The following is a 144,179-nucleotide window of genomic DNA, read 5'->3' on the forward strand; positions in this document are numbered from 1 at the left end:
TACCCTACCCTTGGGATGAGGTTAGTTACCAAATCATCAAATATATTTCCTTTGAGGGGAGGTATAGCATAGTCTATGGCTACAATTTTAGAATCCTTCATGAGCTAAGATATGGCATGAACATTCCAACACCCCAGAAGCTTAGCATCCCATATTTCCTCCTGCAGTCCCTCATAAACTCTAGGCAGGGAGTCTAGATCAGTTGGCTCACCATGGGTTAATCAAAATTTTGGGGGAAGAAGCCCTCCATACATGCACAATCACCATAGCATGGGAAATTTTCCAAAACATGACAACAAAAGATGACATAAAGGCCCTCATCTATGATATCTGTCCTTCTGATAGTGAGGAAAAAGAGAAACAAGGGGGAGAAGGAGAAGAAACCGAGGAATAAGAAGGGCAGAAGAAAGAAACCAAAATAGAGTAGGGAGAAACAAAACAAATAGAGACAGAGGAAAAGATAGAAGGAGGAGAAAAAAGGGCAGAAAAGACAAAAGTGTCTCTTGAGACCTTAGAGAGAGAGGAAGCAACTGCTCTCACTACCGTCAGCACCACAATTAAATCAAAACAAAAGAGGAAGAGGTAGAATTCAGTGTATTTCAGGGACAAGAAGTGCACAAGGATCAAAACAGGGAAACCCCAACCTTCTTCTAAGGTGCCTATTGTTATTGAAGGTTCACCCTCTACCCAAGGGAAGGAATCCCCATGCAAGGCACCTATGACCTATGAAAGGGGGACTCCTAGATCTCCGACATGGAAGGAAAAAGTAGAACTACAAGACTCAAAACAGTTTTATAGGAGGCATAGACTGTATTATAGGAGACCCTGTCAAGACTACAGGAGACCATAGAACTTGAAAAAAGGGTAGAAGGAAAGCCACAAGGGAATGAGGAAGCAACAAAGGCACAAGAACCTAACCCCCAGCCTAGTCTTAGCTCTTACTACAATCTTCTTGAGGGGGGGAGAATCATTCCACAAAAATTTTCAACCCCCCTATTCTTTGAGTTGAATAGAGAAAGAATAAGGACCCATAGGTGGATGCAAATAGCCAAATCCAAGGGAGTTGAGTATATTGGCCATATGGAGAATCAACTCAGAGAAATGGGTAGAGAATTAAGTGTTGTCATACATAGAGAAGTAATCACAAGAAATCACCTTGAAATAGAAAATGAATTGCTAAGAAGGTAGCTAAAGGAGAAAGAAGCCCAGATGGCATCTATGGCTAGCTTATCCATGGAGGCATTGCAATCTAGAACACGAACAAAATCTGATGGATTATACCTCAAGGAACAATGGCTATAGTTTCAGATAAAGAATTTGGCACAAAGAGGCACAATGCCTTTTCAACATTACAAACAATTTATGGACTTGTGTGACCAAACTACAGCAGAAGATGAGGCAAAAATGGCAGAATTTTACCTGCATAATATGGCCCTCACAAACATGAATGTGTTGGACCCCAATGCTAGGCTAGGGGACCTACAACTAATGGCCATGGCTTCCTGGATGAACCATGAGGAGTTAAGGGAAACTGAAGTAAAAAGGTTGATGATCAAAGAGTAGAATCAGCCACTAATGATCACGGGTGAGCCATTAGATCCCATGGCTCTCATCAGCACACCCAAGCTCCTTGCAAATAATCCTCAAATTTCCCCTAGGTATATAAGTGATGAAGCACAAGCCATTGCACATTTTGAGGACATGGAAAGGTTACTAGGGGATGACTGTGTGCATGCATGTATGAGGAGATGGAACACCTTACCACATAGTCTAAAGATTAGGGAATATCATTCCCCAAATGAGGATGAAGGAGGCACTAAGGAGAGTGCCAATGTATAAGCACTCAATGCAGAGGCTACAGGTCAATTGGATTGGCCTCAAACTCAGTCCACCACTACTATTAGGCATGCCAGAAGGAGTTCTGAGCATAGGCAGTGGGAATAGATAGACATAAAAGAAGGCTTCTATGATAAGGAAGAGGAAACAACATCAAAAGCTTGGGATGCTAGAGAGGTCACCATGGCCATCAAAGATGAGGAGATAGACTAAGTTGCTCAGAGGAAGAGCAACACCTTTAGTAGGGAGGTGATGATGAGCCCCATAAATGGGTAATTATATCTACTCATTTTACCTCCTAACATAGTTAAATCAGCCATTCTCTTAGCTTATTGCATGTTTTTTAATTATATTTATGCTATGGAGTGAGTTGAGTTAATTATGATGCCATGAGGTCTAATATGTGTTTAATGCATGTTTTTGTTGAATTTTAAGGACAAAGACAAAGATTCAATGGACAATTGGTAGTAATAACTCGAAGTGGAAAAAGGAGAGTATTTATAGGAGGGAATCCCCCTCATTTATTAATCCCCACTTTGAATTCCCCTTCATGAAGCTTGGAGTACAAACAGTCAAATCAATGCACTAGGAGGTAGTCGAGGAAGTGGAGGATAATTGATGTTTATCTTGAGTTTTGGGAGTCAAGCCTCCCTGATTCTAAGGAAGTTGTTGGGAAATTTAGTTGTATAAGTAGAGAGGCCTAGGGCCTCACTAAGGATTTGGTCAAACTTTTGTTGAATTTTTGTTGTACTTTTGCTATTGTAAAACTCTGCTAAACTTTGAGCTTACTTTTGGTGATAGTTTCATGTAATCCTATTACTATTTTGATAATAAAGATGAGATTATTTTTGAGCTAGCACTAAGTTACCTTAGAGGGATTAAGCTCTTGGGTTAGGGCCCAATCCAACCAGCCAAGCTTTTTTTGTTTGTATTTATATGCTTTGTTCCAGTTTATGGATTAGTTGTTGTTAGATGAATTTCTTTCTTGGTTATGAATAGGTTGCTTTTGGTGATTTATAAGGTTGTTTACATTTGAGTTTCCCATAGTAGGTTAAGCAGTGATAGAAAGAAGATTCAAAATGCTAGCAACAATACCTTGGCCTCTTTTCCTCCCTTTGGGACTATGAATTGAGGCAAAGACACTCTTGCTACCCAAAAAACACAAATCTTCCTTCTCTATAGGATTTCTAGTGTTTGCAGTTTGTTAGAAGGTTAATGCTTTTCTTTAGATCTCTTCCACCATGCTCATTTTTGTATTTTCAATAAGTCTCCTTCCATGCTTTCTTTTCTTGTAGCATTGCTCAACATTCACTTCTATAGATCATAGTTTAGACTAGCTTGATGCAAAATTCTGTATTTTATATGTGTTCACTTCCTTGGTTGCTTGATCTTATTGGTTGACTGTTAGTTCTTTTGTAGAAGATATGTCCTCCAAGTAGGTCAGCCTTCATTCATCACATTCTCTCTTTGATCCATGCCCTACAAGTTGCCCCAAAAGTTCACCTCAAATCTACCTTAGTTTCCTGCATTTTTCCATAGGACTTCTTCCTCTATCGCAATCATCTTTCCCTCTCCTAATGATTCTTGGTGGACCCTAGGCACCCTAACACATCATTCCATCCTTCACCTACCCTTTCCACCCACTCTCACACCCTCAAAACCCCCAAAACTACTCTCGGCATCCTCTTGTAGACCTCCTGTGGACCTCCTGTAGATCCCCTATGTCCTCTTGTAGATTTTCCTATAGGTTTTCTTTTGAAGGCCAAGTTTGGGAAAAGCCTCTAGAAGGCCACCCGGGACCTCCTAGGACCCATCCACACCATCCTACATCTCCTCAAACCCTAAAGTCACCCTTCAACACCACCTATTCGCTTCCACCTTCACACACAATAAAATACATGCATATCAATTTCACATAAAAATACATAAAAACCCAAAAAGATGTTTTTTGATCATTTTCTTCTAGAAATATCTTGAGTAGATTTTGTTTACTTCCTTGAGTAGGTAATGGCATTCATTTCATGGTTTTCATAGTGCTTTCTGCAAAAGAAGGATTAGTTGGTTAAGTAAGATTTACTAGGTTTACTTTACATTTCAATCTTTTTCCTTTCTGCAACTAGAGTAGCCTCTATAGGGTAAGCTTTCATTTCTTCCATCACATATAGCACTTCTTATGGAATCCATAGAAGTTGTCCTGAGCTCCTAGCGATCTTGTGCCAGCTAACCAAGTGATAGCCTGCAGTAAGAACTAGTACTTGTGCATACAACACCGTCGCTTCCAAGTTTGTTACGAACTACCAGGTTGATAAGAGTAAAGTAGGTAGCCCAGGAGTTGCAACATTATTGCTGCAATACTAGTGCTCACCAGTAACTCAAAAATTAGTGAAGGTTGGAGCCTTCTGTAGGCTGGCACCTACGTACTAGTAAATCAATTGGCTAGTAAAAGAGTCAGGGGGTTGTAGCTCCCTTCTAGTAGAAGCTGGAGAATGAGAGAAGGTTGTAGCCTTCTGCAGGTGGGTGTCTTCGTACTTGTATGAGTTTTCACCAATACAAGATTGTAAACAAATTTTTCTTATATTAAAAGAAGACAACAACCGATTTTCGTCCCGCATTGGGTTTCCACCTTAAATCTTAGAGTTCATGTGTGTTGCTTATGTGTGATGGTTTATTATATTATTACTACACATGGTTACTATTTATATGGTTACTGAAGTACTGATGCATTGATTAAATATCAAGATATGATGAATTAACTAAATCATCAGTTTGTTGGATATACGTTGGTTGCTTTAAAGATAGTTGTGTATACGCAGGAGTTACCTTCATTGAAATAGTGTATATAAATCTGAGTATGAAATGAAAAAGTTATTGACTTGATAATATTGATTGACCCCTCGTCTCAGTATTATTTCCAACACACACAACCACAAACATACATATATGACAAGTGACCTTACTCGGAAGATCGTTAGATCAAAGCATCATAAAAAAACTATAAAGAATTGTTGAATACACATGAATATAGGGAAGGAACATGTATTTCTATTAATCTGAAATAAAAATCAGATTACAACATTATATCTTCACCTCAAATCTTCCTCTCCGTGATCTAGTAGAGTCTCCCCTCTATGACAAGGAAATGAGCATGAAGAGAAATAACCGAAGCAACAAGAACCTCAGATGCTCTCTCTCTAGTAGCAAAATGGAAACATGGACTCAAGATCGCTAGCTCTACTAGAACCTAGCTCTACAAAACTACCCTGGCCCTCTCAAATGGTCTAGTATAAATAGGCAAAAGAGAGGCCCTAAGAGGAAGAATAGTCCTAGGTACTAGTGGTTCCTAGATCAAGCTCTTGGATAATGAATTCAAGTCGACAAGAGAAGATCCGTCAAAGGACGACCTTAATGTATCCCCCATCAATTGACACAGTGTAGTTTAGGATGATGTGATGCATGGATGGAGTCATGAAGCGATGAAATACAAATGACATAGGGATGACCGACACAAAAAGGTCAACAGGATACTACAAATGACTGACACAGGCTGAGACTTCCCTTGAACACATAACAACACAACACAAAAGTTACTTAGCAACATGGCTAATGAGCACCATGTGATATCATGCAACGATGTAGGAGGCATAGAGGCATGTTCCGTATGACTAAAAGACTAACCACCCGAAGGAGTAAAGAGACTCATATGGATGATATGGATCCTCGGAAAGCTAAAACCTAACTATGAGATAATGAAATAGATAGGTGCCATGTTTAAGGGAAATGCAAAGGATGCTACGATTTGATGACTAACAGAAATAAATGTACCCTCTCTTGTCTTTTTATAAGTTCCTTTTTCGTAAAGTTGTCCCCCACGCCTGAAAAATAGATAAAAGTATACAAGCGAGAAACTCCTAGCCACAGTAAACTACGTTATTCATTTTTCATTTTGAGTCCAAAAAAGGGTTAAACTTATACTGGGTATATGATCCTTCAAGTACTTTTACGAGCATGAAGGTCACAAATTCACTCGAAAATATTTTCTAAATTAAGGAGTATGAAATTATCTTAAAGAAAAATCCTCTTAGAGGAACGAGTGGTGGAAAGGATAGAAAATAGTTTAGGTAATGATGGAGCTACTCATGATAAAATGAGGACAACAGGTTGGCTAATAATGCCACTCATTGTAGTGGTTTCTCCAAGAAAGGTCAAAACACCAATTGAAAGTGAATGATAGGCCAAGCAAGTGATGATGATGGAATAAGTAAACCAAGGCTCGTTCTATAGAAATAGGCTGATAGAAAGTGGAAATCACAGGGGATAAAATTGGTGGAACCCTCTTAGGCTATTGCTAGAAATATGAAGAAGAAGAGGACATGAGGCTCAGATTCTAAGTCATGGCAAGCCAAGAGGAGGGATTCCAAAAAAGTGTAAAAATGATTGCATTGAAACCAATATGGCAAAGAGATGTTAACTAGGTATCCATGAGTGGGTAAATTTTATCGCCAAGCTATGACGTGCATAAAGGAGAATGGCTAAAACTACAACTTAACAATGTCAGACTTAAGGCATAAAAATGGAAATGACAATCAAAATGCAATGGTGATAGTGATATGTGACCTACCCCTATATTCTAGTAAAGAAAAGGTACGTCAAGTCTGTTGATGGAAATGGGACCCTCAAGAAAGAACATAAAAAGATCACTCACCAAGCCTCCTAAAAAGTAAGCTAGAAAAAAATATTATGAAACCAAAAACCCTCTCAAGCCCAAAAATAAAAAATGGAATATTCTCTAAGATGCCAAAAAAGATTATGAAGAAACACATACCTCCTCGTTTGGCTATTATGTTTTGAGGAAAAGAGGAGAAGACTTACAAGATGTTGTGTGTTAGGGACAAGAGGGGCAAGAGGAGCCAAGAGAGGAGAATATTCATTGAGGTAAGTCAATTTCATCCCTCTTTCAAAGAATAAAGATCGGGTTTCTCTGGCCATAGGGTTTTTTCGATAAATTATTAATTTTTTTGTTAAAACTTTTCTTGGTTGTACTCACGGAACAAATGAATTTCAATTGAATGTTGCCAAGTTTTCTTCATTCCAAGTTAGCGACCGGGGTGATTTTTTTTTCAAGATTTTCTATATGTTTCCCCAAGTGTGAATTCACATGTTTTTATATGGGTTTTTTCTTGAAATTAAATTGTCGTCAGTGATATGTTTTACTTGTGGTTGTAGGAGAAACCATGGTGGACTGGAGAGAGAGACACCATAAAGAAAATGACATTAAAGCCATGGGACATCTACCAACAATCAATGCCCTGATGGATTGTCCTTTACTAATGTTTTTTATGGTCCCAACATGACAAACCAAACATTTATTCTTTGTGAAATCATTCATTGGTGGGATGTGGATACCAAAAAATTCATTGTTGGTCCAGAGTCATTCTCCATAGAGGTGGAGGACATTTACTTCCTGATAGGATTTTCAAGGTGGCGGGCTCTGGTGGTATTATCAGGGACACAAAGTACCAAGCGAGAAATAGTCCATAGTTTGAAGTGGCAACATTTTATGGAAGGTGTGCAAAGAGAGAAAGACAAAATATACATCAAGGACATAGAGGACCTTACCTTGAAAATTTTGGCATATACTATAACTCAAGTAGTTGGGACTCAATCTCCCCATATTATGACAAAACCAGACTTAGAGCTATGCATAATATGTTTATAACCCGCCTTTCTCAACTGGTGTGAAGGAATCTTGGTGAATGAAAAAGCTCAACTAACGAAGGTGAAGAAAGGTAGAAACCAGATCTATGGCTATGGAAGATATCTTGTAATTTTACTTTTGGGAAGATCTCGGTCTATCCACCTCCAACTGAACCTAAAATGGTGAGGTGGTGTTCTATCATGCCTAGGAAGGATGGATTACACACTAGTGGTTGGACCCTAAACACATACTGGAAGTGGTTGAGAGTAGCCACATTGGAAGTGGATGACTATTCTTATTATGGATTGGATTTTCAGGGATATCTAGACATGGTACTACCCTTTGGTGAAGATTTTTATAACAGAGGTAAAATAATTTTTTAATTTTGTATTTTTTTAGACTTTTTGGAATAATTTTTTTTTTGGAATGGGTAGAAAGTTACTAAGACATAATAATTGGTGATATGTATATGTGGCACCTACACACCCTGTAGGGTATTCTCCCTTAAGGAGACATGTACCACCCACCCAGGTCCCATCAACACCTACAATAGAGATAGAGGAAGAAAAGGAGGAGTCATGAGAGTTCACTCGTAATTTCGAGGGGCTTACTTTAGGTTTTCCTTTGAGGAGTATGGCAGATATCCCTCGAAACTGGCAGAGGCATACAGTTGGCATTGAGTCACCCTGTTATCAAAACCTTCTCCGCCACATTCTGAATGCAGTATTATGTTATCAGGAGAACCACTGAGTGGAGGAACTACTATAGGGTAGTGTGTTTTTTATGGATCTGCACATGTATGGCATAGTAGCCAGGGCCATAGTTGCCCAGTTTTTGAACAATGTCCCAAAATTTTTTGATATATAATAAAATTTTGGCCTTAATGTGTTTTTGTGTAAATGATGTGTATTTACAATGAATTTTTAATGTATCATTTGCATGGCTGAAACTATTGACGTGAAAACTGTCAATTTAACACATAATTAGCTAAGAAATCATCCAATCAATTTTGGTCTCGAGGAATATGAACATAATTGATATAATAAAAGAAACATCCCAACAGATGGACCCTTAGGAAATAACATGGGAGAGTTTAGTTCCTTATAGAATGGAGACAGTTGTGCTGAGACACTACAAGCTAAGAGTTAAGATGAACCACTAGGTGGTGTATTCCAAGGTGTCCTGCCTTAGTCAAGAACTCAATAATGACACTATATTTAACCACATTGTTTGTGATAGGGAAAGGACAATTACCCCTAGAAATCATAGGCCCATAAGTGGGTGAAAAAAGGACCCAAGAATTGGAAGAAACTTTCTGAGTGTAACGAATTGCACTGTCTACAAAGCCTCTATATGGACACAAGGGTGTTGACATCTATTCATTAAATACTAGACACACGAATAACGAAGAGAAACTAGGGGAAAAAATCTAAAGACAAGTGACGAAACTAATCACACACACACACTTATATACAATATATACAAGCGCAATGTAGTCAAATAGGCCACGCTAAGGGGTTCCCACAATTGGTCACAGGCAAAGGGTTACTATACATGAACTTAAGGGAGGAAAATGGGACCATATGGCTCACCTACGTGGGACGATGCCAAAGGTAGTCAAATTTCCCAATCGAGAATGGTTGACCATGCGAGGGACATTCTAACATAGTCATGCTATCAAAATTAACCTGAAGACATAAGCGAGGATCAAGACATAGGGGGTACACGATGCTCGTCAACAGGTGAAAATGAAGTGGGAAATTTTTTGGCAAGTTTTCTAGTAGAAGCCGAAGACATGACTCGGTTCATGGGTGGTATTTCTAAGGAAGGTTGAGGAGGTGCCTCCTGGGTCAATTCAAGATTTAATATGCTGAGCTCTACATGTTTTAAGTTGAGGATAATAGAGGTAGAAAGAGGCATAATATCCCTATGATTATCATTGGGAAGATCCATGACCTCCAAGTTGACTTGTTGGGGAGGCTTTTAATCAAGAGACTCATGTGGAACAGGTGGAGGGGAAGCCTGTGTGGGTAGAGGAACCTAGTCATATTCCATATTGATATGGAGTTTCTGACCATCATAAGGAGGTGCTAACGGCATTGCTAGAGAGGAAATATCTTCCATAATAGGTGGCAGAGGGTGCTTCCTAACTTGATCAACTTCCATAGGAGTAGATGACACCACCCAAGGATCAGGAGGTAAATGGGGTCCATAGGTGTCAGGAGAGATCATACGCATAGGAGCTTTAGATGAAGATGAAGGAATTTTGGGTGGTGGTAATTAAGGAAATACCCCAATAAGAGATGAGCTTTTAAACAAGACCGCACCAATACTCTCATATTGCCTACGGTTATTTCCAACCAGTGCGACTGAGTTCTGCGTACTGTAAATTTGGACCAATGGCACGCAATAGTCAAGTTGATCAATTGCAAAAATATTTCCTTCATGAGGAAAGAAAAGTACATGGAAGATGAACAAGGCAACTGCGGTCATTGAATAGAACCAACTATGGCCAACGAGCAGGTTATAGTCCAAAGGAGCATCAACGACTTCAACATTGACATAGAAAATCTTTCTTTCTAACTCAATGGAAAACTTGGGAAGAAACCCATCAGGTACAATTTTGTGTCAATCAAAGGATTGAAGAGTAGTGTTGGATGTAGCAAGCATTAGATAGACGAGAGCCTTCCAATATGATGCTGACATGAAACAAGTGGAAGATCGTTCATCCAACAAAATGAAATGAATATTCCTATGGAAGACACATGATAATATCAAAAGAAATATGGCAGTAAAGTGGAGGACAAACCTTGTCAGCATTGAATGAAATTATTTTTTAGTCAAACGGATATACTCCACCAGTGGAAGACAATAATGCATTTCACTATCAAGGACAACTTTACAAAACCTCTCAGGGAGACATGGCATAACAGCCTAGGCAACATCTTCAACAATATTCTAATGTTGAGTGGTTTGGAAGAGAGATTGTGTGTTTCATTACTAAATACTGTTGGCAATATAATGCATGTGTTGTACTTGATGGCAACCCACTCATAGAAGAACATCTCACTTATTTGTAACTGGATGAATCTTCAGAAGAGATATCAGGTGTGACTGATGGAGGAATGCTCAAAGGAATGGGATGATAGTTATAAGTGTGACAAGTTAGCTTTGCCATCAAGTCCAAAGGGGGAGATTGTTGGCATTATGAGACAAGTGTTGTCCTTGATGGCAAATCACACAGATGACAGATAATAGTACAGCAAGGATTTGATGATCAGACTACAAGGATGAAGAAAAATATATATACGCAGGTTCATCGTGACCAAGCCATGTATACACGCGGGTTATACGTTACAAAGGCACGTATGCATATACACGCACTTTCATGCAAGAAAAAGCGCTTATACTGTGGAGAACTTATGCACTTTCATGCCAGAAAAAGCGCTTATACTGTGGAGAACTTACTTTTGGTCCCGGGTAGTTAGTCCTTGGTATTTGAACCTATGGTTTTGGACCATAGTATCTCGTAAGATGTGTTTACCCCAAGTGTTGGGTCCTTGGTATTGGTTATTATGGTTTTGGACCATGGTATTGAGCAAGGCCTAAGACTATAAGAGGAGAAGAAGATCATTAGGCAAGGGCATCCGAAAAGTCTTGAATATCTGAGGAAGGATGAGATCTAGTATGCAGGTTATGGGTTGATGATGCATTGCTTGATCTGAGCTAAGGAGGGATCTCACCGGTTGATGGAGAACAAGATCTAAGGATAGATCGGGATCAAATGGTTTGAAATGAACTATCTTTATATGGTTGATTATGCTTATTCTAGATCTGCATACTGACGCATGTATTGTTCTATAAGTGTTATGAGTATGACTGATGTCTGGTACAGCTGCAAGTTATGAGAAAATATTTTTAGATCTGTACGCGGGTTGTCTTTGGAAAAAGCGCGTATGTACGCGGTTTTGATTCATCGTAGTAGCGTATACATTATGAAGTATAATATTTGAAGTTGAAGATGGATCTGATGGTTATGGCAGAGTTCTGTTGTCTGCTCTGTGTTTTAGTGATTCAAAAATTGATGATGCTAGTTGTGATTGTTTTGTGAAATTGATGGGTCCAGTATGAAAATTTGATGAAACGTGGCCTTCAGATTGTAGTGTTGTGCTTCAGGAGAATCCAGTCTGAAAATGTATGAAATGTGGTCCCTGGAGGGTGAAAGGAGATTGTAGGCTGGCGCCTACGTACTAGTACACTAGCTAGTACAAGAGCAAAGGGGGTAGTAGCTCCCTTCTGGTAGCAGCTGGAGAACGAGTGAAGATTGGAGCATTCGGTAGGCAGGCACATACGTACTAGTAAATGGATCAGCTAGTACAAGAGATAAGGGGGTTGTAGCTCCCATCTAGGAGAATCTGGAAAATGAGAGAGGGTTGTAGCCCTCTGCAGGTAGAAGCGTATGTACTGGTAAAGGACTGCACCAGTACAAAACATTGTAAAAAGAAGTATCTTATTGAAAGAAGATAGAGATGAATTGCAGCAGGTGGTTTTCACCCACACTAGGTTTCCACCTTATATCATGGTGTTCATGTGTGCTTCTTGTGTGTGATGATCTGTTATGTTTTACTGCACCTACTTATTGTTCATATGGTTAATGAAGTTCTGATGCACTAACTAAAGATCAACATTTAATGGATTAACTAAATCATAAGTATTTTGGATATATGCTAGTTGCTTTAGACACAGTTGCGTATACACGTGGGTTCCATTGATTGAAGTAGCGTATATGTATCTAAGTATGGAAATGAAAATTTTTTATTGATCTGATAATACTGATTCACCCCCCCCCCCTCTCAGTATTATTTCCAACAAAGACACCCTTGGCGTGGGGGGGGGGGCAAACTAGTTCCAAAGGATTATCTAACGTGAGAGGTCCAGTGGAAGGAGGTGGAGCAGGTGAGTCCTTAGAAGAACTTGACTCAGAAACATCATAGGACTTAGCTCATGTTGTCACATTCACATATTATTTTCACATAGAGATTGATGAACTACGTGTAGGATAGGAAAATGGACCCTCGTTTCCCCCTTGCGGAGGTGGAGGAGGTTGGGAAACCATTTGTTACTAAGGTTGTACATGAAACATATGAGTTAAAACAACAATTTGTTGGGTAAATGGTGGTGGTTTAAGGAGCTTATGAACTTCATCCATCCAAGTGAATTCATTAGTAAGATGTTGACCTTAACAAATTTTACAAGTGAATTTTATCTTTCGATGATGCTCACTAGTACACCCTCCCTAATTCTAGGGATCTAGTTGAGATTCTTGAGCAGTTTTATTATTTTTATCAGCAGGTTGTTGGGTGTTCTCAAGTATTGTGGACTTCACTATCAGAACATTAGTGGACTGCTCAAAATAGGGTGCTTTAGTAGAGCCAAATTCACTTGTTGGGGCTTGTGATGTGACAATAAATTTCCCAAGGTGGGAAGCAAGTTGGCTCAATGAATTGGAAACAAACCCAATCACACCATCAACATGTGGGCCAAAAACAGGTTTTGCTGGGTCAATTGAAGGACTAGGAGGATTAGGAAGGAATTCATATAACATGCCTGACTGCGAATAATAAGATCTAGTTCTTGTGAAGCTAATATATATTTTACCTTGGTAATGACTCGAAACATGGACACATCCTTGGAACTATTGGGTCTAAGAGATTGAATGAACCATTTACGTAGAATCTCATCAAGGAGTTTGGTTCTGAACATCCTCTTGTGATGATGCCACTCATGAATATGGTCAGAGATTAAGGTGACATCATATTTTTTGAAATCAGACAATATATAAAAATCGATATCATACCGTGTTGGCAACTGGAAGTGTGTTAAAAATGTTTTAGCTAAAGATGCAAAATCACTATAGGACCTGGTATTTAATTCGATGTACCATTTGGTGGCATCACCCATTAAGGTATGTTGGAACAAGTGAATTTTAATAGAATCATCCACCAAATAATTCGGTGAACACCACAAATGATAGATGGTAATATGGGTGGATGGATTCTCCTTAGGATTTCCTTCAAAATTGGGAATATTGGATGGTAATTTGGCGGGCATAGGTGGCCACCAAGGATCATGTCTTATGGGCTTATTAGTTAACTTCGTTAAATGCGGTATATCAAGAGAAGATAAAAAATCATTATGAAGTTGAATGAATAGGTCATAGGTGGAAGAGGCCCCTGACCAACCTTGTGCTCCCCCCATATACAAATTGTGATACATGGAGTGTTGGTTGAAGAACACATTCACCCCGACATATGACTACTAGCCAGAATGACCGGTAAAAGGAATCTTCCCCCAGGGTATGTACCCCTAGAGAGAAAAGGACCCCCAAGGGCATGACTCATCACAGGGTTATACCCAAGAGGATAGGATGTATCAACTTGTGCAGTAGTACCAACATAAGGAGAGTAACTAGGATTGGTGGCGACACTAGCAATAGCGCTGGCCTTGGGTAAACTAGCCCCTCTAGGAAAAGTATTGGTAGGTGGCATCCCTACAAAAAACAAACTATACCAAGGATACAATATGTTAGAAGGAGCATTTCCCCTTGCTTAACCAATAATGATTGATGATCCCCCACAAAAATTCCTGGAAGTGATCACATATGATGAAGGAACAAGAATCATTGGTTGTACAAAGTAAGGGTTAAAGACTCCTGATCCTATAGGTTGACTAGTGTTAGGACCCCAGGCTGATATAGATGAGCTGGGCATGGAGACAGTAGGTAAAGGCATGGTATTCATATATGAGACTAGTGGGATGCCCCACAAAGATGTAAGAGGTGTGGAGGGAGGAGCAGGGGTGACCACATTGAGAGGTGACAAAGATGACATGGAAACTGAAGCTGCTAATGTAGATGGTAAATATGACTCACATTTTGACATAGGATAAATGATTGACATGGATACAAAAGTATATCTAGGTGTAGAACCATTAGGATTTAGCCATAATAACTCAATTCCTAGTGGATTAGTCAAAGGTGGATTGGTAGGAATAGTGGAAGCATCCACCATAGTTTCAACGCAAATGAGATCACTAGTAGGAGGACCAGGTATAGACTCCACAACTATGTGTTGGTCTAAGTCTTGAGCATTATCAAGAACTCTCTGTGCATGAGTAATAAGTCCACCTTGTTCAAGAAGCAAACCATGAAGACAACATGACTGATGAAGAATAAATTAAGTGACAGTGAAAAATTGTAAATTAACATAATTATGTTAGTGCAAACACCCTAGAGCCAAAACTACTGACTCAAACTAAACAACGCACACTAGAAATGTCCTAAAATATAGTCACACACAAACCAAAATATAAAGAAGTTGGTAGTGGAACATTTATACTAGTGACTTTCTTCCTAACCCTTTTAGCTTCGAACTATGTCCAAGTGCTCTCAATAGCCATGAAAATAATCCTAAGAGGACTAAGAGAGTATGAATAACATTTTTCCCAAGTACAAATAAGATGACCCCGACCCTGCACCTATATATGAGCCCTAAGAGATAGGACACTAAGGCTACCACCAAAAATAACATGACCAGGGGGGCAGTCGCATGACAATTCCACACACAAGGGTAGGACACTTAACGTAGAGAGTTAAGACTGAAAACCCCTTGAGATGTTCCTCCCATGTGATCCCTAAGTGATACAACAAATGTTAATAACATTGTTTGTATGAATACATATTCTGCAATATCGTGGCACCTGCAACTAAGCAAAATGGGTCATGTCACCCCACTTACCCAAGTGTGACCTCGTGCTTAACCCTCTTGTTGGAAGGGCTTCCCATACCACACTACTACAAATGGATTTATCTACCTACCACAATCTAGTAAGTTTGTTTTGTAGTCATGGAGCAGTTAACTGACACGCCTATCTCCAAGACCCTAGCCTAAGCTAGTGTTGGTGTACTACCAGTAAAATAAAAATACGAGTCCAGTTACTTTTATTATCATGTTAATTTTAATTGGTTATTATTTACATAGTTGGGATAAAAAATGAAACTTTAATGGTGCGAATGACTCTTGTTAGTAACCCTGATGCATCTACATACAAATTTTCCTTTTCTCTTCGATGAATTCTAACTACAGGAGGATAAGAGTGTTTCACTACACACCAATTCCTATTATGATGCACCTCTCACTAAAATATTAAACGCAAAATGCTGAAATTTATAAAAAAATTACCCAATAAGAGAACCAAAAAGAAACAACAAAATACGAAAAAGAGGGAAAAGAAATCCCCAAGCTAGAACACAAAGTACTCCAAAAGGGTATTAGCTAGGAAGTCCATGCCAAAAACAAAAACCATAACACTCAAGCAATCAAACAAGAAATCCAATGTGAAATGGAAGGCAATGTCAACAAGGTAGGGTTGTAGCACAATGGATCAACAAAGGCCAATGTTCTACAAAGGTCAAAACCAGACCTTAGAGGGAGGTTTGCCTAAACAATATCAAACGAGAGTGATGTAAAGCAATTAAAAACACTCTCAAATGATATTTTCTAGATTACAACTACACAACAATCACAACACCACCAATTGTGACAAAAAAAAAAGAAAGAGAAAATATCACGTGAAAAAAATGACAAAACCACACAAAGGAAACAAGAAACCAAAAGTGGGATACGAAACAAATCCAAACAATCAACAAAAGCAACCAAACATATTTGAAGATGAGATATAGAAATGAGAACACTAGTCCTCAACCAAACCACACAAGAAATCCTCAAGAGAACCTTGAAGAACACAATCAATGGAAGATCCCAAATAGACCAATAAGAAATGGCTAAGATCTGATAGAAATCAACAACTAGCAACAACAAAAACCAGTAGATCCACAAAGCTCCAATAGATGAGAAAAAAAACAAGAAGATTAATGCCCCAAACAAGACAAAAAACTTCTCCTGATGAAGGAAATTAAATCTAAGGAAATCATTAATAAAAAAATGGATCTAGACTAGATCCAACGAATAAATATAGTGGTAAGACAAATCAAGGATAGAGAAAAAAGCTTCTGAGGGCCAAAGTAAAATTTCAAGGGCTAGAAGCCCGTTCGCACAAATAATTCAAGCTAAATATAGTTGGTCGCTATGTTGCTAACTGCAAGGGAGTGACTGGGATCCTCTAATTGTACAAATAACTCTCTGTGGGAGCAACTGGAAAGAAAACTAAAAATTCCAAAAACACTCGTGCACAGGCTAGGAAAAAATCAAAATATTCAGAAAAATAAACATTGAAAACAAGCACAAAGAGTTGGAAAAATTGGAGGAAGTTTTGAAAACCTGAATAGAAGAGAAATCACCAAAGACCCAATGCAAAGCAGACACAAAGCAAGAATGTTATCATTGAAAGAACCACCTTTTTTACATCAAAATTTGCATTTTAGGAGCTATTGTTTTATGATGTCATGCTCAAATAAGATCACCAAACAAAAAAATGAAAATAGATAATATATCTATAATGAAATCCAATGTTCCTAGATGTTATAAGGGAAAATATCTGCACTTGGCCTCCTTGCAGGCTGGGGAAGGATTTTAGGTCCAATGTAGACTCCCTCACTCCACTCAAGCGCTCTACCTTGTCTAAAACAAATCTCAATACCTACACACAACTATGAAAATACATAAATGTGACCTTCCTCAAAATATCGTTAGACCAAATCATCATAAAACAAATATAAATAATTTTTGAATACACATGAATATGGGGAATGAACATGTATTTGTATTAATCAAAAATCAAAATGATATTACAACATTATATATTCACCTCAAAGGTTCCTCTCTGTGATTCAGTAGAGTCTCCGCTATGACAAGGAAATGATCATGAAGAGAAATAAGCCATGCAACAAGAACCTCATAAGCTCTCTCTCTATTAGCAAAATGATAGCATAGACTCAAGATCTCTTGCTTTTCCAGAATATGGCTCTCCAAAACTAACCCGACCCTCTCAAATGGTCCAATATAAATAGGTAGAAGGGAGGTCCCAAGAGGATGAATGTAGATGCTTAGGAACATGAAAAGTCATGGGAACTTCCAAATGCTAAGTCCTGGTTAGCTCTAAGTCCTAGTCATCTCGAATAAGTGATGAGTTCAAATCATCTCCTAGTGACCAAGACACTCTATAAGAAATTCCTAGTTGCAGGCATAGAAAAGACTGTAAAAGGCCATAGTTTCTCATACAAGGAAGGGATGGGAGCGACTAGGAGGCTCCAGACACTCTCATAGGCCTCTATCAATGTGGCTGGGAAGTATTATTGGAAAAAGAAGTTCTAAGGCATGGAAAAATTCAAATAGCCATGAAAATTAAGGAACATTGACCCTAGGGCTAAAATAGGTTGATAACACCTAGATCTTCAAGGAAGATCAAGAAAAAGAAACAACAGATTCAAAGAGGAGCTAGTAGAAAACTGGAGAATAGTGAAAAGAAGTATAGCAAGACCTTTTGGAGAAATAAGGGGAAGTAGACCATGAATTAGAGAGATAAACCCCTTCTACAGTCCATGGTTTTCCTTATGAATATTAATAGTAAACTGTTAACACCCAGGTTGTTCCCTTTGACTCTAAGGGAATACGGCCGGGGTAACCACTAACCAATCTTTGGATTACAGCTTCTAGCCAAACTGTGATCAGAGAGGGCTCTCTCTTTAATATTTATCTCTGTTTTGTACTGATTTTAGGCTAGCTATAAGTTCAGGTTTGTTTAAGGTTTTGGTTGGATGATAATTTCAGTCAAGGTGCTTATGCATTCTCCAAAGTGTTCTAGTCCATTGGGCTATGGAGTCAGTGGTCCTTTAGTTATTTTGAGGTGCTGAGTGATTTGCTGTAGTGATGCTGCAGAGCCAGATTAGTGTCTGAGAACAACATTTATAATAGTGATTAAGTGGAGTGTATCCAGTTAATGCAAGGCAGTGAAGAATCTTGCAGTGAACTGCTAAAGAAACAAAAGGGGAATATTGTCCTAGAAGCAATTAAGAATTTCTAGGTAGTATTCATACTTATAGAATCAATATAGACATGAGAAATTAAGAATTTATGTGCATAGTAATCCTGAAGACAAACATTTACAGTAGTAAAAATTGAGTACAAGGTGTAGCGAAACAAGTCCTGCACTATTCTTTCTTTTTACTGCTAGCTTAGTATAAGATGAGTATGATTTTGACAAATATAAGTAAAACAAGAACAGAGTTTGGAGAAAACTTGTTATTTCATCAGAGAGCACAGGAATTCTGCATCAGCACATGGAGCATCATCCAGACATCAAATATTTCAGGAAATCACTGAGCTCATCCAGCCCTTTGTATTAGATAATTCTGAAAGTGTACAATACATTTGTCTCATAGAGAAAATTACCAACCCCTTATGAGTTACTCAGGGGAGTATATATACAAAATTTACATCAAAAATATCAGCGAATGAGTTAATATCTCATTTATGATATGCTAATCGCTGGAATGCAGTAGCTGAAGGAGTGAATGCTGCAGTAATTCCTTAATGCCTCAGCTGTCAAAATAGTCAGAAGATATTTGGACTTTATGGCTGTTAGAGTCAGCTGGAGATGTGCTGTCTGAAACTTGGATAGCTGTCATTGTCTATGTGATGAGTCACTTTTTTAGCTGCTTTAACTGCTGACATTTGTCATGTTATTTGTCTTGTAGTGACCTGGAGCTGGCAGTGGCTGAATGTCTGAAGCTACCGTGGAAAAATCTGAAGCATAAATTGCCACCAATCCTCCTTAGGCATTTGATGTCTGTGCATCTTTATCAATGTTTCCTCGGCCTCTGTATGTCTATAAAGATTGGGAGGGGTTTCAAACAGGTGATTTACTTCATTCTCAATGAAGAACAGGCCTCCAAGTTTGTCATATAAGCTTTGTCCTGTGGGAGGCCCTGCTTGTTCAGATGAACTGCCAGATGCAATAATCTGATTTTCAATAGTGGTTGCCATTATGTTGGCCATTTGATCTGGAGAGATCAGTTTTCCTGCACCACTTAGTAAGCTGGGCAGGCCTTTTGCTTGCAGCACTCCCATTTTAACTTTGTATTCCTCCACATCTGCTTGCATCTCATAGTACTTCCTCTCCACTGTTTGTATATAGTTCCTGAGAGTTAGTACCTTCTTGGTAGAGAGGACAGCCTCTGTTCTGTTGGGAATGCCTATAGCTGCCAATTCCTCCCTTTCTTGCCTGTTCAGGAAGTCTATCATTCTGTTTGCCTGCTCTGCTCTGTTCCCTAGCACTGTCTTGGCCTTCTGAATTTCTGCTTGAGCTTGGCCCATTAAATCCATCTGCTCATGCATTATTTTTATTGACCTCCATTGCTGTTTGATGGATTGGCCAATTTTGGCCCATAGGATTCTCTTTATGTCGGCCATAGCAGTCTCAAGATTCAGCTCTTTCTCTAAGGCCTTTATCTTTTCTTTTTGGGCCTTTATTTCTCTGCCCTATTCTGCTACAGTCACTTTGGACTTGTCATACTTGGCATCCAGTTCTGCCAACTTCTCCTTGGCCTTCTTTATTTCATCTGCCTGGAGCTCCATTGCTTTGACGGCCTTGGTCAATTCCTCTACACTTGGGCTGGCATCTGGAGCTGCTGCTGTTCCTGCTGCTTCTGTTGTGGGGGCCACTGCTTCCCCTGAAGTTGCTGCTGTTGTTGAAGTAGTTGGAGGAGCTTGGGAAGTGGATTCTGCCTGTTTATCTTGTAATGCTCCTTCCAGTTCTCTCTCTAAATCCCTGATCCTCTGGTGTTGCTGCATTAGGAGGTCTAATCGGTCATCGACCTGTTTTTTCTTTTGAAGCTCTGCGGTTTGAGGGTGCTCTGTGGGCTGCAGCTTCAACCTTTTCTTTAATGCATTCAGGTCATCATCTTTCTTCTTCATAAGGGCCCTCACACCCTTTGGATCACTAGGATCATGTCCAAGATCAATGATGATGTCCTCCAAAGATTTTATTCTGTTATCTTTGGCCAGGGAGGACATTCTCTCAAAATCCAACTGAGTGTTGGTATTTTTGAGTGACTCCTTTAGTTCATGGGCCATGGTTGCCCTCTCCACCAAAGTTGCATACACCATTTCTCCAGTTTGTTTGTGGAGTTCTATTTGGTCCATGGGATGGATGTCTTTGGCCATGACCTCCACCCTTGTCTTCACAAAATCTGCAGCTGATGTAGGCTGAGGTTTTGTAGGCTTGAAATGACTAAATATCATTTTTTCTTCTTTAATGTCATATACAGACATTAATCTCTCTTGCTGGGCTGGTGTAGCATCTATAAATTGCTTGTAGACCTCAACCCTCAGCAGCTCATTTTGAGCCTTTATTTGTTTGAAAGAAGCCTTGGTGCTCTTGGGCTTCTTGCTTTGTTGGGAAGAAGACGACACCTCCAAACCGAGCTGTAAAGTTTGCTCCTGCTGAAAGGAGCTTGTACCTGTATGCTGGCTGCCCTCCCTGTCTTTTCTTGCACTGTCCAAGACATCTTCAGTAATGTCTTCTACCTCTGGGGAGTCTGCTCTTTGCCTTTTGGCTTCTGGCTGGTGGGAGGATCCACTGAGAGGAGTGGACTCTTCTCTATCTCTTTTTGTTCCCCTTTCCTCATGTGCTGGGGTCTGTAAAATTGGAGCAGTTACTGGCTCAGTTTGTGGGGGTGGAATTTGCAGTGCTGGAGCTGCTGGTAGCTCAGTTTGTGGAAGGACAGTTTGCCCTTGCTGCTGCTCACCTGAAGGGGCAGACTTTTCTTTCATTGTTTGTTCTTCTGCACCCATTATCCCTTTGCCTTTATCTAACATTGGTGCTGCTGTGGAAGATGCCTTTATTACTGGTGCAGTCCTTGAGGCTGAGGTCCCTTCTCCCACTGAATAAGGCGGTCTGAAAGGTACCTGCTGCACATAGTCTAGGTCAATAGTTTTTTCAAGCTCCTTCACATTCTTTAGCATTGTCTCTTCCTCAGTTAGATTTTCAACTAGAGTATCCATCTGCCATTCTTGCAGGTTGGCATATTTTTCAATGTGTGGGTACTGGCAATGCTTAATGCCTATAAGCCTATACTTGTTTCTCCTAGCAGTGATGAAACCTTCAGGGTCATAATGGACCCACCGAAAACTATAGGACAGCTTGTATTTATCCTTAAGGATTAGGTCTGCATCTTCCCACCCTTCTTTCTTGTTCATGATGAAGGGGCCCAACTGGTGTTTGAACTTGAGGTGGGCCTTCTTTTTGGCGCTGTGGAAATGGGTGAGGTCGGACTGAATCAACTGCCTGTAATACTCCAAGGAAAATAACCTCATAGGTACATATTTTGGGAGCCTGTATGGACAGAGCTCACAGCCATAGATCCTAATGACAGTATGGTTCTCATATAGGTACCAGTCACCTATTTTATATTTTTTGGAAAGCTGCAGAGCTTTCTTTATCTCATTTGATATTCTGGGAGGAGGGGACCTCATCAACAGGCAAGAGACTGGGTATACAAATTGGTCAACAAATTCACAGTAGGTATAGGGTGAATTTGTGACTTTGTGATAGACAGAGGTCCAGAAGATGACAGATCTTCTTTCCCCTCTGTGATCCAGCTTTTTGATGTAGCATGGGAAGGCTTCAGAATGATAGTACATGAACAGGTGGTAAATATAGGCCGAGTACTTGAAGACCCCCTATCTGTCCACTCTGCTCAACTGATCATGAATCTTGTTAGCTATGAACTTAGCAAAGTTATATTTGCGGGCAGGGGGTTGGCGTGGGCTGTAAGCAGATAGCAATACCAGCATTGTTTTATCCACATGCTCATTGTTTTTGTATCCCAACACATAGGCAATCATGTCCAGTAAAAGCCTGCCTACATCATTGAAATGGACATCCAGGTAGGGAGGTGGCCCTGTAGGCTGGCACTCAGGTCTCATGAATGTCCTGGTGACCTTTTGAATCTCCTCACTGGTCATCTTGGCACCAGTGTCCAGCAAATAGTTCATGGAAAATGGGATTAGCAACTCTATCTGATCAAAATGTAACATTTTGTTGATGGACTCAGCATTAATGTAGAAAAGGATCCTCCTAGATGGAGTGCTAATAGCTCTGTGCTGCACATCATAGTTTTCAGCACATAGGTGAATGATTTCAGGGAAGACATTTACAGCTAGGAGGCAATAGTATGGTAGGTTTGACTCCCATATCCCATGTGTACCATGACCATCCTTATAGTCCTCTCTTAATTGACAGAAGGTCTGCAAGAAGTCCCTGTAACCCTCAAAGTCTTCAATAAGATAGTCCTTGTCAGCAAATGCCAAGGCCTCCAGCTCTTTATTTGGTGGATTTAATGGAGCTACACTGAGGGATGAGGATGCAGAAGCAGCCATTGTAAAACTTGATTTTGAAATAAGGTGATGGCAATGGTTTGCAAAGTTCTTTAAGAGCTTAAGTAATAGGCCAAATGTAGACCAAGTCTGAAGTGTTTTTCTCAGTGGAAAATGCAAGCTGGTTTCTGTAGTTTGTTGCAAATTCACAGGGATGTGAATTGCTAAGGGTAAGTTGTAGAGGGTATGAGGTTTCCTTTGGTAGCAATTGCAGCTGGCCTGTACTCGGCAAAAGGGAACAATGCCGAGCACCTCGAGGAAAATTTTATGGTTCTGGCCCGCGGAACGACTATTTTAATGTTAATTTTTAGTTCTGGGGGCAATGCAGGTTACTTTATCTGACTCTTAGTTAGCAGACAGAGCTAGACTGTGAAATTTGACCAGTGTTTTAATGGTGAACTAACAGAGAAATGGCATGCATGGGGCAAAACATGAGCTTTATGGTGAATACCTGGATAAACTAGCTTGGAAGCCTGCGGACCGGGCCGTGGAGGCTTAATGCAGCTGAATTCTTGACTTGTAGCGGTCTCAATCTTGGATTTGATGGCTGGAAACAGATTTCGCGGAAAGCTGGTTCGCAACGGCTACATCGTTTGTGCGTGAAAATGACCGCAAACGGCTAATTTGGTCATTTATAACGACAAATTTGGAAAAAACATGCTATTGGCGCTTTTCCGCCGATGACATCAGCATGACGTCATGGTGGGGCCCGGGTACGGAGGTGACGTGGCTGCTGAGGTGTAGGCCAGGGTGGCAGGACACGGTGGCGGGTAGATGCGGTGGCAGGGCTACGTGGAGGGCCAAGGGACGCGGGGGCGGGCGGAGGCGACATGACGTCAGGCTGACGTGAGGGTGACGTGCGCCGGATGGGTGGTAATGGGGAGGTGGTAAGCGGGTTCCCCGCACCACCTTTGGGCCAAAGGCGGTATCGGGGAGGGGGCTCCGAACAACCCCACCGCCTGCCACGCGTCCCTGTATGGGGCGGAAAACCATTTTCCCCGGACGCTAAAGGTCGGCAGATCCGGGCCCAAGAATACCCGCCCAGCGTTAGATCATGGGTGGCGGAAGATCGACGGCTGGCGGGCCCTCCGACGGATCGTGCAAGTTGGGGGGACCCGCTGGCCTATTAAATATTCAATTTAATATTTTTAGGCGGAAAACTTTAGAGTTAAGGGTTTTTGCGAGTTTTTTCGGCGTAAGGGTCAATCTGAAAGGGGAAACGTGGTTAAAAGGTGGTTTTTAGCAGAGAAAAAGGGGTTCTTGTGAAATTTACAGGGTAGAGGTGAGGTAATGGCTTAGGGGGAGGCTCTCACTCCAACCTGAGGTCAGAGCAATCCCATGACAGGGTTGACCATAGTCCATGATGGACTAATGTCTCCCTTGAAAACTTATTTGGCTATAGTGCTAAAGGGAGGATATGTATATAATGCTGGGATTTATACACCATAGTGTTATTATAGTAGGGAAAGGGGACCATAGGGGACTTAGATAATAGAGTTAGGGGTTAATATGGATAGAAGAGGTGAATGAGGAGTGAAATGACCAAGTTTATTTGAAAACCACTTAGTTGTAGGAGTAGATCAAAATGAAAAGATTTTTACATAGGAAATGTGGCTTTTAAAGGCATAAGCACCAGTATAAAACCTCAAACTTTTTCATGAATCTTGGCTGCTCAAGGGATGTTAGTAAATGGATGTGAAAAAGGGGACAATGGGAAGTTAGACATGCTCCTTTGCCTTGCTTTTCTTATCTTGACCAGCAAGATTCAATCTGAAATGAATACCACTTCTGCAACCCCATCTACTTACCCAGCTACTTTGCCTAGCATTTTTTGTTTCTTCTTGGAGGGTGCACTTGAACTTGTAGACCCTTATGTGCCTTTTCTTTTCATTGGCTTTTCTTTTGATCATCTATCTAAGACTGCCCTTATTTCTTCCAAGGCCCCAGATTAAGCAGTTGGGAACCTTAATTCTCTACCTAACTACCTTTGTCTGCTAAGATTAAACTGTTTGGACATACTTCTTTCTCTAATCTACAACAAAAATTGAGACATGGCATGACCCAGCTTAGGCTGTTGGATCACCCATTGAGAAGTATAACATCACTAATAAAATGCACATGTGTGCCTTTCATCAGAATATGAGATCTTTGCCTTGCCAAAGTAGATCATATTGGCATTTCCCAAGCCAATCATGAAAAATGAAACCTATTGGTATAGGTAGCTAACATAAACTATAGAGTTTATGAGAGGGGTATAGCCTCATGGGGAGCTTGTAGAAGAAATATGGAAGCATGGTGAGTTGATGAATATTAGTAGCAAAAGAAACATGATGTGATTAAGAGACTACAAGCACAATCAGGTCCTCAAGATAAACAATGATTGTAGAAGGTGCATGAGCTCAGTGACAGTTGTGGTAGTTTTAGCTGAGTGTAAAAAAATAGAATTTCACATTTCATAATGTACACATGTTTGTAATTATGCAGTTATGTAGGAACTATTGAGGTAAGAGGTTTAAAGGTTTTCATCTTACTTCTGTTTTGGTACTTGATGTATGTGTTCTCATAATCCAACCTACCTCAAGGGGCTCTTTGCATGGTATGATATTTGCATGGATTATTTGTAATTTTCTTCATTTCTTTCACTCATAAATTTTTAGCATCCTTACATATGTTTTCATGAGTGAAAGGGTACATTTTCAGCTATATATATGCTCTTGGTTCACTTTGAGAAGTCAGTTGAAAATCATATGTACTAGCCATGCATAGAGGAAGATCATTAATTAAACCATAAATAAAGGAGCTTGATTGATGGAAAACCATGTACAACACTTATATGCGCATTTGAGAAGCTATGTGTCATTCATGTATTTATCATTAAGTTTTTAGTTGTGTGGTCATTCTGTTAGGCATGCATATTAGTGGACATATATTATTTCCACGTGTGCAGTCAGTGTACAAGATCAACTTTGTAATCTCATTTATTTGTGCATTGGATGTTTTGAAGAGAGAGAGTCATGGGTCATGTCTAGCATGTGTTGATATGAGTTTAGGTTGAGAGATGAGAATTGTTACAACCATGCTTGGGATGATAGATGTCATGTGTTTCAGCCATGTAGGAATATTTGGTGTCATTGTAGCCTTGCACTATCATTTTCTTCGTATGGGTCATTGCTTGAGATATCTAAGTGAGGATCATGCATGAGAGAGGAGTCATGTTTCAGTCATATGTTGGATGTTTTGGGGAAATTACACAACCATGATAGATCAATCATATTTTCATGTATTAGGCCTATAAATCCCTATACTTTCATTGTATATATTTAGGCTCATGTGGATTATCCTCCTATATGTGATAAGCAGGCATTAGCAACAATAGATATCATGTACAACAACATGGAGAGGTGTTGTGCAACCTAATTACATGGTTAGGGAGAGAATGTTCAACCAAGTAGAGAAAGACAACACATCGTATTGGCATAGAGGCATAATATTGACCAATGTTGACTTGTTGACACAGTGTTGGCAGGTGGCATGAATTGTTGATTAACTTTTCTTTGGATATCAATTGGTATCAGTCATATCTTCTTTCCACATGATTTTCCAATAAGTGAAATCTTGCTTCTAATGCCTATCTTACACATGTTGGGAACTGATTTTTTTCATCTTCAAACAAGTGGTATCATTTGTATCAACCATATGTGTTTATCACAACCATGATTATATGTACAATGATTGGTATTAGCCTATCAACATGGCCATTCATACAGGAGGAGAGTGCTAAATAGCTCAAAGGGAGCATGTTATTGATTAAATTGTGTCTTGATCCTTCTATGTATTATTATTTCCATGTATAGCCCATTGTCATTGATGTCAAAGGGAGAGACAATATTGCGCTCAGCTTCAAAATTTAGGTTCAGGTGGGAATATTAAGCTCAAGGTGACATAGATGTCAAAGGGAGAGCTTGTTGGCATGTTAGTGTTACCATTTATGTCACCTGATGTATCCCTTGTATTCATGAGCCTTATGTCTCATACTGAGTCTTATGTATTCTTCAAAAAGTTTTCATGGTGTCAAAATGAATGTGGAAGGTTGTCATGATGTCTTAATCTCTCTCCTGAAGATGAGCTCCAAAGTTCCTTCAATAAGCCAAGTTTTGCAAACTATACGCTACTCTTGTGTGGAAGATTCACGTACATATGCTAATTTCCTTTACTAGAGTCACATAAACATCTTGTAGGTGAAATTCCTAAAATGTGTGTGCACTCAAATTATTTTATGGGTTTTCCTATGGTATTTTCCCAAGGTTTTTGATGGGTTAGAGCCAAATTGAGTTAAACATATGTTGTCGCTGTTACAAGACCCTCCAAAATTTTGGCCTACATCCAAATTCTAGAGCCTACTTTGACTTTTCATGCTATCATCACAAGTATTAAGAGTCATTACATCTGTTTTCTGTAAGTATCCCAACCCCGTTTGGAATAAAATCAAAATTTTCATCTTTTAGCATGACAAATGTCACACATCACACAAATGTAGCTTCGGTTTATTTCAAGGGGTAATCATGGTGCTAATGAGTTGTTCTTATCATCTAGACATGTATTACACTCATTCCCAAATTTTTAAGCATTGTTGCACAAGTGTCATCACTGTCATCGCAAATTGTAACTTTAATGTTGCACTTGAAGAAAGTTGTTGCATTGTTTTCACATTCAAGGAATTATGTTGTTCATGTGTCTTGAGTGATCAATGTTGTGTCGTCAGCTGTTCTAAGTGAGTGATCATGCTTAATTTTTCTCCTCATTCACTTTGGCCTTACTGATCATGCACTTAGCCAAATCTGAAAAATTCCTTTCCCAACAACTTGACTTCACATAGCCTTCCTGAACTATGCATTGCGTAATATCAACCCTCAATATGAGACCGTGCCTCTTGGAAATTCATAATGCATAGTCCCTATGTTCCAGATCTATGCACTACGCAGTCTCAGTGCTCATTCCCAACAATTGAGCTCAAGAACTACAGAGTCCCTTCCTTCTAGTCACCTTCATCTATGAATTCCATGCTCTGAAGCTTAAGCCTCTAGCATGAATCCTTGAACTATACAAGCCATAGGACTTTGTCCCTCTAGAACTACATAGTGGGAAACCTGAAGCCTCAATCCCGAAGCTTGCATCCTTGAGCTCCTCAACTAGACAATTTTCTTTCCTTGGCCTACCTAAACTACACACTACATAGCCTAAAGGCTTAGTCCTAGGCCCCGACCTCCTGAGCTATGCAACTACGTAATCCATGGACCAGTATCTCAAACCATCACCAAGTTCCAACTTAGTTAATGGTTGTCATGAAGCGTGTTAGACTAGGGTTTATCAGACTAATGTTGTCTTTCCATGAGTGGATTTCACTTACAAGTATCATATCATATTATGACAGGATGATGATGAAGGAGATGAATAAGGACACATGTTGGCTTGTATGGGCCTGACCCAGGTTCAGAGATGATTTAGCCCAACAAATCCTAATACTACTAGCCCTTTCGGAAATATTCCTTGGAGTGCGGACTGAGGTCTCACCCGAAGTAGTATGGGATGGTTCTAGAACTAGGTTTCCACACCCTGGAGATGTCCGATGATTTTCATTGGTCTTCGGTTTTCCCCTGTGTGCACGTTGCTATGCATACCTATCAGTTCCTTACAGCCTACATTACTGCCTTCGTGCAACCCTGTTCGAGGTACGATTCGTGTTATTACCAAGTTTCTTACTATTAACCTGAGGTTATCTGATTACTTAACTTATTTGTGTGAGCCCAATTATACTTAACAATGTTCAGTATTCATATAAGTGCGCGTGATAAAAAATAGTATAAATGCATAGAAAATCGTATAGAAACAAATACATAGTATTTAGAATCGAACTTCTCTTTATTATTTTTCTCCTTGGGTTATAGACTCAACTTCACCCTGTGCACTCAGCTTCAGGGGTCTACGCACACAATTGCAGACTCTACTAGGCCTCTCTGCACTCAGCTGTAGAGCCTCTTCCTACTACTATGACCCCAGACACTTAGACTTCTTTTCTATCCCCTACTAGATCATTACATCCATCTATTCCTTCTTCTTCCCTTTAAAATTTAGAGTCTCACTCTATTTATACAATTGCATGGCCTGTGGACCATGGGTAGGCCGACATGACAGTACATTACATTACATTGCTTAGGGCAGTCAACCCTATGACTCAATGTACATTTCACGCTTTGTGCCCACAATTCACGGAGTCTTACAACATATTTGATCTAAACCTCGGCTTTGATCCCCTAAACATGCTGTGGGGGGAGTTCCATGCCCAATAGGCCCCAAACAAAAACATCGTGACTCACCCTTAAGTCACTTTGTCGGCATGACAATCTTGGCGTGGAGTCCCTCTAACTGGCCCCGAACTGCCTGAATGTCGGCAGCGCACTAAGTTGCTGCCTACTACACCTGCGGCATTCTGTCTTCTGAACCCTCTATTTTTGGCATGCTGCGGTACATCTGTACCTGCATCCCTTGAATCTGTGTGAGCTTTCCTTCAATATCTGCTATGATTGTGAAGGCTTCGTCAATCCATGGTTGGATGCATGCTTTGAGAATGGCTTCCTTATGGCGCACCACATCCACCTATTCCTTTAATTCCTTGGCTTGTTGCATCTTTGCAAGTCGTTGAGTAAGGACCACTATTTGCGTAGTCCCTCTAATGTTGTCATATTGTTGCTAGATTTTGTGTGCCTTTGTTTCGAGCCGCTGAATGTTGGGGTCCTCCTGTAACGTCATGAGGACCTCAAGCGCCTGCTCCAACATGGTGGTACAATCATGCACTGCACCTCCAATCTCTTCCGTCCCTGTTGCAATCACGCGCAACATGTTGTTGTCTGACCTCTAGGGGAGTGGAAGGTTGTGCCTTCAACAACAGTTCAGCAATCTCGAGAATCAGCTCCCACTGCAACTTTGTTGTCTCTTCTCTAGCATCGCAGACTCCACTTACTAAAATATGAATCCGCACTTCTACCGGTAGATCTGTTATGATAGCCAGCTCTAGGATGCATTAGCAAGTGTCATCTACCATCTGCACCAGCTGTTTGTTTTGCGACACCAGCTTGTCGCGCTGAAAGCTAAGATGTTCTATATTAATCTTCTACTCTCTTAGAACCTGGATCGCACGGATCTCCCTGGTGCGCATCTCTGTTGTTATTCCATCATATAACTGATAGAGCATTTTTCAAGGAAGGGCGGCTAGGTTAAGGCCAAGGCCTTTCATCATGCTAACCGTCATGCAGTCCATCACATCTACTGATACCAATGCTCCTTCTAGGAACACTATTGTGTTGGCCATCCTCGTGCTTAGCATCTGTTCTGCTGTTGAAGTGCCTGCTATGACATGAGTAGACATGATACCTTCCTTAGGGGGCCACACCTTTAACTCCTACAGCTACATCCTGAGGGCCCCCAACACATTCTGCTGCTCTATCATGAAGTCTCGAAGCGCTTCACTAGTGACATCGTAAACTATCTCACCAATGTCATGGAGGTCACCTTCAGTTAAGGTGATCAGGTCAATGGCCAGCTTCGACACCTTGACCTTTTTTCTAAGACCCGATTGTTCTATGACACATGACCGTTTGAGTTGGGTTGAGGTGGTTCTTGGTTCTGTGCTCTCTTCTGTAAGGTCCGTGTCCTCTGCCTCCTATCCTACAGACACTACTTGGCCCTCCTTTTCCTACACTGTTTCAGCCCCTGCTGTCTCTGCTACTGCTGCTTTGGCTACCTTCTGTTACACCGTGACTACCTATGCTGCTTCTCGGGCTACCCTGACCTCGGCTGCTGCTTTTTCGTTGCCCCTTTTCTCGGCCAGTTGGGTGATGCACCGCTTGGCATCTTGCTTCCTTTTCTATGTTGCTATCTTATACAACTCCGCCAAATCTAGGGCGCGCCACTTGAGAGGCCATGACTCTAACACTGTAAAGATCACGTCATTAGTGGCTATGAATGGAAGCTTTGTCCACTGTTGCACCAGATCCTTTCACATCCTGATGTAAATATTGTGCATGTCTGCCTTGAACTCTACGAAGCTTTGCAAACTGTTGTGCACTATGGGAGATAGGCGTGGCCTCCTATTAATCCACATCCAGATGCTTGCCACCATGAACGTCGAGAAGATCTTTGTATTGTGAATCCACTTCGCGTCCTTGGTAGCCCAAAGTGACATGTACTTCGTGGCCTCTGGTAAGTCACACTCAATGCTCGGGAACTGACTATCCTCTGACAGTTCTCTCGCTACCAGCAAGATGGACAAGAACAAACACGTGCAATGGAAGGTCTTACCCTGCTACTGGGCCTCCTTGCAGTTGCCCAAAAATTCTTCATAGAAGAACTCAACTTGGTTGAATTGGACCCCCTCCGTGCATTGTTCGGCTAACACCACTACCGGCACTAGTACTTCATCTCTGTGGAATTTTCTCATTACCTTACTGGCCAGGAGTTGGGTGGCTATGCGCACCCCTTTATCCTTGATACTATTGATGGTATAACCTCCCTTTTTCTTCTCAAGCTTATATTTTTTCTTCATGGCTTCCGCGACAGCCAAATTGCCACTTTTTCTTGCTATTGTCATGGGGTCCTTTCCCTTATAGGGAAGCCGAGAAATTCTATGGATGAGATCCGCCATGATGGGAATAGGCTCCTCTAGCCAAAAGTACCCATCATGCACTAGGAAAAGCAGCTGCCTGATGACAAAAATGACGATGGGCACATGGTGAAAGTGTGGTCTCCACAGCAGATGAAGCAACCCCATGTTCTCCACACCACGCAACCATTTTCGTGATTGTAATGTGATCACCGTCCCCTCCATATTTTGTTTCATTAGGTTCTCAATCTCTCAGTGTGGGAACTTCTCGCTATCTGCGAGGTTCCAGTCTTCAAATTTTAGAGTAGAAACACGTCCTAAGAGTGGACCCTATAAGGTAATTCCATCAGCGAGGAGTGGGGTCTAGATCACACTCTTTGTTGCATCCAGATCCTTTTGTATGTTAGCTTCCCCTTTTGCCCAGGGACAGGAAAATTTTTCTGCAAAGCGCATTGGTTGGATGTCGGCCTCCATGTCTTCTTCTTCCTTTACCTCAGCAATCAAAGCCTGTAAGTCCTCCTCCTCTTCATTTAACTCAATGGTGAAAACCTTGCCATTTTCCTCCATTGATAGCTTACCGAACCGCGGATTCCTTAGGGACATGCAGACTGGTTCCATTGTCTTCTTATCTCTTTTCAGTCTCGGTGTCTGAGGGGATTTCGGGATATTTGGCACGATCCTAGTATCTTCAGGAACATCATGTACCATGTGGGTTGGCACAGCCTCATTAGTGGTTCCTTCTCCAAAGCCCAAACCTACCTTGGTATCCGTCATCTTGTCTGTACTGTATGCGGTCTTTCGCGAACTTAAGGGCTCCAATATCGCTCAGCACTCAAAACTTTGTGCTCTATTCAACCACTCAAGTCTCAAGTGAACAAGTGTTTTCTCATGGCTATCCCCCCCAGTTTTATAGTGCCTTATGAATTCAAATTCGACCATTCCCCCCAATTCTTAGCCATCAATGCTTTCTTCGTGGTAGATTTTCCAAAGTCTTGCCCATAACTGCTATCTTAAATGTCTGCTACCTACTCCATTTGGCCTCAAACCAGACATCCTATCATGAACAGTGACACCAACAGTCACTTCCCACCCTACTCGTGTGGCAGCGCAGCCGCCCGTGCGTGGGCATGAACCTTGTGACATTCTGACTCTGCGCGCACCTCTCTTACCGCACACCTCTCTTATCACGCAGCTCCCAAACATAATATTTTATACTCCCATGCTCTCTTTCAAATTCCTAGAGTGATGAGATTGTGCTTCCTATGACCAATCAGGTGGCCATACCACCTGTACAAGGCTCCAGCTCGCCTTCCCATATAGTCTGCAGAAAATCCTCAATTCCCCTCACGACAGTCGGTGTCGTGCGCTTTACTGTATGCAATGTGTTCCCCTAGTTACTGCGTGTGGTGATATGTGGTCCTAGCCATGGCAGTAGACTAAGTAATTCTTGGTGATAGTCTCCTAACACATGAGTATTATCATTCGTACCTTGCTTTGTCATCCTTGGTTTATCGATGAGACATGCTTGCTTGATCTCTTTTTCCAACCTCTTAACTTCCTCGTCCATCAAAATGCTTTTCTTCCTTAGTCGTACACAGTCCTTTTCAAGTTCGTAAAGTCTAAAGTCCCCCCCGCTAAATGGCTTCCTAAAGTCTTATGTTTTCTATCTCGCGTAACTGTGTGATGTCTTTGTCCCAGGCTTCGCACACTGTCACACTTGTAGGTGCTATTATGTGTGGATTCATCATTGCATGCCCCTCAAAAATTACGGTCCCTATCCTATTCCTGAACCTTAGAATGATTTTCATAGTCAAGGTTTTGTACATGGTCCTATAGGCCCATCGAACCACTGGTACACATAGGTCCCATTCAGTGCGTTTCACCTGGTGAACCTTGTTCAGCACTTTGCACACCCTGTTGAATGCTTCTCCATGGGTAATCCTTGGTGCACTTCGCCTTTCCTATTACTGCATTTTGTTCCAATTCTCTATTCTAGTACTGGTGTGTGCTTATGCAGACTGCATGTCATATGTCTGTACCCATCGGGAAAGGTGGGCACGTAAGTTTTTCTGCCCCTGGTAACTGGCTCTCATCCTTAGTTGGGGTTTTCCAAATCATAGGGATATCATCTTCTTGCATCTACACTAGTCCTCAAAACTCCCTTGATGTGTACCCCACCATCCAGCGGGCATCACACGCAGTGCCCATTTCAAAGCATTGAACTGCTCCTGTTCTGGTACTGAGCTTTCATATTCGTTCAAGAATTCATCGACTGTTGTCAACCCATCATATGTAGGTAGATCCCTTGCCTCTGTTGTTATGCAACACAGTGATCTAACCATCATGTTGCAATTAAGTGTTGTTACATCGTGCAGCTGATTCTTCCATCGCTCTACTTCTTTGTCTGAATTTGAAGTGTAGGAGCTTTCGTGCTCCCACGAAATCCTTCCATCCGTAGTCAGATTCACCCAATTCTATTCTCGCACAATTATCTTGTAGGTGCAATCGATATCGTCGTCACTATCACCGCTGCTCACCGGTTTAGTGTATCGCGCTCCTTTGGCTGGATCTAATGGTACTACTATGCGTGGTGATTTTTTCTCAAAAATTATTTTGCACTTCTTCATATTTATGAATCCATTCATATCGGTGGCATAGTCTATTCCTAGTAGCGTGGGATAGGGATTGCTATCATCAATAATATCTATCACTTCAAAATTCACCTGCATGCTTGCACCTTCAATATCCACTATTACCCATTGCAATCTTCTCATGGGAAACATCTTCTGTTGGCTCACCATTGGCAACTAAATAGGAGACCATTGTAGTGCGGGTTTGCCCACGCGTTCCCATTTTTGATTCGGCACTACATTCGCGTCCGATCCAAGATCCAGGATTAGCTGATCCATCTCATACTCATCGATTTGCACAGTCGACCTCATTTCCCTTCCTATGCGCAATGCATTCTTTCCAAGTTTTCGAACCACGAGCAGTTATCTTGACCCTGCGCACCTAGTGATAAGTTACTGTAGTCCTTTCACTACATTGTTGTCATGTAGCAGTTTCATGCATGTCTCAAGAAAGGTAGTGAGCATTGAAGGATCCATCCTTGGTTCTAGTTGATCCTTACTACCTGAAGTGGAGGCCTCTGTGAAGCTCTTCTTAGGTTCCATGAATGTCTCCTTCACACGTTCTAAATCAAATTTGGGTTCCTTTGTAGAAGCCTTTTGAACACACAAACTTTCATCTAACTACTTCCCTTTATCATCGCCAGTGGTTATACCACTCATGAGCATCATGTTTACATTTGGGTCTTCTTCGCATGGCTCAGACCTCATCATCTACAAATTCTGAGTCGGAGGGGGCTGAAGTACCCCTTTTTCGCACAGTTTTGCTATCAATGTAGGGTAGTCTTCTACCTCGTGATCAAAATGAGTACAGTAAAAACATGATGTCCTTTTCAAGTTTGTACAATTGTAGGCATAGTTCCTGTTGAGTTATGCAATGGGTATGTATTTACTCTCAATTACATTGCCTTTTTCCTCTTTTCTTATCTCTTTCATACCTTGATATGCTAACATATTGATGGATTATGATAAGAAATGAATGAACTACTCTCGATTAAGATTTAGCCACCATAACTAACTCTTATTCCTTTTTATGCAGAAAAATGACGAAAGGAACAACTGTTGTTCCCTAGAGACGGAACAACGTAAACTAACAAAGGAGGAATAAGGCGCATCGGTTGCGGTCAGGCCAGAGGATGAATCAGGAGGATCAATGCTAAATAAGAAGAATGTCAGAAGATAGCATTCAGTTGTGAATCCCTCAGGATCTTCCGATCCTAAGGGATCACATTTATCTTTCAACCTTTTTTACTATAAAAGTGAAAACTATAGGAGGAAAGGGGATCAATATCTGTTTATTTCAAATTGTAATTTTAATTTACAGACTCGTGCTTTTGAGGAACACAACCATATTGTAATGAGGATTGAATTCAATGGTTAATACATAATTTACATTGTTGTTCATTCATATTCTCTGAAGTAGCTCAACAGTATTCGCTGGTGGCTAAGGGCTTGGCCTCTGGTGGATCAAACTACTATCCTTTGTGTTATATCTTCCTAATTCACACAAGTTTAATTGGTTTGATGTTTCTCCATTCTCTGCTAGTTTATCTTGTTTGCTATTTTCTAATTTCCTGTATTTCATTTAGTTTACTTTCCTTTATTCTGACCTTATGTACTTCGCAGCTTTGTCATTTGATTCCATTTATGCTTACTGTAGATTAAATTGATTATCAGTTAAGGCATTGAATTTTGTGGATTACGATAAGAGTGTGGTTATTATAGAATCAACTAAAAGGGATTGGTTAATGCTACTGAACTTTCGGTTGACATCATTTCCATTTGAATTACTTAATTGAGATTGAGTGTGATTTAGATAGAATCAACTAGAAGAGATTGGTTAACGCTACTATGCTCTCGGTTGATGATATTGTCAATTGAATTTATTCTTTGAGATTTGATTATGATTTTAGTTGAGGATTAAGTCTTGATGCTTAGATGTAATATTTCCATTAACAGTTGTAGTTTGAGTTTTATAAATGCATCCATTTACTCTTGTATCAAAGGTTTATATTTCATTTTAAAAATCATTACTCTTTGGATTTATAACTTGCACATTTTGTGTACACTCTTGGAATAAAAGGACTTGCCCGGGTTGATAAATAATGTGAGGCAATTAGGAGTTTTAAAATACACCTTTTAGCACCCAATAGTGCCTTGGCCCTCTGCAATTGTAACAAATCAGTTGTCTACGACCCCTTCCAAGTCCCATTCCACCTTGTCTACACCCCCGAAATCCAGTGTGCACCATTCCTACATTTGGATCGAGGGCTCACATTTCAGTCTGCACCCTGAGTCCAATCCATCATTAGTTCATAGCTTCTACAAGTGTGTTCATCATTGCCAACCGACCTACAGAAATTACAAAACAATTGTTGGGTCGTCTGCATATACTTCTGCAATAGATGACAATTATCCGTAGTGTTTTGCTCCTATCTGACATATCGCACACCATAGTATAGGTGCCATTCTTGGTCCTGCCTGTGCCTCAGGTCTTAACGGCATCAGCCCTCCTCCTTCTAGGTAATTTATGAATACTGGATAGAGGTCCTTGTCATGACCCTGGCCTTTAAATTTTATTCACCATACCTCCTCGCGTGCCTCTAGCCGCGGTGTCCTATCCTATTTCAAACTCTGCATCTCCAGACATAGATTTTGCAGTTGCGCATGGATTTGTTGGACTCCCAGACCAGGGTCTCGTATAGGGGTCTCATTCAATCTCATTTCCATCTCCAAAGCTTCGGCCTGGGTGGAAAGGTTTTGTTGTGACAGCATCATCCTTAAGTGCAGTGTTAGTGATGCTACAAACCATGCGTGGTGCTATCCATCCATCAAAATCATATTGGCTTCACGAATCATACCCTTCAGTCTTTGGTCTAGATCCCAAGGGGACTCACCCAGGAGCATCACGATCTCCTTAAACCCCATAATTGACCGTGTCTCTAATTTTGGCTTGCTAAATTCCCTGTCCAGTGCAGTCTAGATTTCTGTGATTCCTGCATTTGGATGGTCATTAGGATGCTTGATGTACCATGTTAGTGTACGATCCTATAATGCACTTACCAACGCACCCTTATTTATATTGTCATCCACGACACCTTGTGCTTCACGTACCGCCCTTACCATGAACCAGAATTAGTCTGGATCTTCATTCCCTACTCCTCTGAATATCGGTAGTTTAATCACACTTGCCATACTATACTGTGGTGGTTGCGGAGGTGGGGTGGGTGGAGATGGAGGTGTAGAGGGTGAGACGAGTGATGGTGTAGGTGGAGGTGGTAAGCGCGAAATCCACTACCTTATCAGACTTACTACGTTTCTCGGAGAAACCTTCGCGATCTCTTCCTCGCTTTCCCGCTAGGGTGAAATTAAAGGACTAGCTTCTAATTCTTCACTACCTCCACTTCTGTAGCTCTTCCCACTTTGCATAGTCCCAAACATTAATTTCTTTTCATAACCCACTTTTCACACAATAGCATCTTAATCCACGTATTCAAAGATTTAATATACTTACCTCGCGGTCCTTTGAGGAAACATTGCTCTGCCTCATTGCAGCTGACGGTCATATCTACCGCGAACTCGGTGATAAATCCTCCTATAATTTAGTCGATCCAATGCTCCACAGCTCGCGCGATATTATCTCCTCATGCTTCTAGTCTGCGTACTGATTTCAGAGTCCACACAATTGGTTTGTTGAGCCTACACCTTCCCTGACTGTATGCTAGCTTCGCGATCTGCTCATATAGCTCAAAAGGAAAGGATGCAAAGAAAATTTCGTGGATTTCCATATACAAGTAGTGCTCCAACCACTGTTCCTTAGATACTCGCAGATTTCTGTTTTCCTCTGTCGCGAATTCGTGAATCTTCTTGTCCAACCACCCTTCAATTTATTTCTTGTTGGATTCTAGTGGCATGACATCAGACATCCCTTATGCAGATCCTGATCCTAGCAACAAAACCATTTGTTGGCTTGTAAGGGCCTGACCCAGGTTCAGAGATGATTTAGCCCAACAAATCCCAGTACCACTAGCCCTTTCGGCAACATTCTGTGGAGCGTGGATTGAGGTCTCACCCGAAGTAGTATGGGAGGGTGCTAGAACGAAGTTTCGGCACCCTAGATATGTGTGAAGATTTTCAGTGGTCTGCGGTTTATCCCCACGCGCACGTTGCTACGTGCACCTATCAGTACCTCGCAGCCTCCATCACTGCCTTCCTACAGCCTTGTTCAAGGTGTGATTCATGTTATTACCAAGTTCCTTACTATTAACCTGAGCTTATCCGATTACTTATCTTATCTATGTGAGCCCAATTATACTTAACAGTGTTCAATATTCATACAAGTGCACGTGATAAACAAAACAGTGTAAATGCATAGAAAATCATACAGAAATAGATACAAAGTATTTAGAATAGAAATTATCTTTATTATTCTTCTCCTTGGGTTACAGACTCAACTTTTCACTGCACACTCAGCTACAGAGGTCAATGCACATAGCTACGGACTCTACTAGGCCTTTGCGCACTTAGCTATAGAGCCTCTTCCTACTAGTACGACCCCAGACACTTAAACTTATTTTCTATCCCCTACTAGATAATTACATCCATATATTCCTCCTTATTCTCTTTACAACTTAGAGCCTTGCTCTATTTATACAATCCCATGGTCCACAGACCATGGCGAGGTCGACATGACATTACATTACTTAGGGCAGACAACCCTATGACTCAATGTACATTTCGCGCTTCGCGCCCGCAATTCACGAAGTGTTACAACATATTTGACCAAAACCTGGGATTTGAACCCCAAAACATGCTATGGGGGGATTCCATGGCCAAATACCCTTCTAGAAGACACCTTTGTAGATGCGAAGGCATGTTTATTGATCAAGAAAAGACAAAGGGACACCAAATTGGGATAACAACTGGAGATCAAGATCATATTGAAGACTCCCTACCTTCAGGCCTTGTGGAGGAGGAAGAAGAAGAACATGTTACATATTTTAAGAAGACTAAAAGATAACAACAACAAGCGTGGCTTGATATTTCCATATCATCATGCAGTCCATGTCATGTCATGTCAATATGTATATGAGTCATCATTGGCCACATCATTTGTGGATTGTGTAATTTAATTGTATAAATTTTTTAATTTAAAGTGGAAATCCAAGAGCCATGTATAGAATATGAAAAGTCATGAAGGAGTCAAAAGGTTATAGAGAAGTCAACAAATCATGAGGGTAGTCCAAGAGTCACAAAGGAGGTTAATGGTCACCCCATTTGTTATATATACACCCTCATATCTCATGCAAAAGACTTTTCACCTTGGCTCCTCCTACCAGGCATTAGAGAGGAAAATAGGTTTTTTGGAGGAGAAAGTGGCTTCTCTATCACTCTAATATTGGACCTAGTGGTTTTCACTGTGTTGATGTATCTTGGAACTTTTGCTTAGTTTTGAAGCTCCTCAAGCCAACACACTTTCATGTGCATGTCTTAAATATTGTAAGACTATTCTTTGAATTTTTGCAATGTATGTTGTATTCATATGTACTAAGGAATTAAAATACTTTAGTGGCTTTGGTACTTATCTTTTTGAATGTGTGTTGTATGTGTTTTAATAATCGTTATTGCTATGTGAACTATTCTTCTAGTTGACCAATGATTCATTCATATGTATATGCTTGTATGTATTTACTAGATTCATACTATTACTTTTATTTTAAAGGCTCACTTTTCTCTCCCTTCAGTATAAGAACCTTAATACATTCCACAACTAAACATTCCACAAGGAATACCCATTTTTTCACCTGAAAGTACAGATTCATTACTCTCTTGTGATGACCATTGTAGACAAGAAAAATCTCTAAGAATATATCGCATTTGAGCCTTATTTTCGGAAGGGCCCCTACACCGAACAGTGCGAAGTCTAACTAGGACTTTTCATCAGGGAGATCCCATTGCATGTTGGTAGTATCTAACACCATAAACGTTTTAGCACTAGAAGGAGGGAAGCCACATTTTTATGGCTAAAAATTTACCACATCTTAAGAAATATACTTTTGCGCAAGGAAGTATCAACTCCTACTCATATTTCTAAAAATGATGAAACTATTCAGTCTAGTCGAGGACAAGCTTTTCAAATTTACTTATGACCAACTCTAGAAAATACGACCCATCACTCGTGAGTTTGCGATAGTTCTTGGTTTTCTCTCTATTGTTGTGATCCTACCTCATAATCATGCAAAGAAAGAATTAAGGATTTTAATCAAATATTTATGCATTTATTTAATAAGTTCCCCACTAATGTGTAACTTCATGATTATATCAATTAGGATTATTATACATCTTCCTTTCCAACTAACATTTCCATATTTGTTAAAAGAGATATGAAGGACAATTTGGCCTTAAACTTTGTAGAAGCTCTTTTTGTTGAAAAGGATTTGCAATCTATTGGAGTCATTGTAGGTGATAATGATCCCAAAGACTCCAAAGACATTGGTAAGAAATACCAAGCCTCTTCTAGCATAACTAAAGATAAAGACTCTTTAAATATGTAAAGATTGACCAAGTCTTTGAAGTTACTCATGAATGCAGTATCAGAATTGAAGAGATGGTCGAGCAAGGAATCTACTACCAACAAAAAGTCTTCCAGAACACCGTTCTTTAAAAATAAAACTAATTCACAGCCATCCAAATCGTCTCAGAGTGCTAATGGTGTTCAAAATCAAAATCCTTGGCATGGATAATTTCTTCACGTTTCATTAAGAAAAACATTCGGAAAAGACATGTACACAATGGAACCACAATATGAACAATATCATGGCTAATCTCATTGATACTCTATTAGCAGAAGAATAACTTGAGAGAAATGAAGAAACACATGTGAACCTATCATGACCGAATAAAGTCGAGGTGCTAGGCATTCAATGAATGTGTTCAGTTTCATATATAACACTGATAAGTAGAGTGTTGATCAACCATCAATGAGTGAAGCTCCTCCCAAGTAGTCAAGTGAATTTTATAACTTAAGAATCCAAGAAAGCATTTCTGAGAAGGAAATAAATAAGAAATTGTTGCATAGAATTCTACCACCTTCCAATCCAACTAAAAATTCATAGAACAATTTGGAGGTTCTCCTTCTTCCATGAAAACTTCCACCAGAAACCAGAAAAATGCCACCACTCCGATTGCAAAAGATAAAATCACACCACTTGATCCATCGACACAACCCATTAAGGAAGAAAAAATTTATTATAACATTGTTGAATATATGAAGAGAGCTTGCACTATCATTTCACTCTTTGAGCTAACAAAGATAACATGCCAGGATGAACCGATTCTCTAGGTACTATCATCACACACTCCAATAGGTAAAGAAGTTTCTACTTCTTAGTTAATGTCTGGTAACCCTAGCGATATCATCTAATCTGTTGTAAATGCTATAAATATAAGTTCTAACACTCTTTTCCCTCCATAACAATTAAATTTTGAAATTTTTAATTATAATGTTCACACTATTTGGTTGATTCTAGTGCATTTGTAAATATTATGCCATTTTTTATTGCTAAGAAAATAAATGAAAAATGGGATAAAATTGATGGATGGATCATATAGTTGAATAGATCACCTTTCTAGGCCATTGGTGAAATTAGAAATGTTCTTATCCATTTTTCATATGATCATAGAGTTCACGAGTGCATAAACATTTTAGTTGTGTACATTCTCGAAGGCTTAGATTTACTGTTGAGTAGATATTGGTCCAACAAACTCTAAGGATACTTTGTGACGAATTGGTATCACTTATGGCTTCCATATGAGGGAAGAAATAACCAAATTTGAGTTGAAAGTGAACCTTACATGAATCATACCGTGACACAACTTCAGGAAAAAACAAATGGACCAATGGGATTTGTAGAGGTGATCTATGGAAATTATTTTTTAGAAGTAGATCACAGATGTTATCTAGCACAACCTTCACCTGTCCCACCTGATACACAGTTGGAACTACTTCCTAGAAATCCAATTAGTGCTAATGAATTTTATATAGTAGATGTAGATAGTACTAGTATAGGATGTAGCTTTATTGTTTCTAACACTTGGATTTTATATTTTAATGGTTCAAAAATGTAGGAGGGCTCTAGAGTTGGTTTCATTTTAATAGACCCAGGATAGAGAAAGAATTTAATCTCTTACCTCTTGGAATTTGAGTGGACTAGTAACGTTGCTTAATATGAAGCACTCATATTGGGTATAAAGAATGCCATTGAGCTCAAAGTTGAGGTACTCAAAGAAATAGGTGACTCTGAAATCGTCGTATGCCAGGTACATAACACTATACAATGTGTGTCATCTAATCTCAAAAGTTATCAACAAGAGGTATGACTTTTGATTTTGTAATTCGAAGCTTTTAATATTATTTTTGTCCCTAGAATCAGTAGCACTACTGTTGATACATTAGAAAATGATGTTGCTAGGTTTTCATTTCTAAGGGATGGATTTTCTATTGAAATTATTTAAACGACATCCGTTCCATATAATATTAACAAATTTTGAGCTTTCAATGATGACCAACAAACACTGGATTTTATGGTGAACATTGATGAGTTGAAATATGCAACCATTGACGAAGATGAGTGCGATAAAGCATTGTAGAGTGAATCTCAAATAAGCAAAGGAAACCAAGGGCATGGTGTCACTGGAAAAGATGTTTGACTTGAAAATTTTCATTAAGGAATTAGTAATTGTGAAGTTTCATAGCTAAAATCTGTCACATGAACAAATAAATCTTGGTGCAGAGGAAGATCTGATGTTTGTAAATCTTGGTAATTGTTACACACCTCAAGAGAAAAAAATTTCATCTTCCTTTTTATGAAATACTCTAACATTTTTGGGTGGACATACAATGATCTCAAGACGTATGACAAGCGAATAATCCAGCATGTGATCCCAATTAAGGAAGGGGCCAAGCCTTTGCAGTAGAAGCTACAGAAATTCAATCCAACTCTTGAGCCCTTGATTTAGAAAGAGTTGAGGAAGTTTTTGGACACTCAGATCATTTTTAAAGTGTGACATTCAAAATGGGTCTCAAGTTTGGTTTTGGTAAGGAATAATTCTTGGGAAATATGATTGTGCATGGATTTTCACAATTTCAATCGTGCCTTGGACAAAGGAAATTATCTAGTGTCATTGATGGAATAAATTTTATAGGTAGTATCAGGGTCTGAAATTTTTTCATTGGTGGGCAAGTTTTTTGGCTACAATTAGGTCTTGGTCTTAGAACCCAATAGACACAAGACAACATTTCGAGCCAAGTGGGGTATGCTTGATTTTAAAATAATTCCTTTTTGGCTTATTAATGTAAGTGCAACCTTTTAGCATGCTATATACATCAAATTTCATAGTTTGATTGGACAGAGCACAATGGTGTATCTAGATGACGTGTAATTTTTTAAAAAAATAAGATCTAACTACTTACACCATCTAAAGAAAAACTTCGAGAGTGATGTCACAAATATGAGATATCTCTTAATCCTAGGAAGATCATTTTGGCAGTGTTTGAGGGAAATATCTTGGGCCATATCATTACAAAGAGTGGGATTAAGGTGGACCCTGAATGGGTCAGAAATATTACTCATATTCCATTCCTTGTGGATAAGAAAGCCATGCAGTCCTTCTTCGGGAAATTCAATTTCCTCCACAAATTCATCTTTGACTATGCACAAACAGTGAAAGCACTGCAAGAGACGATAAAGAAGGATGCAATCTATACATGGGGTGACATGGAAAATGGCATACTTGCCTATATAAAGAAGGTGATGACAAAAACAACAAGTCTATACAGTCCAAATTTCAACAAAGATTTCCTACTTTACACCTTCGCTTCTGACACTTCTCTTGATGTCGTTCTTACACAAAAGGATGATCAGGATAATGAGAGACTAATATCATTCATGAGTGCTAGCATGCAATGACGTTAAATTAATTACCTGACCATTGATAAACATGCTTACATGATATACAAGGTAGTAAAACACTTTAGGCCTTATCTTTTGTAGAATCATGTTATTATCTTTGTACGACACCCAACTATCATATCACTATTTGTTCAACAAGGTTTGGGTAAATGAAGAGTGAATTGGATAACCAGCTTGTAGGAGTATAATCTTGAGTTCAAACTAGTTAATAGAATCAAGGTCCATTGTTTATTCCATCTCATCGAAAAAGAAATAAATTCACTAGAAGATGACTCTTCTCGATGGGAGTAGGAATCTGAAATGTAAAATATCAAAAAAGCTACCCCCACTGATATACCAGCCTCTTGGTACGCAGATGTACGAAAATATCTTAAGCACGGTACCCTGTCATCTCATTTATCAGCGAGATAGAAGAGGGTTACTAGATTGAAACCTCTATCTGATCAACTGGTACACATAATTCTTTTCAGGAAGCACCATAGAAAGGTCCTTCTTAGAAACCTAGAAGCACTAGATTTAGAAATGGTACTGTGTGACCTCCATGACAGACCAACCGAAGGATATTTCATAAGTGACACTACGACACACAAATTTATGCAGGCTATCTCCTATTATACCACACTTTTAAAACATGGTCATTCTTATTCTTACCAGTGCCCAGTTTGTCAAAAATGCACTCACAAAGACAAGAAGTTAGTTGCCCCATTGCAACCCATCACTATAGAAGAACCATTCCAACAATGGGGCTTAGATGTTATCGGTGAGATCTTTCCACACTCATTGAAGAATCACCACTATATTCCCACCAGTACATATTACTTCATGCAGTGGATAGAAGCATTTTCTCTTGAGCAAGTGAATGACCAAGAAGTCATTAGCTTCCTCAAGTAGAATATTGTGATAACCAAGTTCAACTTCACTGTTTTTTGATAATGCAACATATTTATCATCACATAAGCTTTATTATTTTGCATTGGAAAATGGAATCCTATTGAAACATTCAGCTAACTACTACCCACAGGGAAATGATCTTCCTGAGTCAACCAATAAGAACCTAATCTACAATGATTAAAAACATCATCTTATCTAAACAAAGGAATTGACGCACTACTTTGGTGAACGCTCTATAGGCTGACCATGTCATGCCTAAACCTTCTCTAAATACTTCTCCTTACTTCTTGGTGTATAGAAATTATGTCATCTTACCTCTGAAAGTTTACTTTCCTTCCCTTCATCTCTCACAAGAATTTCAGGGTAAGCCTTGTCTCTTGGTTGAAAGTAGGATCGACACACTCTTAAAGTTAGAGGAAGAAAGAAAAAAAGCAAAGAAAACATTTGTTCTTCACTGGAATTGTATCAAGAGATGGTTTGATAAGAAGTATGTAGGGAAAAAGGAATGCAATGTATGTGACCTTATATTGAAGTGGGACAAAGCCCACAAAGATAAGGGGAACACACTAAGTTCAAATCCTTGTGGATCCTATCATTTTCTATTTGTGAGAAGCTTGGCCATCATAACTATTGTCTCTAATATTTGGATGAGAAGACTGACTCTCTTCCTGTAAATGGACAATATTTGAAACAATATTTTGAATGATAGTCTATGGTTATGCTCTATCCTATGTACATAGTCCATTGTTTTTGCTTGTTTGTCATGTTTAGTATTTTTGGTTTGTTTTATTTTAAATTTTTTTAACTTTTTCTTTATATATATATATTAAAAACATAATATTTTTTTTCACCCTTTTTTTAACTCGTTTTTTTTACGCTTCTCTTTTTTCTTAATGCCCAAAGGCCTTTGACGAATCAACGATGGACAAATTCCAAGCTTGTGTAGCAAAGTGCTTCAATTATGACAACAACAACGTCTATGAAAATTTTATGGCTAAAGATCTGGATCAGACGTGGCTCCGATACCAAATGTAATGAAAAAAGTTCGTATACACGACATACTACTTCAGAAAATATGAAATATATAAACATCTATGATAGGACAATAATATGTTATATAAGAATATTTGAATACAAGTGAGATGATTGAGTTACAAATGAGGGTCTGCTTTATATACCTAGGTAGGTACCCTTTTATGAATGGTCATGTCCTCAAGGACATGCCTCTTGATTAACAAATTACTGTTTAACTATTCCTTATTATTATTATATTTATATTTTATTCATAATACTCGATGGTACAGATATTTTTGTGCCTTACAACTATAAGCATGAAATGTCCATAATCTAAGGGATCCAAAGTCCCTAAACATGTTGTTCCTTCCCCTAGAGGAACAAGGCTAACAAACCACAACAATTCACAGAAGTTCTCCACCAGAAACTACTCAAAAACAAGTCAATTCAGGATCAATTCAGAGGCTCCACTAGCTGTCTGCGCTGAAATGTAGAGATTGCACTGGCTAGGTGCACTGCAACGCAGGTAGAAGCACTACCAGGGTGCGCTGAGCAGGAAGTGACAAATGGAAAGTTCATTCAACGAAGTGGAAAGACCCTGGAAGCTTCCAGAATCTTCTCCAATGACACTTGCCTCAAGGAATTCGACTAGTGATGAGTAAGAGGCTCTTAGTCTCCAAGTGGAAGCAAGAACTGACAGAGGGAGAGGACACTAGTCAGATCTCAAGCTGACTCATTCTCTCTCCAAACATCTATATATGGATCTCTCCTCCATGAGATCTAGGAGGCTGGAATTTTGTTATTGCAAAGAATTGCTGTTGGTTTGAGACTGGAATCATTGGGTGCTTAATGCTTTGAAGGAATGTGAAGATAGGAATTTCATTTGCTGGGAAGGAGATGCTGGATTGGAGCCCTCTGGGTTGTATCTCTTCCTGAACCTTGTTATTCATCAATAAAGCTATCTTGGTTTCTCCTATATACTGATGTATCTTTGATGTATGATTGCATTAGTATGTTTAGTTTATTTCTAATCCTGAACTAGTTATGAATATGAATCTATGTCTTTGTGTAGTGTTCTCTTCTTGTGATCTTACAGAAACCTGTTGAAGCTAGGCAAGCGAGAAGGCAAGTAGCTGGGAACTCTCAAAGAGAAGAGAAACCGGATCGAGGGACAAACGGAAGACACCGGTTAGTCCATCCATCTCTCTTCATTCTTAATTCATAAAGGAAGAATACTAGAATAGCTGTTTCTGTTTGTTGCTAAGGCACTGTCACACCTTAAGTGGATAGGATCATCCTGCATAGGCATTTTTCCCCACAACAAATTGGCGACTCCGCTGGGGAGACCTGTTTAGTCATTTTATTTGTGTCTCTATCATTGTTTGTTTCATAGACTCAACAGCAACAATCGAACTGCATCTGCTATTCTCAGATGCAAAGTAGACAGCTGCTGCTTTGATCCAATCGCTAGATTTGTCTATGATCTGAACAATGGACTCACAAATGATTTGATGATCCTTTGTGATAGATCTTAGCCCTCCCTCAAAGCATCCATTTGATTGTACCTTGCTTGTTGCTTTGATTTGGTCTGAAACTGTAGATTAAATAGCAAATTGTGACCCAGAACCCAGTGAGGAACTCTCGTTTCCCCTTCAGCGCAGACTCTGTGAAGAGGTTCTGCATTTCAACGTAGGTCCCGTGAAGGCTACCTGTGATGAATGTCAAAACCTCTGTGTTGAGGGTGCATTGATCCAGTTAGGCCTTGTGCAGCTGGGGTTCTCTACTTTGTTTTGCCTTGTTTTGATATCTTTTTTTTGCAGCCTGTAACTAGCATAGGTACCTGTCTGATAACTCCTTTTCTCTGCTTAAATTTCGCCTCCTTTTGTACGAAAAGACTGTGAGTGTTTTTATGTGTTTGTGGCATCATTTATAGTTTTCCTTTGCAAGAGTGAAATAGTCATCCTGTAGCCCTTGATTCAGATCTGTTGATTGTGATCTTAGGAGAGATTTCATTGGCTGTTTACAGTTGATTATACATTTACTTTTGCTTTTGGTTTGAGTTTGTCTCTTTTAAGTGTCGAAACAAGTGTTCATTTCGAAAATCGTTAAGTGTTGTAATCTCTTCTACCCTTTCTGATTTCGAAAAGGTAAACTTGTTTGTATTTGTCATTTAAAAGCAAATTCAAAGTTGTACAAAAAGCTTTCTTTTTAGGCATCAATATTAAGAGAGCAGAAAACAAACACCTGCATTATGCATTTGCATCTTGATAGTTTGCATGCTTGATTTAGGAAAAGTGCATTAGAGTGTGCTGATTGCTCTCTGAGAAAAGATGGTGTCTTTCTTTTCCATTTGTAGCTAGGATTTTCATTGTTGAAAAGATATAAAAGCTTGCTTATCATCTTTAGACTGCATTTAGGAATTGTATCATACATCTCGTGGTGAACCTCAAAAGGCAAACTTCTAAAAAGATCAACCTAAAATAAATTGAATGAACTTAACAACGCTTTGTAACTTAACGCACAACATAGAGGTCTAGGCTAGAGACGTGTTCCGGCGTCGTAAAGCCTGGTGACTGTCGATCTCGCTGATGGTGGGTGATTCCTCCTGAGGGACGATAGCGCCAGTACGGATTGTGCTCCCACGTACCGTCGATTATATATTGGGAGACCCCTATAGGCATAAAACCTTTATCCTTAGGAAGCGATGTCGGCCGGCCTACTGATCGCAATGCACTGAACACAGCATTCAGGAAGATTGACCGCCCGTACCTTAAAAAGTATTCTGCGGTTTTACGAAAAGTTTGGCACACCCTCTACCTAGAACTCCAGAGCAGTTCCTTTTGGCCTTTTTCAGACTCTATAACGGAAAAATTCCATCTGAGCATTTGTCACTTCGGGCTCGTCAAAACATCGAAGGAGACTAGAGTCATCTTTAGCTTTTTCTCGACTCTTTAAAATTGAGAAAGCAAGTTGTGTCTAAAACGTCGTTAAAATTTATTTTAAATGGAACAATCACCCCTCCTTCCTGCATTGATCTTTAGGTTGAGAAAATGGAGCATACCAACCAAGGAATTCCCCTTGGTAGAAATCCTAGTCCCTTCTCCTCTTGGGGAGATGTTGGTGCACCCCATATGGCCACATTGTTGCTTCCAGGACTGACAATTGGGTTGTCAGTCTGGCTCTTTTCAACCAATGTCGTTCAGAACACCACTATTCCTGAACAGTCGAATCAATAGTTAGACCAGACCAGAGTTACCCACCAGCCTTCTACTTCATCTAATTCTTCCTCTCCTCCTTCCTCTTCGCTTGACGGAACTGGTAAAACAAAAAACCAAGTTCCTAAGGAGAAGAAGGAAAAGAAGAAGAAAGAGAAGAAGAAGAAGGAGCCAAAAGCGACTGGGGGCAAACAAGTGTCGTCTGACAAAAATCCACACACAGCACTGACTAGGCCTAAATCGCCATGTGTCATATGCAAGGGAGACCACTTCCACAGAGATTTTCCCTGCATCCCTCGGATACTAAGGGACTGGTCTCCCCGTTTGCACAATTCGGTGGTATCAACCTCTGATAGCCATGTTGACAGCACACCGTCAACTAGTGAAAGTGAAGTCACAGGACAGAGAGGGAAAGCTAGATTTCCCTGCAAACTATGTGAAGGCGACCATGCCATCCACCATTGTCCCTTCTTAGACGAGGCTAAAAGAGTTTTGGAAGATCGCCCGGTTTTACCAGTGCAACTTCCTCCTGGATATCAAAAACTCCTGCCAAGTCCTTCACCAGTTGAGAACCCGGCTGGCCCGCTCAGGTGGTCAGCCGAAGCACCTATCATTGAGGATGAACCGTCTGAATCCATACCTGACGAAAGTCAAAAGGTTGAGGCGGAAGTTGACCCGGTTTTGCCTTCAGAGGCTCTATCTTCAAATGATACCATCACAGAGGACAATAAAGACGACACCGTCCAAATTCTCTTCATCAACACAGACTCCGACGAACAAGGGGGCAATTTTCCCATTCCTTTATCGCAGGAAGGAACTTCGTCAGAGTCATACCCGGCCGTATATTTGGTCGTACCACCAAGCAACCTAGTTGTCTTGTTCGACTGGAACCAACTAGGCAGACCCCGTTTGCCAGCAAGCATACCATTCAGAATTATCGTTCAAATATATAGAATGGTAATGGCTGGCACCATCATTGATGAGGGGGCATCTGTGAGTATCCTTTCCTCTATTGCTTGGAAAGCGCTTGGTTCGCCAGCGCTTTTGCCTGAAATGAGAAATCTGACAGGCTTCGATAAAAGAACCAGTCGACCTTTAGGGATCCTCCCCAATGTGCCCATAACATTGAAAGGGAAGACCGTTCAAATGAACGTGATGGTCGTTCAAGGACACTTGGATTATAACCTACTCCTTGGACGAGACTATATATATTGCATGGGAGCTATTGTCTCCTCACTCTTTAGAGTAATGTGTTTTCCGCACGAAGGAAGAGTGGTCAAGCTCGTGGACCAGCTTTCATTTCCTGGATCACGCATCGCAAATAGTCATATACCATCCCTAAATGGTCTCTTCACGGAAGAAATGTCTCAACCCACGGTCCCTCCCCCCGATGAGCGCGAGTGATTCGGAAGGATGTGACTGGAACCTAGGGGGCATGCGTCCTGGTCTGCTTCAGCAGGAAAACTTTGGGTATAGGGTAGGTTTCCGCGGGAGAATATGACTAGTTTGTACCCCGTCCGTGGTTGGAAGAGGGGTTGTTCTGGAATGAGATTCTTTTGTCAAAGTTATGTGAGAGGGCGGGCGTCGTCACTCACCTTTGTTTATCTCGGTAGACATCGCCGAAGAAGTGTTTCGTTTGAAAGATTAACAGAACAATCTTTGGGTGACCTGAAAGAGGTAGGCCTCTCTCGGTAAAACAATTGTTTTGGCAGAAGATGAAGTAGAGGTAACCTTGAAACTCTGTTTTATGCCTGGGGGCATGCAAACCTTTCGGAGTGCAAGCAAGGGGCGGCTATTTATTTTTTAAATTTTTAGGTCCTCCCTTTAAACCTGTAGGTCTAACCCTTTAAACTCGTAGGATTAGTCGTTTCCAGACTTGCATAAAGAAAGGATCCAGAGCATAGCTTTGTAAGATGAAGCTCCATAAAAAATAGAATCTTAATGAGACATCCTTATCATATGACTGGATTAATCGAGCAGTTTTTGCACACAGTTCATGCTCGTTAAAAAATAAACGCAAGATCCGAGCAGTTTTAGCGCATAGTTCATGCTCGTTAAAAAATAAACATAAGATCGAGCAAATGTTTCCACCTGCGTTTAAGCTCATTAAAAAATGAACTATTTCGGTAAATAACCACCGTGAATGTAATATCATCAGCCATTAAAGCCTTGGTCGTGTTTGCACCGTCACCTCCACTTTTCCATTGGTCGATCGTTCACCTCCATATGATTGTTTACCCATTTTGAGGAACAGCTGCGAAGAGTGATTTCACTAGCCATCCTTGTGACACTGCCGTGATTGGAAAATTCCAACCCATACCTGGAATCAGCTGCTAACCCGTTTTATCACTCGTTCCTCAAAAGACGAGTCTTCTTTAAGCTCTTTTCATCTCACTCGTAAAATATGAAAAGATTGCTGAGTTTTGGCCTTCCAGCTCGTTAAAGCGACCGGAAGTGCTATCCCTCCTCTAGATTTTAATCTTTTTGGACCTGAGGGATTATTGCACAAAAAGATCGAGCGCTTGTTTTGTTCGGCTCGTTAAAACTATCGAAAACTCATCCCTTCTGTATTGTTTTATACTTTTTCGGACTTAAGGGATTAGATGACGAAAAAGGACTTTTGGAGTTGACTTTACGTACCTTTTCAGACACTCTAAAAATGAAAAGGACCGAGTTATCTTTGTCGTTAGAGTCGTTAAAAGCATTAAATAGCGACAAACTTGTCTTTAGACGAGAACGAGTTTCACTATCACTGGGCTCGTTAAAACGTAGCGATGGGCTTGCCCGATGGGCAAGTTATAGAACAAGCATATGTTATCCTCCTCAAGCTTGACAAAAATAAAGAGGTACTGGTCAGCAATGACTGGGGAAAAATTGGGAGAAACTCAAGAAAACTTTGATGGTAGCAAGTCGCTCTTGAACATGACACTTTTCCTCCGTACCACAGTCGAGTTGGGTTGTTTCATTCACCGGTCACATCACCATGGTCTCGCCATACCATCCATATTTGGGGTAATGCTACCGATCCATCACATAAGTGTCACCATATGTTCAAGAGAAGTCGTTCAGAGAAGTCAACCATGTCCCATCCACTGCCATACATTATCCTTCATCCTTTCATGACTGCCACCCTGAATCATATGTCATCATATCGTTTTCACCTCCATCAAAATCATTTGCTCTGTTCCGTGTCACTGATGTGGGATTCATTAAGGCCCTCCTTTGACGGATCGCTTCTTGTCGACATCAGCTCATTATCCAAGAAGTTGATCTAGGAACAACCCCTTCAGTACTTTGAAGCTTGCATGCCTCAATGGCAAGTTTCTCACTTTCGGCGACAGGTATACATCAATGACCTTCGACAGAAAGATTTTGCGTCGTGTTCGACGCCAAGTCCTTTATTCACACCACGTGAATTGTACTGCAGTACCTTGAGGGTCATTATCATTATCGGTGATTTCTCTCGCGCTTGTTAACGGTTTACCTCATTGACTGGTAGTCAAGCGATGTCTTTCCATGTTCGACTTCAGAACATTTCTCACATGGATCGACTTGTACTTAGAGTGAAGATCGAACGAGTTTGAAGACCCAGGATCTAGTTTCATCCATCTGGGCTGCGATATATATTCAGGAAAGATAAATACATTGACATGTACACCATTACAGCAGATAATCATCCTACCCAAAGGATGATAATTTCATCAAAATTATCAGTCTACCATCAGACGATTGCCTGTTCTATGTACAAAAAAATGAATTTATAAAGCTGAGCATGGGAATGCCCGCCTCAGCTAGATCATGAAAGCAATATGAAAAATAATGTATTGTATTGTATCTTATCACAGGTCTCCTCCCAACAATGAAAGAACTTCGGATCCTCCTAATAAAGCATTTCACCTGATAAACGGCCTCATACTTTAGGGGGCAACTGTTATAGACATTTTTGTGCCTTACAGCTATAAGCATGAAATGTCCATAATCTAAGGGATCCAAAGTCCCTAAACATGTTGTTCCTTCCCCTAGAGGAACAAGGCTAACAAACCACAGCAATTCACAGAAGTTCTCCACTAGAAACTGTTAAAAAACAAGTCAATTCAGGATCAATTCAGAGGCTCCACTAGCTGTCTCCGCTGAAATGCAGAAATTGCACTAGCTAGGTGCACTACAACGCAGGTAGAAGCACTACCAGGGTGCGCTGAGCAGGAAGTGACAAATGGCAAGTTCATTCAACAAGGTGGAAAGACCCTGGAAGCTTCCAGAATCTTCTCCAATGACACTTGCCTCAAGGAATTCGACTAGCGATGAGTAAGAGGCTCTTAGTCTCCAAGTGGAAGCAAGAACTGACAGAGGGAGAGGACACCAGCCAGATCTCAAGCTGACTCATCCTCTCTCCAAACATCTATATATGGATCTCTCCTCCATGAGATCTAGGAGGCTGGAATTTTGTTATTGCAAAGAATTGCTGTTGGTTTGAGACTGGAATCATTGGGTGCTTAATGCTTTGAAGGAAGGTGAAGATAGGAATTTCATTTGTTGGGAAGGAGATGCTAGATTGGAGCCCTCTGGGTTGTATCTCTTCCTGAACCTTGTTATTCATCAAATAAGCTATCTTGGTTTCTCCTATATACTGATATATCTTTGATGTATGATTGCATTAGTATGTTTAGTTTATTTCTAATCCTGAACTAGTTATGAATATGAATCTATGTCTTTGTGTAGTGTTCTCTTCTTGTGATCTTGCAGAAACCTGTTGAAGCTGGGCAAGCGAGAAGGCAAGTAGCTGGGAACTCTCAAAGAGAAGAGAAACCGGATCGAGGGACAAATGGAAGACACCGGTTAGTCCATCCATCTCTCTTCATTCTTAATTCATAAAGGAAGAATACTAGAATAGCTGTTTCTGTTTGTTGCTAAGGCACTGTCACACCTTAGGTGGATAGGATCGTCCTGCATAGGCATTTTTCCCCACAACACTCGAACCCTGATATTCGTATCTATTCGAGAAACCTGATGCCTACACTCAGTTCTTTATGTTTTAGTGCCTTCCACCATGAGCCAATCAATTAGAGAACGACAGGGGAAAATATTGATGAGCATACTAATATAATAGATTTTATATATGCTTATCTGAAGGAATAACCTCTTGTCACATGGAATGAGTTGATCTTGCGAAGAAGATAGACCTTCCTAGAATCTAATGTATCTAGTGACAAGCAAGCCAATCAAAAACTATCTTTCTCTAAATATGCAATTATAAACAAAGGCAAACAAGTGTTTTAGGCCTACCTTGGGTCCAATACAAGTTTGTGGAATCCTCACTCCTTTGATCCAAATGAGCTCCCTTGTTCCGAACTTGCAAACACAAACAAGAAAACAAATTAAATAGCACCTGGAAAGCCAATATCATAAAGCATACTTAACATGATGATCAAGGAATTCATGAAACAAATGGCATAAGACAATTTGTTGAGAAAAATGAATCTGATTGTATTAATTCAAATCAAAGAAGAACTTTACAACCTGTGCCTTGATGTTGTACAAGCTCCTTCCAAGGTCTAACAAGAAGTCTCCTCTACTTTGACAAGTTTCACTCTCTTCCCAATGAAGCCAAAAAGGTATGTGATCTCTCCTCTCAAGCTTAACTAGGAAGTCTCAATTCCACCAGCATTTACCCTAAAAAATGTTCAGCTTTTAACCTCCCTAGAAACCAACCCAATGCCTTAATTTATAGTGCAATGGAGGGAAGTTACTAGGTCCTCCTTCGAAGGGATAAAGCCCTCCTTCAAAGGGATAGCTGCTCTCATCAAGGGATTAGCTCCTTCTCTTTTGGGATGCATGAACCACCTAAGAGCGACCAATCCACGTCAAAATTCCTTCTAGAATCATCTAGAATTAACCCAAAGTGAGTTTTTTAGAATAAACATGCGCCTTTTTGACTTTCACAGGGGTCCGCACCCACTTCTTTAGGGATAGAGTGTGCAGGTCCATAGTTTCTGTGAACAGTGGGTGAGGGACCGCAGGCAACAGTGAGAGAAAGTGTGGAACCAGAGCTTTGTTGATTTTCAATGTCTTTCTCTCATTTTCAAAGCTTGACTTGAAGAGCTGAGGTCTGAGACTTGCTTAGGAGGACAGTACAAGTGATGATAGACCCATACTGACTACAAATAGTCATGGTGACGATATTTTTGTGTAGCAGATTACCCCTTAAAGTGCGAAGTCTGTAGTAGATGAGAATTTCATTTATCATTTAGGAAGAGTGAAGTATTTTATCATTTCGAGGATCATCTTGTGGAGAGCCCAGTCAGAACCTGTAAAAACATTCAATGCAAAATATATATATGAGATCATATCATCGCTGAGCTAGGCATTCCCATACTCAGATCAAAACTGACTAGAAAACTAACTACTGCTCTGATATAGGAATGATCTTGTAATACATCACAAGTATAGACACATGTAAACACAGTATGGACGCAGCCATCTGTTTATGAATAGTCCACGATATAATGAATACAAAATTCCTCGCAGCCTGGATTATAGAAACTAGATCCAGGGTCTTCATTTCTACTTCCCGAAACAGTACGATTCTATCCATGTGAATGAATGTGTTGAAGTCGAACATGGTATCAACTACTTGATTACCAGTCAATGATGTAAATTGTTAACAAGTGTGAGAGAAACCACCAGTAATGTCAATGGCTCTCAAAGTACCCAATACAATCCATGAGATGTGAATAGATGTGTTGATGTTGAACATGTCACGGAATCCTTTGATCGAAGGTCAATGATGCAACCTGTTGTCAAAGGTGAGAAACCTGCCATTGAGGCATGCAGATCCCAAGGTACTGATGATTTCTAGATCATCTTTCTAGATAATGAACTGAAGTCGATAGAAAGCGATCCGTCGTAGGCAAGCCCACAACACGAAATCATAGATCAAGTTGAAGAAATTTAGTTGCAAGGATTGACTCAGGGATGGTCAAGATGGATGACAGATATTTTGCAGATGAATGGCTTATTGGCACTGACCTCTTGAACACATAATGACACAGCAAATGGTTTGGTGATAATTGACCCAAAGTTAATACCCAGAAACCAGCTGAAGAATTTCAATGTGGTTTGATCAACTGTTAGGCAAAGGATTTCCCAACCCAGGTGAATAAAAGTGTCGTGTTCAAGAGTGGTTAAAAAGTATGAAAAGCAGGCTCATTTTTCTCTCTTTTCCCCCACCATTTCTGGCAAGTACCTCTTTATTTTTGACAAGCTTGAGGAGGATAACATTTGCTTGATTATAAGCTCATCCTTCGGATGAGTCCAACTTAGTTTAAATTCAAACCCTAAGAAGGAGTGATTCGTTCCTGTTTGTAATTGAACAGGTCCTTTATTGTTAAATTTTAATGAGTCTAGTATAGGAGAAACTCCGCGCTTTTCAATTTTAGAGAGTCTGAAAAAACTTAAGAAGACTCCAGGGTTGACCTTTTTCGTAAATTTGTGTCTCCCAAGCCTGAAAAAGTATAAAATAATACTTGAGAGAACCGCTTGATCTTTACAACCAAGGAGTACTTTTCATAATTAGTGTCCCTGATCCGAAAAAGTAAAATATCGGTCAATGACACGTCATTTTATAACCAATATCGAATTTGAAACGATAAAAATCTAGCAATCTTTTCATGTTTTTACGGTGAGAAAAAGAGTTGTAAGTGGACCGTCTTTTAGTTCCGTTTTAACGAGTTTAAAAAGAAAAACTCGGTGACCCTTTCATGTTTTAGGAGTCAGAAAAGAGGTTAAAGTGACTCTAAATGTTTTTTCGTCGAAAATGACCGATTTCGCCTGAAAAATCCGTTATCCTGATAAAAAATGCAAACATTACTCATACCTGTTTGAAATGGATAAAAATGCTGCAAAAGTTACCTTTCTAAAGTGAAACATAAACAAATTTACAATTCATTTATTCAAAAAACTTATAAAAAGGGCTTTTGTCAATTCATTTTTACCGTTTGAGATTTGGGTGAGAAAATAGTGCTTTTGGTCAGAAACTTCCCATGAAGATTGCGGAAAATCCATCCGTCGGAATCGAGTACTGTCTCCTCCAGGTACTCCTCATCATCCTACTCTTCAATTTCAACCGTTTAAATTTGCTTTTAAGGGTTTTAATTCATTTTTTAGAGGGTTTTTAGGCTAGAAACCCATGGGTGGGGGCCGGTAGGCATAACACTAGCGGCCCGCGGACCCCGACTTTTTCTCAATGGGGAAAAAGTCAGGGGTCCGCACCTGCCGTGAAGGCAAGGTGTGGATCCATGCACTGTCTCTAATAGAGAGGGTGTGGTCCCCGTAGCAAGGGTTTTTAACCCTAAAATTCTCAAAATTGACCCAAACAATTTAATTTTTTGCATTCTAATTCGCCTTTTTGTTGGATGTAGAGTATACATCATGCTTGATTGACGAGAACGAGAGCATGAGGACATAGATCTTTCCACATTAAATCACCAACCTTCGATCGATGCATTGAAGGCATGCGGATTGTACAAATTCTGGGCCATACCTGGCATGAGGGCCCAGGTGCACTTCTTATAGTGGCTGGTAGACAGGTGGAGCATACAGGACCAATGCTTCTTCATTGGTGGCCACCAGCTCGAAATCGAGTCGGCATACATATACTTTTTGACTGGTTTGCCTAAGAGAGGCGAAGACTTGACTCTATTCGGGACTAGGCCAGGCGGCTAGTCTGTCGATAGCCTCCGGCTAGAGTTCTGTAACAACTAGGCTAGAGACAAAGGGATAGACATTAAAACCATATCCCGTCCTGAACTCATGGTGATCGCGTTTACTGTTACCAGGCTCTGTGGGAGCACCGCACTACATATTGCCACTATATCCCAGATGCGGATGGCAATTGACTGCTTTCGAGGCACCATCTTCAACTGGTGCGATGCTATGTTGGCTAATGTAAAAGGCCAACTAACCAGAGCCAAGAACGGACAACTGAAGACCTTTGGTTATGGTGCTTTAGTTGTGAGCTTTGGTCTGGAGAGGGTTCCAATGTTAGTCTCGCAGCACCTCACTGTTGGAGTTAGGCTTCCTCGAGAGCCAAAACTGATGCAATGGGTTGCAGTTATGGCCCGTCATCCTGACGAGGGGATAGAGGTCATTCGATTCAAACCTGAGTATTTTCATTGGTTGGAAAACTAGGTTTTTGCTATTCAGGACTTCCCTTACGCTAGGGTAGATTTTCACGGTGACCCAGACATGGCTCTTCCACCAGGCGAGCAATTGGATGACCCAGGTAAAATCATTTTCAACATTTTCCTATTTTATTTTATTTTTTGTTTTTATGTCGTCCCAAAACTGATAGTAAAAGTTTCAAATGCAGATGTGGGTCCACAGCGACTAGCCGCTCTTCGGCCTTACGAGAATGAGCAACCAGCTACAGTGGCACCAGCCCCACAGAACGAATCAGCAGAGACCTTGGCCGAGTTGGAGAGTCATCTAGAGCGCTTGACAGGGGACATTCCATAGACCGGCATAGATGACATTCCTCGTCGACTACAGCGCTATGTGATTGGGGTCCCAGGAGCTTTTAGGAGGTTCCTTTGTAAGGTGGCCCATACAGTGGTTTCTTATCGAGATCATCACCAGTGATAGGATGATCGCCTATTGTAGACAGATATGACATTTTTGTTTTCTTTACTTATCATTTTTGCCGATCATAAGGTGTTTTTCAACCTATGATTGAGGACGATGTATATTTTGACACACTCCTATATTATACTCTATCACTATTATCAGCTCATCTTGTAAAACATGTTATGGAATGCTTTTAAATTTACATGTATGATTATTGCAAATGTCTACTTAACATTCGAGAAGCAATTGCATCTACTAATGTATTTAAAGATCTTGGAATATGCTGATATTCAATATAATCAAATTCACATTCCAAGAGACACACTCTCAAAAATAATCTCAATAACACTGAATTTCTAATGGCATACACTCTATTAAGTTGTAATACAATGAGTTCAGAATCTAACGTCACTATCAAACTCTGAATCCCAAATGAAATATATTCAGATAATAACTCAATCACTGCACTATACTCTGCAATGTTTTTCGTTGTTTGACCGAGGCTTACTCCATGCATAGATACCAACTCGTCATAGGGCGAATAGATAACCCAAGCTGCGGAAGAAATGTTCTGTGTATTATGAAAAGCACCATCAATGAAACCAATGTATGTTTGGAGAGGCATCGACATCTGAAATATCAAGAGTAAAACCAAGATAAGCAGGAATAACGACGAAAAAAACTCTCTAAGCTAAGCACACTTTTTAAAAATAAACACACCAGCTAGAAAGAAAACTATCCTAATTAAAAATCTCCACACCCATTCTTTAAGCATAATACCTCTTTAGATAAAGACCATTTCTGGGTTTACCTAAAGAGTCCCCGTCAAAGTTTACCAATTCATAGGCCCCTTTTGCTAGCTTTCGCTTGACAACATAGGGACCATGCCACATAGGAATGAATTTTCCAGCGCCTAATTTATCATTAGCTTGATCGTACAATAAGACTAGGTCTCCTTCCGAAAAATTTCGAGGGGTCACATTTCGATCATACTGAGCTTTAATACGTTTTGCGTGAGTTTCGATCACCAATGCAGCATCACGTCGATTCTCATCTAATTGAGCTAAGTATAAAAAACGTCCTTCCTCTTCGAAAGTGGTTGGAAGTAACTCGATGGCCATTTTCAATGACGGGATTTCACATTCAATGGGTAACACAACTTCCAGACCATAAACTAGTTGGAAAGGAGTGAACCCTGTTGACGTTTTTACTAAGGTTTGATATGCCCAAAGCACTGAAAATAGCATGTTATGCCAATTTGACTGATGAATCCCAATGATTCGTCAAATCATGATGACTAAAACTTTGTTGATGGATTCAACCAGACCATTAGCTTGTGGATAGTAAGGAGTTGAACTGTCATGATGCAAGCCAAGCTGGCCTGTAAGTTTGGTCATCATAAAGTTTCGAAAATGACACCCATGATCAGTGATAATCGCTTGTGGAACACCAAACCTAGAAATTCTATGATTGAACACGAAAACTACAGTTGTTTTGCCGTCTACCTCAAATGTAGGCATCGCCTCGGCCCACTTGGTAAAATAATCTACGCAAGGATGATATACGCATGCCCCCCGGCCGAGTGAGGGTTACATGTAATAAAATCGATACCCCATTTGGAAAAAGGACCAATGGCAATTATAGGGTGGAGAGGAGCATGTGGAGCACGCATCTTTCGATCAAAAATTTGGCAGTTGTGGCATTTTCGGATCGCGTTAATACAATCTTTAAACAAAGACGGCCAGAAGTAGCCAGCACGCAATATCTTTTGGGCTGTGGCATATCCAGACATATGACAGTCACACGCTCCAGAGTGGCAATCATTTAGAACCCTTTCAGCTTCCTCGTGAGTTAAACAACGTCAAAAAACAGAGTCCGCCCCACGGCGATAAAGAGTGTCTCTAATAATTCTGAATTGTTGTGACTGGAATCATATTTTTTGACGTTCTGACCTTGAAATTTCTGGCTGAAAGGATTGGGTCTGGAGATAAATGATGATATCCCCATACCACAGATCTAAAGTGCTGATTAGAAACAAGGATTCATCCGCAATGGGCTCCTCTGCCACAGTTTCCATGTCAGCACACGGGAGGTCACACATTAACTCTGCAAAAACTAAAGATTTCTTAGACTTGGACTTTTCAAATTCCAAGTCAAACTCCTGCAGGATCACAATCCATTTGGAGTACTTTCCCCCTAGAAATTTCTTGGTCAAAATATAGATCATAGGGTTGCAATCAGAAATTACTGTAGTTTTACGTAGTAAAATGTAGTGACAAAAACATTGGACAGCTTGAACAACTGCCAATGCCAATTTCTCCACATGTGAGTATTTTAGCTCAGTTGGATTTAAATTTCAAGAAAGGTATATCACATGTTCAGTACCAAATTCATCTTCCTGAAGTAACACCATTCCAATGGTGGAATGGGAGGTGGCGAGATAAAAGAATTAGTCCTGGTTGTAGTTGGGAGGATGCAATAACGATGCATGGGTCAACGCGTGTTTTAGTGCATCAAAAGATTTCTGAGCTATCTCATCCCAATAGAATGGAGTAGTATGTTTCAACAACCAGGTAAAACCCTTTGTAACCTCGGCGTAGTTAGGAATGAATCATCATAAAAAGTTTTATTTCCCTTGCAAACTTTGGAGTTGGCAAAGACTCGAAGGAGGAGGTAATTGGACAATAGCTTCAACCTTCGAGGGATCGACGCGAATGCCAGCTTTTGAAACAACAAACCCCAGCAACCAACCCGTTCCTATACAGAAAACACACTTATGTGGATTCAACCTAATCCAATAATGCCTACACCTTATAAAGATTACTCGTAAATGGATGAGATGATCAGCTCGATGTAATGAATGAGCAGGCAAATCATTGAGATAGGGTTGCACAATGTGCTTGATGTCATGAAACGCATAAGACATGGCCCTTTGAAAAGTTTCCCCGGCTTTCTTGAGCCCAAAAGGTAATTTGCAATAAGCAAATGTCCCCCATGGACAAATGAAAGTCGTTTTTGGTTTATCGGCAGGTAGAATATTGATTTGATTGTATCCGGAAAAACCATCCATAAAGGAGAATATTTTGTTGCTGGCACAATCATCAATGATTTGATCGATATAGGGAGTTGGATAATTTTCCTTTGGACAGGATAGATTAATCTCCCTATAATCGATACATATTCTTATTGTTCCTTGCTTTTTGTTAACCGTAACAATATTCGATACCCAATCCATTAACGGAATCAGATAAATGAAACCTGCTTTGAGTAATTTTTCAACTTCTGCTTTAATCGCAGCAGCTTTTCTTGGGTGAATCTGACACAAACGTTGCCGGACGGGTTTAGCATCCGGGTAAGTTTTGATTTCATGAACAACAATTGCGGGGTCAATTCCTGGCATTTCCTCATACGACCAGGCAAACACATCGTGGAATTCTTGAAATAGGGCCTTATATATTTGAATTTAATCTTCCGTACACGAGGCACCTATATGAATGTTTTCAACAATCCCAGGTTTAACCGAAATATCAATAGGAATAGTTCGAGAAATGTTTCCCAAATTTAACTCGGAATCAGGATTTTTTATTGAACACTGAGGTTCCTTGACATATTCAGTCATAAAAATTGATGAGAAATCATTTTCAAAATGATCATTCTCAGGAAAAAACGAAGATCTGTGATGAAGATCCTCCCATGGTAAATCATCGACACATAGGATTTCGCAAATTTGCTCATCAGAGTGAACAAGTTCGGAAAACATTGTTGAGTTCGAGTTTGATGTGAAAAGTGATTCCTCATGGACCGCATTCATTAAGTAAATTTTGGTCGAAGATGGGTTGGAAAATGATTGCACGGCCTGATATGCAATTTCATATGGACTCAAAGGCATAACATTACCGAATGAGTCTATCTCAGATTCGGAAGGTAAGATCCAAGGATCATCATAAACAATGGCATCTAACGAAATCATATGAATGGTTGCAGAAGAGGACGATGCGTTGATCAGAGGAAAAGGAAAAGTTCCCAGTAAACGGCATCTTTAACTAGTCCTACTCCAACATCCTTATATGGGATAGTCATTTTGCCGACATCCTGAATGCTTTCAGAAGAGTGTGGGTAGGATGAAAAGTAAGCCAGCTGGTCTATTGTTATGATCTTTCCATTATGAGGAAACTTTATAACCCGAAAGACCGATGAAAGGACAACTGTCATAGCGTAAGACCAACTACGACCCAAGAGAAGGTTGTAATCTAGAGGGGCATCAACCACCTCCACATCTAGATTAACAGTTTTTCCTTCAGCCCCTATAGGTAAATCCTATAGAATTCCAAAAGGATGAAACCCACAGCCATCAAGGGCCTTTAGAATCGTTGGGGATTGATTTAACAAAGGAGAACCAAGCGATCTCCAACACTGTATTGACATAATACACGTTGAGGCTCCCTCATCAATCATAGTCCTATGAATAGGTCTGCTTTTTACTATCACTGGGATCTGGAAATCCATTTGATGAGGTAAGCGGGGTGTACTATTTTCTAGATCAAAATTTATTAGGTTCGAGTCCTGAGCGTCAACATCTCCTATAGCCGACAAAAGTAATTTACACTGTGCTGGGCATGATTGCAGCACTTCCAAAGCTGACATTGCTAAAGGTGAAACAACTAAATCTTCAACAATGTTATAGCTCTGAGCCGCTCTCGCATGTGGATTGAAAGCTGACTTTCTAAGTATACCCTTGGTAGGCGGTTTCATTACTAAGTCTGGATTAGGTTTCTCGATCTGTATTGGATTGGAACCGGGAGCTGAGGTTGATGGGTTAGGATGAGAAGATTCTGCTTCTTTACCATCAACAGTACTTTTACTACCATAATCATGCGACTGAGTTGCAATCCTAACATGGGACATCATCAGTATGGGTTCTTCGTTGGCATTTGAGGAAGAACCTATCATCTTACTGTCTTGACCTGGAAAAGGATCCTTCAAAATAGCAGGTGTTTGGGAACCTTTGACAATTTTTGCAACCTCTGCACGATGAGGGCAGTCTCTTGTAAAATTTTCTTTGTCAAAAATGAGACAAGGATAACGAGGTTTGCGTTTCTCATCATTTGATTCTGCTTTTTCTGGTTTCTCTTTCGAATTTTTATCTGTTTTATTTTTCTTCTTCCCTTTCTTCTTACCACCAGATTTTGATTTGGCTTTAGATGATTCTACAACATGAATATCGGTGGAAATCTCCACGGAAGAATCTCCTGTCGGGGAATCTGGCAAGGTTATGATAGGAGAAGAATTCTTGGAAGACTTCTTCTTACTTTTGGTATTAACCGTACCAATCATACCGTCAGTGGCATGAGACCCTGAAGGAGCTGCAACGATTTGATTTTGCTTAGGAAGATCGGGGATTTTCTCATGCAACGTACCTGATTGAGTATAAACTAAGTCAAGGTACTATGCTTGAGCAATTACTTGCTCCTCAGTAGCGACTCCGGCCTTAGCTACACCCTTAGTGATCTTTGGTAATAAATATTTTACAAACCATTCAACTAAGATCTGATCCCGAATAAAAACCTTCACTAAACGCCATCGACGTCTCCATTCATGAATGTGATCTGAAATGTAAGTGGACGTCAACTGCTTTAACAAAGTTAATAATTCCATGCCATTGTCATATCTGACTGGCAACTGAAAATGAGTTAAAAACGAAGTAGCTAACTGACTAAAGTTATAAAAATTGGCTCGCTGTAAATCAATGTACCACTTGGTCGCAAGACCAATTAGAGTGCATTGGAAAAGCCTTAAATGGATTGAATCATCTGAAATGGAGTTAGACGCACACCAGAGGTGATAAGTCATCACATGGTTCGACGGGTCCTCTCCTGATTTGCCTTCAAACTTAGGAATATCACTATGCAACTTATTCGGCATTGGCGGCCAAAACGGAAGATAGTTAATGGGATCGTTCGTTAGGTGCGACAAGTCAGGCAAGTCCAAAGTTGTGATAAACGGTAACTAACAATTAGGGTCCCTAAAACTCTGGGTCATGAGACCAACCCTAGGAGGAGGATATCCAGGATAACTAGGAATTGGAATTGCGTTTGGGATATTGTATCCTCCCAGAAAACCAGGATTAACCGGACCGTACTAGGGTTGTTGAGGTTGTTGATATGTATACCCAGGGTACGGTTGATACTGATAGACTGGCTGCTGCATAGCAGGACCGAATTGGTACTATCCCTGGTACGATTGATAAGTAAATTGTGGTTGACTTGTGACAACCGTACTTGAACCAGGTTGTCCTATAGGCATCTGAACCGAAGTTTGAATTATGGATCCAGACTGAGGTAAAGATGTCTGAGGAGTTGATACAGGAACAGTAGAAACTGGAGCTGTCGATACTCCAGAAGTAGCTGGGGTTGATTGAACAGATGTTGCAGCAGTTGCAATAGTCGTTTGAGGCAGAGTGCGAGGCGTACTAGGCCCAGGCTGAGTAACTACCGAAGGTACAGAAGATTGAATAGTACACTGGACAAGTTGCTGGGGTGAACCAGAAACTAAGGGTTGTCCAGTTTGAGATGACAACTGTACATTCGGTTGCAAGACCTGTTGAGTTTGCGATGGATCCCACACTAAGTTCATTCCGGGGTACAGACCCATAATAGGTTGAGAATATTGAGGACCATAACCAGGTTGAGGGTAGGGTTGATAATTCAAAGTTACATTTCCCATTCCTTGAACATACGATTGACCCGAGGGTGGTTGGAAACATTGGTTCGAGTACTGACCTTGGGATTGATACCCTTGAGGCACGTACTGATACTGGGGTTGACCTTGAGGTACATATTGATACTGGGGTTGACCTTGAGGTACATATTGAGTCTGGGGTTGACCTTGAGGAACGCACTGTCTCGTAGGTATGTACTGTCCTTGAGGTTGCTCCCCAAGTGAAAATTGGGTACCTTGAGGTCGCCCCCCAGGCGATAATTGAGGATTTTGAGGCTGCTCCCCAGGTGGTAACTGGCCACCTTGAGGTTGAGGATTAGGAATAGTACCTGAAATCATGAGAATATCTTCTACACTCAACGGCTTAGTACCATTGTTTCCAGTTAATAACCCTTGTTCAATGGGTTGAGGAGATGCTCCCGCAAAAGTACCAGAAAGTGACTGATACCCAGAGGGAATAGAAGGACTGCCATACAAAAAGGATTCTAGTGATTGAGAAAACATGGACGACTGTATTGACATATTTAACGGAGGATAGTAACCTCTAGGTGTTGGGTGATAAGGAATACGGGGTGGTGAAAAACTTAGTCCCGGGTTTTCCAAAAAGTTAGTCAATGAGAGATACCAAGCAATGCTCCTAGGTGGACTGTAAAAAATTGATTCATGCTCCCTAAGTTCAATAACAGGTTGATTTTCAGGGATAGGGATGCCTACTTCTTCTTCCAGAGTAGCAAGTTCTTCAATAGCTATAAGTCCAGAAGGAAGATTTTGGGTAATTATTCTTTCTACCTTGGATGAACCAGGACCACTAGAAGTTGGAGAGGTAAACCACAATGTTGGAGTAGCAGCAAATTCACTTTCAGGTTCAGATATTTCAGGTTCCTCACCTATATCACTATTAGATGAAAAGCTACCAGTAATTTCGGAAACAAACACCGATTATGGATTATAATCTACTACTAAAGCTTGAAAACTAGGATGTACCACCAAAGAAGACTCTCCTTCTTCAGGTGACCCAACTCTACTGTCTCTAGGAGTTACGAGGGCTCTTAACCCTTCAGGCTGGCTCAGTGAAAACTCAGGAGGTTGGCCTAGAAGTCTACGAGACTTCCTCAGTAATTCAACCACGATTAAAAACTTTTAACTACTTCACACGAAAACAAAGTAAAATCTCAATCAAAACCACCTAAAGCCTCTAAATAACCAAACAAATTTGAATCACACGCCTAAAGAATCTAGGAGATCAAACCACACACAAACAATAACTTTCTGTACTAAAAACACTAGTTGGTGATGAAGCCCAACGTCACAAAGTTCGATACAGAAATGGCAGTTGGAATAGTTACCTCGGCAACCTGCTTAATGAATAGACTGGCACAAGTTCCTCCACTGAACCGTCTCGAGTGAAGAGAACCCCCCAGAAAATCCAAGTGAGTCTAGCTGATGTCTACTCCAGGTACAGTGGGATCTTCCCAACACTGTCACCTTAGGAAGAATCCTATAGAATATGGTCACTAAGGTTACCAATGGAAACAAATATACCTGGGGGAATAGTCTACGATCTGATATGCACGCAAGGGCAGAGTAACAAGCTCAATCCCCTTGAAGGCTCCTTGACATAATCCAAGGTTTACACAAGTGACCCCAGGCTCCTCGACAATGGTTAATCCGAGGTTTACCATTTTTAATACCTGAATATCTAGCATCGTTCCCAATGAGGAAGGATTGATTCCCACACTGGTTCGGACATGATCTCGTGCTTCTCCTTTAAGAGGAGCTTTCCCAGAGTATAGATGCAACAATTGGATTTCTCTCCTACCGCAAGATACAACTACTTGTTTGTTTTACTGTCTTGGAGAGTTAATTACTCCCTACTCTAAGACACTAGCCTAAGCTATGTTGGTGTATCAGAGCCCTAGAAACAAAAATATTACTAGATAGATTTTACTTTAAGCGTTTTTTTATTGGTTTTTGTCTAAGTTAAGAGGTGCGGAGATGAAACTTGTGGTGTGAAGACTCGACTCGAAATCACTAGAAAATGCACTTAAGATGATTAAGCAATATTTTCCCTTCAATGAACTTCTAGTTAGGAAAGAGTTTGAGAATGCAAATTCTTGTAAACACAAATATTTCTTAACAAACAAATTAAAAGAAGAGATTTTTGTCTTTTACAATTCACTCAAAACAAGACAGCTAGTTATTTTCACAAAAAATTCCCTTTTCTTTCAAAACACTCAAATACTACAAAAACAAACTTTTCCCAAGGGAGATTTTTTATTTTTTATAAAACACTCAAAACTATGGAACTAACTAATCTTGAGATCTATAAACTATAAAAAACTATTTGAAGTCAAAGCTTACAAGATGTCTTTTTCAAGGATGTTTTACTTAGCTATAAGCAAACTAAGGACTAATTTTTCCAGAATCACGAATCAGTCAAAAAACAACCAATTTTTGTTTTCTTTTCTAAAAATGAAATCCAAACTTTTAACACAAGCCTTTTCGAAGTTTCGTAAAGAGAAAACACAAGGTGGGTTCCTCAACAAAAGTAGATTTTGCAAATGGTCAGACTCATAAGAAGGCCAGTAAAAACCAAGGTGATCTGAGGCTTCTACAACTTCTAAGCTCAGAGCTACTACAAGACAAAAATGAAAACCAAACCCAACAATCAAAACTTCTAGGAATTTCACCTAAAACCCTAACACCAATGGAATTAACCTAAGAAAAGCTTCTGATAGGTTACATGCAGGTCTGGGCAGGGGATAATAACATCTAAACAAAAACTAAGCTGACTAACAGAGAAAATCTTAGGTTTTCCAAAATTTTGACAGGGTCCGCAGGCCCACAGTTCACATAGGTGCAGTACCACTCTGTGCTAAAAGAAAAAGTGCAGATAGGTCTGCTCTGTGTCCCAAGCCGAGGGTGCAGTCCTCTCCCAAAGTTATGAAAAACAAAAAATAATCCTAGATCTACTAAATCTACCCAATTCCACACACAACAAGCCAAAAACAGAAACAAAAACACAGTTTCTCAGGTCAAAGTAAAAACAAGGAAAAAATCAAGTCCCCAGCGGAGTCACCATTTTGTCACACGGAATGAGTCGATCTTATGGAAAAGATAGACCTTCCTAGAATCTAATGATATCTAGTGACAAGAAAGCCAATAAAAAACTATATTTCTCTAAATATGCAATTATAAACAAAGGTAAACAAGTGTTTTAGGCCTACCTTGGGTCCAATGCAAGTTTGTGGAAGCCTCACTCCTTTGATTCAAATGAGCTCCCTTGTTGCGAACCTGCAAACACAAACAAGCAAACAAATTAAATAGCACCTGAAAAGCCAATATCATAAAGCATACTTAACATGATGATCAAGGAATTCATGAAACAAATGACATAAGACAATTTGTTGAGAAAAATGAATCTCATTGTATTAATTCAAATCAAAGAAGAACTTTACAACTTGTGCCTTGATGCTATACAAGCTCCTCCCAGGGTCCAGCAAGAAGTCTCCTCTACTTTGACAAGTTTCACTCTCTTCCCAATGAAGCCAAAAAGGTATGTGATCTCTCCTCTCAATCTTAACTAGGAAGTCTCAATTCCACCAGCATTTACCCTAAAAAATGTTCAGCTTCTAACCTCCCTAGCAACCAGCCCAATGCCTTAATTTATAGTGCAATGGAGGGAAGTTATTGGGTCCTACTTCATAGGGATAAAGCCCTCCTTCAAAGGGATAGCTCCTCTCATCAAGGGATTAGCTCCTTCTCTTTTAGGATGCATGAACCACCTAAGAGCGACCAATCCACGTCAAAATTCCTTCTAGAATCATCTAGAATTAACCCAAAGTGAGTTTTTTATAATAAACTTGCGCCTTTTTGACTTTCACAGGGGTCTGCACCCACTCCTTTAGGAAAAGAGCAGGTAGGTCCATAGCTTCTGTGAACAGTGGGTGCGAGACCGCAGGAAACAGTGAGAGAAAGTGTGGAACTAGAGCTTTGTTGATTTTCAATGTCTTTCTGTCATTTTCAAAGCTTGACTTGAAAAGCTGAGATCTGAGACTTGCTTAGGAGGACAGTACAAGTGATGATAGACCCATACTGACTACAAATAGTCATGGTGACGATATTTTTGTGTAACACCTCTTCTTCTCTCAGTAAGTCAAGATGCCTCTTCCATCCTATGAAATAATTAAGTTCTGAAGTAAGGAACTTCATCGAGGTACTATCTAGGCTTGCTAGCACTGGATAAATTCTTGGTTTCCTAAAGTGAATCTTCCAGGGTATTTTCTCAGCCTACTAGTAGTGGAGAACCATTAGATATGAAAACTCATATTTAAAATATCTTATGCTTCTGAAATACATTACCCTCTTATTGAATTGAAACATTGCAATATTGTTGGAGTTATGATTGTGTTCAACTGAGAAACGATGAAGAGGACTATGTTTATACATAGGGTAAGAGGGGAAGTCAAAGTAATATGCACAATGAATCAATACTTCTTAAGGAAGTAGACCTTGAACGAAAGATTATACCAAGGCAGAGAAGTTGGAATTCAACCAATGTTTTTACAAGTGTTGTCTCTGCTACAACAACCTCCAAAATTTTGGCCGACATCCAAATTATAGATCCTACTTTTACTTTGGATGTTGTTGTCACATGTATTAAGAGTCACTACATGTATTTTTCTTAAGTATCCTGTTGGCATTATGAGACAAGTATTGTCCTTGATGGCAAATCACATTGATAACAAATCATAGTGCAGAAGGATAGCAGCAAGGAATTGATGATCAGTCTACAAGTATGAAGAAAAATATATACACACTGGTTCACTATATACCAAGTCGCGTATACAAGCAGGTTCACTATATACCAAGTCACGTATACGCAGGTTCGCTATATACCAAGTCGCGTGTAGACGCTGGTTGGCTTCAGTAAAAGGGCGTGTATGTGGAAAACTTATCCTTGGTCCACGACGGTTATTCCTTGGAAGTTGTGCCTATGGTTTTGGGCCTTGGTGTCTCGACGGACGTGTTGATCCCTAGTTTTGAAGATGATGGTATTGGATTTCTATGGTTTTGGCTCTTGGTATTGAACAAGGCCTAAGGCTATATAAGGAGAAGGAAATCATTAGGCAAGTGCATCTGAAAAAGTCTTGAATATCTGATGAAGTATTAGATACAGTATGCAGGTTATTGGTTGATGATGTATTGCTTGATCTGAGCTAAGGAGAGATCTCATCGGTTGATGGAGAACAAGATCTAAGGAGAGATCGGGATCAAATGGTTTGAAATGAACTATATTTATATGGTTGATTATGCGTGTTTCTAGATCTGCATACTGACGCAATGTTGTGTTCTGGGTATAACTGAAATCTGGTACAGCTCCAAGTTATGAAAAATTATTTTTAGATCTGTACGCAGGTTGTCTTCGGTAAAACCGCGTGTATACGCGGGTTGCCTTCATTGTAGTAGCGTATATCTTTTGGATCTTGATTTTTGGGTTGTAGCTGGGTCTGACTGTTATTGCAGAGTTCTGTAGTCTGCTCTGTGTTCTGGTGACTGGGTTTGACAGGGTTTTAGTCGTTCAGTGATTCAAAGATTGATGATGCTAGTATTGGTTGTTTTATGCTTCAATGATTTGTGAACGAATCATGGTCTTCAGATTGTAATTTTGTGCTTCAGGAGTATCCAGTCTGAAAATTGATGAAAAGTGGTACCTGAAGGAAAGAAGATTGTAGGCCAGCACCTACGTACTAGTATCTTAGCTAGTACAAGAGCAAAGGGGGTTTGAGCTCCCTTCCAAGGAAGTTTGGAGAACGAGAGAAGGTTGAAGCCTTCTGCAGGTTGTAGCCTGCATACTGGTATAAGGCTTCACCAGTACAAAAGATTGTAAACTGAAGTTCTTATTAAAGAAATATAGAGACAACTTGCAGCAGGTGGTTTTCACCCACATTGGGTTTCCACCTTATATCATGGTGTTCATGTGTGTGGCTTTTGTGTGATGATCTGTTCTGTTATACTGCATCTGTTTACTCTTAATATGATGAATAATGTCCTGATGCATTTAACTGAAGATAAACTAACTGAATTATAAGATTTATGGTTATACACTGGTTTCTTTAGACATAGTAGCGTGTACACGCTGGTTCACTTAACTGAAGTAGCGTATATGTTTCTGAGCATTGAAAAATTTTTATTGATCTGATAATACTGATTCGCCCCCCCTCTCAGTATTATTTCCAACAATTGGTATCAGAGTAGGTCCTTCAGAGAAGCTTGATTGCTTGAAGGTAGGTCGTTCATCATGAGCAACTACGAGAGAGAAGCATCAATCAGGCCACTGGTTTTTGATGGGACAAACTTCAATTATTGGAAGGTAAGAGTTACTGCCTATCTTCAATCTCTTGGTACAGAAGTTTGGGACATCGTAGAGACAAGCTACACTTTTCCTTCAGCTACTCCTACAGATGCAGCCGAGAAAAAGAAATATGAAACAAATGCGAAAGCAGTCAATACTCTATTGGGATGTATATCTCAATCAGAATTCATGAAGGCAATGCACTATAAATCTGCAAAAGAAATATGGGACAAAATTGTCACGAGCTATGAAGGAGACGAACAGGTAAAGCGTGCTAAACTTCAAACTCTCAGGATTAAGTATGAGACTCTCAGAATGTATAATGATGAAAGTGTGGCTAACTATTTCCTTAGAGTAGATGAGATTGTTAATTGCATGAAAAACTTGGGTGAAGAAATAAAAGAGGCTATTGTGGTTGAAAAGGTTCTAAGATCTTTGTCCCCCAAGTTTGAATCTAAAGTGTCTGCCATAGAAGAAAAGGAAAATCTGCAAATTCTTACTATGTCTCAGCTTCACGGGATTCTAACCGCTTATGAAATGAGAAAGGGAGGTCCATCAGACAGAAGAGAAGCTGCCTTCAAGGCTTCAGGCAAAGAAGAGTATTATGAAGCAAGTCACGTGCCAGAAGATGAAGAAGAGGAATCAAATTTTGTCAGAAATCTTCAAAGGGGTTCTGGAAGGTTCAGAGGTAAGTTACCTTTTAAATGCTTTACTTGTGGAAGAGTAGGTCATTATGCTGCCAGATGTCCTCACAAAAATAAGAATGACAAGGGAAAGGAACCTATTAAATGGAACAAGAAACAAAATGAAAAGAAGAAAAGCTATTACACTCATGAAGATAGTGATGGTCTTTCAAATAGTGATGAAGATGAACAAGGTAATAGATATAAATTGTTAATGGCTTTTGAAGATGATGACTATATGGATGCTATAGATGTAGAAGGCTTTTGTGAAGAAATGAAAGATCTCAAAGTTTGCTTAGAAGAGAAGAGTGTTATTATTGATTCTCTACAATGTCAACTAGCTGAAAAGGAAAAACATCTTGAAAATTTGGAATGTGAGATTGTTTGTCTTAGAAAGGAGATTGAGAAAACAAAAGCGATTAATCTTAAATTTGTTAAAGGATCTGAAACCTTGGATGAGATTATCAATGTGCATCGATCTCCTCTGATCAAGACAGGTCTTGGATATAATGGAGAAACATCTCAAGCCTCTACCTCTAAAAGCTATCTTGATGCAACAAGGAGAAGCGAGCAAAGGCCAAATAAAAGTCATCAGGTGAATCAGGGACAGTTTACCTCAAGAAAAAATAAAGACCATCAAGAAATTCGGGGACAAACTACCATAAGGACAAACAAAAGCTACAATCAGCCTCAGGTAAAATCTTCCCAATTTGCTCCAAGAATGAATGTGAATAGAAGCTACAATCGATTGGATGATAGATCTGATTATCGCAGAAGTTTCTTTAATGGCCAATGCTTTTCTTGCCATAACTTCGGTCACAAAGCAGCTCAATGTGTTGCCTACAAGACAATCATGACTAGAGAAGCTCAAAAGCAAGGGAGAATGACTGGAACCATGAAAAGGACTTATAACAACTTTTCGGTTCTTGAAAATGAAGTTGAATGCTCCATTTGTAATAACTTTGGTCATGAAGAATCTGAATGCAGGAGCAGGTTCCGGAAGACAACTCAGAAGGAACAAACCTCAAATGTCAGAACATGGAGAATAAAGGAACCGCAACCAAAAAGATGTGGGATAGCCTTTTATGTAGAAGGTCAAGAAAGTCTATGGTACATTGACAGCGGATGTTCGAAGCATATGACAGGGGACAAAGAAAAGCTTGAGTCATATACCGCATTAGAAAATGGGAAGAAAGTTTCTTTTGGAAACGATATCTCTGCAGCCATAAAAGGAAAAGGTGTTGCTCCATTGAAAGAGAAGGTCAAAGCTGGAAATGTTTTGTATGTTGATGGATTGAAGCATAATCTTCTGAGTGTCAGTCAGATGTGCGATCAAGGAACAGACGTAATATTTAGATCAAATGGATGTTGTGTTCGTGACCTTGATACAGGTAAAACAGTGATCAAAGGAAGAAGGACTCCAAATAATCTATACATATTTGAAGAAGGACCACAACAATGCTATTTGAGCAAGGATGATGAACACTGGCTATGGCATCGAAGGTTGGGGCATCTAAGCTTTTCACAAATAAGGAAAGCATGCAAATATCAGGCAGTTCGTGGTCTTCCAGATATCAAAATTCCAGACAACACTATATGCAAATCTTGTCAGTTTGGAAAGCAAACCAGAACTAACTTTCCAGAGAAGGAAGGATCAGCCAGCATACCTCTTGAGCTAGTCCATACAGATGTATGTGGTCCATTTAGGAAAAGGACACCTCGAGGAGAAGAATATTTGATATTATTCATTGACGATTTCTCCAGGTTTGTCTGGTTAGGGCTTATGAAGCACAAGGATGAAGCATTCGAAAAATTGAAATCCTTCAAAGCCTTGGTTGAAAATGAATCAGGACACAAAATTAAGTGCCTTAGATCTGACAGAGGTGGGGAGTTTACCTCAAACGAATTTTTCGATTTCTGTGAAGAACATGGGATAAGAAGAGAATTCTCTACAGCTAGAACTCCTTAACAAAATGGGGTTGTGGAAAGAATGAACAGAACAATCCAACAAATGGCTCGTGCTATGCTTGATGAATCAGGTACTCCCACAACTTTCTGGGGTGAGGCTGCACATGCTGCGGTTATTATTCTTAACAAAACAAATGTTCGAGTAAACAGCACTCAAACACCTCATGAGCTCTGGAGTGGTGAGACTCCTTCAGTGAAGCATTTCAAAATCTTTGGGAGCAAATGTTATATTAAGAATACTGATGAGCAACTTGGAAAACTTGAACCAAGAGCAGATGAAGGCATTCTTCTTGGTTATTCTCCACACAGCAAAGCTTACAAGTGCTACAACAAAAGACTTGGCAGAATTGTTGACAGCATTGATGTAGTGGTTGATGAGAAGGGATATATTCCTAGGCAAGTTCATCATGAAGACATTGAAGAAGATGAAGGCTACCCTCAAAGGCAGAATGATGAAGAAGAAGAACCTCAAGAAGAACCTCAAGAAGAACCAAAGGAGCAGACAAGAATAGAAGAGAAGACTCCATCCAGATATGTTCAAAAGAATCATCCAAAATCTCAGATTGTGGGGCAAAAAGAAGTAGGAATACAAACAAGAAGAAGAATTGCAGAAGCTTCAAGCTATTTGGCATTACTCTCTTCCACTGAACCACAAAATGTGAAAGAGGCATGCAGAGATGAATGTTGGGTCAAAGCAAGAAGGAATAGATTTTGAAGAGACCTTTGCTCCTGTTGCAAGACTTGAGGCCATCCGAATGTTCCTTGCTCTCTCAAGCTTTCAAAACTTCAAGGTATTCCAAATGGACGTGAAATCAGCCTTTCTGAATGGAGACTTAGAAGAAGAAGTATATATTGAGCAGCCAGATGGTTTCATTCTTGGGAATGATCCAAACCTTGTATGCAGATTGAAAAAGGCTCTCTATGGTCTCAAACAAGCTCCAAGGGCTTGGTACTATCGTTTGGACAAATATCTTCACAAACAAGGTTTTTCAAAAGGATCAGCAGATAGCAATCTCTATATGAAAGTTGAAAATAACAAATTGCTAATACTTGTTGTGTATGTAGATGATATTATCTTTGGTAGAAATGAAGAGGCTATGAGTCAGAACTTTGCCTTGGTTATGCAGAAAGAATTTGAAATGTCATTACTTGGAGAATTGACATACTTTCTTGGATTGCAAATCCAACAAAATGAAGGAGGTATTTTCTTGTCTCAAACCAAGTACCTCAAGCAGATCTTGAAGAAGTATGGCATGGAAGATTCAAAGCCAGTTTGTACCCCCATGGTTACAGGATGCAGCCTCAGTGCAAATGATGAATCAGCAGCAGTTCACCAACCCACTTATAGATCCATGATTGGGAGTTTGCTTTATTTGACAGGTACCTGACCAGATATTATGCATGCAGTAGGAATTGTTGGAAGATTTCAAGCCAACCCAAAGGAAACTCATCTTCAGGCAGTCAAAAGAATCTTCAAGTATCTTCAAGGGACCCGAAACTATGGCTTATGGTATCCTAGAGATACAGATCTCACTCTTCATGCTTACACAGATGCAGATTGGGCCGGAAGTGTGGATGATAGGAAAAGCACAAGTGGTGGTGCTTTCTTCATGGGTTCCAGATTAGTATCTTGGTTCAGCAAGAAACAGAGTTCGATTGCCTTATCTACAGCTGAAGCAGAATATGTGGCTGCGGCATCTTGTTGCACACAACTTCTTTGGATGATGCAGACCTTGCAGGATTTTCAAATCACTTGCACTCCACCAGTCTCTATCTTCTGTGATAATACAAGTGCAATCAGCATTTCAAAGAATCCAGTCATGCACTCAAAGACCAAGCACATACCAATCAAGTACCATTTTCTTCGGGAACAAGTGCTTGAACAGAAGGTCAAGCTGGAGTATGTTCCTTCTAAGGAACAAGTTGCTGATATTCTCACAAAACCACTGCCCAGGGAAACTTTTGAATATCTCAGACAAAAGCTGGGAGTAGTTGATGCTTCATCCTGCTGTTGAAGCTTGTCTGTTCTGCAGAAAAGTTGGTATACGCAAGTTACGTAAGGGATATCCGCGTATATACGCCGCTTTATGATGGGAAAGTCGCGTGTATGCTGTACGCGTGTTGCAGAAAGCATATCCACGTGCATACGCTGTTTTATGCAGGAGAAGTTGCGTATATGGAGTTCTGAACAGCAAGGGCAGACTTCGGTTGGAGAAGGTCTGAGATGGGTATGCCAGAATTCTTCAGGCATAGTTTCAGGGGGTGCAGCAGGCACAGGTTCAGGGGGAGCAGCTTAAAGTCTGATAAAGCATTGTTGGCATTTAGATGCTTTTGGTTCTAGTACACAACTGTTGTTGGTTTCAGGAGAAGGAGCTTAGAAGGAAATCTTGGTTGCTGATCTAAAAATATGTTTATCAGATGTTGCTTGTGATCTTCATAAGTCTTGGTCTAGATCTGTTGTCTCTATGTCATGTATTTTTTTTGTAATATCTCTTTTATGGTGTCAAGGTCATGTAACGGCCTATGTTGGTTTCCCCACTATGCCTGGGATGAATGATGTAATATAATTGGTTGTTTCTGATGTATCCCCTCTTGGTTGGGAATATGGATTGAGTCTTTTGATGATAGGGAGGTCCCTTATGGTGTATAAGTCTTGGTTCTTTTGAAGAACATATTTTGCAGATCTTGCCTACAGTCACGGGGAGTATGTTTCAGCACAGCCAAGCAAAGATATCAACATGTACTCAGGGGGAGCACAACCCTTTGCCCTTGATGACAAAGGGGGAGAGTGATTTGATTTGGTGTTTTTGCCATCAAGTCCAAAGGGGTAGATTGTTGGCATTATGAGACAAGTATTGTCCTTGATGGCAAATCACATTGATAAGAAATCATAGTGCAGAAGGATAGCAACAAGGAATTGATGATCAGTCTACAAGTATGAAGAAAAATATATACACGCTGGTTCACTATATACCAAGTCGCGTATACAAGCAGGTTCACTATATACCAAGTCGCATATACGCAGGTTCGCTATATACCAAGTCGCGTGTACACGCCGGTTGGCTTCAGTAAAAGCGCGTGTATGTGGAAAACTTATCCTTGGTCCATGGCGGTTATTCCTTGGAAGTTGTGCCTATGGTTTTGGGCCTTGGTGTCTCGACGGACGTGTTGATCCCTAGTTTTGAAGATGATGGTATTGGATTTCTATGGTTCTGGCTCTTGGTATTGAACAAGGCCTAAGGCTATATAAGGAGAAAGAAATCATTAGGCAAGTGCATCTGAAAAAGTCTTGAATATCTGATGAAGTATTAGATACAGTATGCAGGTTATTGGTTGATGATGTATTGCTTGATCTGAGCTAAGGAGAGATCTCATCGGTTGATGGAGAACAAGATCTAAGGAGAGATCGGGATCAAATGGTTTGAAATGAACTATATTTATATGGTTGATTATGCGTATTTCTAGATCTGCATACTGACGCAATGTTGTGTTCTGGGTATAACTGAAATCTGGTACAGCTGCAAGTTATGAAAATTTATTTTTAGATCTGTACGCAGGTTGTCTTCGGTAAAACCGCGTCTATACGCGGGTTTCCTTCATTGTAGTGGCGTATATCTTTTAGATATTGATTTTTGGGTTGCAGCTGGGTCTGACTGTTATTGCAGAGTTCTGTAGTCTACTCTGTGTTCTGGTGTCTGGGTTTGACAGGGTTTCAGTGGTTCAGTGATTCAAAGATTGATGATGCTAGTATTGGTTGTTTTATGCTTCAATGATTTGTGAATGAATCATGGTCTTCATATTGTAATGTTGTGCTTCAGGAGTATCCAGTCTGAAAATTGATGAAAAGTGGTACCTGAAGGAAAGAAGATTGTAGGCCAACACCTACGTACTAGTATCTTAGCTAGTACAAGAGCAAAGGGGGTTGGAGCTCCCTTCCAAGGAAGTTTGGAGAACGAGAGAAGGTTGAAGCCTTCTGCAGGTTGTAGCCTGCGTACTGTTATAAGGCTGCACCAGTACAAAAGATTGTAAACTGAAGTTCTTATTAAAGAAAGATAGAGACAACTTGCAGCAGGTGGTTTTCACCCACATTGGGTTTCCACCTTATATCATGGTGTTCATGTGTGTGGCTTTTGTGTGATGATCTGTTCTGTTATACTGCATCTGTTTACTCTTAATATGATGAATAATGTCTTGATGCATTTAACTAAAGATAAACTAACTGAATTATAAGATTTATGGTTATACGCTGGTTTCTTTAGACACAGTATCGTGTACACGCTGGTTCACTTAACTGAAGTAGCGTATATGTTTCTGAGCATTGAAAAAGTTTTATTGATCTGATAATACTGATTCACCCCCCCTCTCAGTATTATTTCCAACATATCCTTGTCCCATTTGGAAGAAAATCAAAGTGTCATATTTTAGCCTCGACAATGTCACACATCACGAAAATATAGTTTTGGTTTTTTTCCAAGGGGAAATCTTGGTTCTAATGAGTTTTTATGATCATTTAGGCATGTATTACACTCATTCCCAAAGTTTTAAGAACTATCGAACATGTTTCATCACTTTCTTCGAAGATTATACTTATAGTGTCACACTTGTGGAAAGTTGTCGCATTGTCGTCACATTGAGGGGATTATGTCGTTCACATTTTTGAAGTCATCAATGTTGTGTCATAAACTATTATAAGTGTGTGGGCATGCTCAAGCTTTTTCCTTGATCACTTTGGCCTTACTGATCCCACACTTAGCCAAAATCAGAAAAGTGTCTTCCCCAACAACTTGACCTCACTCAGCCTTCCTGAACTATGCCTTGCGCAGTCTCAGCCCTCAAGATCAAACCTTTCCTCTTGGAGATGTAAAATGAGTAGCCCCTTCCTTCCAGGATTGTGCATTGTGTAGTCTCAGTGCTTAATCCTGACCCTTGAGCTCCAGAGTTGCGCAGTCTCTAACTTGTAGCCACCTTCCCCAGTATCAAGCATCAATCCTCTACCATACTCCTTCAACTGCAACACTTCACAATCCTTAGGCCTTTGTGCCTCCATTTGTCTAGTGGGTAACCTCAAGACTCAAACCCCAAGCCTACCTCCTTGATCCCCTCAAATGCACCATTTTCTTTCCCTAACTTTCTTGAATTGCAGACTGCATAGTCTTAAGGCTTAGTATTGGCCCTTGACCTCCTGAGCTAGGAAAATAGGCAATCCTTGAACCAGTCTCTCAGTCCAACACTGAGTTACAACATAGTTAATGGTTGTTATGAAACATGTTATACTAGGGAATTATTAAAATGATGTCGCCTTTTCATGAGTGAATTTCAGTTGTAGGTATTATATCATGTTATGATAGGATAATGACGAAGGATATGAATAAGGAGACCCTGCTAGAAGGCACCTTTGTATATAGAAATACAAGTCAATTAATCAAGAAAAGACAAAGGGACACTAGATTGTGACAACAGCTAGAGATCAAGATTATATTGAATAATCCCTACCTTCAAGCCTTATGGAAGATGAAGAAGAAGAAAATGTTCCATCTTTCAAGAAGACTCAAAGATAGTTGCAACAAGAGTGGCTTGACATTGCAATATCATCATGTAGTCCATGTCATGTCCCATCAAGGTGTCATGTGAAGATGTATATGAGTCATCGTTGGCCACATCGTTTGTCGATTATCAAATTTCAATGTATATAGAATGTAATGTAAAGTGGAATTCTCAGATCCATGTATAGAATGTGAAAATTCATGAAGGAGTTGAAAGGTCATAGAGACATCAAATGGTTATGAGGGTAGTCCAAGAGTCACAAAGGAGGTGAATGGTCACCCTGTTAGAGTCGGTCTTTACGTCCCTCTTTCAGAGATCATTTCTCTTATTGGATTTCATTTTTTAGGTGTCTCATATAGTTCATTCATTTTCATTTCGTTAGGGGCATGCCATAATCTGACGGAAGGGCCTTGTCACTCATTCCCCTCATGTTATCTACCTGCTGGCTCATGTGTGTTCATTTGAGAAGAAAACATATACAGTCTCTTATCCTGAAAATTTCAAAAGTTGTCTTTAGGGTTTCATGGTCACTTAGGTCTAGGGTTTTATTAGGGTTTCATCAAAAAATGTGTCAGAGTGTTCAATAATTGCCTCCAGGCCATGAGGATGTTTCAACATGAATAAACTTCATTGCCAAGTGTTCGCAAATGTGTTTTTCCCCAAAAATCTGTTTTGAGGAGAAAAACAGAGTATTTAGCATTTATTGTACAAAATCATGAAGGTTTTTGTTTTCCTCATTGTAAATTCATTAATCTGCACCCTGGTTTCTTTCCTTAGCGTAGAAGCTCCAACACCTACAAAAACAAGCAAGCTTAGGTCATTAAATTCATCACAAAGTGAAAAAGCAGTGAAAAATGTCCAAAACAGAGTTTGTAAAATGAAGTCAAATAAAAAACATTATAAAAGTGGGTTTCATAAGCCAAGATTTCAAAAGATCTTTCTTTATAAGTGATTCCTTCATGTGATAAGCTCATTTGCAAAAGAGAAGCAAGATAGAGAAAATTGGGTGAGTGAGTGTGAGCATTGGGTGAAAATATTTGTAAGAAGACCGACGCAATGCACTAAGCAGGAGGCATGGCGCATTGGTGAGGCACAGCGCAATAGGCTTCAGAACATAATGTATTTTTGCACGGGCGCGACACACTGGTGGGGCACGACGCACTGGGTATGCTGCGCGGCGCATATAGTCAGAGGACCTGAAAATTCCCAGAACGACCTCCAATTGCCAAAATCGTACGAGTTCACCTTGTTCCAAGTACGTTGAGCTTCACCTCTGCTGTTTGTCCAAGTTTGGTGTTGATGTTATGATGGTTGATGTGGTGAGTGTTTAAAAACAATCAGACCCTATCATTTCAAATTCCTAAAACAAAAATTGCTGCCTAGGGTTTTGAAAATCTATTTTGCTACCAATTCATCTTCCCTCCATCATTCCCTTACCCCATTTTTCCTTGTTTAATGGTTCCCTAAGTTCCCCTACCCCCTAAATTCACTAATCCCCTATCCCAAGTTCCCTTTCCCAGACTTCCTATTATAAAATCCTAAACCCAGAGTCGGTCTTTACATCCCTCCATCATAGATCATTTGTCTTATTGCATTTCATTTTTTAGGTGTCTCGTACAGTTCATTCATCTGCATTTCGTTAGGGGTATACCATAATCTGATGAAAGGGCCTTGTCACTCATTCCCCTCATGTTATCGACTTGCTGGCTCATGTGTGTTCATTTAAGAAAAAAAACATATACAGTCTTTTATCTTGAAACTTGCAAAAGTTGACTTTAGGGTTTCATGGTCACTTAGGTCTAGGGTTTTATTAGGGTTTCGTCAAAAAATGTGTCAGAGTGTTCAATAATTGCCAGCAGGCCATGAGGATGTTTCAACATCAATAAATTTCATCGCCAAGTGTTCGCAAATGTGTTTTTCCTCAAAACTCTGTTTTGAGGAAAAAAACAAAGTATTTAGCATTTATTGTACAAAATCATGAAAGTTTTTGTTTTCCTCATTGCAAATTCATTCATCTACACCCTGGTTTCTTTCCTTAGCCTAGAAGCTGCAACACCTACAAAAACAAGCAAGCTCAGGTCATTAAATTCATCACAAAGTGAAAAAGCAGTGAAAAATGTCCAAAAACAGAGTTTGTAAAATGAAGTCAAATACAAAACATTATAAAAGTGGGTTTCATAAGCCAAGATTTCAAAATCTCTTTGTTTATAAGTGATTCCTTCATGTGATAAGCTCATTTGCAAAAGAGAAGCAAGATAGAGCAAATTGGGTGAGTGAGTGTGAGCATTGGGCGAAAATCTTTGTAAGAAGACTGGCGTGGCACACTGAGCAAGAGGTGCGGTGCACTGGGCTTCAGAACACAGTGTATTTTTTCACAGGCATGACGCACTGGTGGGGCGCAACGCACTGGGTATGCTACACAATGCATACAGTCAAAGGACCCGAAAATCACTAGAATGACCTCCAATCGCCAAAATCGTACGAGTTCACCTTGTTCCAACTAGGTTGAGCTTCACCTCTGCTGTTTATCCAAGTTTGGTGTTGACGTTATGATGGTTGATGTGGTGAGTGTTTAAAAACAATAAAACCCTATCATTTCAAATTCCTTAAACAAAAATTGCTACCTAGGGTTTTGAAAATCTATTTTGCTACCAATTCACCTTCCCTCCATCATTCCCTTACCCCATTTTTCCCTGTTTCATGGTTCCCCAAGTTCCCCTACCCCCTAAATTAACTAATCCCCTATCCCAAGTTCCCTTTCCCAAACTTCCTATTATAAAATCCTAATCCCTAATCCTATACAAAAACTCCCATAACAACCATTTTTTCCCTAGCTAACTCTGTCCCAACAATCCCAAATTTCCCATTATTTTTCCCTCTCCTAACAGTCCCTTGTCTCACTATTTTCCCTTCGTAGCAGAGGTCAAACAATATTCAAAGGCAGTCCAAACACAGTTTGACATATCAGCACCTATTTCTTCAAGGAAGTTTGTTCACCAACAGTTATGGCATCAGATCCTTCATGTGATTATGAAGAGGAGACCCAAAGTGATTCACGTACGGAGGGACATGCACCCCGGAGGCATCATAGAGGTGGCAGAAATATTAGAGAAGAACCCACCACTCTTACCGAGTTGCGGGCCTATCCTCTTGCCATGTTTTATTTCCAGCATCAGTCATGCTATGAATTTTTTGAGAAGGTTGCTCATATTCAGTATCATCGTGAGTTGGACCGCTTATTTGTGTTGCATTTTCATGGTGATCAAGCCACTCTTTCTGGTGTTACTTTCACGTTAACACCAGAAACCATTTCATTGGAAACCGGCATACCAAACATTGGAGAACCATGGAATAAGAGATAGAAGATTGACTGGCAACACTATGAACCATACATCAAACCTGGTTTTCTGAAGCATCTTAGGAGAGTGTTTCCTTTTCTGTTTCTCAAGGATGAGTATGCTCCTTTAATGAAACTCATCATGAAGTATTTCACCTGTGAGGGCCGGTTCTCCCACTTGTATTCTTATCACATCAGGCTGCTGATGCATTTCACTAGGGTATGGATGATGAACATTCCTTATTTCATATGCCGAAATCTAGAAAGGATGACCACCCTTGTGCAGCACAAGACCCCTCAACAACAACTTAACAGTGTTTATCATTTTTCTCTCATCAAGATTGTGGTTGTTCATCAGCTTGGATTACAGGGCATCACTTTGGATGAATTCATCTCACCTGAGTTTTTAAGAGATTCATAGGGACCATCATAGGTTAAGCATGAGACAGGTGGACCTTCTCATCAATATGAGGGCCATGAGACCGCTAGTGTGTCAGTGTTCATCTCTTATCAGAGAGGCACTAGACGGTTGTTTACAACAGCGAAGCGAGTGTTATCTCCACCCGGGGTGGAAGGGGCCTCACTTCCTCCATCAACACAATAGGTTCAGGACTGAGGCAAGAGGCCTCTGTAGGAGGAAGTACCACCAGGTGAGCGAGAGACTGATTTCATCCTCATTGAGGGTGATGATACTGACATGGGCTCACTAAGTGAAAAACTTAGAGAGATCATTCAGGTGCAGCAGGAGGACATTGATGCCTTGTCCACCAACTTGGATAGAGCCCAGTGGACTATATAGTATTTGGAGTAGAGGAACAAGTAGCTTGAGGATCAGTAGGTGGTGATGGAGTTACAGAACATTCGGCAAAACCGCCAAAGTGCCCGAAGGAGGAGGATGGAATTCACTTCCTTGGAGCAAGAGATCAATGTTGATAGGGAGTCATGGCTCGAGAGAGTCAATATCCACTTGGATAGGAATCTGGAGAAGGCAATAAATGAGAAGAATATTCTTAGAAACTTGTCATATCATTACTTGTCCCGAAACTTGGTGTGCCAAGCAAGAATCAGGAATTTGAAAGCAAAGCTAAAGAGAGCATCAAAGAGGAAAAAAGAGGATGAAGGACTCCAAATCTTGGCTGAGGCTTCCTTTTCCCATCACAACAATTTATAGAGATGACTCTGCCCAAATTTCAAGAAATTTGGAGCAATTTTTGTATTTTTGAAAATTTTTGGCACAAAAAACAGAGTTTTCCACCCTATGCACCGCGCCACATGGCGCTCGCTTTTGCTAGGGGGCTCTAAATCACAAAAAAATTGCATTTTTGGATTTGTAATGCAAGATTACACTTGTCTACCTATTTCCAAGAAATTTGGGTAGGTTTTGGGCCCTCAAAAGGTCAAAAAACACTCGAAAATGACCTCACTGCCCCTATTTTGACACACAAGAAGCAGTGTTGGGAGAACTGACTTTTGGAGGGGTAAATAGAGGCCAAATTGAAAGGTTCCACTTGGGTTGGAAAGTAGACAGGTAGAACTTTCCAGAAAGAAAAACTAGAGTGCATTTATACATTGGAAAGACCTCCAAACGTGCGTCCAAACAGGCACTACACATAGAGGAAAAATTGCCAGTTTGGCCAAGTGTTTCTTTATTTTTCACCCAGTTTTGCCTAGTTTGATTTTTTCACTTTCCTAATGGAAAATTTATGATGTAATTTGATGAAAATTGATGTATTATGATGTAAATATCTTTTATTTTCACTTGTAGAGGTAGATTCATCACTTTAGAGGTTGTTTCAAACTGAATGAATCAGTTCCCTTGTTTTTAGAGGCATGTTGTTATCTTGCCTAGTTTCTAGTTCTCAGTTTAGAATCAGTTGGATCAGCTCCTAAACTCATGATCTCGACCCCTAGAGGCAAGAATGAGCTATTTTTTTATATTATGTTGTTTTTCAGTCATTAGCATGGTTGGACACTTGGGATTGCTTGGACTCCATTCTACATCTGATTTCTCCATTTTTGGCAAAGGAAAGACGAGGGTTTTGCAGCACTTGTTAGGATCCTTGTGGCTCTGTGTTTTGATGGTGTTTTTCTTCATCTAATTGTAAGTTCATTGATGTTTTATGTATGCCATTTCCCTTCTCTTTGTTTTTGAAATTAAACAAATTTGGTCTGTTGTGCTCTGCCTTAAAATTTGTTTAGTTTTACATGTTTTCATCTGTTTGGAGAGGATTCTTGCAACCTCTTGCCCTCTTCAGCTCCTCAGTGGTCTTTTCCATCCATTCATTTAATATAAAGCATCAAAACTACTACCTACCTTGCCCGAACCGGAAGTCTGCAAAAATTTGGCCTCATCCCAGGATCTAAATTTTCCTTTCCCTTTTTCCAACAAAACGCCCAAAAAAATTCAAATTAAATCCTTGCACTTCATACCTAGCCTAATATTAGTTGTCAAATCAGTCATCTCAATCCCCCTCTGATTAGCTTTTGCTAAGTTTGACCCGGAGAGAGCCCTCTCATGTCCTCGTAGGGCTAGCTACGAGGCTGAGCGTGGTTTGATGTGGATCTAGAATCTTACCTTTTCAGCCTGAGGTAAATCTAGGCTCTAACACACCCCATTTTTTATATATACACCCTCATAGGTCATGCAAAGGACTTTTCACTTTGGCTCCTCCTACCAGGAATTAGAGAGGAAAATATTTCTTTTGGAGGAGCAAGTGGTTGTTCTAATGCTCCACTATTGGAGCTAGGGGTGTTCATTATGCTGATATATCTTGGAACTTTTGTTGAATTTTGAAGCTCATTGAGTCAATAAAATTTCATGTGTATGTCATAAATATTGTAAGACTATTCTTTGAATGTTTGTTATGTATATTATTTTGATCTGTGCTAAGGAAATTGAACTACTTTGGTGGCTTTGGTATTTATCTTGTTGAAGGTGTATTGTATGTGTTTTAACAATCATTGCTGCTATGTGAATGCTATGAAACCAGCTCACAAAAGATATAAAAGATAGATCAAGGCCATAGAAATAAGCCTCTTCGAGGGGGAAACCTCCTTTACATTACACAAATGAACAATTCTTAGATGATACAAATTACAAGACCTCCTTTCTATATATAGGAGTCGAAGGGGTCACAATATAATCAGAGCCGACATAACAATAATAATGTAAGCACACAATAATAACAATAGTGGGATTCTATGGGGCACAACAATAACAATTTTGGAACTACATGGGCACACCAATATAATAAGCGGGTTGTACTAATAACATTAAGGGGTTACACTAGTAGTATAGGGGCCTAACATGCCCCTCTCCTTCAAAAAGTGTTGTACTCAACACTTGAGTAGTTCTTGATGCTTTTGTATAAAATTATTGTCATCCCATGTGGAAATATCAGTGGGTAAGTTCTTCCACTTGATGAGATACTCTGCAATTGATCAATTTTGTAGCTGTCAGGTTCTTGTTTCTGTGACTGCTCCAGGTTCCAATATGATTTTTTCTTCCTCTTCAAGTTCTAGCAATCTTGATTGAATTGGTATATTCTGCAACTTTTCAATGAGTGGCCACACTTCTTTGTCCTTGTTCCATTCATCCCTTGATTTGTTTATCCAATCTAGTTGGATAATAGAAATAGCACAAAAAAAAGCTTCCACATCCTCATCCTTTCTTAAGAGTGCATCTACAACAAAAAATTTCTTCCCTTTTCTGTAGATGATGTAGAAGTCATAACGCAACATATTTGTGACCCATTTTTTCTATTCTTCTAAAGATAATATTTGTTATAAAAAGTATTTAAGACTATCATGATCCATTTTTACCTTGAAGTGTCTTCCCATTAGGTAAGGTCACCATTTCTTAAGTGCATGTAATATTGCCAACATTTCCTTCTCATAAATAGCTTGCTTGAGATGTAGTCGTAAAAATACCCAATCACCTACATCAAATTTTTTTTCACTGCGATGTTGATCTACCTGTTCTTTCATTCGATTCTACACCAAAGTGGAGTTATCCTTTAAAAGTCGGAGAACTTGTTTTTGATGCTCGATGCGATCTTTCATTGCTTGAACCTTTTTCTTCTTGACATGTCCTTCTATCTTAAGAGTTTGAGTGGCAATTTCTTCCAATGCTTTACAAGATATAGTCGGATTCATTTCTTGATGCTCGATGTGATCTTTCACTTATTGAACACTTTTCTTCTTAATATGTCCTTCTATCTTGATAGTTTGCGAGTGGTAATTCCGGCCAATGCATTACAAGATATGGTTGGATTCATTTCTTCTTTATTGATGTGATCTTTCACTTCTTGAACCTTTTTCTTCTTGATATGTCCTTTTCTCTTGAGAGTTTGAGGAGTGGTAATTCTTGCCAATGCTTTACAAGATATGGTCGGATTCATTTCTTCTTTATCTGGGGTCGAGTCCTAGTGTATATACTCTTCCTTTGATGTTTCTTGATCCTTTTCTTCCTCCTCTTCATACTCTATGTAAAATAATTTCTTCTCAACACACTTATGACCTTTAGTGCATTTGCTATCACAATTGTAACAAAGTCCTTTTGCTCTTTTTTCTTCCAATTGTTGTGGTGCAAACTTTGTACATTGCGGAAGACTAGGAGAAACAACACTTCCATCTTTATAGTTGTGAGGGGTAAAATTCCTTGTTGCCATAATTTTTCTTTCCACTTTTCTTGCCAACCTGAATGCCTTCTCCAATGAATCAGGTTCCCAAACACAAACCTCATGTTTAATGTTATCCTTTAAAGTCCCTATGGATATATCAATCCTCTGCTTCTCTAGAATATCATTTTTCCTTATATTCAATTTTTGAAAGTCCTAAATGTGCTCTTCCATTGAACACTTTTGTTGGAGATTTATCAATTGGGTAAAGAAGGTGTTTCTCTTTGTATCCTCATAATGTGCTATCATTTCCTCCATGAAAAGTGACCACGTGACAAGTGGTTTATGACAACAAAGCCCTTTATACCATAAGAATTGATTTGGTTCTAAATAATCAGATGCAATACATACCTTTTGTAATAGTGGTACACCATGTACATCAAAATATTTCTCCATATGTAGTATCCAATTTATCGGATCCTTGCCATCAAACTTCCTCATCTCGCTTTTTATTGATTTTAGGAGCTCGAAATTGAAACAACTATAACTCTGTAATTTCAGATCTTCCAGTGCTGAAATCATGATCTCTAGTAGCCCTATATGTCCTCCTTCCAATGCCACTAGTCTTATCGAAATTGGATTCTCTAAGAAAGAGTTATGCACAATCTCCCAAGATGACCTGATTATATACGTTTTCAGAAGAGAGAAATTATATGAAGTGCCATGTGTCACTGTTTTAACCTTTGGATCTAAAAAATATATAGTGAAAACTAGAGTTCATCCCCTTTCTGTAACTTTTGACTAAATTTCAATTTGATGCTTAGAGAGATAGTTATGATGATTTTCCCCAAGTCACCTGTTTAGGATGTAATTAGGGCGTCTTCCCAAACCCCAATTTCCTCAGATCATATATCTGTAACTTTAGTGAGAAAAGATCTGCAATTCGAACCTGAGGTCCAGATTGATTTCTTCTCAACTGGGTTCATTTTTTATCTTTTGAAACTTTGTATCAACGAAGTTATAGCGAAAATTCCACGATAACCTGTTTTAGATGAAATTATGGGGCTTGCACAAACCCTAACTTCGTGAGACCATATCTCTAAAACTATAGTGAGACAAGATCTGAAATACAGATCCGAGGTTCAGCGGCATTTTGTCTCAAATGGGTTGTTTCCTTAGCTTTTGAAATGTCGCACAAAAATAGTTATAGTGAATATTCCACGATAGCCTATTTGGAGCAGCGAAACCCTAGAATCCAAAGCTCCCATACCAAAGGTTATGAAACCAGCTCACAAAAAGATAGAAAAGATAGATCAACGCCTTAGAAATAAGCCTCTTCGAGCGGAAAACGTCCTTTACATTACACAAATGATCAATTCTTAGATGATACAAATGAGAAGACCTTGTTTCTATATATAGGAGTCTAAGGGGTCATAATATAATCAGAGGTGACATAAGAATAATAATGTAAGGGCACAATAATAACAATAGTGGGCTTCTATGGGGCACAATAATAACAATATGGGGACTACGTGGGCACACCAATATAATAAGTGGGTTGTACTAATAACAATAAGAGGCTACACTAGTAGTATAGGGGCCTAAAAGTGAACTATTTTGCTAGTTGACCAATGATTCATTCATATGTATATGCTCATGTGTCTTTACTAGATTAGTACTATTGCTTTTCTTTTAAAGGATCACTTTTATCTCCCTTTCGGTATAAGAACTTTGATACATCCTGCAACTTAAAATTCCACAAGGCATACCCACTTGTTCACCCGAAAGTACACATGTATTACTCTCTTGTGCTGAAAATTGTCGCTAAGGAAAATCTCTAAGAACATATGGTAGAAAAGTTTTATTTCTGGAAGGGCTCATATACTAAATAATGTAAAGCCTAATTGGGAATTTTCATCAGGGAGACCCCTTTGCATGTTGGTGTATCCAACACCATCAACACCATCATTCTAGAATTGGGATTAAGTTAAGATAATGAGGATTAATGTTCCATATTGATTGCATCTTCCATCAATTATAAAATTCTAGAGAGTGAAGTAGAAGGGGTTAGAGAGTGTGAGCCTATGAAATATTGCATGCTACATGTTTCTAGAGTTAGAGAGAAGATCATGGCTCTATTTTGGAGAACATTTCAGAGGATGATGTAACTGCAATAGATCTATATGTATAACTTATTTGTGTTGTAGGTTGGGGCTCCTAGTTGCTGCTAATATGGAGAGGAGAGATATTGTTGTATTTGTTTCCATTTCAGATTAAATTTTTTATTGTTGATGCATTTGTGTTGCAATAGTTTTATTGGAGGGTTTTTTGTTGTATCTTCAATTTATGAGTTTTGTATATCTTCTTGAGCTTTATTAGGGCTGGATGTGTAGATGAATTTGTTATAATGTGCTGCGGTAGGTTTTTATTTTGATTGAAAAAATTTTGGAAGAGATTTTTTTATCATATTTATGTATGTTGCTGATTTGTTGAGGAGATGTATTGGTTGAGCTCGTACGGCAGAGTTTGATTGTGTTGGAGAGTATTGTGTTGCAAATTTTGTATTAAATTATTGCTAGAAATTGTGTTTCACACTTTGTATTCAGTTATTAGTACATATTATGTTGATTTTGAAGAGAAGATTGATATTGTAATTCCAATATGAAAATATATGAAATGAGTCTCACAAGTGTTTGATTTCAGAGATCGTGGATCCAATCTGAAATATTGTGAAATGTGTTCCATGGTAGAGCTTAAAGGTTGGGGGCTTTAGTGTCTTGAGTGGTGACTTGTGTATTCAGGGTGTAGCAACATTCTTCAGGTGGTAGTTGGATAGTCTAGTGGTGTCTTGGTGAGGCTTATTGGGATAGGTGGCTTCCAGTATGTGTTGACCCACAAAGCCTAGGCAGTGGTGGCTTCTTGTATGTGGTGGTATACAAAGTTCATATAGGTTGTGGTCTGGAGCGAGTAGTAGCTCAGATGATATATGATTTGTGGCTTATAAAATAGTGGTGGCTAGTGGGTAGAATGGGTCCTTAGGCTGACATAGTGTGGAGGTTCCATAATTCATATTTGACTCAATACTAAATCGATTTAGATGATTCAAAAGCCCAATGAGGGTCTCTTTAAATGTAAAATAATTCTATAGACTCAAAATAAATCCTATAAGTCCACAATGGGGACATTGACCTAAAACATGCTAAGCCAAGCATGAAACCCATGCTTTAATAAGTCACAACAATTAAAAAAAAGAATTTTTTTTTTTTTATTCTTTTGAAAAGTACATTACATGATGACCCAAGTACATTATTGAAGTCCGAACATAGTTACCTTTTCCAAAACACCCTCTTAACTAGGGAGGTATTCATAATGTACATATACAATGGAAGATCTAAAACTATATGAACCATGAAGAAATTTAGGCACTGAAATTCCATGGACTAGATTCCTGACGAGGGAAATCTATCCAAACAATAAATTAATTTAGGCACCACAATGGCATGGACTAGATTCCTGACCAAGGAAATATATCCAACCAGTCACTCAAGATTTTAGGAATCGTAATGCCATGGACTATATTCCTAACTAGGGAATTCTATCTAGTTGGGACTAAGATGGACTCAAGATTTCAGCCCCTCTAGGTACCATCATGCTTACTTGATAGCAATCAACCCAAAAATCTAGGTGTGTATCCAAAACAGAGCTCAATGATCAACACCGCCTTTCCAACTTTTAGACATCAACATAATGTGCTGGCGAGATGTCCTTTTAGGCAATTCTTTACTCACATAGCCTCAACACCCCTTGCCTAATAGATCAATAATGGTCAATCTCTCCCAATCAAACTGATTGGTAACCGTCATGCCTTCCTTCGAGAGATTCACTTGTACAAACACAACCCCAATCAATAATATACTTTTGCATGTACATAACCAAATACAAACCTCCGGGGTCCTCTAGGCAACATGTGTTTCTTCTCAACTTTCCATTTTAGGACTATCAATCGAATCTTTGAAAAACTATTCCTTAATAAAATATTTTTTCTTTCCTACTTCTCATGCAACAACATATCCTCCGAAATACCAAGCTATGCCCTCCCTCTCAATCAAGAAGCATTTCTTCATTTGGATCCTGCATTCCTTCTTTTAGAATCACTTCAGAATGCATTCTCCAATTTCCTTTTCCTACTTATGGCCTTCGCTCAGACTTACAATTGTTAGTTATGGTCTAGTGCATGACACATGAAGTAGAGAACCATATATGTCACTCCCTCTCAACCAGGAGGAACCTTTATATTCAGACTCCATTTTAATCTTAAGGAGATATCTTCTATTCATGCTTCCTTAGGGAGATCAACTTCTTCTTTTTCAACATGGGAAAATATTTCATGGCTTCCAACCATTTCATCAGAGTTATCATCATCCCCATCATGATCATCAGATCTTCAGGAAGTTGAACACTATGTACTAGCACAACTTGCTTGTTACAATGAACATCCTCACCAAGTTGAATATTTTGTACCTTGAAAACTTATATAGAAAGTAAAACCAAATCTATAGAAGCATAATGTTAGCCATATTAGAATCACAGAAGCATTTCAACTTTTATTCATATCAGATAACCAGAATTTACAAAAAAGAGACATGTACTCTTCAACATCTTACTAGTGAATTTATACACCATAGACTACTTCATAACAACATTTGTTCCATCTAGGGTTTCAATATGTCTTCTAAAGTGATTACATACCTTACTACAACATACAGAAAACCCTAGAAACCATTCACACAAATTTGGATCAACAAATCATTTAACAACCTTCCAAACATACATGTGTTATACTTCTGACTAGGAATTCATACAAATCCTATATTTCATACAAAATAATTAATCAAATTCAATCACAACTTAGTCATCAACCTAACTAGATTTTACTAGGGTTAGTTCCAACCCCGTAGATTTTCAATCAACCATGAATCAATCATTAACATGATCAACTACTACTAAGGTTACTTGCAAACCCTAGATTTCCACTTTCACAAATTCAAAAATCTCTTTCACAGATCTCAAATATTCATGAGAGATTTTTAATTCGACTAATGTTCTATTCCAAAACCTTAGATTTCCAATCTCAACAACAATTTCATGCATAAATATCGGATTTTTGTATTTCACACATACTAAACAACTTTTAACTTCACTAGGGTTTAGCTATAACATCCTATATTTGCAAACATCAACATCCTAGAATCTCAAACAAGGATTTCATTAAATCCTAAGATGCATGACCATAAATGACTAGGTCATCACACATATCTAGGAATTCATAACCATATATAAGCATATCATATCTCAAATAACATTAATACATCTGACCTAGACCAAGCTAGGGAGTCAATAAAAAGGACATATCTATATATGCATCAATTTCATTATCATGAAAAGACATTTCAGATCATGTGTTAGTCAAACCCAACTTCTTAACAATATCAAATAAGAGTTAGACACATGAACATCTTGATTATACTAGGGTTTGATGAGACAACCACACACATATGAAAGAAATCATTTCTAAGACAATGTAAGGGTCTTTCTCACACATTTGACCAAAACCCAATGAGCTAGGGTTCCAATTTAGAACACACAACAAATCATATAATACTAAAATTTCAAAGGTTCAATGATTTCAGACCTTATCACTCAATCCTAACAAGTTAGGATTTAAGCAAAGTCTTTTGGTAGAAATCACATAAGAGAAATTTTTGGCCCATGTGTTTCAAACAAACAAGTGTGGTTCATCACCAGGACCAGATGAAGAGGCAGACCATGGAAAATGCTTAAATAGAGAGCACTGTAGAGACATAATTTCAAGTAATGAGTATATTTGAACAATAATATTTAAACCATGAAATAATATATTAAAAACAAATATTATTAAGTAACGACTATATCAAAAGTCTAGTTTTTGAAAAAAAATATTTAAATAATGATATTGGTTTATTAATTTATTAAAAATATTAATAGGTAACAGTTATATTAAACAAATAGTTTTTGAAAAATAATATTTAAATTAATTTATTAAAACCAAATATTACTATTTTTTGAACAATAGTATTTAAATGATATTATGATTTCTGGATCACACTAAAATTCCAAAAAAGACATCATCAATAAAAATTCAACCAGAATTTCAAAATCACCGTAAGAAACTTAGGATTTCAAGCATTCACATTAGCATATCCTTGAGTTAGGGTTCTCTAGAACTTGTCTAGGGTTATACCAAATCATATAAGAGTGGGGTGGGTAGATTTACCAAGAGATGAATCACCCAAAGAAGAATCAATAGGATTAAATATTTCTAGTCATAAAAATGTTAGTAATAGATCATCAAATGAATAATCCTTTCAATCAATGAACGCAAAGCATACCTTTCTTTCTTTACTAACCTTGTCTTGAGAGATCCTCCTTCTTGCAGATGTTTTTCCTAATCAAGACTACAAAGGGAGAAAGGCGATTAATATTTAATATAATAAAAAATAAATGAGTAACGATCCCAAAACTGAAAAGACATGAGATACTTATCTTTGAGAGTTGTTTGAAGATCCCTCCAAAGCTTGAGGGAAACCTACAAAATTAAAGAAATAAAAAAAATGTATTTTTCCAAAGATATGTTAAAAACCTATAAACTATATATAAAACAAGTTATGTAAATAAAATGATTTAATAGTGTAAGTCCCTAATGTTGAATTCTTCAAGCTTGACTTTCTTTGAGTCTCCTTCTTTAGAAAAGTTGGCTGGATCTCTTCCTCTCTTCTTTTTCCTTGGATTCTCGGCGCAATCACTCTTGTAGTGACCTTTCTTATGAAATTGATAGCATTCTATCTAAGACATGTCAAGTTTATTCCTTCATCCCTTCAATCTCTTTTCTTTATGATGAGAAGCATAAGAATTTGATACTTCTTCTATATTGGCAGTGATAGAGGTACTTTCTACTATCAAATTCATAGTCACCAAGTTTAGATCTCCGAATTTCACTATGTCAGCATCACTGGCTTCTTCAGTAGGCTTCTTTATATTTCCTTTTACCATATATAATACCTTTTTCTCCTCGAGGATTGGGTCAATTCTCTTCTTCCAGGATCTGAAGTTAGATTCTCCTTCAAGCTTGTTCTCACACTTGATAGAGTTAGACATCTTATTTGTATATGATAGATTGCTTCCCTGAAATAGTGCCTCTGAATGGATCTGCCTTTTCCTTTTTCCTTCACCAAAGGCCTGATACCCTACTAGAAAATTAGAAAGGAAATAAATATTTTATCGATCTTGATATTTACTTGTGATGCTTCTTATTATTATGATTCTTTATATCTTCTTTCTTTAGTTCATCAAGCAATTTCCAAAATTAGCAACACATAAAACAATGAACACAAGATGTAGGCACATGCCAGGGAAAACCCCCCCTTGATGGGAAAACCTAGTAAAAGTAATTCCTCCATTAAATAGTATTATATGAGACTGTTCACTCTTGACCTTTACCAAACCTTCCCTCTAAACCGAGTCAACCTCCCGAAGATTTATCTCTTTTCAATAACTTCGACAATGTAGCAACATGCAGCAACTCACAGCTTTCGACAACATTCCAACTTGGGAGAATTTGTTCTCCTAATCCAGAACATGAAATAGAGATCATCACCAAAATTTAGATTTTCCTTGACTCTAGAATCCACCAGACATGCATTCACTTCAACTTCCCGATAACGGACTTTCCCAGCTTCCTATTTCGCACTTATCCCCTACAAACATATTTTCACACTTTTCACCAGAAGAGAGAGAATGAGAAGTGGTGCTCCAAATGAATTCATAGTCATTCCTTTTGTAGAATTCTAGTGGGTAGAATAGGTCCTTAGGCCAATTTGATCTTCTCTTAGGCTGACATGGTGTGGAGGTTCCATAATTGATATTTGACTCAATACTAAACCAATTTACATGATTCAAAAGCCCAAGAAGGGTTTTCTATAGACTCAGAATAAATCCTAGAATTCAACAATGGGGACTTTGATGTAAAACATGGTGGCCCAAGCATGAAACCCATGATTTAATAAGTCACAAAAACAACAAAAACAAATCGTTTCTTTATTCTTTTGATAAGTACATTACATGATGTACAGTACATTATTTTAGATCGAACATAGTTACTTTTTCCAACATAATTTGGACATGATGAGAGTTTCAAAATCCTCCCACCTGGTCACTAGAGGATCTCGCTCCAACGTAAGGGGTTTTGTGTGACCTCCCCACAAATTTAGGTCATGTCCCTCTAATTTCAAACAATCAAATGAAATTTTTGTTCCTCATATATATGGTAAACACTAAAATAAACCTCTAACTGTTATAAAAAAATGATTTAGTTTCAAGGAATATATGTCACATTAATACAAAATGATATCAAACTTTGCTTCCATCTTAAAGAAAGATGGTGAATGTTTCATGGTGCTCAATCTTAACTTCTCTTTTTGGGGTTTTTGGGACTACTCTAGTTCTTATTAATCCTTGATTTACCCTCTAATTTCACCTTTCATTTGGAAACCCCATATTCTTAGATATCCTCAATATTATTAATCAAGGATGCTTCGAAGAGGTTGAAATTATGATTTACATTTGTGACTTGTTTTTCTAGTTGTATAAACCTCTCTTTTTCCAGATATCAAGGGTTATAATAAACTAATTCATTGGCCATTGTTGGGGTTTTAAGAATTTATTCTTAAATCGATATGATCCCTTGTAACTTCTCATTAAATACATAAATAAACCTTTTATAATACCAATAAGATCTATCAAATAAAATGGGTATTCCACTAAACAAAATTTCATAATAGATATGAGAAAATAAACCAAAATTTATACTATGAACAAATAACTCCTTTCAGATTCTTGAGTTTTTGTTACTAATTTATTTTTATGCATGCAATAGATAATATGTGAAAAATCGATAAAAAGTAAGTAAAATCACTCATTGACCACAATGAATACTAATATATTCTTTTGGGGACCCTTGATAGAGAAAACTTGATTGGAGGGGGTGGGGAGGGGGGCACTACTCCGCTCTCTTTTATTTAGAATGGAAATGATGTAAGTAAAAAGGAGAAGGAACTCTGTTAAGTTTTTTGTATGGTACCTGTTTCCTATGGGTTGCTATAGAATACAAACCCACTCTATTATGCACTCCCTTTATCCACACTTAATAACTCCTCTCTACTATGGAACAAAATGCAAGAAAATAGAATGGATCCAATTTCCTCCGAGTAGCCTTGTTATAACATATCTCAATAACCAAATAGGGATTATATTTGACTGGTTCAACCCATAACATGAGTTAGAACTCAATCCTTCTAGAGTTTTCTTCATATCTTGAACATTTCTATCCCCTCTTCCATGAGTAATAGGGGTTAATTTGGAATACTCTCTAATTATGGTGGTAAATCATGATATCGTAAAATTAAGAGAAACATAACTTTCATATGAGCTCTAATTGAGGTGATTCCTATGCCATTGGAATGTTATAAATGTGTAGTAGGTCCAATAACACAAAAAATTGGTCATTTAGGGCCTAAAAATTGCTCCTAAATTTTTTCACCCTAAATATTTCCAAACTGGGACCACTAATAAAAATGACCTTGCAAAATGATTCCTCTAATTTTTCCACTCTAAAAGCATTGAGATGGATAATAAATAATACAATTATCCAATATAGATTTATTTGTAAGTCTATTTGAATTTTGAGTGGTTCCTTAGATAGGGACGACTCCCTATGAATTTAGGTTAACACGCATCATATGCTTATCTCTACCCACACATATCACATGATAGAGCTAGGGACTCTATGTTACATTAAAAAATACTAAAAAATATTAAAAAAATATATGTGTCGGCTAAAGATATGTGTAATGTTACTTTGAAAAAAACTAATTAAATAAAAAATTGTGTCAAGTAATATTAACAAACTCAATTTTCCAAACTATATCTATATATCTATATATATAGATATATATATATATATATATATATATATATATATATATATATATATATATATATATATATATACAATTTAAAAATAGATCAATTAGCTTATTCATCAAATAACAAAGAAAATTAGGTAGACGAAGTGGAGGATTCAGTTGGACATATCCTGTAATAATAACCAGGTAAATTTTGTGGTGTTCATGTAATTATAATAATCAGGTAAATTTATATTTTTTCGCGTTCAAGTTTTTGGTTGTAGGAAGGTAAACTCAATATAATGGAAGGTGCTAAATAAAATTAGTAGGAGTGAGGGGAAATATTGAGTATAATGTAATATTTAGGGTGTGGTGTGACTTGAAATATTACGTCAAATTTAATAATATTACATTTTAATTAGTATTTCTCCCCACCCCTGGCCACTATTTATTAGGTGGGGTGGTTATCGATACTGAGTAACATATAATATTGTAATATTATATTTTATGTAATCAATATAGTTTTACCAATTAATATAGATGTGTTCCATCTATAAATTTAATTAATAAGTGGATAGAAACTTAATATTTACAATATGACAAGATTTTTAATCATGAATATTTACAATGGATATTATTATCTTCTAAGTAGGTTTTTTTACAATATGGGCCAATACCCACAAGAGAAAGATAGAGGGATAGGAGGGAAGAAAATTATAATACCATGGGCTACTACCATGGTTTATCAATACCACATGCCCAAGAATAATAACATATTTCAAAATAAAGATATTTTCCAAATATTTTATTTTAATTTAATTTTATAACATTTTTTAATTAAATGTAAGAGCAAAAAGGTTATAATTACTTTTGAGGTATATCTAAACCATACATCCTCACGACTACTAACAATATTTTCATAGATATTAAATGTATGTTTTAATAAATTAAAAAATGAGAATACTTTTGTATATACACATGTGAAATTTATATAATATAAATAATATTATATAGAACTAGGATAGATGCATCTTAACCGAGGATCTAAGAGATGAGAAAGAAAAGTGATTAACAATGATATAGGAATGATAGTGCGTGATTCCTTCAATTTTTTTATTATTGTATTTTCTTTAACATGGTTGATCCAAAATATAGGTTTAATATTTTACAACCAATTATGTTTTTTATTAGTTTAGATCTTTTCTTAAATACAATACAATGGGATCATATTTAAGAAAGAGAGTGAGATGAAAAGGGGAATAGAGTGTGGGAGAGAGACATAGAGGTGAGAGACACATTGAGAGAGAGAAAGGAAGAGAGAGGGGAGGGGGAGAGAGGGAGGGACAGAGATGGATTTGGAGGGGGAAGGAGAGGGAGTGACAAGGGAGAGATGAAGATGGAATGAGGGAGAGAAGAGATGAGGGAAGAGAGAGAAAATGAGAGGATAAAGATAGGGAAAGAAGGGGAAGAGAGAGACAGGGAGACATAGATATGGAGGGAGGAGAGAGGAGGAGAGAGAGAAGAAGAGAGAGAGGGAGATAGTGATAGAGTTGGATGGTGGAGAGAGAGTGTGTGTATGATGGGGGAGACAGAGGGAGGTGGGAGAGAAGGGGACAGAGAGGAAGGAAAAAGAGAGAGGACTTGAGAGAGAGGAGAGAAAGGGGGAGATAGAGATGGAGTTGGAAGGGGAAGAAAGACATAGAGGGAGAAAGGTGGAGAGGGAGTCATAAGGAAGATATGGAGAGTCAGTGAGGGGGTAGAGAGAGAGAGAGAGAAGGTAGAGAGAGAGAGAGAGAGAGAGAGAGAGAGAGAGAGAGAGAGAGAGAGAAGAGGGAGGGATAGAGAGATAACTAGATATGGATAGAGAGAGTGTGTGTATGTTTTGGGGGTGAGAAGGAGAGACTATGGGAGATAGAGAAGATGGGGTGGGGGGGTAGAAGAGAAAGGCAAAAAGAGGGATGGAGGAAGAGGGATAGATGGGAGATATATATATATATATATATATATATATATATATATATATATATATATATATATATATATATATAGAGAGAGAGAGAGAGATAGAGAGGGAAATTAAGAGGGAGAGATAGATATATACATAGATAGATATGGGGACAGGCAGAGAGTGTGTTACATATGTTTAGGGGGTTGATATAGAGAGACAAGTAAGGAGAGATGTAGGGAGATGTAAATATAGATAGCAGGGGGAGAGAGGAAAGAAAAGAATGATAGAGAAAGTTAGGGAGAGGCAGATAGAGTGAGATGGGGGAGAGAGGGAGGGGAAGAGAGAGAATGAGAGGGTGAGGTAGATAGACATAAAATGGAAGGTGGAGAGAGAGGGAAGAAGAAAGAGTCTCACAGAGACAAATATAGACATATAAGTTAGATCTAGAAAGTCATGAATATTATATATTTTCACTAAAATAGATGTATTTATTTCAATGTGGTTGTTGATTTCTAATCCTATTTTTCACATGCACTATATGCATTGATTTTAGTGTAGATGTCGATTTATAATTTTATTTAATACCTTGCACTAGATGCATTGATTTCAGTGTCGAGGTTGATTTCTACTCCTATTTGATTTCTTGCACAGGATGCATTGGTTTTAGTGTAGATATTGATTTCTAATCCTATTTGATCGCTTGCACTAATTATGTTGAGTTGATTTTAGATGTCAATTTCTAATCATATTTAATACCCTACACTAGATGCATTGATTTTAGCATAGATGTTTATTTCTACTCATATTTGATCAATTGCATTAGATGCATTGTTTTCAGTGTAGATATTGATTTCTAATCCTATTAGATTTCTTGCACTAGATGCATTGATCCTAGTACAGATGTCGATTTCTAATCCCATTTAATTATTTGCACTAGATGCATTTATTTTAGTGTAGATGTTGATTTTTTATTTGATGCAACAAGAGGTATGATGCACATTAATTTCAACGTAATTAGATTAATAGTGTGCATTGATTTTAGTGTAATCACATCTCTACCTCCTCCAATGTTATGAAACTAGCTCACAAACATATAGAATAGATAGATCAACGCCTTAGAAATAAGCCTCTTCAATGGGGCAACCTCCTTTATATTTCACAAATGAACAATTGTTAGATGATACAAATGACAAGACCTCCTTTCTATATATAGGAGTTTAAGGGGTCATAATATAATCAGATCCAACATAACAATAATCATGTAAGGGCACAACAATAACAATAGTGGGCTTCTATGCGGCACAATAATAACAATATGGGTACTACATGGGCACAACAATATAATAAGGGGGTTGCACTAATAATAATAAAGGGTTACACTACTAGTATAGGGACCTAACATGCCCCAATCCTTAAAAAAGTGTTGTCCTCAACGCTTGAGTAGTTTTGGATGCTTCTATATAAAATTATCATCCTTCCATGTGGAATCTTCAGTAGGTAAGTTCTTCTACTTGATGAGATACTCTGAAATTGATCAATTCTGTAGTTGTTGACTTCTCAGTTCTGTGAATGCTTTAGGTTCCAATATGATTTTTCCTTCCTTGTCAATTTCTGGCAATATTGTTGGAACTGGGATCATTAGAAACTTTTGAATGAGTTCCCACCCTGTTTCGCCATTCTTCCATTCATCCCTTGCTTTGTTTATCAAATTTGGTTGGATAATTATACCAAGCTCTACCATTTCTGCAACCATATGTTCAATTTCACTCCTTTGGGCATATGGATATCTATAAGGCCTGATGTTTGGAGGAAAACTTCCTGGAATCAAATTAATAGCATGATCATGATCACGAATACTTGGGAGACCTTTGGGAGTCTCAAATACCTTGGAATGATTGTCGATGACTTTCTGGAGATCTGGAGAGATAGATGATTTCGATGTGGGAACCATTATCGAACATAATTGTGCAATTATGCCTCATTTTTCTTTCATTAGAATATTTTTCATTCCATTAGAGCTGATTATCTTTCTTGGTTTCCCTGTGATACCCCTTAATTCAACTTGCTTTCCTTCCGAAGAAAATTTCATGAAACATTCTTGAGAATTAAAAGCTATTATACCCAAGGATTATAGCCATTGGACTCCTAGTACAACATCAACATCACCCATTGGAATGGAAAGCATTGGGCTCTTCAATACATATTCTCCCATGTATAGCTTGATATTATGGCACTTTCCAGAGAAATTTATGGTTCCTCCACTTACAACCATCACCTAACACTCTGGCGCTGGATATAGGAAGCAATTCAATTCCTTGGCTATCTTACAATGAATAAAATTATGTGTACTATGCGAATCAATCAACACTATTACCTTTTTCTTCTTGATATGTCCTTCTATCTTTATAGTTTTAAGAGTGGTAATTCTAACCAATGCATTACAAGATATGGTCAGATTCATTTCTTCGTTCTCTAGGGTTGGTTCCTGGTGAGTATCCTTTTCTTTTGATGTTTCTTGATACTTTTGTTCCTGATATTTCACTTCTTCAACCTTAATCTTCTTGATATGCCCTTCTATCTTGAGAGTTTGAGGAGTGGTAATTCCTGCCATTGCAATACAAGATATGGTCATATTCATTTGTTCTTTCTCTAGGGTTGGTTCCTAGTGTATATCCTCTTCTTTTGATGTTTCTTGATTCTTTTCATCATTAGGAGGTCTTTCCTGTAGCAGCTTTGTCCCACCTTCCCTCAAACCTTCCATGTCTTTCCTCAAATCTTCCATGCATTTCTTCTAATATGCTTTCATACCGTCAATATCAACTGACATGGCATAAATAAAACTATTTATCTTTTTCTTCTCTAAAATGTCATTTACCCTTATATTCAATTTTTGAAAGTCCTCAATGTGCACTGCCATTGAACCCTTTTGTTTGAGATTTATAAATTGGCTAAAGGAGGTGTTTCTCTTTGTATCCTCATAATGTGCTATCATTTCCTCCATGAAAATTAACCATGTGATAAGTGGTTTACGAGAACAAAGCCCTTTATACCATAAAAATTGATTCAGTTCTAAATAACTAGATGCAATACTTACCTTTTGTAACAATGGTACACCATGTAGATCAAAATATTTCTCCATCTATAGTATCCAATTTACCAGATCCTTGCCATCAAACTTCCTCATCTTGCTTTTTATTGATTTCAGGAGCTCGATATTGAAATGATTGTAAATATGTAATTGCAGATCTCCAAGTTCTAAAATTGTGTTCTACACTAACCCTCTTGGTCCTCTTCCTAACCTCTTAAGTCTGATCAAGATTGGATTTTACAAGGAAGAGTTATGCCGAATCTCCTAAGATGACCTGATTATATAATGCTTTAGTAGAGCGAATGTGTATGACGTGCCATGTGTGACTGTTTCAATCTTTGGATCTAAAAAATATACACAGAAAACTACAGTCTATCCTCTTTCTATAACTTCTGACAAAATTTCAATCTGATGCATAGAGTGAAAGTTATGAAAATTTTCCCAAGGTCACATGTTTAGAATGTAATTCGGGAGTCTGCAAAAACCCTAACTGCCTCAGATTATATCTCCGAAAATATAGCGAGGAAAGATTTGAAATTCAGACCTGAGCTTCACCAAGATTACGGCCCAAATGGGTTGTAATTTCAGAGTTTGAAATTGTTGGCATTATGATACATGTGTTGTCCTTGATGGAAACTTACTAAGATGATAGATCATAGCCCAGGCTCACATAATGAAGAAGAAGAGATATACACAGGTTACCCTTGATAAAGCCGCGTATACACGTGGGTTAGCTGACCAAAAGGTGCGTATACGTATACATGCACTTTCATGCAAGGGAAGGCGCATAAATTGAGTTCTGGTCCATGGTATATGTGTTACAGGGAAAAGTGTCTATTTAGAACTGCTCTATCCCACTAAGGTGTGACAGCTGCCTTAGAAACAAATAGAGAAAACTACTTTTGTATTTCCTTTATGAACTATAAATAAAGAGGAATAGGAAGAACCAACCTGTGTCTTGCGCTAATCCTTTGATCCAATCCCTCTCCTCTTTGACAGCTTCCAGCTACCTGCTCCCTTACTTTCCCAGCTTCACCAAGTACCTGTAAGATCAGAGAAGAAGAAAACTATACAAAGACATGGATCTATATTCATAAATAACTTAGGATCAGATTTAAGTTAACCATACAAATGTAACAAGCATCAATGATACAAAAGCATGGAGGAGAAACTCAAATAGTTTTTATTGATATACAAGAAGATCCAGGAGGCTTTACAACCGATGATTCCTGACCCAACATCAACCTCCCAGCAAAGAAGCCCCTCTTCACCTGTAACAAAGCATAGATCACCCAATTCTCTGATGTTTGTCTCAAAACCAACAACAATTCCTTACAATGTGCAAAATTCCAGCCTCTGGATCTCTGGGATGAGGGATCCATATATAGATGTATGCAAGGAGGATGAGTCAGCTTGTGATTTGATTAGTGGCTTCTCTCTATCAGTTCTTGCTTCCACTTGGAGACTGAAGGCCTCTTACTCATCCTTGGTCGAATTCAGTGAGGCAAGTGTCATAGGAGAAGATTCTGGAAGCTTCCATTGTCTCTCCACCTCGCGGAATGACACTGCCATTTGTCATTTCCTGCTCAACGCACCCTCATAGTGCATTTAGGTGTGTTGCAACGCACCTAGCTAGTGGATTTAGGTGCTATGCAACGCACTTAGCAAGTGGAGCAGCTGAAATGATCCTGTTTTGACTTATTCTGAGCAGTTTCTGGTGGAGAACTTCTGGGAGAAGCTGTAATTTGTTGACCTTGTTCCTTTAGGGGTTAGAACAACACTTTTAGGGACTTAGGAGCCCTTGGTTTATGGACATTTCATGCTTAGAGCTACAAGGCACAAAAATGTCTATAACAGTTGCCCCCTAAAGTATGAGGCCATTAATCGGGTGAAATGCTTTATTATGACGATCTGAAGTTCTTTCAATGCTGGGAGGAGACCTGTAATAAGATACAATACAATACATTATCTTCATACTGTTTTCATGATCTAGCTGAGGCGGGCATTCCCATGCTCAGCTTTATAAATTCATTTTCATGTACATAGGACAGACAATCGTCTGATTGTAGACTGATGATTCTGATAGAGCCATCATCCTTTTGGTAGGATGATTATCTATGCTGCAATGTTGTACATTCGAATGTCTTTATTTCCCTGAATATATATCGCAACCCGGATGGATGAAACTGGATCCGGGGTCTTCAATCCCGTCCGATCTTCACTCGAAGTACAAGTCGATGCATGTGAAAAATGTTTTGAAGTCGAACATGGAAAGACATCGCTTGATTACCAGTCAATGATGTAAACTGTTAACATGCGCGAGAGGAATCACCGATAATGATAATGATCCTCAAGGTATTGCAGTATAATTCACATGGTGTGAGTAAAGGACTTGGTGTCGAACACCACGCAAAATCTTTCGGTCGAAGGTCATTGATGTAAACCTATCGCCAGAAGTGAGAAACTTGCCATTGAGGCATGCAAGCTTCAAAGTAATGAATGGGGTGTCCCTAGACCAACTTCTTGGATAATGAGCTGATGTCGACAAGAAGTGATCCGTCATATGAGGGCCTTAATGAATCCCACATCAATGACACAGAACGGAGCAAATTATTTTGATGGAGGTGAAAACGATCTGATGATATACGGTTCAGAGTGGCGGTCATGAAAGAATGGGGTATAATGTATGGTAGTGGGCGGGACACAGGTGGCCTTTTTGGATGCCTTCTCTTGAACATGTCGGCGACACTGATGTGATGGATTGGTAGCATTAACCCCAAATGTGGATGCTATGGTGTGACCATGGCGATGTGACTGGTGAATGAAACAACCCAACCCGACTCGGACACAGAGCGAAAGTGTCATGTTCAAGAGCGACTTGCTACTAATAAAGATTCTTTGAGTTTTGTTCCCAATTTTTCCCCAGTCATTGCTGACCAGTACCTCTTTATTTTTGTCAAGCTTGAGGAGGATAACATATGCTTGTCCTATAATTTTCCCTTCGGGCAAACCCATCGCTATGTTTTAACGAGCCTAGCGATAGTGAAACTCGTTCTCGTCTAAAGACAAGTTTGTCGCTATTAATCTTTTTAACGAGTTTAACGACAAAGATAACTCGGTGCTTTTCATTTTTAGAGAGTCTGAAAAGGTACGTAAAGGTAACTCCAAAATTCCTTTTTCGTCATCTAATCCCTTAAGTCCAAAAAAGTATAAAACAATACAGAAGGGATGAATTTTCGATAGCTTTAACGAGCCGAACAAAACAAGTGCTCGATCTTTTTGTGCAATAATCCCGCAGGTCCAAAAAGATTAAAATCTAGAGAAGGGATAGCACTTCCTGTCCCTTTAACGAGCTGGAAGGCCAAGGACTCAGAAATCTTTTCATATTTTATGAGTCAGTTGAAAAAAGCTTAAAGAAGAATCGTCTTTTGAGGAACGAGTGATAAAATGGGTAGCAGCTGATTCCAGGTAAGGTTTGGAATTTTCCAATCACGACAGTGTCACAAGGATGACTAGTGAAATCTCTCTTCGCAGCTGTTCCTCAAAATGGGTAAACAATCAAATGGAGGTCAACGATCGGCCAATGAAAAAGTGGAGGTGATGGCACAAACACGACCAAGGCTTTAATGGCTGAAGTACTTCATTCATGGTGGTTATTTACCGAGCAATAGTTCATTTTTTAACGAGATTAAACGCGGGTGGAAACATTTGCTCGGTGCGGGTTTATTTTTTAACGAGCTTGAACCTTGCGGTAACACTGCTCGATTAATCCAGTCATATGATAAGAATGTCTCATATAAAAACGGCAACTTTTAGAGTTTTGCCCCACATCCTTTCTTCATGCAAGTTAGGTGACGACCAATCCTACGAGTTTAAAGGGTTAGAGGTCCTAAAAATTTAAAAAAATAAATAGTCGCCCATCGCTTGCACTCAAAAAGGTTTGCATGCCCCCAGGTATAAAACAGAGTTTCAAGGTCACCCTCTATTCGAGCTGACAAAACATTTGTTTTATCAGGAAGGGTACCTCTTACAGGTTACCCAAAGATTGTTCTATTCGCAGCGCAAACAAAACACTTCTTTGGTAATATTTACCGAAATAAACAAAGGTGAGTGGCGGCGCTCGCCAACTCACATAACTTTGACAAGAGACTCCTGTACTAGAATAACCCCCTCTTCCAATCACGGACGGGGGTACAGACTAGGCATATTCTCCCGCGGAAACCTACTCTATACCCGAAGTTTTCCAGCCAAAGCAGACCAGGATGCATGCCCCCTGGGTTTCAGTCCTATCCCTCCGAATTACTCGCACTCATCGGGAGGACGGACTGGAGATTGAGACATTTCTTACATGAAAAGAGCATTTAGGGATGGTATATGACTACTCACTATGCGTGATCCGGGAAATGAAAGTTGGTCCACGAGCTTGACCACTCTTCCTTCGTGCGAAAAACACATTACTCTAAAGAGTGAGGAGACAATTGCCCCCATGCAATAAATATAGTCTCGTCCAAGGAGTAGATTGTAATCCAGGGGTCCTTGAACTACCATTACGTTCATGCGAACTATTTTCCTTCTCAATGTTATGGGCACATCGGGAAGGATCCCTAAAAGTCGACTGGTTCCTTTATCAAAGCCTGTCAGATTTCTCATCTCAGGCAAAAGCGATGGCGAACCAAGCGCTTTCCAAGCAGTTGAGGAAAGGATACTCACAAAATCCCCTTCATCTATGATGGTACCAGTCATAACCATTCTATATATTTGAACGATGATTCGGAATGGTACGCTTGCTGGTAAACGGGGTCTGCCTAGTTGATTCCAGTCGAAGGAGACAACTAGGTTGCTTGGAGGTGGGACCGAATAGACGGTCGGATACGGCTCTGACAAACTTCCTTCCTGCGGTAAAGGAACGGGTAAATTGCCCCCATGTTCGTCGGAGTCTGTGTTTATGAAGAGAATTTGGACAGTGTAATCCTTGTTCTCTTCAGTGACTGTATCATCTGATGATAAAACCTCTGAAGGCAAGACCGGGTCAACTGCCGCCTCGACCTTTTGACTTTCGTTTGGTATGGATTCAGATGGTTTATCTTCAATGATAGGTGCTTCAGCTGACCACCTGAGCGGGCCAGCCGGATTTTCAACTAATGACGGACTCGGCAAGAGTTTTTTATATCCAGGAGGAAGTCGTAACGGTGAAACCGAACGATCATCCAAAACTGTTTTATCTTCATCTAAGAAGGGACAACGGTGGATGGCATGATCGCCTTCGCATAGTTTACAAGGAAATCTACATTTCCCTTTTTGTCCCGGGGCTTCACTTTCACCAGTTGATGGTGTGCTTTCAACTTGATCATCAGAGGTTGACAACACCGGGTTGTGCAAACGAGGAGACCAGTCCCTTAATATCCGAGGGATGCAAGGAAAATCTCTGTGAAAGTGGTCTCCTTTGCAAATAACACATGGCGATTTAGGCCCGGTCGGTGCAGTGTGTGGATTTTCACTAGACGACAGTGGTTTTCCTCCATTCGCTTTTGGCTCCTTCTTCTTCTTCTCTTTCTTTTTCTTTTCCTTCTTCTCCTTAGGAACTTGACTTTTGGCTTTACCAGCCCCATCAAGCGAAGAGGAAGGAGGAGAGGAAGAATTAGAGGAAGTAGAAGGCTGGTGGGCAACTCTGGACTCGTCTAATTGCTGATTTGATTGTTCAGGAAGAGTGGTGTTCTGAACGATAGAGGTTGAGAAGAGTCACACTGGAAAACCAATTGTCAGCCCTGGAAGTGACAATGTGGCCATATGGGGTGCACCAACATCTCCCCAAGAGGAGAAGGGACTAGGATTTCCACCAAAGGGAATTCCTTGGTTGGTAGACTCCGTTTTCTCAACCCAAGATCAACGTAGGAAAGGGTAATGAATATTCTATTTAAAATAAATTTTTATATGCTTTGACACAACTTGTTTTTTCAGTTTTTAAGAGTCGAGAAAAAACAAAAGATGACTCTAGTCTCCTTCGATTTTTAATGAGCCTGAAGTGACAAGTGGTCAGATGGACCTTTTCCATTAAGGAGTCTGAAAAGGAACGAAAGGGACTACTCTGGAGGTCTAGGTAGAGGGAGTACCAAACCAATCGCAAAACTACAAAATACTTTTTACAGTACGGCAGTCAACCTTCCCGAATGTTGTGTTCAATGCATTGCGATCTGTGCGGCAGCAGACACGGCTTCCTATGGATAAAGGATTTAAGCCTATAGGGGTCTCCCAAAATATACTCGACGGTACGTGGGAGCACAAGTCCGTACTGGCACTTATCATCTCAAAGTGGAGGAATCACCCAACCATCAGTGAGGACAACAGTTACCAGGCTTTACGACGCCAGAATACGTCTCTAGCCTAGACCTCTAAATGTTGTGCGCTAAGTTCCAAAGCGTTGTTAGATTCATTGAATTTATTTTAAGTTGATCTTTCTTATGAAGTTTGCCTTTTGGGTTCACCACGAGATGTAGATGTAATTCCTAAAATGAAATCTAAAGATGATAAACAAACTTTTATCTCTTTTTCTGCAATGAAAATCCTAGCTACTAGGGGAAAATAAAGACACAATCTTTTCACAAAGAGCAAAGAGAACACTGTAAATGCACTTTCATAAATCAAGCCAAACAGACTGTCTATATGCAAATGCACATGCATGTATTTTTTTTTCACTTTCTTAGTATTGATGCTAAAAAGAAAGTTGATGTACAAATCTGAATTTGCTTTCAAGCGACAAACACAAACAAGCTTCTTTTCGAAATCAAAAGATAGAGACGATTACAACACTCTACGATTTTGAAATGAATACTCGTTTCGACACTAGAAAGTCACAAATTCAAACCAAAGGCAATAGTAAAAGCATAATCTACCATCAACAACAATTAAACTTTATCCTATGATCAAAATCAACACTTGCGACAGATCTAAATCAAAGGACGACAGTACGACTATTCTACTTTTGCAATGGAAAACTGTAAATGACTCAACAAACACACAAAAACATCTACAATTCTTTTGTACAAAGGAGGCGGAATATCAGTAAGGAAAAGGGGTTTGAAACAGTCATATACTGATCACAGGCTGCAAAATTCAGAGACAAAACTGGAAAGAGTGAAGCACAAGAACCTCAGCTGCATAGGGCTAGGCTGATCAGCGCACCTGTAACATAGAGAAACTGCATTGCAGTGCAGGTTGCCCTTTCGGGAAGTGCGTTGAAATGCAGGATCTCTTCAGAGTACCTGTGCTGGGGCAGAAATGAGAATTCTATCCGGGTTCTGGGTCACAGTTTGCAGTTTAGTCTTTGGTTTTTGGCCGAGTAAAAGCAATCAGTAATGCACAATCAGAGGTAGATCTAAGGAGGGTCTAAGAGCTATCACAAGGGCAATCAGATAGTCTATGAATCAGCTGTTCAAATCATAAACAAATCCAGTGAATGGATTGAAGCAGCAAATGTCTACTTTGCATTTGTTATGGCAAATGCAGTTCGAATGCTACTTATAAGTTTATGAAATAAACAACAAGAGATACACAAACAAACTAATTAGACATTATCCCCAGTGGAGTCGCCATTTTGTTACCGGGAAAAGTGTCTATTTAGAACTTCTCTATCCCACTAAGGTGTGACAGCTGCCTTAGAAACAAACAGAGAAAACTACTTTTGTATTTCCTTTATGAACTATAAATAAATAGGAATAGGAAGAACCAACCTGTGTCTTGCGCTAATCCTTTGATCCAATCCCTCTCCTCTTTGACAGCTTCCAGCTACCTGCTCCCTTACTTGCCCAGCTTCACCAAGTACCTGTAAGATCAGAGAAGAAGAAAACTATACAAAGACATGGATCTATATTCATAAATAACTTAGGATCAGATTTAAGTTAACCATACAAATGTAACAAGCATAAATGATACAAAAGCATGGAGGAGAAACTCAAATAGTTTTTATTGATATACAAGAAGATCCAGGAGGAGTTACAACTGATGATTCCTGACCCAGCATCAACCTCCCAGCAAAGAAGCCCCTCTTCACCTCCAACAAAGCATAGATCACCCAATTCTCTGATGTTTGTCTCAAAACAAACAGCAATTCCTTACAATGTGCAAAATTCCAGCCTCTGGATCTCTGGGATGAGGGATCCATATATAGATGTATGCAAGGAGGATGAGTCAGCTTGTGATTTGATTAGTGGCTTCTCTCTGTCAGTTCTTGCTTCCAGTTGGAGACTGAAGGCCTCTTACTCATCCTTGGTCGAATTCAATGAGGCAAGTGTCATAGGAGAAGATTCTGGAAGCTTCCATTGTCTCTCCACCTCACGGAGTGACACTGCCATTTGTCATTTCCCACTCAATGCACCCTCATAGTGCATTTAGGTGCGTTGCAACACACCTAGCCAGTGGATTTAGGTGCTATGCAACGCACTTAGCTAGTGGAGCAGATGAAATGATCCTGTTTTGACTTATTCTGAGCAGTTTCTGGTGGAGAACTTCTGGGAGAAGCTGTAATTTGTTGACCTTGTTCCTTTAGGGGTTAGAACAACACTTTAGGGACTTAGGAGCCCTTGGTTTATGGAAATTTCATGCTTGGAGCTGCAAGGCACAAAAATTTCTATAACAATATTGACCATGGTATTGTGATCCAAGCTATTGGTCCAAGGTATCTTGTTCGACGTATTGACCCCAGGTATTTGGTCGAAGGTATTGGTTCCAAGTGGTTTTGGACCATGGTATTCAGTAAGGCCTAAGACTATAAAGAGAAGATCATTAGGCAAAGGCAATTGAGAAAGTATTGAATATTTGATGAAGTATGAGATCTAGTATGCAGGTTATGGGTTCATGATGCTTTGCTTGATCTGAGCTAAGGAGGAATCTCAGTGGTTGATGTAGAACAAGATCTAAGGATAGATGGGGATCTAATGGCTTGGAATGAATCATCTCTATATTGTTTGATCACGCTTATTCTAGATCTGTATACTGATGCATGTAATGTTCTATAAATATTATGATCCGGGTATAGCTCAAATCTGGAATAGTTGCAAATCATGAATGAATATTTACAGATGTATAGGCTAGTTGACTATGATAAAAATGCGTACATATGCAGGTTAGATATATCTAAGTAGTTTATACCATATGAACTATGATGGGTTAAGTTACAAGTGGTTCTGGTTATTAATGAGTTATGATGACTATTTACTGGTGTCAATATTCTGCATATTCAGTTTGGTTGATTGTGTCTAACTTCAGTGTTAATGGATGAGATCTAATAATGGAGCAAGATCATAATGACTTATCTTTGTGTGATCTGATGGACTAGATCTGGTTTCTAACATTCATATTATCCTTGTATATGTAATGATCTGGGTATGTCTGAAGTTAGGAAGTGCATCGAAGTTATAAGTAAGTAATTGATGACATATACGCTGGTTTGCTTTGGTGAAGTTGGGTATACACACTGGTTCGGCACTTCCAAGTAGTGTATACACTCTGATGCATGATTTTTGATGATACAGTTGGTTCTGAATATTGTTACAGAGTTCTGTGTTCTGCTCTGTGTTCTGGGGACTTCAATTTACTGGAAGGGTTTCAGTGATTTAGTATTGGGTGATTCAGAGATTGATGATGCTAGTGTTGATTGATTGTGTGCTTCAATGATATTGATGGGTCCAGTGTGAAAATTGGATGAAACATGGCCTTCAGATTACGGTGTTGTGCTTCAGGAGTATCCATTCTGAAACTCTATGAAACGTGGTACCTGGAGGAAGAAAGAGAAGGTTGTAGCCTTCTGTAGGTCGGCACCTATGTACTAGTACATCAGCTAGTACAAGAGCTAAGGGGGTGGTAGCTCCCTTCTAGTAGCAACTGGAAAATGAGTGAAGGTTGGAGCATTCAGTAGGCTGGTACCTACGTACTAGTAAAAGGATTGACTAGTACAAGAGCTAAGGGGGTTGCAGCTCCCTTCTAGGAGAAACTAGAAAACGAGAGAAGGTTGTAGCATTCTGTAGGTAGAAGCCTGTGTACTGGTATAAGACTGCACCAGTACAGGAATATTGTAAAAAGAAGTTTCTTATTAAAAGAAGATAGAGATGACTTGCAGCAGGTTGTTTTCAGCCACATTGGGTTTCCACCTTACATCATGGTGTTCATGTCTGCTACTTGTGTGTGATGATCTGTTCTGTTTTAGTGCAGCTATTTACTATTCATATGGTTAATAAAATTACTGATACACTAACTAAAGATCAACATTAAATGGATTAACTGAATCATAAGTTTACTAGATATACGCTAGTTGCATTAGACACAGTTGCGTGTACATGTAGGTTCCCTTCACTGAAGTAGCATATATGAATCTAAGTATAGAATTGAAAAAGTCTTTCATTTGATAATACTGGTTCACCCCCCTTCTCGGTATTATTTCCAATAGAAATATTGTAGAAAAAAAATTATATCGAAAATTACACGATGACTTGTTTGAGAAGGAATTGTGGAGCTTACAAAAACCCTAATTTCCTCAGATCATATCTCTGGGAATAGAGCTAGAAAAGATCTAAAATTTGAACTGACGTTTAGCAAGATTTCATCTCTAATGGGTTTGCTTTTAGCTTTTGAAACATCGCAGCAAAAATGTTATTGTGAAAATGCCATGATGACTTGCTTGGAGCAATGAAACCCTAGAATCCAAAGCTCTCATACCAAATGTTATGAAACCATCTCACAAACAGATAGAAAAGATAGATCAACACCTTAGAAATAAGCCTCTTCAAGGGGGAAACCTCCTTTACATTACAAAAATGAATAATTCTTGGATGATACAAATGACAAGACCTCCTTCATATATATAGGAGTCTAGGGGTTCATAATATAATGAGAGCCTAAATAATAATAATAATGTAAGGGCACAAAAGAAACAATAGTGGGCTTCTATGGGGCACACTAATAACAATATGGGTACTACATGGGCACAACAATATAATAAGGGGGTTCCAATAATAATAATAAGGAGTTACACTAGTACTAGAGGGACCTAACATCCATCTATATCTATATCTCCCATTGTCTCTCCTTCTTAATCTCTCTATCTCAGCCCCTAAACATACACACTCTCTCTCCATATCTATCTATCTCTCTCTACCTCACTCCCTTTCCCTTCACTCTCTCTCTCTCTTCCCCCTCTCTCTAAAACATTTCTCTCTCCATATCCAGATCTCTTCCTCCCTCCCTGTCTTTGCCTCTCTATTCTTCCATCTCGACCCCCCATCTATATATCTATCTCCCTTGTCTTTGCTTCCCACCTCTAAAACATACACACTCTCTCTCAGTGTAAGCACATAAAAAATATTCAACCATCAATAGAGTACTTGAATTTTCATCCTAAATAAAATGTTTTCTTACCCCAAATGTTTGCTTCTTGAAACTATAAACTATTTATAGTTGGGTACGTTCTTATTATTCCCACTTTCCATCATTCAACATTGTTAATTACCTTGCATTCAAATGTAGTAATAGAAAATAACTCCCATTGAAAATTATTTTGGGGTTTACCACTCCATAAGTCGCAATGATTGAATTTTGAGAAAACTACAATTAATATTGGAGATAAAAAGAGACAAAGTATATTGTTTACTATAGTACCTCGAGTTAAATATTTGAATGGTCTATGATTCCAACTACTCTTTTCATATGATCAATATGTGAAAATGGAGAAACTAATAGGTATGACAATAGGAAAAGTAGAAGAAAATAGTTTTAGATTGATTGCAATGAATATTGTTTGTAATTGACTATATTCTTAATATTCACATTTTCTATCAATCAAAATTGCTACATTGACACTTTGCACTCAAAATTTGGATTTCATCATTTCTCATCATTCAAGTTACTAATAGTCTTTCTCATCTCAATGAATTGAGGTAACTAAGAAAATTTTAAATTAAATTGACCAAATTAATCTTAGACATATTTATCATATTTAAAATGATCAAAATAACTAGATGTTCAACAAATTTTTTATGACCGCACATGACTGAAACCAACATAGATCTATCTTAACATTGGATATATCTAGTGCCGAGAGGGATGAAATATCTCGAGGTTCAAACCTATTTTCTGAGTGAAAAACTTTGGGAAGGGTTTGCACCTTCAGAGATTTGATCACTTTCAATGCTTGATAGATCTAGCATTAAGATGGATCTAGGCTGGTGTATCTCCAATGAAGACATCTAGTAGATAATGTAATGGTGATTTGAGGAGGTCTATCCAAACCCCAAAAATGATTTGGAAATCCTATAGACCTATGCTAAAATTGTGTAAGAGAAGCAAAAATAGGATGATACAACCACAAATTTTTATGTTCGCATAGGAATAGAGTGAGGACTAGAATGGAGGGAAATGACTAGTTCCTCAAGAAAATAGTCAGTCCCACTAGCCAAGATCCCATGTTTGTCCACATTTATTGATGAGGAAGATACTATTCCCATGTAACATGGTATATAACTATCATCCATTCCCCAACCATAGCATCAATGGAATATATCGGCAAGGTAGTAGTGATTAAGGAAGCCAATATAGAAGTGGAGCCCATTACAAGGGCTACAATAGTGCATCTTTGTTTGAGAAAATGCAAATTACCTACCCCACATTTCCTACCCTTTAGGGTCACTTACTATTTCGAACATTTCTATTTTTATTAGGGGGTCCCATGTTGGATGACATATGGTAGTGATTACACATTGACTAGGCAATGTCATTGATTTTCTCTATAGTAATGCACACTTACTACTTTGTAGGGACACTATCCATGAATACACACTTCCTTCCTATTTTTAGAGACAACCCTATCTATAACCCTATCCTCTCATCCATTAAATATAGGAAACCTTATCATTTTACTTTTATCCTTAATTTGTAAGTTTGATGTAGAAAACCCTTGAAACCTTGCAATTATTAATCAGAAAAAATGATCTAAAAAAGACAAAATATTTCTCTACCAAAATTCTTTAGAAAGAAAACAATGAATAGAAACACAATCACAATAGAACACAATAATCTATCAGGGGAACCCAATTGGGAAAAACCCTCTTTCTTCTATTAAATCAACTGAGAAATCTGATCAATTACATAGAATTTTCTTCAATCTTGATTCTCCCTACAATATTGATCAACTCTCTATTGTACTTTCCCAGCACTTAGGAAAAGAAGACTTTTTAGGATCTCTTATTTCCTAGCGCAATTCTGCCAATAAAAAATAGGAATTTCTCCTATTTCCTTGTGAAATTTCCAAGTAAATTTCTCGACTTGCTTCTCCAGTTCTACTCATAAAAACCTATGTGCCATAATAGATACACTTTATGCCTTCATTCAATCTCAGTAGGAAATTCAAATTGCATGACCTACTAGGGCTAGTTTTAGTAGTTGCAACTAGTTAACTGAGAGTAAGTTGAGTTAATAGAAATTCAAATACTCAACTAAACTCAAGTCTATCTCTATTCTAGAACTAAATATCAGTTAACTAATAGACACTAGAATTAACTCCACTAAATAGATAATTTTAGCCATCAACTAGTCAAAAACTTACTAAAATCCATATAACTCGAATTAACTAACAATAACTTAGTGATAGGACACATCACACATGTCAACTAAAAGCTAACTCAAGCATCTACAAGATTGAATTAAAATTGACATCTTTGACTAAGGCAGAAGTCAAAGAATTCATTCCTTTGCTACATTTTCAACACTCCTTCTTAGTGAGGAAGGGATTCTTGGAAGAATCTTGTCCACCTAGACTTTTCTTTATCACTACCAAGTTCTCCATTGCTACAACCGCATTCTCTTAACTATAAAGAGTCATGTACCCTATTTATCTTGATGTTTGCTTCTTGGTGTTGGGGAACTCAATTCTCTTTCAAGCTCCCTTAACTAAATGCTCTACCCACTTGACTGGAAATTTCCCTATACTGAAAGTCTCTGACTGAGTAGCTACCTAGAATATTGTCCTCATCATCATCTTGCTAGTAATCCCAACTACCAACTAGCTTATAATGAAACTAAGGTATTGGCTATGGCTCCATCTTGAGACTTATATCCCACTCTCGCTCAACCACCACCTCTCTACTCTGGGAAATATCTAACTTGTTGCTCAAGGCCACAAATTTATCAACCTCTAATTTGTAGAGGTTCTCAACATTCACCCCAATATGCTTGACTTGTATTGAAGTATAATGCTTGAGGTAGGTCTTCCCTTTATTGAATACAACATCATACCCTTTCTCTTCAATGTTTTCTACCGAGAAAATATTCTTCTTCAATCTTGGAACACAAAAGCACATTCTTGAGATGGAGAAGGGATCCAAACTACCTCTTAAAGCTTACTGTACCACATCCTTTAGTCAAGTATCTACCATCATCTCCAAGATTGATATGGAATTGCATGTCCTTTTCCTCCAAATTGCTGAAGAATTCTTTATTCCCTATCATGTGGAATCAAGCCCATGAATCAATGTACCACACAATACCTCATATTGAGATTTTAATGTAAGAAATCAAGTAGAAATCCAATTCAAACTGACAAGAGAGTGCTTCTCCTGTTGTTGTTGTTGCAATGTGCATGCTAATTTATTATTTTGACATTTTGTGGCATAATGTCCAAATTCATGACAATGAAAACACTTGATCTTGTGAAGATTCTTCTCATCCCTTCCTCCATTCTCACTAGACTTGGTTTTTCTTTGGTCATTCTCACCCTTATCTTTATTACCTTTGCTAGCTAAAGAAAAGCTCCCCTCATCTCCTGTCCCAGATGAGACTACATCCCTTGTGTTCCTCCTTATCTGTTCCCACATAATATTTGACCATAGTCTCTCCCAATTAGGGAGCTCATCTATATCATTGGTTTCATCTTGGAAAGTATGCCAAGATTTGTGAAGCCCAAGAAAATAAAGGATAAAAAGTTATGCTAGTGGAACTATCTCTCCAACTCCTCAAGTTCATCCCTCACCTTAGCTAACCTAGATAGATATGTAATCACGGTAATATCCTTTCCCATTCGAATGTTCCTCAATTTTTTCTTCAAAGAAAATTTTCTCGAATCACTACTGATTTCCAATAGATAAGTAAGGGCCTTCCATATCTAGAATGGAGTTTTCTTCCCACGGAAATTTGGAACAATATGATCTCTAATTCCTTCTAGGATCATCCTCCTAGATTTGGAAGTGTCCTTCCTCCATTGAGTCAGTAGCTATGCATATGATGTAGGAGGTTTAGGAATATCAATCTTGATGTATTCCAAAACACCATTGTCATCCAACACAACCTCCATTTTGTCCTTCCTTCCATAGAAATTTGAAGCCCCTTCCAGGGCATGCTTTGTCCCCAACCCATAGGATGACATGGTTATCACACTTGCAAATTTCTTACATCAACTAATCTTCTCCCCAACGCACTTTGAATTTGATCAAGGAACTTGGTATCTATCTTTTTTTCAGATTTGATACCATGTAGAACATCCTTGAATCCTTGCAACTGCTAATGAGAGCAAACTAATCTACAAAAGGAAAAATATTTCTCTACCAAAATGATGTGGAAAGCAATTAATGAATAAAAACACAATCACACATAGAACACAATAATTTATCTAGGGAATCCAACTGGGAAAATAACCTCTTTCTTATTTTAAATCAACTTATCAATCTGATTTATTACATAGAATCTACTTCAAGCATGTAGCTCCTTGCAATATTGATCAAGTCTCTACGAGAATTTCCCAACACTTAGGAAAATAAGGCCTATTAGGAGCTCCTATTTCCTAGCATAGTTATGCCCCTAAAATGATGTAGGAGCACAACTACCCCAAGTCAAAATGAAATTTTGACTACTACTAGAAGGAAAAATGAGTTTATGGAATCAGAAATGCCTTAAAAAGGATGATATCCTCATGAATATGTATTCTCCTGTCTTGAAGAGCCATGTCATTTGTAAGAGGATTAGTTCCTCATGGACATGCATCTGAAATGCCTCGTAATTTGGATTTTTGAGATCCTCAAGGGATCATGCGAAATTGTTAATAAATTGTAGGGAGTCGTTGAACGATCTTAGGAGAAGATCATGGATCTAGAATGATCCATGATTATGTAGTTATTCCTATAAATTGTGAACCTGTGTGTTGTGATGGGAGGCCAGAATGCAATGTAAATAAGGCGAGGAGACAGTCAAGGCTTGAGAGCCTTTGTATGTAATTCGAGTTTGAATGAAATGGAAAAAAATGTGTTTTGTTTTATGTGTTTAATCCTATGCATGTAACCCTATTGAATTCATAAGTTTGAATGTATGTGTATGTTCTACTTAACATATATCTGGTTTCTGTCATCATGACAGTAATGCGAGGTGTGGCATGGTGAAGTGCAGTGAAAGAAATTTCGGTCACAGGAATGAGATCATTGCACAATAAAAAGATTAACCAATTATGTGGGGCCATAAACCATAGGTCCGAGGATCATGAAAAGTTGCAGCTTTGCTACATCAAGTGGTATCAGAGAAAAAGAAGATTCTGCATGCAAAAGAAGGAGGTATAGTTATGTTGTAGATTGGAAAGTTTATGGTCTTTATATTGTTGTACAGGGAGAGGTAGAAGAAGGTGAGAAGATCGTAGTAGCCTAGAGCTAGGAGTGCTCAAATGGTTCCAAAGAAAGAGAGAACTAGAGAGATGTCGAAAGACTAATCTCGGAGGAGAGAAGATTGGTGAGGTATCGGGTAGCGGGGAAGACTTGTTACTGCAGAGGTTCTGTTGTAGCTCATGAATGTTGTTATGAAGACCAGAAGCATATGACTAGGGGGTCATAAATTTTGGTGGCTTGGGAGTCTGATGCAAGAGCACAACTACCCAAAGACAAAATGAAATTTTGACTACTATTAGAAGGAAAAACAAGTTCCTGGAATGAGAAATAGCTTAAAAAGGACGATATCCTCATGAATATGTATTCACCTGTCTTGAGGAGCCATGTCATTTGTAAGAGGATTAGTTCCTCATGGACATGCATATGAAATTCCTCGTAATTTGGATTGTTGAGATCCTCAAGGGATCATGTGAAATTGTTAATAAATTGTAGGGAGCCATTGAACAATCTTAGGAGAAGATCATGGATCTAGAATGATCCATGATTCTATAGTTATTCCTATAAATTGTGAACCTATCTGTTGTGATGGGAGGACATAATGTAATGTAAATCAGGCGAGGAGATAGTCAAGGCCTGAGCGCCTTTGTATGTAATTCGAGTTTGAATGAAATGGAAAAAAATGTGTGTTCTTTTATGTGTATAATCCTCTGTGTGCAACCTTGTTGAATTCATAAGTTTGAATGTATGTGTATGTTATGTTTAACATGTATCCATTTTTTTTCATCATGATAGTAATGCGAGGTGTTACACTGTGAAGTGCGGTGAAAGAAATTTCTGTCGTAGGAACAAGATCATTGCACAGTAAAAAAATTAACCAGTTATGTGGGGCCATAACCCACAGGTACGAGGATCGTGAAAAGTTGCAGCTTTGCTGCATCATAAAATATATGAATTTCTCCTATTTCCTTGTGCAATTCGCAAGTGAATTTACCTGCTTGCTTCTCAAGCTCTACCCACAAAAACCCTTGTACCATAATAATTACAAATTGTTTCTTCATTCAATCTCAATAGGTAATTCAAAGTGAATGAACTACTACGGATAATTTTAGCAGTTTCAACTAGTTAACTCAGAGTAAATTGAGTTAACAAAAGGTCAACTACTCAACTATATTCAAGTCTATATCTATTCTATAACTAGAGATCAGTTAACTGATAGACATTAGAGTTAACTCCACTAGATAGCTAATCTTACCCATCAACTAGTCCACAACTTACTGAAAGCCATTTGACTCAAATAAATTAACAATAACTCATTGATAGGCCACATCTCACATGTTAATCGAATTTTAACTCAAGAATCTATGTGTTTGAGTTCGAATTGGCATCTTTGACTAAGGCACAAGTGAAAGAAGCCATCCCTTGCTACATTTTCAACATTTTCTTCACCACTCAAGTTAGTATAGGTATCACTGAGCTCTGTATTTATTCCTCACTTAATTTTATTCCAAATTATATTTAGTTAATTTTTTTATTAACTTTAACTTTATTTTAGACCTTGTTATCTCAAAATCAGGCCCTAGAAGGCTGCAGACCAGGAAGACTTCAAGTAACTATTCCAGACCAATCTTTTAGCTAAGGCTTAGCCTCCTTAGCCTGAGAGGGCTCTCTCAAAGGGTTTAATGTTTGTGATTGTGATTGAGATGGCTAACTCTTCTTATGAAGCAAATAGGAATGAGGCTGATAAAATCTAAATCAACAAGCATCCATTGGGCTCATGGAGTCATATGTCATTTAGCATCCACAGTGAATTTGTTTCACAATGAAATCAAGGCATTCAGACTTCAATATATATAAAGTACAGCAGAGACAAAAGAGACAGTATATGAGTACATGAAAGAAATTAGAACACAACATGTGATTTCCAAGTAATCAAGTACTCATCAAACTATAAACAACATGAAAGACAACAAGAGGAATTGATACATTGAAGTCACTATGATTCTTGAGCAGCAAAAACCATTACTGTATTACCAAAAGAACAGAGTCTTTACATAAGCTTCACAACAAGGCTTTTTTTTTACATCAAACTTCCAACCCCTAGTACATTTCCCTTCCTTCTATATATAGAGTTCCTCCTTAAACATTAAGGGAACTCAAAAACTATTTCTAATGACATCTGTTTAGCTTTTAACTGCCTATTTAATGTATCAAACTTCCACTAGAGCTTCTAGATATCTAAATCAAGTAGGACTCTAATTCCATAACAGCCTTGGTCTACAATCATCCTCGTTCTTTGACATCTGGTCCCCTTCTAGTTTGGCTGTGATGGGTCTTCAAGGCTCCATGTTTATCTTCAATGTGACATGTTCTCCAATGCCCTGAATCATAGGAAACTACCCCTGTGTACCTATCTTTAGTTTGCCTCAAAATGTTCATATCCAACGAAGTATATCCTTTATCTTTTAATTACCCAAAATGGAGCAGACTACCACGTCCTTGATGTGCTGTCCACCGTTTTCATGCGTGAAAGCCAAAATTCTTGCAAACTATTTCACATATTCTGAAGTGTGGTAAATATGCTCACTTTATGACAAAAATCTAAAGTTGGTTTCGAATACATATTATCTCCACCTACCTTGACCTGGTTGAATCTTAATAGCTTCAGCTGATGCCTTGCATACCTTGTAGACATTCCCCTTTCAAAAATTCCCACTCATATTCAAAACTGGTTAATTGAAATTAGGTTGTTTAGCTTCAGCAGTTTCGTAGCGCGCTACGAAACTGCTGAGCTTTAGTCATCACCTTCAGCAGTTTCGTAGCGCACTACGAAACTGCTGAGTTGTTTTAAAAATCACAGTTTCAACCCAAAACTTTACTATTTGAGCACTTTACGGTTAAAACATTCTTCCAACTGTTTCAAAACTTTCCAAAACTGAATGGGATGTTTGATTCTTCAAGAAGGATTATACCAAGTAAAAACATAAAAAAATTGAGACATAGCCTTACTTGTAGTGAGATTTCTTCATGGAGATTCTTGTAGCTGGCTCAACTGTATCTTTAAGTCTTCAACTTCTTTTTTCATGACTTTGATCCTAGACCTGAGGTTTGTATTGACTTTTATAATCAACTGAGCTTCCTTTATTGCAGTAGTAGTCCAACTACAGAATTGAACACTAAAATCAACCACTTCATGAATTTGAAAATTTTTTTCCTCCCACCGAGCTTGCATTTGGTTGAAATAAGCCTCCTTAACTGAAAATTTCCTAGAAGCCTTCTTTAGTCTAGCAATTTCAACGTTGGCCAATCCTGATTTCTTTTTCAAGTCTTCCACATTACCTTATTCTTAAGTGGCAACTATTTTTCCTTTATCCTTTCTTTCATGAGGCCATGTTTCCTCCCCTGTTTCATTTGCCCTTGGCGGTACCTCCTGTACTTGTTTGAACTTCCTCGTTATGGGTCTCCTGTGCTTGAACACAAATTGTTCAAATTGCTCATCAAATGTTTCTTCGAGGCTTTAACTTTCTTGGTCTTCTCTTTATCTGACTCGATCAAATCAGCTCGCACTAGTGGGGATTCTTCAATGTCAATGGCTTGCAATAAGTCATTTAAATCTCCCCTTGAAATAGGACTTTCTTCAATAGCCACTGACTTATCCTTTTCTTTTGCCACCTGACTCCTAGTCCTTGTTTGAACTCCTTCTCTTGTGCTTGATTCATGTGCAGTTTCTTTGACCTGATTTTTTTCTTTATTTGACTGCTGGGGTGTATCCTGAATAGTCAGTGGCTTGGTAGGACAGAATGCAATGTAAATCAGGTGAGGAGATAGTGAAGGCCTGAGCGCCTTTGTATGTAATTCGAGTTTGAATGAAATGGAAAAAAAAGTGTGTTCTTTTATGTGTTTAATCCTATGTGTCCAACCTTTTTGAATTCATAAGTTTGAATGTATGTGTATGTTATGTTTAACATGTATCCATTTTTTGTCATCATGATAGTAATGCAAGGTGTCACACTGTGAAGTGCGGTGAAAGAAATTTCGGTCGTAGGAACAAGATCATTGCACAGTAAAAAAATTAACCAGTTATGTGGTGCCATAACCCACAGGTCCGAGGATCATGAAAAGTTGCAGCTTTGTTGCATCATAAAATATATGAATTTCTCCTATTTCCTTGTGCAATTCCCAAGTGAATTTACCTGCTTGCTTCTCAAGCTCTACCCACAAAAACCCTTGTACCATAATAATTACAATTTGTTTCTTCATTCAATCTCAATAGGTAATTCAAAGTGAATGAACTACTACGGATAATTTTAGCACTTTCAACTAGTTAACTGAGAGTAAATTGAGTTAACAAAAGGTCAACTACTCAACTATATTCAAGTCTATATCTATTCTATAACCAGAGATCAGTTAACTGATAGGCATTAGAGTTAACTCCACTAGATAGCTAATCTTACCCATCAAATAGTCCACAACTTACTGAAAGCCATTTGACTCGAATAAATTAACAATAACTCATTGATAGGCCACATCACACATGTTAATTGAATTTTAACTCAAGAATCTATGTGTTTGAGTTCGATTTGGCATCTTTGACTAAGGCACAAGTGAAAGAAGCCATCCCTTGCTACATTTTCAACATTTTCTTCACCACTCAAGTTAGTATAGGTATCACTGAGCTCTGTAGTTATTCCTAACTTAATTTTGTTCCAAATTATATTTAGTTAATTTTTTTATTAACTTTAACTTTATTTTAGACCTTGTTATCTCAAAATCAGGCCCTGGAAGGCTGCAGACTAGGAAGACTTCAAGTAACTGTTCCAGACCAATCTTTTAGCTAAGGCTTAGCCTCCTTAGCCTGAGAGGGCTCTCTCAAAGGGTTTAAGGTTTGTGATTGGGATTGAAATGGCTAAATCTTCTTATGAAACAAATAGGAATGAGGCTGGTAAAATCTAAATCAACAAGCATCCATTGGGCTCATGGAGTCATATGTCATTTAGCATCCACAGTGAATTGGTTTTGCAATGAAATCAAGGCATTCAAACTTCAATATATATAAAGTACAGCAAAGACAAAAGAGACAGTGTATGCGTACATGAAAGAAATTAGAACACAACATGTGATTTCCAAGTAATCAAGTACTCATCAAACTGTAAACAACATGAAAGACAACAAGAGGAATTCATACATTGAAGTCACTATGATTCTTGAGTAGCAAAAACCATTACTGTATTACCAAAAGAACAGAGTTTTTACATAAGCTTCACAACAAGGCTTTTTTCTTACATTAAACTTCCAACCCCTATTACATTTCCCATCCTTCTATATATAGAGTTCCTCCTTAAACATTAAGGGAACTCGAAAACTACTTCTAATGACATCTGTTTAGCTTTTAACTGCCTATTTAATGTAACAAACTTCCACTAGTCCTTCTAGATATCTAAATCAAGTAGGACTCTAATTCCATAACAACCTTGGTCTACAATCATCCTCGTTCTTTGATATTTGGTCCCCTTCTAGTTTGGTTGTGATGGGTCTTCAAGGCTCCATGTTTATCTTCAATGTGACATGTTTTCCAATGCCCTGAAACATAGGAAACTACCCCTGTGTACCGGTCTTTAGTTTCCCTCAAAATGTTCGGATCCAACGAAGTATATCCTTTATATTTTAATTACCCAAAATGGAGGAGACTGCCATGTCCTTGATGTGCTGTCCACCGTTTTCATGCGTGAAAGCCAAAATTCTTGCACACCGTTTCACATATTCTGAAGTGTTGTAAATATGCTCACTTTATGACAAAAATCTAAAGTTGGATTCGAATACATACTATCTCCACCTGTCTTGACCTGGTTGAATCTCAATAGCTTCAGCTGATGCCTCGCATACCTTGTAGACATTCCCCTTTCAAAAATTCCCGCTCATATTCAAAACCAGTTAGTTGAAATTAGGTTGTTTAGCTTCAGCAGTTTTGTACCGCGCTACGAAACTGCGGAGCTTTAGTCATCACCTTCAGCAGTTTCGTAGCACACCATGAAACTGCTAAGTTGTTTTAAAAATCACAGTTTCAACCCAAAAATTTACTATTTGAGCACTTTATGGTTAAAACATTCTTCCAATTGTTTCAAAACTTTCCAAAACTGAATGGGATGTTTGATTCTTCAAGAAGGATTATACCAAGTAAAAACATCAAAACTTTGAGACATAACCTTACTTGTACTGAGGTTTCTTCATGGAGATTCTTGTAGCTGGCTCAACTGTATATTTAAGTCTTCAACTTGTTTTTTCATGACTTTGATCCCAGACCTGAGGTTTGTATTGACTTTTCTAATCAACTGAGCTTCCTTTATTGCAGGAGTAATCCAACTACAGAATTGAACACTAAAATCAACCACTTCAGGAATTTGAAAATTTTGGTCCTCCCACCGAGCTTGCATCTGCTTGAAATAAGCCTCCTTAACTGAAAATTTCCTAGAAGCCTTCTTTAGTCTAGAAATTTCAAGGTTGGCCAATCCTAATTTCTTTTTCAAGTCTTCCACATTACCTTCTTCTAGAGTGGCAACTGTTTTTCCTTTATCCTTTCTTTCATGAGGCCGTGTTTCCTCCCCTGTTTCATTTGCCCTTGGCGGTACCTCCTGTACTTGTTTGAACTTCCTCATTATGGGTCTCCTGGGCTTGAAAACAAATTGTTCAACTTGCTCATCAAATTTGAGTTTCTTCGAGGCTTTAACTTTCTATGTCTTCTCTTTATCTGACTCGATCAAATCAGCTTGCACTAGTGGGGATTCTTCAATGTCAATGGCTTGCAATAAGTCATTTAAATCTCCCCTTGAAACAGGACTTTCTTCAATAGCCACTGACTTACCCTTTTCTTTTGCCACCTGACTCCTAGTCCTTCTTCTTTGAACTCCTTCTCTTGTGCTTGATTCATGTGCAGTTTCTTTGACCTGAGTTTTTTCTTTATTTGATTGCTGGGGTGTATCCTGAATAGTCAATGGCTTGGTAGGACAGAATGCAATGTAAATCAGGCGAGGAGATAGTCAAGGCCTGAGCGCCTTTGTATGTAATTCGAGTTTGAATGAAATGAAAAAAAATGTGTGTTCTTTTATGTGTTTAATCCTATGTGTGAAACCTTGTTGAATTCATAAGTTTGAATGTATGTGTATGTTATGTTTAACATGTATCCATTTTTTGTCATCATGATAGTAATGCGAGGTGTCACAATGTGAAGTGCGGTGAAAGAAATTTCGGTCATAGGAACAAGATCATTGCACAGTAAAAAAATTAACCAGTTATGTGGGGCCATAACCCACAGGTCCGAGGATCGTGAAAAGTTGCAGCTTTACTACATCATAAAATATATGAATTTCTCCTATTTCCTTGTGCAATTCCCAAGTGAATTTACCTGCTTTCTTCTTAAGCTCTACCCACAAAAACCCTTGTACCATAATAATTACAATTTTTTTCTTCATTCAATCTCAATAGGTAATTCAAAGTGAATGAACTACTATGGATAATTTTAGCAGTTTCAACTAGTTATCTGAGAGTAAATTGAGTTAACAAAAGGTCAACTACTCAACTATATTCAAGTCTATATCTATTCTATAACTAGAGATCAGTTAACTGATAGGCATTAGAGTTAACTCCAATAGATAGCTAATCTTACCCATCAACTAGTCCACAACTTACTGAAAGCCATTTGACTCGAATAAATTAACAATAACTCATTGATAGGCCACATCACACATGTTAATTGAATTTTAACTCAAGAATCTATGTGTTTGAGTTCGAATTGGCATCTTTGACTAAGGCACAAGTGAAAGAAGCCATCCCTTGCTACATTTTCAACATTTTCTTCACCACTCAAGTTAGTATAGGTATAACTGAGCTCTGTATTTATTCCTCACTTAATTTTATTCCAAATTACATTTAGTTAATTTTCTTATTAACTTTAACTTTATTTTAGACCTTGTTATCTCAAAATAAGGCCCTGGAAGGTTGCAGACCAGGAAGACTTCAAGTAACTGTTTCAAACCAATATTTTAGCTAAGGCTTAGCCTCCTTAGCCTGAGAGGGCTCTCTCAAAGGGTTTAAGGTTTGTGATTGTGATTGAGATGGCTAACTCTTCTTATGAAACAAATAGGAATGAGGCTGGTAAAATCTAAATCAACAAGCATCCATTGGGCTCATGGAGTCATATGTCATTTAGCATCCACAGTGAATTGGTTTTGCAATGAAATCAAGGCATTCAGACTTCAATATATATAAAGTACAGCAGAGACAAAAGAGACAGTATATGAGTACATGAAAGAAATTAGAACACAACATGTGATTTCCAAGTAATCAAGTACTCATCAAACTGTAAACAACATGAAATACAACGAGAGGAATTCATACATTGAAGTCACTATGATTCTTGAGCAGCAAAAACCATTACTGTATTACCAAAAGAACAGAGTCTTTACATAAGCTTCACAACAAGGCTTTTTTACATAAACTTCCAACCCCTATTACATTTCCCATCCTTCTATATATAGAGTTCCTCCTTAAACATTAAGGGAACTCGAAAACTACTTCTAATGACATCTGTTTAGCTTTTAACTGCCTATTTAATGTAACAAACTTCCACTAGACCTTCTAGATATCTAAATCAAGTAGGACTCTAATTCCATAACAGCCTTGGTCTACAATCATCCTCGTTCTTTGACATCTGGTCCCCTTCTAGTTTGGTTGTGATGGGTCTTCAAGGCTCCATGTTTGTCTTCAATGTCACATGTTTTCCAATGCCCTGAAACATAGGAAACTACCCCTGTGTACCGGTCTTTAGTTTGCCTCAAAATGTTCAGATCCAACGAAGTATATCCTTTATCTTTTAATTACCCAAAATGGAGCAGACTGCCACGTCCTTGATGTGATGTCCACCATTTTCATGCGTGAAAGCCAAAATTCTTGCAAATTGTTTCACATATTCTGAAGTGTGGTAAATATGCTCACTTTATGACAAAAATCTAAAGTTGGATTCGAATACATATTATCTCCACCTGTCTTGACCTGGTTGAATCTTAATAGCTTCAGCTGATGCCTTGCATACCTTGTAGACATTCCCCTTTCAAAAATTCCCGCTCATATTCAAAACCGGTTAATTGAAATTAGGTTGTTTAGCTTCAGCAGTTTTGTAGCGCGCTACGAAACTGCGGAGCTTTAGTCATCACCTTTACCAGTTTCTTAGCACACTACGAAACTGCTGAGTTGTTTTAAAAATCACAGTTTCAACCCAAAAATTTACTATTTGAGCACTTTATGGTTAAAACATTCTTCCAACTGTTTCAAAACTTTCCAAAACTGAATGGGATGTTTGATTCTTCAAGAAGGATTATACCAAGCAAAAACATCAAAACTTTGAGACATAGCCTTACTTGTAGTGAGATTTCTTCATGGAGATTCTTGTAGCTGGCTCAACTGTATCTTTAAGTCTTCAACTTGTTTTTTCATGACTTTGATCCCAGACCTGAGGTTTGTATTGACTTTTCTAATAAACTAAGCTTCCTTTATTGCAGGAGTAGTCCAACTACAGAATTGAACACTAAAATCAACCACTTCAGGAATTTGAAAATTTTGGTCCTCCCACCGAGCTTGCATCTGGTTGAAATCAGCCTCCTTAACTGAAAATTTCCTAGAAGCCTTCTTTAGTCTAGCAATTTCAAGGTTGGCCAATCCTAATTTCTTTTTCAAGTCTTCCACATTACCTTCTTCTTGAGTGGCAACTGTTTTTCCTTTATCCTTTCTTTCATGAGGCCGTGTTTCCTCCCCTATTTCATTTTCCCTTGGCGGCACCTCCTGTACTTGTTTGAACTTCCTCGTTATGGGTCTCCTGGGCTTGAAAAAAAATTGTTCAACTTGCTCATCAAATTTGAGTTTCTTCGAGGCTTTAACTTTCTTGGTCTTCTCTTTATCTGACTCGATCAAATCAGCTTGCACTAGTGGGGATTCTTCAATGTCAATGGTTTGCAATAAGTAATTTAAATCTCCCCTTGAAACAGGACTTTCTTCAATAGCCACTGACTTACCCTTTTCTTTTGCCGCCTGACTCCTAGTCCTTCTTCTTTGAACTCCTTCTCTTGTGCTTGATTCATGTGTAGTTTCTTTGACCTGAGTTTTTTATTTATTTGACTGTTGGGGTGTATCCTGAATAGTTAGTGGCTTGGTAGACTCTCCAACTTGTTTCCTTGCTTTTAACTTTGAAACCCTTTTAGCTCTTGTTTCTGTTTGAGGACTGGTTGTTGAAGGTTCTTTTGCCATTAGAGGGCTGAGACCGGTCTTGCTCTTGAAACTGGACATGAATATGAATGTGTCCCAGTCTCTGCCTACCCTCTGGAGTTCATGCAGAACCATTAACTTAACCAAGCCATGGTGGAATAGTGAAGTCTCACAGGCTTCCTTTCTCAGTTGTACCTTATCACACATTTTACTTAAGCTGCGAAACAAGTAAAAAGGTAGATCAATAGATGTTTTCCCTGTGAAATGCAACAACAATTTAAAATGGTATGAATACACTTTGTTATATCTCCCTTCACAGGTCAGATACTTCTGTATACAAGTAAGCAATTGAGCATATGATTCTTTAACATAACTTCTAGGAACAGACTTGCTCAAATCTGAGTTAATGAACTCCTGTTTTAGAAATTCTTTGCATGGATTCATGTCAAATTTGAAATTCTTGAACCAATTTTCTTGCCCTCTTGGTATTTCTGTAACTATGGATATCATGTCTGGTGAGACCTGCAATTCCAACATGCCAACCTTTGAGTTTAGCCCTGTGAAATTCAGTGCAAATTCCTTAGTCACTTGTGCATGTCCTCCCTGGAGCTTCTTGCAAAAATTCCAACATCCAGCTTGTTTAAATACCTGTTCGACCTCTCTGTTCTTCAAGGTTATACCCAGACCTTCAGGCTCGTTTCTCATACATTTGCCTGATCGATGGTCTTTCCTTTCTACTGATCCCTCGATGAAGATTTAGTGACCTGTAGGCTGGAAATGCTAGCGCTGCTCAAACTCCCAACTCTGCCTCGCTTGAATGGTTGCCTCGCTTGATGACAATGTTTTCAAATTGAAATCTAGTAGATTTGTTTCTCATGCAAAGCCTACAATCATCATTAAAATCAAGCACACTTGGCCTTTCTTGGAACTTGTATTTCGTGTGTACCAATGTACCTTGTGATTGCAATGATGGAGATAAGCGGTTGGAGACGATGTATGGAGTGCATAAACTGACAATGAATGACGTAGCCATAGGTTAACTTGACAGATTTGACAGTTGGGAAAGATTCGCTGCAGAATGCACGAATCTCCGATTTCGCAGCGCGGTCAGTGTAAATTTTGAATAATGCACTGCGAAATCACCTAAAACCTATCGCGCTGCGAAAACACCTAAAGGACTTTTGCACTGCGTAATCACCTAATGAACCTTTGCGCTGCAAAACTGCTAAAAGGATTAATGCGCTGCGAAAACACTTCAGAATGGTTACATGCGCTACGCAATCACCTAAAAAGGCTTTGTGGGACATAATGGTTTTTTTAAACCAAACTGACACATGGCTATGATATCGGTGATGAATGAGGGTGACCAATGATAGATGAGAATGCATGCTTGACTCAAGACCTCCTAAGACTCAGACTCTAAGGAAAACGAAATCAAACTTAGACTAACACTGACCTTTATCATCAAGCTAGTATGAGAAATTTTGGCATTAGAATTCTTAAGTGATAACAGACCTTATAACTCCATTTCTGGTCTAGCTAACTAGAACTAAGGGAGAGTTTCCTTTTTATTTGTTATGCAAGCACTTGGAACCATACATGCATTAATTATCTCCATGAGAAGGTTATTTCTAGTTACTTTGTCTATTTTAGTGTTAATTTATTCTCTTTTATCTCATTGTACATGTAATAACTAGTGCAATATTTTATCATAACTAGATTCTCTACTTGTGACTAAAATCCAACAATTCTAAACCTCTAGTTATAGGGAAATAATCCTCTTCACTATAGGCTATTATTGGGTTGCTTCAGGTCAACATTGATGTCCAACAATTGCTCCATAGGGAATGGGCTTAGTGACTGGGACAATTGTATAAAATGTTACAAATTTCAACTCTTCAACCATAAAATCACTCAAGCTATACTAAAGTGGGTAGTACTACTATGCTTGCACCAAGACTAGACAAACAAAATACACATATCATCCACTTGGATCCATTAGTTCTTAATTTGGAAGTGCTAGCTACCATATATCAAACCCCATTAGTCAAAAACTGTTTAGACTGTTAGGTCCCTATACTACTAGTGTAACCCCTTATTATTATTAGTACAACCCCCTTATTATATTTTTGTGCCTATGTAGTCCCCATATTGTTATTATTGTGCCCCATAGAAACCCACTATTGTTATTAGTGTACCCTTAGATTATTATTGTCATGTTCGCTCTGATTATATTATGACCCCTTAGACTCCTATATATAGAAAGAAGGTCTTATCATTTGTATCATCCAAGAATTGTTCATATATTTAATGTAAAGGAGGTTGCGCCCTCGAAGAAGCTTATTTCTAAGGAATTCATCTATCTTTTCTATCTTTTTGTGAGCTTCTTTCATAAGATTCTATCTTTTTGTGAGTTAGGTTCATAAGATTTGGTATCAGAGCTGTGGATTCTAGGGTTTTGCTGCTCCAAACAGGTCATCATGGAATTTTCGCTATAATGTTTTTGCTACAAAGTTTCAGAAGCTAAAAAAAAAACTCATTTGAGAAGAAATCGGTCTGAACAATGCATTTTTATTTGAGAGCTTGTCTCGCTATATTTCTGGAGCTATGATTTGAGGAAGTTAGGGTTTTCGTAAGCTCCTGAATTTCATCTCAAACAGGTCATCGTGAATTTTTCGCTATAATATTTGTTCTACGAAGGTTCAGAATTTGAAATTAAAACCCATTTGAACCGAAATCTTGGTGAAGTGTGGGTCTAAATTTCAGATCTTGTTTTGCTATATTTTTAGAGATATAATCTGAGACATTTAGGGTTTCTGTAGGCTCCCGAATTACATCCTAAACATGTGACCTTGGGAAAATCATCATAACTTTCTCTTTGAGCATCAAATTTAAACATCGTAAGATGTTTTAGAAAGAGAACAGACTGTAGTTTTCTGTGTATTTCATTTAGGTCCTAAGGTTGAAATAATGACATGAGGCACTTCATACAAGTCCGATCTACTGAACTAGTCTATCATCGGGTCATCGTGGGATATTTGACATAACACTTCCTTATAGAAACCAATCTTGATCAAAATTTCGGTGTTAGAAAGAGGATTCAGAGGGCTACTACAACACAAAATTCCAGAACTTGGAGATTTGAAATTACATAGTTATAGTCATTTCAAGATCAGGCTCCTAAAATTAAGAAAAGGCAATATGAGGAAGTTTGATGGAAACGATCTGATAAATTGGATACTATAGATGGAGCAATATTTTGATCTACATGAGGTGCAACTATTACAAAAGGTATGTATTGCATATTCATATTTAGAACCGGATCAATTTTTATGGTATAAAGAGTTGTGTTCTCGTAGAGAACTTGTCACTTGGTCAATTTTCACGGAAGAAATGATAACAGATTATGAGGATACAAAGAGTAACACCTTCTTTAGCCAATTGATAAATCTCAAACAAAAAGGTTGAATGGTAGAGCACATTGAGGATTTCAAAAAATTGAATATAAGGGTAAATGATATTCCAAAGAAGAAAAGGATCGATGTCTTCATAGGCACTTTAAAGGATAACATTCAACATGAGGTTCATCTTTGGGAACCTCATTCATTGGATAAGGCATTCAGGTTGGCAAGAAAAATTGAAAGCGAAATTATGGAAACAAGGAACCCCACCACTCATGAATATAATTATGGAAGTGTTTTTTCTCTTAGCCTTGCACAACCTACAAGGTTTACACCACAACAATTGTAAGGAAAAATAGAAAAAGGGCTTTTGTTACAATTGTGATAAAAAATACACTAAAGGTCATAAGTGTGCTGAGAAGAAATTATTTTATGTAGATTATGAAGAGGAGGAAGAAAAGGATCAAGAAACATCAAAAGAAGAGGATATACATCAGTAACCAACCCCAGAGAAAGAAGAAATGAATCCAACCATATCTTGTAATGAATTGGAAATAATTACCACTCAAACTCTCAAGCTAGAAGGACATATTAGGAAGAAAAGGGTTCAAGAAGTGAAAGATCACATTGAGAAAGAAGAAATGAATCCTAGCATATCCTGTAATGCATTGGGCGGAATTACCACTCCTCAAACTATCAAGATAGAAGGACATATCAAGAAGAAAAATGTTCAAGAAGTGAAAGATCACATCAACCATCAAGAAATGAATCCAACCATATCTTGTAATGCGTTGGAAGAAATTACCACTCAAACTCTCAAGATAGAAGGACATATATCAAGAAGAAAAAGGTTCAAGCAGTGAACGATCAAATCAAGCATCAACAAAAAGTTCTCCAACTTTTAAAGGATAATGCCACTTTGGTGCAAAATCGAATGAAACATGAGGCAGATCAACATCATAGTGAAAGAAGTTTTGATGTACTCGATTGGGTATTTTTACGACTACATCTCAAGCAAGATATTGATGAGAAGGAAACGTTAGCAATACTACATGCACTTAAGAAATAGCAACCTTACCTAATGGGAAGACACTTCAAGGTAAAACTAAGTCATGATAGTCTGAAATACTTTTTAGAACAAAGATTATCTTTAGAAGAAAAAAATGGGTCACAAATATGTTGGGTTATGATTTTGAATTCATCTACCAAAACATGAAGCCAAATGTTGTTGCAGATGCACTCTTAAGAAGGGATGAGGATGTGGAAGCATTGTTTTTTTTTATTTCTATTATCCAACCAAATTGGATAAATGAAGCAAGGGATGAATGGAAGAAGGATGAAGAAGTGTTGCCACTCATTCAAAACTTGTAGAGGATCCCAGTTCAAACAATATTTTCAGAACTTGATGAGGAAGGAAAAATCATATTGGAACCTGGAGCGGTCATAGAAACAAGAACTCAACAGCTACGAAATCAATCAATTTTAGAGTATCTCATCAAGTGGAAGAACTTACTCACTGAAGATTCCACATGGGAGGACAAGAATTTTGTACAGAAGAATCAAGAACTACTCAAGCATTGAAGACAACACTTTTTGAAGGACAAGGGCATGTTAGGTCCCTATACTACTAGTGTAACCCCTTATTGTTATTAGTACAACCCCCTTATTATATTGTTGTGCCCATGTAGTGCCCATATTGTTATTATTGTGCCCCATAGAAGCCCACTATTGTTATTAGTGTGCCCTTAGATTATTATTTTTATGTCGGCTCTGATTATATTATGATCCCTTAGACTCCTATATATAGAAAGGAGATCTTGTCATTTGTATCATCCAAGAATTGTTCATTTGTGTAATGTAAAGGAGGTTGCCCCCTTGAAGAGGCTTATTTATAAGGCGTTCATCTATCTTTTCTATCTTTTTGTGAGTTGGTTTCATAAAATAGACCTAGTAAGGGTACCATACAATGGTATCCAACAATATTTCCTCGATATTACATCTAAATTGCACATGAGGTGTATTGGACTCACTAAATGTGATCGCACTCTCCAACAACGTCATATGTAATAAGTACCCATGCACAAAGACCTCTGTCATTGATATGTGTAGGAGGAAGTTACACGTAAAAATTAGTTAACATTGTCATAGTTCTTTGAATGAAAGTATCTCTTGGAGAATACCTAGTGGAAAAACCTGCACCATTGATGCTTACATGATTCAAGGATATTGTGTTACATTTATGAGTGTAGAACAAGGATTTGAAAGATAAAATGAGAGAGTATCCCACTCCATCATAGATACAACTTCAACAACCACTTGCTAATGTGGAGAAAATGCTAACTCAAGGGAACACCTTGGTTAATAGCGTATTGAGGAGGACGAGTAAAATCTTAATCTATAGACACATCAACGGGATCCTCTTCAGCTCACTACACTATAGGAAAAGGTTTGAACATTAGCACTCTAAACATAACAAAAACGGCAGTCCCTTATAAAAATCTCAATGAATACACACAACGAGATTATGATGGAGATCATCACATTATCATGCCAACTTAATGAAGCCAAGGAGGAACAATACACTTACTGCATGGTTGTTTTATTAGCCTAAGAGGAAGAGGAAAATCATCATATGCAACATAATCAAAATAAAGTGGCAACCAAATACAAATTCTATGACCATAAAGGTCATATAAAAATTTCCTAGGATTTGTAACAAATAATAGAATCTTTTGATTAGCCGAACAATGGGTACCAAAATTTTGTATGATCCTTAATTAAAAAGGTACCTTCCATTGTCACCATTCTACCATAAGCCCATGCCTTGAGGATGATCGGTATTTGTGTTGAGCACCTATTGGTACTTGTTATGGACTACAATATTCACAAATTTTTGACAAGAGAGATGATGTACTGAAGACGAATAATGATGCACTGAGATATCATGCAAGCAATACTGCACATTGGATTTAAGTACATAAAGTAGGTAGCTTAGGGTACACATGTGAAGACATCTAAATACAAATTCATGTAACTTCCTTGTGGGACGGTGTGGTGTAAGAAGACAAAGAGAAGGTATCCTATTATTCTAGAGTAAACGAGAAAGTTATATTCTAGAAGTTTTAGGGAGGAATATTAGGAGAGAATAAGGTTATATATTCTATGAGATGTATCAAGCTCTAGAATGGAGACTATACTTAAGGGGATTTTGTCATCTAAAGGTCCTAGTCCTATGATGACTTAATGAAAGATCTCCACAATTTTTCACTATTTGAATCTCATATGCGATGTTTGTTCTAATATTTAGCTATTTACTATACCCTTTGATGAATCTCTTATGAATATTCATGTATATGAAGAAAACATGAATACGCCTCTCGCATGTCCATTTCATCATTTATCTTGCATGTCCATTTCTTCATTTTTCTTTCATGGTCTTTCTCTAAATGTTCCACAATTCTTATCAGTCTCTTAAGAAAGAGATTCTCTATACCCTTGAGATTGAAAATGTTCATGCTTATGGGGTGTTGCTCGCAAGGAATTGAACCCTAGGTTTGATTCCCATGCTAAAATTGTGTTAATATCATTATGTTCAGTTAAGGGATGGGGAAGACTTCACCCAACTAATAACCAATAAATCTTATTTATGCTAAATTAGGTTGTTACAATAATTCTTTTTGGTTCTCATTGTTATATTTTTTATTCACTACTCATTGAGACAACTATTTTTTCCTCTTTTATTTATAACTCATTTACATTATACCTTAGATTATTGTAGGAGTAATCCATATATCCAAAAATATGTGGAAATCATTCCCACAAAATGAAAATATTACATAAAAATGTTGAATGTATATGCGGAAATCGTTTTCACAAAATGAATATATTACCTAAAAGTGTTAAATGAAAAAAGAAAAAAATTCTAATGAATGTAAAATAAAGCATAATACATTTATATAAATTGAACAAGACGATTTTAATAGCCTAAGAAAAGTTCTTTCTTTTTCCATATTATTATTTATAAATTAATAATAAATATATGTAATACATTTCATATTAAATTAAAATGAAAAATAAATATCGATAAATATATATTTTAATGTATATGATTAATGTACTAAAAATATTAAAAATATATAAAAAGAGTTTGTACATACAATGTACATAAAAACATATATATTATATATCCTATATATCTTATTATAACTAACATAGAAAAACAGTTAATTAAAATTAAAATATTTTATAAAAATTCCTAAACTTTCCTCTTTTATCAAATATCCATTCTATATATTTGATAAGTTTACTTTTGATCGCATTAAAAATAATACAATATATACTAGCCAAATTTGAATAGAGGTTAATTTCTAGACTTTGAATAGTATATACTTAATTCTTTTAATCTTAAAATTAAAAACTTCAACTTAAAATTATGGAAACTTGATTTTAATACATCAAACTAGCTGATACATTGAAACCAATTTTAGTAATAAAATGTCCTTAAATTTATATCACAACATTACACTTATTGTATTTTAGTTGTTATATTCAGCCATGAATTTTCCTTCGTTGATGAGTTAGTGTGCGCTTTATAAAGTGAATTTATTCTTACACAAGATTGAAAGAATATGTAAGATGAGTACATTATAAAATTTCTCGCTGAAAACAATACTCTTTTCCCTTTCCAGATATTAAAGATTCTCCAATGTCGTGCAAAGAAAAAGTGGGTTCTGTAGTTGTCATCCATTTATGTTCTCAAAGATCAACCACCCAATTCTTTTTATTTTAAACAAAATATGTTAACACAGTTCAAATCTGAGTTACAACCAGAGCAAAATTTCTTTTAAATAAAGTATTCTTACATAGTTTAAATCACTTTATGTTTCTTTAAAGTTGCTTTCGCGTGTCATGTTTTCCAACCTGGATCACATTTAATCATGGGAATAACGTTACAATTAATCTCGTGTGGTACGAAACCCTAAACCTGAGGGCATCAGATTCTACCATGTTCCAGTGTCCTATAAATAACTGATGATCTCTGTCATCACAGTCAAGGTCTGTGGATTATCGACCAGTTATAATGGCTGAGCAAATCCGCCATTTCACTCATCCACAACACGCCCTAACCCTAGTTTCCCTGCCATATCTGTTCACCTGCCATGGATGCAAGCAACAGGGAGCCGGGGCAAGATATATATGCAATGAATGCAATATCAGCATCCACGAATTCTGCGCCAAGGCTCCCCCTTCCATCTCCCATCCATACCATTCCCGACATCCGCTCATCTTCTACAACAAGCCCGGAACAGGATTCGTCAAGTCCAAGTGCGAAGTCTGCGGCCAATCCTTGAAGGGATTCGCCTACTGCTGCAATGCCTGTAGCGTCGGCATCCATTCCAGCTGTGCTGTGCTGCCACAAGAACTCAACTTCTATGGCCATCCACAGCACGCTCTGAAGCTTCTCTCCGGGTCTACTAGCGCAAGGGGACCGTCGTACACCTGTGGAGGGTGTGGCAGAAAGGGATCGTCGTGGGTCTACTACTGTTCCAAATGCGGTTATTTTCTCGACACAGCCTGCGCCAAAACAGCCATCAGCGGCCTCCATGCTCAGGGCATCGTTGTGCCTGCAAAACAGAGCAGGTTAAAGAAGGCAGGGCGCTTTGCAGCGCTAGTAGGTCAGTTGTTTGTTGACGGGCTCGTCGAAAGCCTGGGACAGGGGGTCGGAGGTGTTATTATGGACAGCGTTACCAGAGACTTCGATGCTCATGGTGGTCACAATAATCGTATCACTAACGAGGATAGGGGTCAATGAATGTTAATTATGCCCACAGATGAGGTCTCTTTCATGGATTTTACTGTCAATTGGCTCTTTTCGCTGTTGTTTTATTGCTGGTGAGACTGTAGGTATTTCGTTTCAGCTTTCTTATGTACAGGGTTTTAGAGCATGGCCTCTGCTTTGTAATTTATGTACTCCTGATCAATATATAACTGTGATGAGCTTGAATGATGCTGTAATCAGCAAATTGTAATAACCTAAATTTTCTGTAGGCTCCCTAATTAAACTATCGTGTTGTTTTTATTTATATTTTTTTCAATTAACTTTGTTTGAGTGTTGAATTTCATATATAGCAGTTTATGCTTTGCCAGGTAGACTAATATATTCTATTTATAAAAAAATAAAAAAAGCATAAGTTGTAGTTTATTTTTGTTAACTTGGAGTTGTAGTGATTGGAATTATAAGTTTAAGTGGTGAACTCTATATAATTTACGGTTTTATACTGTGTTCTAATTGGAAAGAACAAAGGAAGTAATTTATACATTATATGTTTTGGAAGTTTTTTAGATATATTTTTAAATTTAATTGGTTTAGAATTTAATAAAGAAATCACAAACTTAAAATATAAATTCTTTATCATTCAAAGATCCATTTTAAATATTAAAAACTGATTTTAAATAATAAAAATCAAATTATAAAAAATTTCACTAACTTCCAATCAATAACTCCAAAATATATAATAACTAAACAACTCTATTTAAAAAACTTCCTAAAAAACTAAAATATTCTTTAAAAAAAACTTAACAAATAGGCTGATCACAAAAATCTTCTTTAAAAAACTTAACAAATAGGGGAACCTCTTCTTTTGTTTGAAAGTGTGCTGGAGTTATAAAATAATTTCATGTCCATTTAAATTGATTTTTAAAACGAAATCGATATTATCGATATTATAATATTCTCACATTCCTTCACTTAATGGTGAATCTATAACTTTGATGTACAAGAGCAAAGAATATAAAAAAATAATAAGAGAAAAAGTACTAAAAGGATTGGTGTCATGTAAATTAATTGTACGAGAGCATCAAATATACAAAATTAATAAGAGAATAAGTATAACTAAAACGATTTATGTCATGTAAATTAATTGATGTTTGTAGATTCAAATTTTATGGAAATAGTAAGGGTGAAGCAACATGTCCAATGAAATAGCATCCAGTGAGCTACACGTTATTCCTCTATTCAACGTATCTCAACCTATATTCAGTTTAAAAAAAAAAAAAAATAAGACCACAGAAAAAACTTTAGCAATTTGATTTTGAAATATAAAAGAATATATTAATGCAACATCAACGTTTCATGCTTTAGTGGTTGATTAGTTTATATCATATCTAAGGATGATATTAAAAATATAAAAAATTAAGAGCACAACAATAACTTTTGCAATTTGATTTTGAAATATAAAAGCATATATCAATGGAACATCAATATTTCATGCTTCAGTGCTCGATTAATTTATATCATATCTTAGCATGACATTATCTGGATTCCTTTAACATTCAGTTTTTCTTTTAACATGATACCTAATGGCTATGTTATCTGGATTCCTCTAGAATAAACAGTCCTTCATAGTTTCGACTTTATCCCTAACATATTCTCTCGAACATGTGATATTTGTGGTTGCAGTAACGTGCTTCATAATTTTGGAATCATATCTTATGGTTAAATGATATGACTATATTTAACGGTAGGTATTAAACTTATAAATATAATTATAAAAAATTCTATATTATATTAAAATATTCTATAACTTAAATTTGTTACGTTAATATAATTTTTTAATTAAAATATTTATTTTAAATTTTAAAATAATATAACGTAAAATAAAATTAAACGATTTGATAATATTATTTTTTCAACTTATAAAATTAAAATATAATAATTTATTAATATTTGATGCAAAATTTTGAAATCTTTACGAGTATTATTTAGTGTACGTAAATTAAACTGCCATCAGTACTTAGAATCATTTCCATGCTAATAATTTTAGTTAAGAAGGGTTTTCGCTCGTTTTACCATATGACTGATATTTAAGATATTTTATATTGAGTTAATCATTTAATTAATTTATCACTATTATTTAAATTATTGTATTAGTATTATGTGAGGTAGTAAATTTATAAAAAAAAATTGTTACTTATTATTATTTTATTTTAAGGTCACAACCAAGTTCAGACACGGCATTAGTGTATGAGACTTTCTTGTTTTTGGGACAAGCAAGATAACACATTGGTGTATAATACTTATTTGTTTGTGGGACAAGAGACACCACATTAGTGTATGAGACCTTTTTGTTGGTGGGATAAGGGACCCGTCCAGTGAGCCACACACCACATTGGTGTATGAGGTCTCCTTGTTTGTGGGACAAGGGACATAATAATAATAATAATAATAATAATAATAATAATAATAATAATAATAATAATAATTATTATTATTATTATTATTATTATTATTATTATTATTATTATTATTATTATTATTATTATTCATGAAATTGATGATTAATTGTAATATTTTTAGTAAATTTCTAGGAAAATATATAAGATTAGAATTTTTTTATGGAATTACTAGCATGTAATATTTCTAATTACTTATTCCATATTCCTTAACTCACTATTAGATAAAATCCAGTAACTTTAGGAATGTAATAGTAAGTTACATAACCATAACAACATATTAATATAAGCTCCTTGTTGAAGTCTTACATCATTACCATTTTCATTTAGTTACATATTTGATGAAGTAAGTGTTAATGGCATGCAAGGAAGCAATATTATTGGAATGAAACAAAAAGGAAAACACGTCATTGGAAACCAATATATGCTAGAAACCTCGTACGGAAAAACCAACAAATAGTTATTTTATTAAAGGTTTTGTGAGGGTTTTCCCCCCTCACTCAATGGTTGTAAGGGAGTACAACCTTTGACCAGTGTTTAAAAATATTAGAAATAAATATCATCATAAATTCAAGATAACTAGCTAGAAGCTATTACATTAATTATGATATCATTTACCCCATGGTTCCTTGAAAATTGTGCCTTTGTGGCCTTGTTGTTCTCTATAGTAGATTACTATGCGTTAACAATCTGTTAATCTGCATGGACCATTAGTTCAGTACCTTCCATAATATTAAACATAATCCACCATTTGCATAAGTCACAATAATTTCTTGCAATTATTGCCATAAAAAATATGACGTTATGGCTATAAAATATTAATCAAACAAAAATAATACATATTTTCTATTTATGCTTCAAACATATTTTCATATGTATCAATAAAAAACATACAAAGTATTGAGACATGTCTCTTTTATTAACACTCCTCATGCCTTTATTAAAAGCACATAACTACCATTTAACATGTCTATTTACCTTCACACATGTATGGTTATGACACATGCCAGCCTATCCATAACTCACATGCATAAAGTAAAAGACATAAGGATTAGCAAGACATGCTTATTTATCCCTACTTCACATGTATCATGAGAAAGGAAAATAGTTATATTCTACTTCTACCCACAAAAATACAATAATATTTAAAGGAGTCTCCGTGGTTATCACCATCTCTTCACACAAGAAGAGGGAAATATTTCAAAGATAAACATCACATTGGGTATTATTTCCTTCACAAAAGACACATTCTTTTACGATAGAACAACTGCCACAACTACCTATTCTTTAAAGGAAAACTATCCCATTAGCTATGATCTTTGTGCATATAAATTCATTTTTTGTTTTCCAAAATAAATTAGCCTAACAAGAAATATATTGATGCTTCTAAACACGTATTCTTACCCAAGAATCTTACACAACAGACATTACTTCTCTGTATACCATCACATAATATTTTCAGGAAAATTAACATGATTTATTATCCTTGAATTCACAAGAAAACAAGCTTGATTCTTATCACTTCATGTTAAAAATTCATGTGCAATATTTCAAAAAATAAGTTTGACTCTTATAATTTCATGCACAAAAATTCATACACATTCTTTCAAGAAATCTAACACCATAACTATTTCCCTTTGTGCATGCAAATGCATATTTCCTTTTCATGAAAGTCTAACATAGTGGCTATTCTTCCATGCATGAAAATACATATTTTTTTTCCAAGAAATCTAACAAAGTAGCTATTCTTTCATGCATGCAAACACATGTTTTTTTTTCAAGTAATCTAACAAAATAAACACCTTATTTTTCAAGAAATATAATTCATATCCCTTTTTCAGGAAATGACATGGGCACTTATATTTATGCAAAATATTTACACAAAATATTTCCTAAAAAATACCATGAATAATAAATCGCTTCTCAAAATAACATGAGTACTTATCTTTTATACAAAAGATTTATACGGAATATTTTCTCAAGAAAATATCACAAAAAATTATTTTGATAAGCCAAAAAAATATGAAATCTATTCTCAGGAAAGTTACTTATCTCTTCCTTCACATATATCCTCCTTCTCCATTTGCGCACTATTAATGGTTGGCGTGTACATTGTTGCATTATGTGGAATCAATGTACATCATTTGTTCAATGTCGTGCTTTGCCATGATTGCATAATATTTATGGCCCCTACCTTTTAATTCATCCTGTAGATAGAGCATCTACAAAAACACTCAAATCCACTATTTGTTTTAAGGCTTCTATTACTTTGACAACGACTCTTCAATAATTTCACTTGATTAAATATCTTTTCCTTTTCTTCACAACTCTACTCATTCTTAGGCCTACTGTAGCTTAAGACAAATGCAAGGTGTGTGTTTTTGAAAAACAAAAATTCGCTGGAGGGTTTATCCAACACCTTTTTAATAGGGCTACCCTTTCTCCAAGTCTTATTCAAACAAACAATTTGATCCACCAAAAAGAACAATGAAATG

The 144,179-nt window shown here is 38.2% G+C and overlaps 1 protein-coding gene across 1 annotated transcript; it reads left to right on the top strand.

The window, feature by feature from the left end:
- The first annotated feature begins 138,486 nt into the window (after positions 1-138,486).
- On the top strand, positions 138,487-139,531 carry LOC149155907 (uncharacterized). The gene has a single exon (XM_089441425.1). The coding sequence runs from the start codon at positions 138,533-138,535 to the stop codon at positions 139,262-139,264; it is 732 nt and encodes a 243-aa protein (XP_089297551.1). The 5' UTR covers positions 138,487-138,532; the 3' UTR covers positions 139,265-139,531.
- Positions 139,532-144,179: the final 4,648 nt, after the last annotated feature.

The sequence above is a fragment of the Pinus tabuliformis genome, chromosome 9 (genome assembly GCF_031772625.1).
Source record: "Pinus tabuliformis cultivar Carrire ecotype Pingquan chromosome 9, CPIR1, whole genome shotgun sequence".
Lineage (NCBI taxonomy): Eukaryota > Viridiplantae > Streptophyta > Pinopsida > Pinales > Pinaceae > Pinus > Pinus tabuliformis.

Coding starts and splice junctions, on each gene's coding strand:
- LOC149155907 (XM_089441425.1), top strand. CDS start 138,533: ATGGCTGAGCAAATCCGCCATTTCACTCATCCACAACACGCCCTAACC.